At 40.5% G+C, this 141,944-nt stretch overlaps 9 protein-coding genes and 4 pseudogenes across 19 annotated transcripts; 9 read left to right on the forward strand and 4 right to left on the reverse strand.

Annotated features, from left to right (window-relative positions):
• Window positions 1-3,244: 3,244 nt before the first annotated feature.
• Window positions 3,245-7,027, reverse strand: LOC148097310 (uncharacterized). 3 transcript variants are annotated; one of them, XM_087832270.1, is made up of 6 exons: window positions 6,075-6,276; window positions 4,732-5,774; window positions 4,545-4,614; window positions 3,971-4,145; window positions 3,661-3,826; window positions 3,245-3,508 (listed from the first exon to the last, which is right to left on the reverse strand). In XM_087832270.1, the coding sequence occupies exons 1-5, from the start codon at window positions 6,274-6,276 to the stop codon at window positions 3,661-3,663; spliced, it is 1,656 nt and encodes a 551-aa protein (XP_087688396.1). In that variant the 3' UTR covers window positions 3,245-3,508. The 3 variants fall into 3 exon arrangements, with proteins under 3 accessions (XP_087688396.1, XP_087688397.1, XP_087688395.1); XM_087832271.1 differs by lacking the exons at window positions 4,732-5,774; window positions 6,075-6,276 and adding an exon at window positions 7,005-7,027; XM_087832269.1 differs by having other exon boundaries at window positions 4,545-5,774.
• A 2,798-nt stretch (window positions 7,028-9,825) lies between these two features.
• Window positions 9,826-12,062, forward strand: LOC148097311 (uncharacterized). Of its 3 annotated transcripts, XM_087832305.1 has the most exons (3): window positions 9,826-9,970; window positions 11,296-11,678; window positions 11,742-12,062. In XM_087832305.1, the coding sequence occupies exons 1-3, from the start codon at window positions 9,826-9,828 to the stop codon at window positions 11,886-11,888; spliced, it is 675 nt and encodes a 224-aa protein (XP_087688431.1). In that variant the 3' UTR covers window positions 11,889-12,062. The 3 variants fall into 3 exon arrangements, with proteins under 3 accessions (XP_087688431.1, XP_087688432.1, XP_087688433.1); XM_087832306.1 differs by lacking the exon at window positions 9,826-9,970 and having other exon boundaries at window positions 11,391-11,637; window positions 11,749-12,062; XM_087832307.1 differs by lacking the exon at window positions 9,826-9,970 and having other exon boundaries at window positions 11,391-11,621.
• A 2,700-nt stretch (window positions 12,063-14,762) lies between these two features.
• LOC148097312 (immunoglobulin lambda-1 light chain-like) lies at window positions 14,763-32,741 on the forward strand. Of its 3 annotated transcripts, XM_087832272.1 has the most exons (6): window positions 14,763-14,805; window positions 14,898-15,233; window positions 30,305-30,370; window positions 31,721-32,032; window positions 32,165-32,239; window positions 32,593-32,741. In XM_087832272.1, the coding sequence occupies exons 1-6, from the start codon at window positions 14,763-14,765 to the stop codon at window positions 32,739-32,741; spliced, it is 981 nt and encodes a 326-aa protein (XP_087688398.1). The 3 variants fall into 3 exon arrangements, with proteins under 3 accessions (XP_087688398.1, XP_087688399.1, XP_087688401.1); XM_087832273.1 differs by lacking the exons at window positions 14,763-14,805; window positions 14,898-15,233 and adding an exon at window positions 31,602-31,620 and having other exon boundaries at window positions 30,232-30,432; window positions 31,733-32,032; XM_087832275.1 differs by lacking the exons at window positions 14,763-14,805; window positions 14,898-15,233; window positions 32,165-32,239 and adding an exon at window positions 31,602-31,620 and having other exon boundaries at window positions 30,232-30,432; window positions 31,733-32,032.
• On the forward strand, window positions 20,628-21,768 carry LOC148097313 (uncharacterized). The gene is made up of 2 exons (XM_087832364.1): window positions 20,628-20,680; window positions 21,195-21,768. Exons 1-2 carry the CDS (start codon window positions 20,628-20,630, stop codon window positions 21,766-21,768), a joined length of 627 nt encoding a protein of 208 aa, XP_087688490.1.
• On the reverse strand, window positions 25,534-26,429 carry LOC148097314 (uncharacterized; annotated as a pseudogene).
• A 12,631-nt stretch (window positions 32,742-45,372) lies between the features above and the next one.
• LOC148097315 (uncharacterized) lies at window positions 45,373-46,268 on the reverse strand (annotated as a pseudogene).
• Window positions 46,269-57,344: 11,076 nt separating this feature from the next.
• Window positions 57,345-59,790, forward strand: LOC148097316 (uncharacterized). Its single transcript, XM_087832311.1, has 4 exons — window positions 57,345-57,489; window positions 58,781-58,864; window positions 59,004-59,243; window positions 59,642-59,790. Exons 1-4 carry the CDS (start codon window positions 57,345-57,347, stop codon window positions 59,788-59,790), a joined length of 618 nt encoding a protein of 205 aa, XP_087688437.1.
• Window positions 59,791-62,299: 2,509 nt separating this feature from the next.
• On the forward strand, window positions 62,300-80,175 carry LOC148097317 (immunoglobulin lambda-1 light chain-like). Its single transcript, XM_087832286.1, has 6 exons — window positions 62,300-62,342; window positions 62,435-62,755; window positions 77,750-77,800; window positions 79,155-79,466; window positions 79,599-79,673; window positions 80,027-80,175. The coding sequence occupies exons 1-6, from the start codon at window positions 62,300-62,302 to the stop codon at window positions 80,173-80,175; spliced, it is 951 nt and encodes a 316-aa protein (XP_087688412.1).
• Window positions 80,176-97,091: 16,916 nt separating this feature from the next.
• On the forward strand, window positions 97,092-99,575 carry LOC148097318 (uncharacterized). 3 transcript variants are annotated; one of them, XM_087832247.1, is made up of 5 exons: window positions 97,092-97,289; window positions 98,436-98,454; window positions 98,567-98,866; window positions 98,999-99,073; window positions 99,427-99,575. In XM_087832247.1, exons 1-5 carry the CDS (start codon window positions 97,092-97,094, stop codon window positions 99,573-99,575), a joined length of 741 nt encoding a protein of 246 aa, XP_087688373.1. The 3 variants fall into 3 exon arrangements, with proteins under 3 accessions (XP_087688373.1, XP_087688375.1, XP_087688374.1); XM_087832249.1 differs by lacking the exon at window positions 98,999-99,073; XM_087832248.1 differs by lacking the exon at window positions 98,436-98,454 and having other exon boundaries at window positions 97,092-97,227; window positions 98,555-98,866.
• A 2,656-nt stretch (window positions 99,576-102,231) lies between these two features.
• Window positions 102,232-110,279, forward strand: LOC148097319 (uncharacterized; annotated as a pseudogene).
• Window positions 110,280-116,547: 6,268 nt separating this feature from the next.
• LOC148097320 (immunoglobulin lambda-1 light chain-like) lies at window positions 116,548-118,247 on the forward strand. 3 transcript variants are annotated; one of them, XM_087831977.1, is made up of 3 exons: window positions 116,548-116,686; window positions 117,649-118,031; window positions 118,095-118,247. In XM_087831977.1, exons 1-3 carry the CDS (start codon window positions 116,548-116,550, stop codon window positions 118,245-118,247), a joined length of 675 nt encoding a protein of 224 aa, XP_087688103.1. The 3 variants fall into 3 exon arrangements, with proteins under 3 accessions (XP_087688103.1, XP_087688104.1, XP_087688105.1); XM_087831978.1 differs by having other exon boundaries at window positions 117,649-117,960; window positions 118,093-118,247; XM_087831979.1 differs by lacking the exon at window positions 116,548-116,686 and having other exon boundaries at window positions 117,744-117,990; window positions 118,102-118,247.
• Window positions 118,248-125,979: 7,732 nt separating this feature from the next.
• Window positions 125,980-127,092, reverse strand: LOC148097321 (uncharacterized; annotated as a pseudogene).
• Window positions 127,093-133,518: 6,426 nt separating this feature from the next.
• LOC148097322 (uncharacterized) lies at window positions 133,519-136,088 on the forward strand. Its single transcript, XM_087832400.1, has 6 exons — window positions 133,519-133,726; window positions 135,090-135,264; window positions 135,427-135,490; window positions 135,566-135,628; window positions 135,713-135,772; window positions 135,855-136,088. Exons 1-6 carry the CDS (start codon window positions 133,519-133,521, stop codon window positions 136,086-136,088), a joined length of 804 nt encoding a protein of 267 aa, XP_087688526.1.
• The last annotated feature ends 5,856 nt before the right edge of the window (window positions 136,089-141,944 follow it).

A 141,944-nucleotide genomic window follows, 5' to 3' on the forward strand; every position in this document is an offset into this window, starting at 1 on the left:
GGGAGCTGGCTACACAGCAAACTGAGGACACTCTGCCATTGCCTGTGAGGTGTCAACCTTCTCTACATTAGCCTTAGGCATGTCAGGAAGTGGTTGGCTGGTACGCTTAGAGTAAAAAAAGGCGAGCACGAGCCTCTCTGGTATGTGCCGGCAATATGAAACAGGTGCTCTTCTCTTTGACTCAAGCGAAGGCAGTCGCACTTTTCTCCTCTCCTCCTTCCCCTTATCTTCTCTGCTTAGCCTCTTGTGTCCTTGTCTTGTCTCGTGTGTCTTTCCCTGGAACAGTCTCTCACAGTCTGTTCTCTAAAACCTAAAGAGAATTATGGATTTGATCAACTGGTCTCTGAATTCTATTGACACCCTTTTCTCAACGAGAAGTCTGGGCTCGGGTGAGCCTGAGTGCCCTGGAGGGACTTTTCCTGTCACGGCGAGTTAGATGAGCCGTATAAAAATAATAAATGAGGATCTAATCGTAGGCAGTAGTGGAGGAGTGAAGGTGGTTTATTGAACACAATGCGCCAGTGGAAAAACGGAAACAGAGATCACACTAAACTATACTGGAGACAACTAAACTACTGAATACGAACCAGAACTCAAACATGAAGCAAGGTGGACGACGGTACAAGATGGTGACGGCAGGGAACACACGGATGAAACATGGTGGATACACAGACGGACCAGCGACTACAAACACAAAAGACACGACTAAAATACACTCAGAGAAACACAGGGAGATTACACACAGGTGGGGGACACAGCTGGGAGTCATTAACGAGACGAGAGGTAAAACTGAACACACTCACATGAGACGCAGACCTTCACAATAAAACAGGAACAGGAAACCATCACACTAAGACGCAGACTCGACATTGAGAGACAGAAAATGACACATGGAACTAGACCAATACAAAGCAGACACAACCAAAGAACAAATCCTAAACACAAATAAACAGAAACATGAAACTCTAATAATAAACATCATAATCATTAACACAACAAGAAAACAATCCCTGATGCAAAATTAAACCAAAACATAATAAACTCAAAATACTGGGTCCAACGGACCCAGAACCGTGACTTTCCCTGCCGGATACACGATGGACGGGTGGCAGGAATGAAGGATCGTGTGCCTGGCGGGACTGTCGATCGAGGACGCTGAAGATATCTACCTATTCGGAACCATGATAACAGGGTTCTTGCTGATCGGAGCTGGCTTAGCCCTGGCTTATCGGAGAATTAAGAGAGTGGAACCGGCTGTTCAAACCCCCCCAATGCTGCCCGCTGGGATTGAAATGATGGGACGAGGCGCGACTTCTCAGAACGGGCTCATTGAAAGCAGCATGGGAGCTTGCAAAGAAAAGCGTCTGGACTTCTTCAAGTTACTTGAAGACGTTTCACCTCTCATCCGAGAAGCTTCTTCAGTTCTAAGGTCAAATGGTGGAGAGTCCCAGATTTAAACCCAGTGGGAGTTTCCCCCCACAGAGGGACAAAAGGACCCCCTGATGATCCTCTAATCGCCTGAGCCAAGGTGTGAAAGCGGGTGTGGGTCCCAATCAGCCAGAATTTTGGGTGAGTTCATTGTGAAACCTGGCCCCACCTTATCATGTGAATTCCTGAGGTCAGATGGCCCAGGATGTGAGTGGGCATTAAGGCGTCTGGGAAGGGATCTCAAAACTGGACGCCTTAATGCCCAATCACATCCTGGGCCATCGAGGACGCTGGAGATAGAACTGAAGAATCTTCTCAGATGAGAGGTGAAACGTCTTAAAGTAACTTAAAGAAGTCCAGACGCTTTTCTTTGCAAGCTCCTTTGACTACGATGACCTGGATGACTGAGAACCTTCACAGACATGAAAGCAGCAAGGTTAAGACCTTGGAGACGCTTACAGCTGCCGTGAAGACTCAAAATAACACCTCCGAGCGTTTACTGGGTTACTTCAAGGAGAGGCCTGCTCAAAATGACACCTTTGAGCGAAAGTTGGATCACATAGCAGAACTGCTCACTGCAGTTGTGAGTTCTCAGAATCGGCTATCTGAGCAAAAGAACGAGAAGACCAGGGAATTAAAATTTGATAACATCATGGAGAAGCTCGCGGTTCTCCAACGGGAGATTGAGAGACCAGTGTTGGAGTGTTAAAGAACAGCTTTGAAATTCTCCTGAGCTGCTCGCATAAAAGAAAAATCATCAACATCATAATGCGGACACCTCCTCGGCGCCAGCTGCACACGGTACCACACACAAGCATGCACACACTAAAAAGTGGAGATCCAACGATCACCAGTTTCACATCTGCAGCTGATTTATAGTTAAGCTGGTCTGTAGAGTTCACATAGAGCCGGTGTGGGTGAGGGGACTCGCCCAGCTCTAATGACCAAAGTCGTCATTAGACATTCGTCATTTAACATATTGATCAGGATTATACTTTGATTATAAATTTGATTAAAAATAAAGATGATTTACTACTAGCTGACATGGACAAAGCTCTTTTTTACAGTGATACCAAAAACCTAACACATAAGGCTGGATGTTAATTTTACCCCCTCAAAGATGTGCTGACAGGGGAAAGCCAGTAGACTTCAACCTCTCTTCAGAGTGAAATTGTTTTTTTTGTTGTTTTATTGAGCTGAGATCAGATTTGTGATGATCACTCTGATAACTTGGTGTTGTTTCCCTTAAACCATTTTGCCACAGTTTCTGTACAACTGTGTGTTTAAACCTCAAATTCAGCTCTTGAAGGTCTTCAGCTGCTCATGTTCACTGTTAGACATTTTATTGTATTTTTACAGTAACTTACTGGCAACACTATTGCCAGTAAGTTACTGTAATTACTGATCTACAGTATCTTTACTGTTGTGATGTTTTACAGTTCAACCACTTTACTGTAAACATATATTACAGTATAACAGCTTTACTGTAAATGTTGTTTGTGGTAATGCAGCTTTACTGTAAATGTGGTTTACAGTTAGAAAGACTTACCGTGATTAAGTTTTATAGTATCACTGTACTGCAAATGTGGTTTATGGTATAACACTGTAATTGTGTACAGTATAATTTGTGTAGACTGTAATTGTGTTTTACAGCATATAAAATAATATTAACATTCATATTCAATATAAGAACATTTACAAAAAACAATATAATTCAATAAAGTAGTCTCAGAATAGTGAATTAAACCAACATTTATTGTTGATAATTTTTTTTAACAAGAAAAACATTTTTCAACTGAATAAAAACAATGTCAATAACCAAAATAAATAGAAGCGTACATGAAAACTACACAGTCCTTCACCTTTCTGTGTCTGATTTTTTTAAGGAAAACAGTTTTTCATTCCACTAAAAACAGGACAAACCCACCAGCATGAACATTAAATAAACTATTACAATTGTAAAACAAAAATCATTTACAAAATGTAATAATTATCAGTGGGTCCCAGGAAATAGAATGTGACATGGGATTTAGATTTCCGTTACCAGGATGGTCGGGTTCAGCGTAGTCTTTATCACCACCTGTCAAAGACACATCATCAATATTCATGTTTGCTCAGGTTATTCACTTGTTCACATCTGTCTGAGATCATTCATACTGTTGTATGGATGTGTGTACGGTATGTATATAATTATCAGCTATGTAAAAAATATTATCATCTCTGTATTCTTACCTAGTTGGAAGTCCTCCATTCAAACTCAGAGAGCCGCTGGAGGAAGGTGGTGATCCGAGGGCTGATGCTTGTAACCTTCCTCTTTACGACACGATCTGTCTTGCGGCTTGTACCAAGTTTTGCAGGGCATTTTGTTCCCATGTCTGGATTGATCCTCACAAAGAACCTTTTAACGGAAAAAAGGCTGCTTTAATTTCAAAATTAAAACATACATTACAGCAATCACCTATATGTTTCTGCAACTGTAGTCAAGCTATCACATATATTTCATTCTTAAATGGTGTAAGCTTTAATGTTGTAAAGTATTTACCTCTGTATCATCTCCAGTGTGATGGACGCTGACTCCTGATACTCAAGGTTGAAAACATAGTATGACGCAAAGAAGACAGCAAGGGTGCTGGCAAAGTCATGCATCTGCTCAGGCTCATAAAATACCTTGCCCTCCAAACTGATCATCCAGCGGCTTGCAGACATGAAATTATTCCCTAAAAACAGACAAGAGTCCAATAAGACAATGTGCTCACCCTTACAAATAAGGTTTCCACAAGAATGCTGGATAGCAGACCTCACACTGTACAAAAATAGAATCCACACGGTTTGCTGCTATTTCTCTTATTATTTATTATGTAATGAAAATTATGATCAATTACAGGAAAAAAACTGCCTAATGTTTTGGCATTTTGGCCTGTGCTGAAATGTTAGGCTGTTTTTTCCTGTTGGTCATAAATAATAAGAGAAACAGCAGCAAACTGTGTGTATTCTATTTTTATACAATATAAAACAGACAAACCCCTGTTATGTAAGTTGTTGTGGGTACAAATACCACAATAATTACATAGATTTTTTACAAAAATATTACAAGAGGATTGAAACTATTTACTTACCAAGCGCTATTACCCTTGGTGTGATGGGTAAGGTCATCTCTCTCTCAACAGACATCTTGGTGGAAAAAGCCTTTAAAACACAAAAGGAACTGATTTGAATGATGATACCCAAAATCATTGAAATATTTTTCCTGTGTTTATGTTGACAGTATTGAGAGTGCATGTGTAAAATTTTAAATATAATTACATCAGCCAAGATGAAGATTGAGTCCTCTTTTTCTTGGAAGTACTTCATCAGAAGAAGGATGGCTGCTGTGGCGATCTGGTTGTGGTTCAGCTTTGCACTGTCGCACTCACGTAGCAGATGTTCAATCTCCTTGTTCCACTGAAGTCTCTGGCTTTGAAAGAAGTTCAAAATTCTCCTTCCTTTCGTAAGAAGGGCTTCACTGAGACGTGTCTCTACCTCAATATCTGTGAGTGTGTGGAAGTGAGTGCAGAGGCCTCTTTTAGTAAAAAGAAATGGCCAATGCTCTTGAACCTCACATAAGGTGGGGGCAGGCCAAGAATTAAGCATGTGCCTCTGGTAAATATAAGTCAAAGACATATAAGTATTTACATCTGTTGTTTCAATTGCTTGAGGACCTGCTGATCTGAAGACAGTTGACATAGTCTGTCTTTTTGTCTCCAAAGTTTCAGTCGTTTCTCCTTCTGGTAGGGTTGTGGGTTGCCAGTTGATGCAACCATAGCTATCAAGTTCAGATCTCCCCCTTTTGATGGCAACATCACCCTCATTGTTTTCCCTGGTAGACCTTTTCCTTGGCTGCTGGATTCTGCTGCTGACATTGTCTCTATTTACATGTTCAACTCTTGTTTTAAGCTGTTTGAGTAGGGAATAATAACCACAGCCTAATTGCTCACCTTCTGCAGTCTTATCTGCAAAGGTAGCGGGATACTTAGATACAATAGCTCTAGCTACCTCCCCACAAGCAGCTCTGTTAGGGTTGGGGCAGTGTACTCGCATTCCTTCTACAACAGTCCTAATCATTATTCTCCTGTCTTCTGGGTGAGCCATTCCACCAGATGCCAAGGCCTGTGAAAGTCTTGTTGGCATCTTCTCCCAGGGAACTGAAAAATTGCTGATCCAGGAAGTGTTGCTTACATTTGGTTGTGTGGAAGGGAGTTGACCTGATGCTTGTGCAGAACAGAGTGAATTACCCTGTAGTGGCACTTGCACAGTTGTTGAGCAGGTGGTTTCAGGTTCCTTTGGGTTGTTTGAAGAGCCAGACTCCACTTGGTCGTCGATATTCACACACACACATAAACACAGCAGAACAATTCCACATTAACTATGTACAGATGTTTTTTTTTGAGTATTTATTGAGTAATACTTTTATATGAGACACAAAAGCAAGAGTGTTGGAGAAATAATACCAATGGCAATGAAAGCTAGTTTTAGTTTTGAAAGCTAGATTTTTTATGAACTATGAATTGAAAATTAAAGTACAATTTCAAAATAACTCTCAAAATAACTAATTTACAACTATTTTCAAGATAGGTCTGCAACCATTTATGACATTAATGCATTCTCACCTTTTCTGAATACTTGAACAAGTCTTCGACTTTGAATTGGTGTCAAGAAAGGCTTGATATCATCAGGCTCAACAAACAGGAGATCTTCTCTGTTTCTGACACCAATAATGTCTGTCAGGTGCTCAATAACTGCCCTCTTTGTCTCTTCATGCAGGTCAGGTAATGCCAGGTTAATTTCATGATGTAGGCTGCCACTGTCCATATCTGCAATGAATTAAGAGGATGATATTGAATGATGCAAAGATACAACGGTTAAACCTGAAGCGATATACACTGATAGCGGTGGTTCCTGTGCATATGAGATCTGAATGCAGAAAATGTTCGATAGGAAGAAGGACATTGCTCTATTCCACATGTGAATCGATAATTAGCTGTGTGCTGATGTTTCTTTGTATGATAACAAAATTGTCTTAATTCTGAACTACAAACACCACAAAATTTACACCTGTACATGGCTGCATGTGTCTGAATTTGACTTAACTTTTAATTTGCAAAGAGCATGGCAACAACACAACAGTGACTGAAAAACATCTCAATCTATTATCTGTTTGTTCTATTATTAAAGAAGGGATCTACATTGCTTGGGTTGTATCAAAAAATGGGAAAAAGTTAAAAGAAAAACTATCTATAGATCAATGTTATTAACTTAAACCATGCAGACCCTGAAACACTGGAGGAAAGATTTTGGAGGGTCTGTCAAGCTGACGTTAAACCCCTTAACAATGGCACTGCAACTAACTGCGACTAATTTACAGACCACTACACTGTCTTGCTTTTTAAATGGAACATATGAAACAATAAACCACAGTTGAGATTAGAGCAGGCTAACCTGCATCAGAAACTTCAAAACTAGGTTAGATTGTTTTAGCAGTCTTTAAATTTCCAAAAAAGTGTTGTCTACCTTTATTCTCACTAAATATGTCTTTTTACCTGCTGTTTTGTCTTGTCTCTCAAAGAACTGAAGCTAAATGTCCCACTGTTAGCGTGGCCAGCTTCTCAATAGTCATAGAACAGAAGCCAGGAGGACAATGCACCACACTCGGCGGGAAAAAGACAAAGACTGTCGTTGCGCCTGTGTTCCTCGCCCCTCCCCGTGGAAAATATATATCTAAATATATATTTAAATAAGAAAAGAAAAAAACACACACAACCTATTTTTTCCAGAATAATTCAGCTAATGTGCTATTTCGACCAAGCTAACACCGATTTTAACCCCCCCCCCCCCTCCCCCACACACAAAAAATATATATGCTCTTAAAAATTAATAAACGAGTATGTTAGGTAGGAGAGTCCTTTGCATTACCTTATGACGTCCTGTTTGCAGTTTCCACACAGAGGTCCAACAATAACGAGGTGCAAAATCTTTTGTCCTCTCGAGCATATCGTAACGAAGAGTTAACAAAGTTGGCCTGTCTTTCCTCTCCTGTCAATCACTGGATCACAGGTCATGTCAGTCAGGATATGGAGTGGTGGTTGGTAGAGGTAGGTGGGTGGGAGGAGCCAGCATGCATTCAGTGTGTGTTTCACTAAGTTGGGTTGACTAGTTCCCAGAAGAGTTCTGTACATGTTGCACGTTCAGTAAATGAGCAATTCAGTTACTGCTCGACTGAGAAGCCTCCGCCAAATTATTACAATATTCTCCACTGACTGAAGTTCGCCTTTCTGCGTCTTTTTTAAATAACTTTATTCACTACTTGTCACAAGTACAAAATTACACAAAAACAGACAGCAGCAACAACCTAAGTGAAATCCAACAACAGAATAGTGGCAAGTAAAAAAATTAACAAAAGGAAGTGTGAATCTTGTTCAGGGTTAATCAGAGATAAGTGATGGAGATGCAGCAATGTGAATTCTGCTTTTTTTATTTGTAGTTAACCTTATAGTCTTTACATATGAATGGAAGTCAATTAAGAAAACACAGAATTTTGGGAGAGATTTGGAGAACCTTGCTTTATAAAATTTCCCTACAAGGAGGCCTTTCTGCATTCTTTTCCCTCTCCCCAGGAGCAGCTGTCACTTGAATTGATCTCTGTGGCAACGCAGTGGCAAGCACACATTTGCAGCAGCTGTGCATGTGCATACAACTGCATGCAGTAGATTAGATGATCAGAATTCTTGAACCTTACACACAGGCAAGTCCCCTAAAAAGTCAAAACCATAATACTTTCACTGGTATCATACTGACAAATGGCATAGGTTGGAGGAAAATCTGGAAATGGTTGGCAGTGAAAGAGTTAAAATGTAATGCACTATTGCAACAAACCACTGAAAGAGTAAAAATACACAAACAGTATGATGAACCATTCAAATCACATAATACAGTAGCACTACTGCTAATGTGTTAACGGTAGGTATAACTACTACCGCAATTTTAAAAAATACAGTAAGTAAATGTAAATAACCTTAATATACCCATAATGCAAAGAAAAATTATAGTAATTAACTATAGAAATGTTTTCAGGTAAGTTACTGGGCATTTTGTGGTATTTTACTGTGAAAAATGCAGCAAAGGTTAACAGTGTTGCAGATCCACTGTGAGCTGAAATTCCAATGAAGCTGTCAGAAAAATCAAAGTGATGTTTCAGATTAGTCAATGAGCTCATTAGTTAATAACTGTGTAAGATGGTGTTATGGTCCCCTGATCCTCTGCTGCCTACCCACCATCTATCTTTCCTCCCTCTGCTTTCTATCTTTGTCTCTCTGTGAGTGTGGCATTTGTGGTGTGTGTGATGTTTGGCAGTTCTGCTGGTTCCTGCTCCTCCTCGGCTGGAGCACCTGCAGTAACTGATAATCAGTCCAGCACATCAGTTTGGAAGAATTTGACTCCATTTTTGACACAGAGCAGCTTTAATTCTGACATGTTTGATTTTCTCACATGAACTGCTCGCTTCCAGCTCTTTCACACCATCTTTGTTGGACTCTGTTGGACTTGGTTGTTGCAAAGCTCTATTTTTAACAGCAGGCATGGACACTTTGTGTTCCTACGAGGCTGCTGGAGCTGATTGAGGCCACTCAGTACAACACTGATGATTCCAGCAGACATGCCACAGCATATTTCAGAAGCATCCTTGAAGCATCTCTTTGCTCCGCACCACTAAAAATAACTCTGGATCTATTTTTTACAGAAGCTCCATCAAGCTGCAGAAAACAGAGGAAAATGTGCAAAACAGAAGAAACAGCAAAGGAAATCCTGTCAGTGTTGAAAATAGAAGAGCCTGTGCAGACCAACATGTTTCTCTTCTAAAATACACCAGGTGTGGTTTGAAGGACGCAACAAAACCACATCAGAAAGACATCAGAGACTCATCACATCACTCGCTGGATTCACTGGATTATTTTTCTTTCAACATTATTTGGAACAAAGAAAACAAACTTGACTGGTTTGTGTCATTGTGGTGCTGCATGGCCCACTTTCTCCTGAGATTCAGTTCACAGACACATGTTCTGATAGTTTTCTTCAGAATTTGCTGCTATAATTCAAAATTGATTGTGTGATTAATGATGGTGAGCCAGATGGGCCAAACCATGATACTATCAGCAGATGTTTCATTGTAGTGGTGGCATCATTGATGGGATAAATGGACTGGTGCTTATATAGTGATTTTCTATTTTCATGTGGACTAAAGTAGTGGACTGACCAACAGACTGACATTAACATCAGAGCCGTGCTGCTAGTGTGGCTAAAAGAAAAGAGAAGAAGAGACAGTCATGTTGATATGAACATTAGAGAAACACATCATGGAGCTGAAATATGATCCTGCTTCCTCATTTGGACTCATTCACCTCAGCTGACACGTTCAACAGCAGACAGGTTTTTGTAGCAGTCTTTCTCACTGTGGGTATAACAGGCTATGGCTATGATATCTTTGGCTCTGGAACTAAACTGTCTGTAACAGGTAAGAACAAACATTTATTTTCCTTCAGTTGTTTTATTGTAGAAGCTGAAAATGTGTTTAAAGTCAGTTTCTGCTGCTTCAGGCTTTACATGTTAGTTTTTCATCATTAGTAGAGAATTCATCTGCAGCCATTGTTACAGAAGAAAAGCTCAATAATCTCTGAAAACATGTTGAAATCTCACTGAACAACTAAAGTTCTTCTTTATTTCTGCAAATATTAGTGATGTTACAAATATTTAGGATTTGATCCTCTCAGTGATTCTGCTGGTTTTTAACACAAGATCATATTTGATGTTAAAATAATACAGTAGTACATTTGTAAATATAAATGAAAATGTAAACATGTTTTTAATATTCAAAGATAGATTCTATTGGTGATTTTTTAAATATATTAATATATAAATTGACATGGATACTGATTAGGGACACAAAAAGTGTTTAAACAGTGAAGAAAAAATATAAATAATAAATAATATAGATCAAACAACAAAATATGAAATTGTTAAAGTCATGTTTGTGTTTCTTGCTTGTTTGATTTGTCAGTCTAAATTAGGAATGAAGAAAAAATTCAGCAATGGTCATATTTCAGTAAATATTTCTTCAGAAAAATACTTTTCATGACGTTTCAGATTCTTTAGATTTTATATTATAAATAATGATGAATTAATTTATACTGTTGAAAAAAGGTATTTAATTCTCATTCAAATTGCAGCTTAATTACATTTAATTTGTGCATTAATTCAAACATACACCGTATATAATCAAAACAAAATAAAAACACAATAATCAAACTAAATAATAGATGTAGTGCCCTTCAAATTATTCCAATAACATTTTTAAGGATTGTGAAGTCTGTGAAAGAAGTATAGTATTGATTAAAACATGAATAAAACACCTGTTTAAAAACGGATACAAAAGTGGAAATTTCATTGCTGGAATTAAATCATGTTGAATTATTAATATCTCTGGTAAAACTTGTGTTTAAGATGGAAAATATAATTTAAATAGTTTGAAGACAAATCTATATATGCGTACATTTGTGATCAATAATATATTAAAATATCAGCAAACAAATATTTTATTTCATGATGTAAAGACACACTGAGTGTTCGTCATGTGAGCCATGATGACATGAGGTGATGACTGTGTTTGATATGAAGCTGAATCCAGTGTATGTAGTGAACTTTGTGCTGTATTGATGAGTAGTTTAGTGATCAGAGTCCATGTAGTTTCCAGGATCAGACTGAATGCAGTGCAGTGCTGGAAGCTGCTGCTGACTGTGTGAATGTGTGTCTGTGCTGCTTGTTGCTGCTGTCAAACTTCAGATGAGCAGGTAGTGAAGCCCGTGGTGAGCGTGTACCCAGCAGCATCCAGAGCCCACCTGGAGGGGAACAGCTCCCTGCTGTGTGTGGCCTCAGCCATGTTTCCTCCTCTGGTCCAGTTCTCCTGGAAAAGACAGAAGAAGAACGGCGGAGAAGCGGAGGAGCTGCCCCCTGCTGAGGGAGAGCAGCTGGAGCTCAGAGAGTCGGGACACAGCGCCTCCATCTTACTGATCCAGGAGCAGGACACCAACACATATAAATACAGCTGCTGGGTGAAGCACGAGGGGGGCACAGTGGAGGCCCGAACACAACAAGGTAATGAAGGCTTGGTGACTGTGTTGAGCAGTGATTCAGCTTCATGTGGAGATGCTGTCAAAGAGAGCAGAGCAGCAGAGGACTGACATTTCTCACTGCAGCTCCAAACATTTGACTCCTTTTCTGTTTCAGAGCTTCCAGCTCTTCCTTCTCCACACGAGGTGAAGCTGCTCTGCCTGCTGTACACAGTGCTGATAGTGAAGAGTCTGGTGTACTGCTGTGGACTCTCTCTGATGCTCAAAAACAAGGGAGCGTCCACCAACTGCACACATGCTGACTGACTGTTTCCTGCTCGCCTTTTCTCACCATCAGATTTCCTCCAGTCAGCAGTCAGAAATGTAAATTAACTTCTGGTTGGTTCAATGTTTCATTACTGAGCATTTGACCTTTTCTCATTTAATCATCTTAAAACTTCTAATATAAATGCACATAATAAGTGTGCTTTATGTGCTTGTATAAAACGTAGATTATTTGTAAAGTTTACATTTTTTAATGTAACGTTTAATTAATTTTTTGTTCAGCTGTGCAGAAAAACTCAGCTGATGCATTCAGATCCCACCATAACAAAATAACAGTGTAGTTATTTGTCTGAAGTAAAAATAAAGATTTGGATTTTAAGAATGCATTTCTCATTTCTTCTGTGATACATAACCTGTGTGACTGCAGCATTCACAGATCATAAACTTGCTCTCCTGCAGCAGACGGGCTGTGTGGCTTTCTGCTCTGCAGCCTCCACACCGTTAGCTGTGGCTTTTCACTTTAATAACACAATGACAGTTACAAGCATGAACTCTGCTGAAAGTTGTTCAGGAAGCATCTGTGTTCATGTGTGTGAGAGAAACAAAGTGTGAACTCAGAGCTGTTACAGAGTTGATGTTTAGTACGATCACAAAAGACAAATACAAGATGAAGTCTAAACATTAAATCCCACAGAACTCAAGTTGAACCGTTATGATTTAAAAACACTGAAAAAGTGAATAAATTAAGAAAACATTTGTAAAAACAATTTCACAAAACACCATCAGTTCAGATGGATATTGAGCATCTTTCTCACTTTTTCTAATAATTATAAATATGTAAAATGTTTAATCAAAATGTGTCATTGATTAATCAGCTTAATTATTCAGACTAGTACAATTTATACAAATAATATAATTGAGTTAAAAATTGAAATAAAAACATAATTATTATAATTAAGACCAGCACAGAGAAACAAACTCAAACAAAGAACATTCATCAATTTGATGATTTAACCAGTGATGAATATTTATTAAGTTCACGCTGTGCTATAAATTCTGTTGATATTAATATTAAGATTTAACCCTCATAATGTCGTCCCGATTTCCATACACCTGTGGTCCTCAGGGTCAGAAATGTCCCCACTTCATTTGAGTGTTTTTTAAAATATAAATTGTCAATGTGTAAAAAACTACATTAAATGATCAGTTATTGTGATTATTGTTTCACAACCAGAGTCGGTCGCTTTAACAGATGATCACAATCAGATTAAGGCAGTGGTAAAATCTTGCTTCTTTCAGCTCAGGCAGCTGCAAAAATAAAGCCAATTCTTTCACGGCAGCACTTTGAGACAGTGATCCTCGCCTTTGTTAGCACTCGGCTGGATTACTGTAATGCACTTTATATTGGGCTCAGCGCATCATATATTAGTCATCTACAGAGGAGGCAAAATGCCGCAGCTCGTCTTTTAACTGGCACTCGAAAGTTTGAGCACATTTCCCCTGTTTTAGCTTCACTTCACTGGCTGCCCATTTCTTCTAGGACTCATTTTAAAATTCTTTTATTTACTTTTAAAGCTCTCCATGGCCTCGCCCCATCTTGTCTCTCTGAGCTGCTACAGCCTCATACACCCACCCGCTCTCTCAGGTCAGCTGATCAGCTGCTCCTGCATGTACCCAGGACTGGGCGTAAACTTCGTGATCGTGCTTTTGCTGTAGCAGCTCCAAAACTGTGGAACGAGCTTCCTTTAGAGATCAGACAGGCCACTTCTTTATCTGTTTTTAAGTCACTCTTGAAAACCCACCTCTTTACCCTGACCTTTGACACCACGTGAGATGTTGCTTTTTATTTTTATCTTTATTTCAGTTGTTTTTAGGAGATTTGATGCTGTTTTATCTTGTTTTTGTTTTAATATAGGGCTGTTTTAATTTCATGTTTTATGTGTTTTATTTATTTATTTTGCTGTTTTCTGTTATTCTATTGTTTTAACTTATTCTCTGTACAGCACTTTGTTCCTGTGCTGGGTATTTTAAAGTGCTTTATAAATAAAATTGGATTGGATTGGATCACAGACGGGTTTATGTCAAAGTTAATGTAGGAAGCTGTTTTTAAACTACTTCAAGTTTTTTACTGGCAGCAAATAATCACGTTTTCCTTTGGGCTCCAAAATGACCCGTCTGCTTTGACTATTTCTAAATGAAAGGTATAAAATATCATCCATCTCTGTGTTTCAAGGTTTAATTCAACTTTATTCCAACTCATTGCCTGACAGTTTTCTGTATTTTGGCATGGTAGGAACAGCAGGGCATGGGTCTGAGTGAAGGCAAACTTTCATGAGGACAAAGGCGTGTCCATATTTGACACAAGTGCAGGAGGATAAATTATCAATTCGCTGAACTTTAGTGATGCTTTTAAAGAATCTGTGATTTTAAAATCTTAAATGCAAATATAAAATCTGATGAGATTTATTCCACAGATTTGTGTTTTATGTCAGGGTAAATAATCTATAACTTAAGTGATTTACTATGAAGTGAAAAAGACAAAATATGAAACAGATGTCGTCATCGAGGAGTGGACTCAGGCGCAGACAAAACTCAGACGCTCGATGGTGAAGAATTAAGTGAAGTTTATTACAGGAGGTTCGGTGTGACGACAACGAGTGATGAAAACAAACATGAACTAAAAATCGTCTCTGAGGTAAATTGAAATGAAGACGATGAAACCACAGCAGCTTCAGCTGAGCTGTCAATCAGCAGCAGCAGTCTTATCTGTGGGCCGCAGGGGCTGATGGGAGCTTTGAGGACCTGTTAGAAACCACGTGGCCCTCGTCTGATCTCGCAGCTCGTCCTTGTTTGGCCTCAGCTGCATCAGAGCGCCACTTCTCCCCAGGTTCACCAGAGGAAACACCACTGCACAAAATGCTTTTCCTCCCAGCTGCTGCTCTGTGCTGTCTGTGTTCAGGTGAGTGTTTCCAGCCAATCAGGAGCCAACAAAGTCAACCTGTAACAAACACTGTCACACTAACCTTCATCTATCTGTCTGTGTCTCTACAGCACTGGTTACCATGGCAGCAGTACAGCTGATTCAGGAGGATTTAACATTGACCAGGAGAGTTGGAGAAAGTGTCTCCTTCAGCTGTGGAGGGACTGAACAGTGTTATGACAGCTATAGGTTCTGGTACCAGAAGAAAGAAAAAGAAACATTTAGAATAATTCTGTATAGTTATGAGAGTGATGGTAATTACAGAGTTTCCAAGCCTTACAATCATCCTCAGCAAGATGATTTCATAGTTGAGAATGAAGAAAACAGCTGTAAGTTGAAGATAGAGAAAGTTAAACTCGATCATTCAGCCACCTACTACTGTAACTGTTTGAAGGATGCTCCCCACAGTGAGAAATGATCCCTGCAGCCTGAACAAAAACCAACAGATGAACAGATGTCAAACAGTGTCTGTGACAGGAAGAGAGCAGTAAACCACAGCCCAGCTTCACATGTTTCACCTCCATCTCAGAGTCACAAACATACTGAGCTCAGGGACGATTTTTATTTACTGCTGTGAGAAATTCAATTCTATTTATTTCTGTTTTGAACAGATTTTTCATCCTGTTTTAAGACAGAAACAAGAGGAACAGATGACATCAAACTTCCAAATGGAAACAAATGTATCCTCAGTCCCACAAAAACATTTATTCAAAGTGAAAGAAAAACAGATTGTGTCAAACTGAATCAAAGTCCATCCCTCATTCACAGTGTTAATGTTCTCTTCATGAAAACTCTTCCAGCAGCACTTGTTGTTTAACACCTTTCAGTACATTTAACCAGACACTTGGACTGATGTCAGGTCAGGATTTTGTCCTTCTAGCAGCGGCTCATTAGGACGCTGATGTTGTTGGACAGATTTCCATCAGTTTCCTGTGGATGTTTATAGAGGATGAATCAGTCACGGTGCCTCATCTTTCTCTCACCGTCTTTTCTCTCTGATAGAAAAAAACAGATTTTGTATCTGAATATGTCAAATCTGGAATAAAAGGACAGGATTTCTGTTTTCTGTTTGTGTTTCCTGACCAATAACATTTGAGCAGCTCTGGCTGCTTAATTTCATTTGCAGCATCGCTGCTGAAGAAGAATCAGAGTCTGACTGGATCAAACACACAGATTTAACAGCAGAAAAAGTGATTCCATGTAAAACACTCTCGTTCACAAGTTTTAACTCACATAACTTCACATTTCCTCAAATTGAATCTTAGTCATTTAATCACAGGAAGTTTCTGGGATTTTGTTCCAGACTGTTTATTTATTTATAGATTTTTCTCTACTGAATTTGTTTGAAATATTCAGGTTAAAGATCAGTCTGATTTATTCTTAATGAGTCTTGTTCACAAAGTTACATGTGCAGTACTCTGTACATCTTCCATCCTTAGAGATAAATAATATATGTTGTCAAATACTCAGCAGACTGAACCAGGACTGGAAACTTGCTCATCATCTCATCTTTGAGGTCTCCATTTAAAAAGCACCAATGACTCAAAGGTAAATATTATACTGGATAATGTGTTAGTATATAAGACTTTGTCTTTTTTAACAAACAGCTCATCTATCAGCTGTCAGCAGAACTGTAGAACTTCAGATCCTGAAGTGTGTGAGGACAGAGAAGAGTCAGCTTTACTTCAGGTTTGATGGATAAACTTTCACAGTTTGTGATGATTCTGTTCTCTTTGTGATTTTAGGAGCTGCCCTCAGCACCACCCAGTGACATCACACACATCATCCTACATGTTCACTCTTTGTCAGTGGAAGCTGCAGCTGTTTTATTGATAAAGTTAAAGACAAAAAGTCAAAGGGATTAAACATCCATGTAACTGTGTCACTATAGGAGCATAAATATTAACTCAGTTTGTTGTTTCAGAAAGTTGCTGATCTCAGACCTGCACAGCTTCTGTTTTAAACACTGAATGTAGTCAGCTGCATAAAGTGAGATTTTCTCTGACACAATTAAGTAAAACCTGATGAAGGTCAAAGGTCGTCACTTGTATGTTGAACTAAAAACTTTAATCTGGAATTCACACACACTGTGTTTTGCCAATATTGTGTTCTTTACCATGAAGTCATTCAGAGTCCTTCATACCAGAGTAACCAGAAAGGATAATATATATTTTAAATATGTAACTTTCTACAGGACTGAATATAACATCATTATGTAAAAGTCCAGAGTCTCTGTGCTTCATCTGAGGATGATGTGCACGTTAGCATATGCTACTGCCAGTGCAGAAACTCATGTGGGGAGCTTTGTTTCTGGTGTCCTATTCGCGCCTTGTTTACGGTCCTAAACAAGTTAACCAAATGAATGAATTAAGCGGAAGACACTAATGATGCATACAATGCATTTTTGGATATATTTTTTTCAATCTATGACAGACATTGTCCAATTAAAAAGTTTTCTGGAAATTATAAAAAGAAAAAAACGTGGTTTACACAAGGTCTGGAAAGAGCCTGTAAAAAGAAAAATAGGTTATACAGGAATTTTTTGACACATAGAACAAAGGAAAATGAAGACAAATATAAGAAATATCGAAATAAATTAACATCTATTATGCGATATGAAAAGAAAAGATATCATGAACAGCTGCTTCAAAAACATAAAAGTAATATTAAGGCTACCTGGAGTGTATTAAATAGGATAATAAAAAATCAACATAATATATGTTCTCCAACACGTATTGTAACAAGAGGTAATGTAGTGATTGAAAATACTGAGAGCATAGTTAATGAATTTAATGATTACTTTGTTAATGTAGGTCCCAACTTGGCAAAAGAGATTTCTGTACCAGGAGGAAATGATGAAGTAGATTCTACTTCTTCTAAATGTAGCTCAATGTTTCTTGGTGGAGTCTGTGAGAGTGACATTGTAGAAGTGGTGAGTAAATTCAAGAGTAAAAAATCCATGGATTGTGACAACCTTGACATGTCGCTAATTAAAGAAGTTCTTCATAGTGTCCTTCAACCGTTAACATATATTTGTAACAAATCATTTCAAACTGGAATTTTTCCAGATAAAATGAAAATAGCCAAAGTGATCCCAATATATAAAACTGGTGATAAACAGATTGTGTCAAACTATAGATCGGTATCTTTACTGCCTCAGTTTTCAAAGATTCTTGAAAAACTGTTTGCAAACAAACTAGATTCTTTTATTGATAAATATGATTTATTGAATGATCATCAGTATGGGTTTAGAAGAAATCGCTCAACATCTCTAGCTGTGATGGAATTTATTGAAAATATTACAACAGCTGTGGATGAAAAACAGTTTGGAATAGGTGTGTTTATTGATTTACGTAAAGCCTTTGATACGATAGATCATTCTTTACTTTTACAGAAGTGTGAAAGGTATGGTTTAAGAGGTGTTGTACAATTTTGGTTAAATAGTTACTTGAATAATAGGTTCCAATATGTGAGTATTAATAACATGAAATCTAAACTTAGAAAAGTAACTTGTGGAGTTCCGCAAGGATCTGTTTTGGGACCTAAATTATTTTTACTTTATATAAATGATATTTGTACAGCCAGTGATACTTTAAAATATGTGATGTTTGCTGATGATACAAACTTATTTTGCTCTGGAAAAGACATAAAGAAATTACTGAAAACAGTGGAAACAGAACTCATGAAGTTAAATAGATGGTTTGTATTTAATAAACTATCATTGAATGAAAGTAAAACAAAATTTATGTTATTTGGAGGTAGTAAAAGTAATATTAAAGTAAAATTGAATTTAAATAATGTGGAAATTGAAAGAGTATATGAGACAAAATTTTTAGGAGTAATTATTGATGATAAACTTTGTTGGAAGCCCCACATAGAACATGTGAAACGGAAATTATCCAAGTCTATTTCTATTCTTTATAAAACAAGAGATTTTTTGAATAAAAACTGCCTTTATTTATTGTATACTTCCCTTTGTTTGCCTTATATGACCTACTGTGCAGAAATTTGGGGGAACACATACAAAACATATTTGGATTCAATATTTAAATTGCAAAAAAGAGCTATTAGAATAATAAATAAAGTTGGATATAGGGAGTCAACCAACCAGTTTTTTGTAGGATCATCTTTGTTAAGATTCATGGACATTATATATTCTAAAACTTTAGAAATTATATATCGTGTGATTAAAAAGAATGTTCCAATTTGTATTTTAAGTATGTTTCAACTAAGAGATGGAAAATATGATTTGAGGGGGTCTTATAAGTCTGAAATGCCTAAAGTGAGAACCAATGTTAAGTATAGATGTGTGTCAGTTTTGGGAGTGAAATTATGGAATGGACTTAATGATGAACTGAAGATGTGTTTTTCTTTGTCATTCTTCAGGAAGATTTTAAAAATTAGTATTATACAAGGTCATAGAAATTTGGTTTGTTAAAAAAGGTTTGTGTTGATTTAATTTCTTAATTTCTTGATTTATCATTGATTTCTTTTCAAACTGTTATACAACTTATTTATCAATGCTATTTATTTTCTTGGTTAAGGATTTGATTATTTCTATGGGGGTAAGGGATAGGATAAGTATAAGCCATAAGGCTTCAGCCTATTCCTTTTTCGGTTACTGTTTGAGTACTTTTATGTAAAATTATAATCTGTTGTTGTTGACTGAAATAAACATTTCAAAAAAAAAAAAAAAAAAAAAAAAAAAAAAGCAGCGATTTACATTTCTATAGATGTCTTGGTCATTTACCCAATATATCTGTAAATGATGTTCATCGACTTGTCGATATTTTTTCCCCAGCGCCTCAGAACAAAAGAGAAAAGGGATTCAAATTTTATATTTGTCAGTATCTGTATAATTTTGAAGGTAAGTCACAACATATCCTTAGGAAATACTAATATGTAGATTCATTTATTTATTTTTATATAGGGCTTTTTCACGGTTTGTTGACATGCTGTGTATGTGTGTATTTAACTGTGCTCGCTAATATCGACATAATGGGGGAAGCATCTGGCATCACTATTGTTCACCCGTAGTTTGCATGCTGAACATTTGCCTGTTTAACCAATCAATCTACAGTCATCAAACATCAAAACTTATCATTTGATATTTTTTATGAGAATGTCTGCTTCAAGGGTATATATGTGTTTCTGTTACAGTTTCTATGCTTATACTTACCAACTGACACATTTTTCTATTACTAACTTTACTGAAATTGTTGTTTTTCTGCAGTGTCTGACAAAGATCAGGGCTCAGGAGAGGTGGTGGTCAGGGCGGAGTGCTTCAGGTCTATGAGGAAAACAGAGAAATCTCACAAACTCAGCGTATGATCATGAAAAAGAGGCAGTGTGAAATTGTGTTTAGTGTATATAGTGCATAATGTATCATAGGATCATGTCAGGCTGCCATATCAGGGAGGTGTTCAGAAATAAATGCATCAGGCAAATATGGATAATACTTTCTAAGGATATTAATTGAGGATACATTGAAATATTGTACTTTGTAGGTGGTCCAGAAAGATTCGCTGCAGGAGCAACTGCTGCATTTCTCCTGCACGTGCAAGGCTGGAAAAGCTCTGTGCAACCACTGTGTTGCTCTTCTGTTTCAATCTGCACACTATTCGCAGTTGAAAGTCCAAGTCGTTCCCCCGATATTGAGCTGCACTGAAGGTGAACAACAGTGGCATAAGCCCAGAGTTATGGTGAGTGCAATCATCGCAATATTTTTAATGTAACTTTATATTTTATAATTAATTCTTTCCATGATGTAATAGGGGATAAAGCCTGGCCCTGTTGAGAAGATGGCTGTGCTCTCAGCCAAACCCAAAACAAGAAAGACCATAGAGGGAGTGTGGTAAGTGCTTGCTACTGATGAGGTTTCAGATATCATCACATTCGTTAGGGCAGTAATATTTAATACAGAATGGGGGGCAACTAATTAATGTTAAAAGGCAGATTCTAGTGGTAATATAGTGAGTTTTAGGGCCTAGCAACTAATAAAAATGACTTGTTTCAGCATTTATAAATTTAAAGTTTTGATCTGCCATGGCAAATGTAATGTAAAATCGACTTCTTGTCCCCCAGTGGCACTATGACATCATGGTATTCTGTCTGAATTCTAATCTGAAAACTGAAAATCTGTTTAAAATTATAATATTTTTTTGTGACATATCATTCAGGTGGTGTATTTCGAATTTCACACCTCTAATCATTAGTCATAATGTTCATTTGTAAAATATATATATATATATACATATATATATATATATATATATATATATATATATTGCTATTATTGTACCTGTAATTGTAGTAGATTTCCCTTAAATTTAAAATGTTTGTGTTTGTGTGTTTTCTGTAACATCCAGGAACAAACTGTACAAAGGCCTTTACGGGGACCTTCCTGACCTCTTGGTTCTACGAGTATCTGAAGTGTACCAAACCTTCTCTGATGCTGACCGGCCTATGATTTGTACCATGGGAATAAGTGACGATATCCCACTTGTGGAGTCACGTTTTGTCAAGGTGCAACAAGGAAGTCCACTTTCTTATCAGCAACCATCCAAAGAGAAAGCGCAGACTCTTCATAATGCTCCACCTCCACCATCATTGCCACTGCAGGACTACAGACTGAAACCATCAGAGTCCATGTTTGTCTGTTCCAGGAAGCAACAGCTGCACATGAAAAGTCTGGAGGTGACGCTGGAAATGTCCCAGAGCATAGAATGTGCTACGCGAGAGCAGAGTGAGTGTGCCGATTGGTATAATGTACGGAGACCACGAGTGACTGCATCTCGTTTTAGAGAGATCTGTCATGTGAGCAAACCCTCTGAAGAGCTGCTGGCTGAACGCATCTTAAAAGGTACTCACCAGACAGGCCCTATGAAGAGGGGTTTAGAGTTAGAGGCAGATGCGATCTGGGAATACTGTCAGATAAAATGAGTGAACCACTACAAATGTGGATTTGTGGTGCACCCAGATGCATCGTGGATTGGTGCATCACCCGATGGTATCATTTTTGACCCCTTGGAGCAACCTCCATTTGGCCTAGTAGAAATGAAATGTCCAAACATTAAAAGTTATGTAGATGCACCTTACCTCAAGGTCATCAGAGGGACATTGCAGCTTAATCCAACACATGCCTATTATTGGCAAGTTCAGGGCCAGCTGCTAACTACAGGTATGAGTTGGTGCGATTTTGTAGTCTCCACTCAAGAAGATGTCTTCATACAAAGAATACAGAGGGATGAGGGTTTGATGGAGACAATGAAGCCTAAGATAGATATGTTCTATTTTCACGTGTACATGGACAAATACCTTGCAGTATCATAAATGGGCAGCTTGTCATTCCTGACTTTAATGTCATAAACTTACATGGTGGGCAAGGGCCATTGTATTATTTGCTTGTTGTTTTGTTTTGATCGAAATAGAGAGCTGTTGGTAAAAGTAGGTTTGGTGAAGAGTTCACACAGACGACTTTTGTGTTAGTATTAATATCAGCAGTGTTTGTGTTCAAACCAACCTTTTTGGTAGAAAAGAATTTGATATCTTTACTGTTATAAAACTCAAAGTATGTCAAATACAGTTGATCATTTGAAATCTGTGTTTTTTATTTTCAGAATCCCAGAGAAAGAGTATTTAGTATCTTTAGAAAATCTATTGCAGTCAATAAGAAGCACACAGAGCAGTGTAATAGACAAGTAAGGCAGTTTTATTTGCAGCGTAACAGTAAAACATCAAGTGATTTATTATTGAACTTTATCCAGGAAAGGGGGTGTGTTAGCTGTTTATCAAATTTACTTAAGTAACAAATTTGCTACTTACATTCTTGGAGAGTAACTAAATACATGAATTTAAAATAATAACAATATTCTAAAGATATTGAAAGTATTCAGAATACAGTATTCTGACTAGACAAAGTAATGGAATGTGCTACAAAATACATTTAAAGGCAAGAATTAAGTATTCAGTAACTAAATACAATTGTAAACCCAGATACCAAGGAAACATTGAAACAACGTTGAGTCAATATCAGGCGACGTCATTGAATCTACGTTGAAGTGTGACGTTGACCTAACGTCACTCTTGCACCCTTTTTTAATGTTGAAACAACGTCAGATTCTGATATTGAAACAATGTTGAGCTATGGTGTTGATTTTCCACCTCTTTCGCACAGTTGCTTTTTATTAAAACAACAGTTAAATCATGACTGGAAATCTACCTTTCATTATAGGTATTTTAACCAATACTAAACTACTGCATGTTTCCATCAATACTTAAACCACCTAAACACATAATTGTACTTATTCCTCAAACTGGACACCCTTTATAAAAAAAACAACAACAAATGTCTCACAATGTATCATGTCAATATTAATATCCTAAAATAAGAAAGCATTGCATGTGATGTAACAGAGAAAAAAAATAAGCAAAAAAAGGTCAATAGGCATGTTTCGTTTGCTAAATACTTTATTAAAAGACAGTTTCCTATTTACATTTATATGTTTTACAGAAGTTTGTAATTTTTTACTCTGGGATGGGGATGCATGATGTGCGTCCTGCACCACCCATACCCATACGATCTGGGGCGTATCGGAGCCATTTCTGCACTGCTTGTGCAAAGACAAACTCGGACATAGAGTGTGCCCCTAACTGCTGCGTCAGGCCATCTAGGAAAAAAATACACACACACAAACAAAAAAAGTGAATTAGAGCACATGAATAAGCTCTTGTTAACTGTCTTCAGCGGGGAGAAAGTATGTAAACTCCTAGGCTGATAAACATGAAAGTCACCAGGCGTAAATCTGCAAACTGCCGCATTTGATTCCCAAAGAGCTATGAGTGGAAAAAGTGATGTCTTAGCATGGTGTGCCGTGTATCCTTTAAAAGGGTCCTCGTGCTGTACAACTACAACCTGAGGATTAAACAAGCCAAAGACCAAAGACTCCATGTCCAGATTAACCGGACATGAAAGTCTTGTTATTAAGAAAGACAAAGTAATATAGCAAAAAAACTGTAAAACTTACCACCATATATGCATTTGCAGAGCGCTGTATCTTTAAATGCCATTTTTAGCTTTGTCTGGTCCTTGGTTTTTTTCCCTGCCCAGTTGAGTACCGAGGTCAGCTCGTTTGTAATGGCATAAGCCATTACACGGCGGACTCGCACCTCCAGTGTGGTCCCTCCAACCAAGGCAAAGCGTCTCACCTATAGACACATTTTAAGAGATGGAATTAGCGGGTCTCATGTCTTAAATGTGTATGCAAGTGCTTGTGTGTTTAATCAACAGGCCGTTGTTATGTATTTAAATCACATCTGACAGCTATTACACTTTATAGTTACAAAGTGTACATAACCTTTATATACTTACCATTGCCTTATTTGCCTCTTATGATTGAAGAGCTGCCTCTGCATTGTTTAGCTCCTCAATGTTGTGCAAGGGCAAATCCAGAGGCAATACCCCAGCATCTACCGATTCATTGCAGCAGGGATGGCGGATGGCTCTGACCTCCTCACGGAGTTCGTTAACAGCTGTCGTCAGGTCTGACAGCATAGCTAATATCTTTTGTGAGGTCGCATCTGTTTAAAAAAACAATTCCAGAAAGATTAATGGCTTAAGCAGTGAGAGGCGAAAAACTAATAAATAAATAATAAAACGCAGTTTACGTGTGGACAAAAGGTGCAAACGCAAGGTAGTTGAGCGTGCAACGTAAAGTTAGGTGAGCGTGCAACGTAAAGTTAGGTGAGCGTGCAACGTAAAGTTAGGTGAACGTGCAACGTAAAGTTTGAATTGAGTGCGAATCGAAGCGGGTGTTCTCCAATCATTAAAAGTAACAAAGTCATTGAACACATTTATACAGTTACCTTTACGTTTATCAATCATATATCACAGATTTACAATTTTTTGTAGTACTATGCTAAAAAGCAACTACAGAGCGAAAGTCTGGGTCAAGCACCGAGGCGACGGCAAGAACAAAGGAACCCTCGAAGCGTTAAAGCTAGCTTTGTAAGGGAATATAACGGAAAAGTATGAAACGAAAATGTTTTCTTTGTTGACTTTGTTCGCAGTGCAATTTATTTGTTGCCGGATTGTAAGATGAAAGTAGACACAATTTTGGGCTCCCACATTTTGTCCGAAACTTTACATTAACAAGTTTGTTTGTTTTTTACTGTTATTCAAATGCAACCGTGGAAATAACGAATAGAACAAAAGTCATTCATTCTTACCTTATATTAATCGTGGTGCAGGCCAGTGCAGTGCATGAACTGACGCCTTCTCCGGTCAATTCCGCTGAGAGTAAATCTAATGTCCCGCTCTACTGTACAAGACAATGGTTACCTGAAGGGATGTACCACTGTGAGAGGGGGGGCTATGGAATAGTCCAAGTGGTAGCAGCTTTAATTTCCGCTCAACCATAAATCAATGGTTTTTCAACGTGATTGTTGTCACCTTGTCAACTATAAATAGATCAACAATCAACGATGACAGAACAACAGTGAATCAATGTTATTTCAATGTCAGTGTCAGGTTTCATCAGTATTTCAATGTTGTTTCAACATTGGTTTTGTGTTGACATTTCAAGCCTGATGATTCTGATGGTTCAGGTGGAAAATCAACATCTGTTCAATGTCTCCTTGCTATCTGGGAAGTATTCTCCCAAAACTGGCTACTTCTCCCACTAAATACACTACACACATTTCAAACTTTTAATCAACCACCCATTTATGGACCATTGGTCCGTATTGATAATTTGTGAGGAGACATGCAACAGTAAAAATTTGGTTTATACTCCCAGAAATGGAGAGAGGGATGACAGTGTCAAAAGGTTTGTTTTCTTTAACCCTCCTGATGAGCCTCTCCACGTGGACCCTCAGACGTGCAATGGACTGGGTTCTAAGGACATCCAACTCTGACATTTGAGCTTGCTTGGACAAAAAGGCTGGGCGATGGACTTTCCCAGGCACTAGCTCATCTACCAGAAACCCTTTGCCCACCATTATATCCATCTCAGGCGTCAGGAGGGAGGTGATGCCAGAGTGACGGAAAATCTCCTTGTCACTGATGGAGCCTTCAAAAAGTGCTGAGACAAATGTCAATGCTCCATGGGGGGACATGCCAATAAGCACTTTGAAAGTGCAGTACGACTTGTAAGTTGAAAATACCTCGCTCTGGAGCAGAAGGGAGGAGGGTGTTTGGCACCTCATTTCAGTACAGTCCAGAATGACCTGAGTAAGTCCCACTGAAATCCGTGGGGCAGTTTGCTCTCACTCTGCCAGGTGCCATCCAGATGGAGACAGATCCAAGCAAAGTGTACAAAAAGTTGGACCATGACATAAGTATTGTACACACTGTAGCTCTGTGGATGTTAAACTTGTGACAAAGCTCCCTTTGTGTACAGCCAGTTGCCAGATAATTCAGGAAAAAGAAGAGCTCATCAATTGGCAACAATTTCTGGAAGAGAAAAAAAATTGCTGCATTCACAAAAATGTGCAACACACACAGATCAAGCAGGTTGTGTAGAACTTACAGTTGTTCTGTTTACAGGCCTCTCGGTGGATGTGCTGGTGGAAAGGCTCTTCTGACCACTGGTGACCCTCACCATCCTGCTTGTTGCCTCTTGGATTAGATTCCAAAAGACCATCAAATGCTCATATGACAGAAATCTGCATTTAAATGGTGGATGTTAATATAGTTTTTTTATCTGCAGCTATTGGTAAATTTCAGATGACATTACAACTTTCTATTGGTCAATTTAATACAGAACAGAGGTAAGTTACATTAATATTGTTAAAGTGATGAGGCTAGAAACAAAAACTCCAACTCCAGCCTCGTGTTAAAATGCATATCTGTGTGGTAATGTTATTAAGGCCATGGGTCACTAGTTGAAAAATTCAGGATTTCTTACCTTGTATAGTACCGAATGTCCTCAGGTGATGGAGCAAATCGCTGCAGTACAAATCCCTGTGTCAAATGATACGACTCAAGCTGCCGTCTAAACTCCTCAATCTCCCGTGACATAGTTTCATATTTAATGCGGTCACAATCAAAGGACTTGGTGCATAGTCGTGGTCTTCATTCAGGGGAATGGAGGCTGGAGCAGACTCAGTACAACCAGTAATGGGCATGTCAGACACAACGTTTTCATCCTCTGTGTTGTAATCTACGGTTGCCATAGCCACGGTATCAACAGGTCGAGGCCGGCGCTCCCAAACTCCGGGTCGCTCTGTCTTTTTTGAAAAATTATTCCAGTGGAATAAAGAGGGAACAGCTTTCGGCTGAAGACAACGCTTCCCAGAGGAAGACACGAAGATCTCTCCTGTCTCAAAATGCCGACTACACACTCTAGACATGGTTGTAACTGTGAAGCCGTCCCTTCTGATTTTTATCAGCCATTGTGCGCGCAATTCAGAATCTTTGGGAAAGGAGTGGAAGCTTAACATCTCGTTAAATCTCCCCCCAGCAGTACACAGCGGGACACAGCAATGGTGACCGGTCCCACCTTCTGCTCTTTGTAATTTAAAGCGATCTTTCCATTTTTGAGTTTTGAACGTCATTTTGGCGTCCTGCAATAGCGATTGACGGCAAAATAAAGCTACCGGAAATGTACAACCCCACATCCGGTCTCAAACCAGGAAGTTAGCATTTTCTCGTGCACAGGGTCTATACTTCTAACATCACACAAAGTAAAGGTCTCTATCACACTGCTCATGAAATGCAGATTAGTCCATCTCCTATTTTGGGCGTCTAGTGGAGGTCTGAAGATTTCCCTCTGAGGAAGCTGCTGGTGAAGGTTGCGAGTTCTGCTTGATCCCTGCGGTGACCTTCAGTTCCTGATGTTTCTGAAATGACACATCAGGAGTCTTCCTCCGTGGGTCAACAGAAGCTGTGATAAATGAAAGGGAGGACATTTCTCAAACCTCTGGACCCAGGAAACCCAGCTTGGTCCTCGTGGTCTCCTTCACTTGTTGTTCCCCAGGGTGAATGTAGCTGTTGATAATAATGTGGACTTTGGACCCTGTTATTAAATGAAAAGAACAAACTACACTTCTATGAAACCTTTTGTCAGTGTGCTTTATTTCATTTAACTTTCCATGTTACCAGGCTGTAGAGCGCTCTGTGTGAACTGAATCTAAAACTGTTTAAATCCATATAATTCAGATACTAACAGTAACTCTGGGTCTCTGTGGAGTCTGCTGCTGATGTCATCTCTGTCTAAAATAGGATAAGAAAAAATGAGACCTGTGGAATCATTGAAGCATAAAGACTACGGGAGTAACAGGTGTGCAGCATCGCTAACTAGCAACAACCCTCTGATACAGTGTGGCTAATCTAGCTAATGATCGCTTACAGTTAGAATGACAGAGATGACATTTTGTATAAAAACTGGTAAAACTGATTAACAGGTTGTTGATCCTGTCGTGTTCTTTGTGTGTTTGGCAGCCATCATGAAGCTGTACGTGTCCGTCAGTGTGAGAGCAAACTTTAAAAACTTAAAAACAAGCCGCCGAGTGTGCGGCCTGCGAGACGTGGCGACAGCAGCACGTCACCGCAGGAGAGCTTTTCCATTTTGGATCGGGGCAACAGAAACCTGGGAGGCTGCCTCGAAAGGCTCCCCACCTCAAATGTAATCAACACACACCAGCCACACACGGTACCACACACAAGCATGCACACACTAAAAAGTGGAGATCCAACGATCACCAGTTTCACATCTGCAGCTGATTTATAGTTAAGCTGGTCTGTAGAGTTCACATAGAGCCGGTGTGGGTGAGGGGACTCGCCCAGCTCTAATGACCAAAGTCGTCATTAGACATTCGTCATTTAACATATTGATCAGGATTATACTTTGATTATAAATTTGATTAAAAATAAAGATGATTTACTACTAGCTGACATGGACAAAGCTCTTTTTTACAGTGATACCAAAAACCTAACACATAAGGCTGGATGTTAATTTTACCCCCTCAAAGATGTGCTGACAGGGGAAAGCCAGTAGACTTCAACCTCTCTTCAGAGTGAAATTGTTTTTTTTGTTGTTTTATTGAGCTGAGATCAGATTTGTGATGATCACTCTGATAATTTGATGTTGTTGCCCTTAAACCATTTTGCCACAGTTTCTGTACAACTATGTGTTTAAACTTCAAGTTCGTCTCTTGAAGGTCTTCAGCTGCTCATGTTGCAGATCCACTGTGAGCTGAAATTCCAATGAAGCTGTTAGAAAAATCAAAGTGATGTTTCAGATTAGTCAATGAGCTCATTAGTTAATAACTGTGTAAGATGGTGTTATGGTCCTGATCCTCTGCTGCCTACCCACCATCTATCTTTCCTCCCTCTGCTTTCTATCTTTGTCTCTCTGTGAGTGTGGCATTTGTGGTGTGTGTGATGTTTGGCAGTTCTGCTGGTTCCTGCTCCTCCTCGGCTGGAGAACCTGCAGTAACTGATAATCAGTCCAGCACATCAGTTTGGAAGAATTTGACTCCATTTTTGACACAGAGCAGCTTTAATTCTGACATGTTGGATTTTCTCACATGAACTGCTCGCTTCCAGCTCTTTCACACCATCTTTGTTGGACTCTGTTGGACTCGGTTGTTGCAAAGCTCTATTTTTAACAGCAGGCATGGACACTTTGTGTTCCTACGAGGCTGCTGGAGCTGATTGAGGCCACTCAGTACAACACTGATGATTGCAGCAGACATGCCACAGCACATTTCAGAAGCATCCCTGAAGCATCTCTTTGCTCTGCACCACTAAAAATAACTCTGGATCTATTTTTTACAGAATCTCCATCAAGCTGCAGAAAACAGAGGAAAATGTGCAAAACAGAAGAAACAGCAAAGGAAATCCTGTCAGTGTTGAAAATAGAAGAGCCTGTGCAGACCAACATGTTTCTCTTCTAAAATACACCAGGTGTGGTTTGAAGGACGCAACAAAACCACATCAGAAAGACATCAGAGACTCATCACATCACTCGCTGGATTCACTGGATTATTTTTCTCTCAACATTATTTGGAACAAAGAAAACAAACTTGACTGGTTTGTGTCATTGTGGTGCTGCATGGCCCACTTTCTCCTGAGATTCAGTTCACAGACACATGTTCTGATAGTTTTCTTCAGAATTTGCTGCTATAATTCAAAATTGATTGTGTGATTAATGATGGTGAGCCAGATGGGCCAAACCATGATCCTATCAGCAGATGTTTCATTGTAGTGGTGGCATCATTGATGGGATAAATGGACTGGTGCTTATATAGTGATTTTCTATTTTCATGTGGACTAAAGTAGTGGACTGACCAACAGACTGACATTAACATCAGAGCCGTGCTGCTAGTGTGGCTAAAAGAAAAGAGAAGAAGAGACAGTCATGTTGATATGAACATTAGAGAAACACATCATGGAGCTGAAATATGATCCTGCTTCCTCATTTGGACTCATTCACCTCAGCTGACACGTTCAACAGCAGACAGGTTTTTGTAGCAGTCTTTCTCACTGTGGGAGTGGGAGACTACCTCATCTTTGGCTCTGGAACTAAACTGTCTGTAACAGGTAAGAACAAACATTTATTTTCCTTCAGTTGTTTTATTGTAGAAGCTGAAAATGTGTTTAAAGTCAGTTTCTGCTGCTTCAGGCTTTACATGTTAGTTTTTCATCATTAGTAGAGAATTCATCTGCAGCCATTGTTACAGAAGAAAAGCTCAATAATCTCTGAAAACATGTTGAAATCTCACTGAACAACTAAAGTTCTTCTTTATTTCTGCAAATATTAGTGATGTTACAAATATTTAGGATTTGATCCTCTCAGTGATTCTGCTGGTTTTTAACACAAGATCATATTTGATGTTAAAATTAAAGTAATATAGATAACAACAAATATGGTTTCAGGAAATATTTGCTTTATGTTGAGGAACAAATATTTTTAATAGTCAAACATTCATGTAGCTGCTTCAAAAAGGTAAATAAAAGTATAAAAACAGATACTGATTAGAAAACTCAGAAATGATATGACAGATAAATTTAGGATGAATATGACATCGTTAAACTCTGATATTTATTTCTGAGATGAAGTCGTGTGTGTGGATTTGTACGTGAAAATAAAAAGTTAATAATACTTTAATTTTCCAAAATACTTTAACATACAAATTTTTATTAAATATACTTTGTTAAATAATTTGTATTTTATGACTAAAAATATCATGAAGTATATCTCATATTATTGAAAACGTTTTATTCAACATTTCAGTTTTAGTGTTTTAAAATAGTTGCTACAGTTTTTTATTTGAATAAAAACATAAATTAAAATAATCACTGCATTACTGTTCAAATTTTTACACAAAATTATTTAAGACTAAATTAGTCTGAAAGACAAATATGGTCTTTATGGTAAAATATATCAAAGACAAGAAGAATGGAAATTTTATCTGCTGAACTGAATTTTGTGAAATGATATTTAATTTTATTAGTAGTACAAAACAATATGAAAAAAGATGAATTTATTTTTGGGCAGAAGAGGATCTCTGTTAGAACTCGTGTCTAAGGACTAATAAGAAAAATACATTTTCACTTGTATAAAGACAAATATTTTAAAATTGGACTGAATTAAATTTCTACTTAAAACAATAACAAACAAACACATGATGAATTAAAATGAATTTAATTTGACTTTAAAATCATGCTGAGTGTTCGTCATGTGAGCCATGATGACATGAGGTGATGACTGTGTTTGATATGAAGCTGAATCCAGTGTATGTAGTGAACTTTGTGCTGTATTGATGAGTAGTTTAGTGATCAGAGTCCATGTAGTTTCCAGGATCAGACTGAATGCAGTGCAGTGCTGGAAGCTGCTGCTGACTGTGTGAATGTGTGTCTGTGCTGCTTGTTGCTGCTGTCAAACTTCAGATGAGCAGGTAGTGAAGCCCGTGGTGAGCGTGTACCCAGCAGCATCCAGAGCCCACCTGGAGGGGAACAGCTCCCTGCTGTGTGTGGCCTCAGCCATGTTTCCTCCTCTGGTCCAGTTCTCCTGGAAAAGACAGAAGAAGAACGGCGGAGAAGCGGAGGAGCTGCCCCCTGCTGAGGGAGAGCAGCTGGAGCTCAGAGAGTCGGGACACAGCGCCTCCATCTTACTGATCCAGGAGCAGGACACCAACACATATAAATACAGCTGCTGGGTGAAGCACGAGGGGGGCACAGTGGAGGCCCAAACACAACAAGGTAATGAAGGCTTGGTGACTGTGTTGAGCAGTGATTCAGCTTCATGTGGAGATGCTGTCAAAGAGAGCAGAGCAGCAGAGGACTGACATTTCTCACTGCAGCTCCAAACATTTGACTCCTTTTCTGTTTCAGAGCTTCCAGCTCCAGCAGCCTCCTGTCCTCCAGAGAGAGAGCCAGCAGACCTGCCAGCTCTGCAGCCAGCTGACTGTAAGATCACCTGCTGCCTCTCTGCATGGACAGCTCCAATGTCCAATGAGGGAGCTGGAACAAGTTTAGGGTCTTAAAGTTGCACTAATTGATCAAATCTTCATCCAACAAGCTCTGATAAAGCCACTGTACACTAGCTGCTCAGCACCAAACAGCAGACAGACCATAATATGTCAGAGATCAGTTTGTTAGCTGCTTGTGGAGTTCTTCTGCCCCCAAGTGGACACAAACACTACATCAATTCATCCACTTGAAGAAGAAGCTGTGACTGTTTCTATTTGGACTTTTTCTCCTTGATCTGAGAGGAATAACCCGACTGTCTGTCTGTCTCTTTGTGTCTGTCTGTCCTTCAGTGTCCTTCCAGTCTCAGTGCAGGGTGAAGCTGCTCTGCCTGCTGTACACAGTGCTGATAGTGAAGAGTCTGGTGTACTGCTGTGGACTCTCTCTGCTGATGATGCTCACAAACAAGGGAGCGTCCACCAACTGCACACATGCTGACTGACTGTTTCCTGCTCGCCTTTTCTCACCATCAGATCTCATCAATTCATCTCATTCATCACTTTGATCAGTGTTCACAAATGTTAGTTATGATGTGTTGTGCTTCTTTTGCCTTTTTCTTCAACAGTTAGAAGATCATCTGAAATAAATCCATCTTTACATGTATTGTTGCTCTGAGTTAGAATTCTTTTTGTACTTATTGTGACTTTTATTGTAGTAACAAAAATCATCAGGAATATTTTTATCACAAGTTTTCAGTTTGATTTGTTTTTGTTGGATTTTCAAATGTCAAACAGTGTAGTTGTGTTTGTGTGAATAATAAAGATTTCAAGATGAAGAGTTTGATTCTACTTTCATTGTGTGATGAACAACAAGCCGTGTGAGTGAAGCACAAACTGACTGTATCCAAACTTCCTGCAGCAGACGGGCTGTGTGGCTTTCTGCTCTGCAGCCTCCACACCGTTAGCTGTGGCTTTTCACTTTAATAACACAATGACAGTTACAAGCATGAACTCTGCTTCAAGAATGATTCCAGGAAGCATCTGTGTTCTTCACCTGTGAGAGAAACAGCTCAAATCCTCAACTCAGAGCTGACAAATGAACTTTAATGGACTCAAAGGAGAGACCATGAAGCCCCTGCAGTCTGCTCAGCTCCCATTTTATTAGCTGAGCTGAGTTTTTCATTCTGGATATCACACACGTAAGAACAGATCAAGTCTGAACAGCAAATGTTGGAGAATCATTTTGAAGTGTTGCTAAATGTCCTTATTATTACAAAAACTACTGAATGATTCAGAAAATCGTTTCCAACAAGCAGAAATATGCAAACAAAGTAGAAACAAGGCAACATGAGTCATTCAGATGCAGATAACATATTGTCCTTATTTTGAAGAACACAGTCATGAAATCTTTCTGTGTGTCATTCATTGAGTTGAAGTGCCTAATAGAAGAGGAAAAGCAGAAATAATCAATGATAGCTGAGACATTGAGAACATGGCTGTATGCCTGCTATCATAACAGGAAACAAAGCACACAAACAGCAAACAGACAATAATGTGCTCGCAGGTTGTTGTGTCATTTTTGACATTTAATGAAGTCACAAAAATGTGTGCGACTCATTAAAGGAGTCTGTACGTGTCAGTCAGTGCTCTGTATTCATGTGTTCACCTCATTAAAGTCACTGAGACACTTTTCTCCTCCAAACTTACAGCACAGCTTCATATTTCACTGACTGATTCTTTGATTACATCCATTAAGGGTCACACAGTGAAATTAGTGCAAACTTACAAATGTGTTGCAACAATTTTGGCCTCCAAACTGAACTTTGAGACAAAGAGTGAAGCTGTGAGCAAAAAGAGGCTCCAGTGTGTGTCATGGTGGAGGAAACTGTTGTATTCCCACATTAAAAACATGCTGATCTTATTGGATTTTTCCCTCAAAGTCTTTTTCCTCCTTTTTCTCTTCATCCAAATGTTCTAGCAGGCTGACTGTGAGTCCCTGTTTAAGCTGTACAGCAGAAAGTAACAGCAGTCAGCGGCCTCCACTTGACTTCATGACTTCAACCCCTCGCACAGTCACTTTCACTTTCTTCCTTCTGTCTTTTAGTCCTAAAATGTAGAACAACACCAGATCAAAAGATTTGTGTCCTTCACTCACATCTTCAAATGAGACCTTCGATATCAGAGATGATACAAAGGCAACATTTGTCTTATTTCTCTTTCATGAATCAAAAAGTACTTTTGTACTGTTGTGTAAATGTGTGTGTAAAGGTGGATGACTGCCTACTGCAAATGAAATCTAACCATGGCTACAAATAAATGAAGCTGACGTGAAACACAGCCCTGTTTTTATTACTGTTTATAGATATTAGAATTGATGATCATCATTTGAATGATTCTTAAAAAGGCTTTAATGAATCCTTCAGTCTGAAACCAACTTGGAACAAAACACATTAGAAGATGTGGGAAAGAAGCACAGTGTGCACATATTTTAAACACACAACAGAACCACATGTGTTTGTTTCAAAGAAGATTTTTACTCTAAATGTTGTTATATATGATTTTGTTTTTTTAACTACTTTGTGTGCAATTTATGAACTTTTAAAATATTGAACCATATTATTTTTTTTATTTTTCTATTTATTTATAGTTTAGTTATATTTAGTTTGTATATTTAGAGTTTTCATCACAGCTGTTAAACAACAGATAACAGTGTGTGTTACTAAATTCACAGCAACATGAATGTTTCTGAGTGTTTGTGCATCATGTGACCCAGATTTTTGGATCTGCTGTCAGATTGAAATGAAGACGATGAAACCACAGCAGCTTCAGCTGAGCTGTCAATCAGCAGCAGCAGTCTTATCTGTGGGCCGCAGGGGCTGATGGGAGCTTTGAGGACCTGTTAGAAACCACGTGGCCCTCGTCTGATCTCGCAGCTCGTCCTTGTTTGGCCTCAGCTGCATCAGAGCGCCACTTCTCCCCAGGTTCACCAGAGGAAACACCACTGCACAAAATGCTTTTCCTCCCAGCTGCTGCTCTGTGCTGTCTGTGTTCAGGTGAGTGTTTCCAGCCAATCAGGAGCCAACAAACTCAACCTGTAACAAACACTGTCACACTAACCTTCATCTATCTGTCTGTGTCTCTACAGCACTGGTTACCATGGCAGCAGAAAAGCTGATTCAGAAGGATTTAACTTTGACCAGGAGAGTTGGAGAAAGTGTCTCCTTCAGCTGTGGAGGGATTGATAAGTGTGACAGCAGCTATGTGCTCTGGTACCAGAAGAAGGAAAAAGAAACATTCAGAGTGATTCTTTATATTGATAAGAGTGGTTATGTTTACTCAGGTTATGGTCATCCTCAGAAAGATGATTTTTCAGTTGAGAATAAACTGAACAGCTGTGAGTTGAAGATAGAAAAAGTTAAACTTGATCATTCAGCCACCTACTACTGCTCCTGTTGGTACAGAGATCCCCACAGTGAGAAATGATCCCTGCAGCCTGAACAAAAACCAACAGATGAACAGATGTCAAACAGTGTCTGTGACAGGAAGAGAGCAGTAAACCACAGCCCAGCTTCACATGTTTCACCTCCATCTCAGAGTCACAAACATACTGAGCTCAGGGACGATTTTTATTTACTGCTGTCAGAAATTCAATTCTATTTATTTCTGTTTTGAACAGATTTTTCATCCTGTTTTAAGACAGAAACAAGAGGAACAGATGACATCAAACTTCCAAATGGAAACAAATGTATCCTCAGTCCCACAAAAACATTTATTCAAAGTGAAAGAAAAACAGATTGTGTCAAACTGAATCAAAGTCCATCCCTCATTCACAGTGTTAATGTTCTCTTCATGAAAACTCTTCCAGCAGCACTTGTTGTTTAACACCTTTCAGTACATTTAACCAGACACTTGGACTGATGTCAGGTCAGGATTTTGTCCTTCTAGCAGCGACTCGACTAAACACACAGATTTAATAAAAACTGATCATGTAAAACACTCTCGCTGAGGTCAGGAGTTTGAACTAGGGATGCACCGATACCAATTTTTTCAAACTGATATGATACCGATACTTGGATCTGAGTACTTTCCGATACAGAGTACACACACACACACAGAGTGCAGAGTGTCCATATTGTAAACAAACAAACAAAATAACGAAGGTATTTGGCATTGACAAACGAACTCCCCATCTGCCCGTGGATCATCAGTCCACTGTGCCGTTAAACCAAGGACTGACATCGCACACACACTACTTGTCTTTACCTCTTGAGAAAGTTTTGGCACCATTATCTCCCTGATGGGCGGCTGGGAATTTCATATCGCAGCTCGAGTATGCTGAGAAGAATCCTATGTTAGCCTCTGTTATTTTAACTGCCCGTGAATTTTCTCTTGACATTTTTCATCGCTTTTCCAAAATCTGAGTTAAAGTTGGCTGTTCCGGTCCACACTGCTGACATTTTGTTTAGCCTAGCTACAGCAGCCTCCAGTTTCTCTTTTTTATCTGGAGCTGCCAGTCTCACTCGCCTAACCCTGTGCCTGTTTAGCGCGGGATGTCCCCCTAGTGACCAATCTAAAAAACTACAACAGAAATGACAAGCCACCCTCTGATTAATGAAATAAGTTAGTATCGGTTCATGGTATTGGTTAACTTTTACGAGTATGAGTACACACATATTTTACAGTATCGGCCCCGATACCCGATACCAGTATCGGTATCGGTGCATCCCTAGTTTGAACTCTCATAACTTCACATTTCCTCAAATTGAATCTTAGTCACTTAATCACAGGAAGTTTCTGGGATTTTCTTCCTGTCCTCCTGACAGAAATGCTGGAACTGAATCAGGTTTTTAGGACTCTTTGTTGAATTTTGCTTCTCTCCATAAATACATAATAAATAAACTTAACTTTGCTTTCTTTAAAGTGTATTTTTTGTCCGTTTGTCCACTTCCTCACTGATGACCTGATGTTTTCTGCACTACAACCACATTAGTGTTCTTCTTCATGCCACCTTGTGAAGTAAACTTATACCTTGTCCCTGTTTCAGCATCTTCAGAAGCTCCTTTGTTCTGGGACTGATTTACACTTTTCAAAACAGAGTCTGTCCATTTACAGGAGACTGAACACACATTTATGATATGACGGCCATTAGCCTGTTTGTTTTGTTTGTTTTTCTGATGTCCCACTGTCGCCAAAGTGCTGCTCATAGGGGGTCATATGATTGTTGGGCTTTTCTCTGTATCTATGAAGCGCCTTGAGGCGACATTTGTTGTGATTTGGCGCTATATAAATAAAATTGAATTGAATTGAATTGATGTGCTGAGTTTATAATTCTGGTGTTTTTATTTAGTTTTGGTTCCTGTTTTGATTTTATTATTTCTTCTAGTGTTTCTGGTGTCCTCAGTGTTTCCTCCAAGGTTAGCTGCACAGAGATAACTACAACGGAGAAAAAAAAACAAAAAAACACACTTCACACACGGCTGCTCCAAGGATGATGTGTAATATAGTTATTAGACCCTTTAGATTTACAGAGAATAGCAGCAACAGTCTTCACTGTTTTATAAGACACTAGTTCAGATCAGACAGACGAGCCACTCACTGTTGTCTCGTTGTGTTGTGAAAGGACAGCCTGTCACATCCTCCTCTCCTGTCCACTCCACAACCTGCCTGTTCAGAGAACCTGTAATATTATCACATGAACTATTACAGTGGAGCCTGAACCCACAGTGGGTGGAGCTCTACAGCCAGATGTGAACAGATGTGATGTTTACTGAGTGGCCCTCTGGCAACAACATGCATCTCTTATATTTGCTCACAGTTTGTACAATGAAGGATGAAAACTAGGAATGATGTGTGCTGCTCGTCATGATAATTGTTTTTAATCATAAAAGGTGATATTGTACAAGTGAGTAATGGAACAGGAGCCCTGAGGCTTCAGAACTTGTCTATGAATCCTAAATTTTTATGATTTCTTCAGCATTAAAGTAATCCAGTGACAGCTGTCAGTGTTTCCATGGCTACACAGCAAACAGTAACTGTTGATGGTTAATTCACAAACTGAATTGTAAACAAATACAGTTTAAAACAGCGCTTATGTGTAACTGTCCATCAACGTGACCATTAAAACCCTCTTCCTCTGGCTCCGTCCTCCTAACAGTCGAAAGGCAGGTGATTAAACTCCAATCGCATTCAAACTAATGACTGTAGAAAACATGAGCGACCCGACAGCTTCCCAAAAAATGAAGTCAAAACATCTCTATCGCCCCCTGGTGTCTGGCTGCAGGTTTCCTTCCTCCTGAGTTTGACTCTAATTACGTTAGTTAGTTAATGCTGTTAAACTGGGTGCAGCGTCACCCAGTTTAACAGCATTATCGTTTAACAGTCGGGTCTTTCCGTCTAACTGACAGAAGGACTCGAGGCACAGACACACTTTGTCGGGAAGTTAAATTTTTGTCTGTAAGCTAATCAGTAACTAACGTCATTAGCTAGCTAAGATGATGAAAGTCGTGTTTGTTAGCTAATCTGTGCACATGAGTGAATTTATCCTGACTAAAGAAATCACTGTGAGCCTGAATGCTGATTAAAGTCAGTGCTGTAGTTCAGACATTAGCTCTGCTGCTCTGACTGAACTGAACTGAAGGATGTTCAGTCCTGCAGCTGAAACGTTTATATGAGAAACAGAAAAGTCACCGATCAGTCTCTGACTAACGTTACTGTACTTTTATTATGAGTGTTAGACTGTAAGAGGCTGGACTCTCCTTCAGCTCCTGTACAGAGATGATTATTAAATATAAACAGCAGCATGTTTCTGTCTCCACATCTGTAAGGACAGTAACACCAAACTTGCACTTCAATAATCCCTCATTAATCATTAACAGCAGATTAAACAGTTTGAACTGAAGATGAATCACTGAGGACTGAAAATGTTCTCACAGCGTTCTTCACTCACAGACTGTAACATCAGCTCCAGTTTCTGATGTGTTTGTTACTGACACAGCTGATGTCCACAAAATACAAGAAACACCATTAAAATAACAAAGCCCGACATTGATGTACTCGAACATACAGTGGGGCAAAAAAGTATTTAGTCAGCCACCAATTGTGCAAGTTCCCCCACTTAAAATGATGACAGAGGTCAGTAATTTGCACCAGAGGTACACTTCAACTGTGAGAGACAGAATGTGAAAAAAAAATCCATGAATTCACATGGTAGGATTTGTAAAGAATTTATTCGTAAATCAGGGTGGAAAATAAGTATTTGGTCAATAACAAAAATACAACTCAATACTTTGTAACATAACCTTTGTTGGCAATAACAGAGGTCAAACGTTTACTATAGGTCTTTACCAGGTTTACACACACAGTAGCTGGTATTTTGGCCCATTCCTCCATGCAGATCTTCTCAAGAGCAGTGATGTTTTGGGGCTGTCGCCGAGCAACACGGACTTTCAACTCCCGCCACAGATTTTCTATGGGGTTGAGGTCTGGAGACTGGCTAGGCCACTCCAGGACTTTCAAATGCTTCTTACGGAGCCACTCCTTTGTTGCCCGGGCGGTGTGTTTTGGATCATTGTCATGTTGGAAGACCCAGCCTCGTTTCATCTTCAAAGTTCTCACTGATGGAAGGAGGTTTTGGCTCAAATTCTCACGATACTTGGCCCCATTCATTCTGTCCTTAACACGGATCAGTCGTCCTGTCCCCTTGGCAGAAAAACAGCCCCATAGCATGATGTTTCCACCCCCATGCTTCACAGTAGGTATGGTGTTCTTGGGATGCAACTCAGTATTCTTCTTCCTCCAAACACGACGAGTTGAGTTTATACCAAAAAGTTCTACTTTGATTTCATCTAACCACATGACATTCTCCCAATCCTCTGCTGTATCATCCATGTGCTCTCTGGCAAACTTCAGACGGGCCTGGACATGCACTGGCTTCAGCAGCGGAACACGTCTGGCACTGCGGGATTTGATTCCCTGCCGTTGTAGTGTGTTACTGATGGTGACCTTTGTTACTTTGGTCCCAGCTCTCTGCAGGTCATTCACCAGGTCCCCCCGTGTGGTTCTGGGATCTTTGCTCACCGTTCTCATGATCATTTTGACCCCACGGGATGAGATCTTGCGTGGAGCCCCAGATCGAGGGAGATTATCAGTGGTCTTGTATGTCTTCCATTTTCTGATGATTGCTCCCACAGTTGATTTTTTCACACCAAGCTGCTTGCCTATTGTAGATTCACTCTTCCCAGTCTGGTGCAGGTCTACAATTCTTTTCCTGGTGTCCTTCGAAAGCTCTTTGGTCTTGGCCATGGCGGCGTTTGGAGTCTGACTGGTTGAGGCTGTGGACAGGTGTCTTTTATACAGATGATGAGGTCAAACAGGTGCCATTCATACAGGTAACGAGTGGGGGACAGAAAAGCTTCTTACAGAAGACGTTACAGGTCTGTGAGAGCCAGGGATTTTCCTTGTTTGAGGTGACCAAATACTTATTTTCCACCCTGATTTACGAATAAATTCTTTACAAATCCTACCATGTGAATTCATGGATTTTTTTTCACATTCTGTCTCTCACAGTTGAAGTGTACCTCTGGTGCAAATTACTGACCTCTGTCATCATTTTAAGTGGGGGAACTTGCACAATCGGTGGCTGACTAAATACTTTTTTGCCCCACTGTATTACAGACGTTTGGCAGCTGAAGTCAGAATTTATATTTAATTTTTCCATTGAAGATTTTTTTAGCACAGACTGTTTATTTATTTATAGATTTTTCTCTACTGAATTTGTTTGAAATATTCAGGTTAAAAATCAGTCTGATTTATTCTTAATGAGTCTTGTTCACAAAGTTACATGTGCAGTACTCTGTACATCTTCCATCCTTAGAGATAAATAATATATGTTGTCCAATACTCAGCAGACTGAACCAGGACTGGAAACTTGCTCATCATCTCTTCTTTGAGGTCTCCATTTAAAAAGCACCAATGACTCAAAGGTAAATATTATACTGGATAATGTGTTAGTATATAAGACTTTGTCTTTTTTAACAAACAGCTCATCTATCAGCTGTCAGCAGAACTGTAGAACTTCAGATCCTGAAGTGTGTGAGGACAGAGAAGAGTCAGCTTTACTTCAGGTTTGATGGATAAACTTTCACAGTTTGTGATGATTCTGTTCTCTTTGTGATTTTAGGAGCTGCCCTCAGCACCACCCAGTGACATCACACACATCATCCTACATGTTCACTCTTTGTCAGTGGAAGCTGCAGCTGTTTTATTGATAAAGTTAAAGACAAAAAGTCAAAGGGATTAATCATCCATGTAACTTTGTCACTATAGGAGCATAAATATTAACTCAGTTTGGTGTTTCAGAAAGTTGCTAAACTCAGACCTGCACAGCTTCTGTTTTAAACACTGAATGTAGTCAGCTGCATGAAGTGAGATTTTCTCTGACACAAGTAAATAAAACCTGATGAAGGTCAAAGGTCGTCACTTGTATGTTGAACTAAAAACTTTAATCTGGAATTCACACACACTGTGTTTTGTCAATATTGTGTTCTTTACCATGAAGTCATTCAGAGTCCTTCATACCAGAGTAACCTGAAAGGATAATATATATTTTAAATATGTAACTTTCTACAGGACTGAATATAACATCATTATGTAAAAGTCCAGAGTCTCTGTGCTTCATCTGAGGATGATGTGAATAGACTATGTGCATGTTAGCATATGCTACTTCCGGTGCAGAAAGTCCTGTGGGGAGGTTTGTTTCTGGTGTCCTATTCGCGCCTTGTTTACGGTCCTAAACAAGTTAACCAAATGAATGAATTAAGCAGCGATTTACATTTTTATAGATGTCTTGGTCATTTACCCAATATATCTGTAAATGATGTTCATCAACTTGTCGATATTTTTTCCCCAGCGCCTCAGAACAAAAGAGAAAAGGGATTCAAATTTTATATTTGTCAGTATCTGTATAATTTTGAAGGTAAGTCACAACATATCCTTCGGAAATACTAATATGTAGAGACCCTTAACAGCAATTTAGAGATGTATTTATTTTTATATAGGGCTTTTTCACGGTTTGTTGACATGCTGTGTATGTGTGTATTTAACTGTGCTCGCTAATATCGACATAATGGGTGAAGCATCTGGCATCACTATTGTTCACCCGTAGTTTGCATGCTGAACATTTGCTTGTTTAACCAATCAATCTACACTCATCAAACATCAAAACTTATCATTTGATTTTTTTTATGAGAATGTCTGCTTCAAGGGTATATATATGTTTCTGTTACAGTTTCTATGCTTATACTTACCAACTGACACGTTATTCTATTACTAACTTTACTGAAATTGTTGTTTTTCTGCAGTGTCTGACAAAGATCAGGGCTCAGGAGAGGTGGTGGTCCGGGCAGAGTCCTTCAGGTCTATGAGGAAAACAGAGAAATCTCACAAACTCAGCGTATGATCATGAAAAAGAGGCAGTGTGAAATTGTGTTTAGTGTATATAGTGCATAATGTATCATAGGATCATGTCAGGCTGTCATATCAGGGAGGTGTTCAGAAATAAATGCATCGGGCAAATATGGATAATACTTTCTAAGGATATTAATTGAGGATACATTGAAATATTGTACTTTGTAGGTGGTCCAGAAAGATTCGCTGCAGGAGCAACTGCTGCATTTCTCCTGCACATGCAAGGCTGGAAAAGCTCTGTGCAACCACTGTATTACTCTTCTGTTTCAATCTGCACACTATTCGCAGTTGAAAGTCCAAGTCGTTCCCCCGATATTGAGCTGCACTGAAGGTGAACAACAGTGGCATAAGCCCAGAGTTATGGTGAGTGCAATCATCGCAGTATTTTTAATGTAACTTTATATTTTATAATTAATTCTTTCCATAATGTAATAGGGGATAAAGCCTGGCCCTGTTGAGAAGATGGCTGTGCTCTCAGCCAAACCCAAAACAAGAAAGACCACAGACGGAGTGTGGTAAGTGCTTGCTACTGATGAGGTTTCAGATATCATCACATTCGTTAGGGCAGTAATATTTAATACAGAATGGGGGGCAACTAATTATTGTTAAAAGGCAGATTCTAGTGGTAATATAGTGAGTTTTAGGGCCTAGCAACTAATAAAAATGACTTGTTTCAGCATTTATAAATTTAAAGTTTTGATCTGCCATGGCAAATGTAATGAATAAGAAAATCGACTTCTTGTCCCCCAGTGGCACTATGACATCATGGTATTCTGTCTGAAGTCTAATCTGAAAACTGAGAATCTGTTTAAAATTATAATCTTTTTTTGTGACATATCATTCAGGTGGTGTTTTTCGAATTTTACACCTCTAATCATCAGTCATAATGTTCATTTGTAAAATATATATATATATACACACATATATATATATATATATATTGCTATTATTGTACCTGTAATTGTAGTAGATTTCCCTTAAATTTAAAATGTTTGTGTTTGTGTGTTTTCTGTAACATCCAGGAGCAAACTGTACAAAGGCCTTTACGGGGACCTTCCTGACCTCTCGGTTCTACGAGTATCTGAAGTGTACCAAACCTTCTCTGATGCTGACCGGCCTATGATTTGTACCATGGGAATAGGTGACGATATCCCACTTGTGGAGTCACGTTTTGGCAAGGTGCAACAAGGAAGTCCACTTTCTTATCAGCAACCATCCAAAGAGAAAGCGCAGACTCTTCATAATGCTCCACCTCCACCATCATTGCCACTGCAGGACTACAGACTGAAACCATCAGAGTCCATGTTTGTCTGTTCCAGGAAGCAACAGCTGCACATGAAAAGTCTGGAGGTGACGCTGGAAATGTCCCAGAGCATAGAATGTGCTACGCAAGAGCAGAGTGAGTGTGCCGATTGGTATAATGTACGGAGACCACGAGTGACTGCATCTCGTTTTAGAGAGATCTGTCATGTGAGCAAATCCTCTGAAGAGCTGCTGGCTGAACGCATCTTAAAAGGAACTCACCAGACAGGCCCTATGAAGAGGGGTTGAGAGTTAGAGGCAGATGCGATCTGGGAATACTGTCAGATAAAACGAGTGAACCACTACAAATGTGGATTTGTGGTGCACCCAGATGCACCGTGGATTGGTGCATCACCCGATGGTATCATTTTCGACCCCTTAGAGCAACCTCCGTTTGGCCCTTGTAGAAATGAAATCTCCAAACATTAAAAGTTATGTAGATGCACCTTACCTCAAGGTCATCAGAGGGCCAGCTGCTAACTACAGGTATGAGTTGGTGCAATTTTGTAGTCTCCACTCGAGAAGATGTCTTCATACAAAGAATACAGAGGGATGAGGGTTTGATGGAGACAATGAAGCCTAAGATAGATATGTTCTATTTTCACGTGTACATGGACAAATACCTTGCAGTATCATAAATGGGCAGCTTGTCATTCCTGACTTTAATGTCATAAACTTACATGGTGGGCAAGGGCCATTGTATTATTTGCTTGTTGTTTTGTTTTGATCGAAATAGAAAGCTGTTGGTAAAAGTAGGTTTGGTGAAGAGTTCACACAGACGAGTTTTGTGTTAGTATTAATATCAGCAGTGTTTGTGTTCAAACCATGGGGTTTTTTTGGTAGAAAAGAATTTGATATCTTTACTGTTATAAAACTCAAAGTATGTCAAATACAGTTGATCATTTGAAACCTGTGTTTTTTATTTTCAGAATCCCAGAGAAAGAGTATTTACTATCTTTAGAAAATCTATTGCAGTCAATAAGAAGCACACAGAGCAGTGCAATAGACAATGCGGTTAAAGTAAGGCAGTTTTATTTGCAGCATAACAGTAAAACATCAAGTGATTTATTATTAAACTTTATCCAGGAAAGGGGGTGTGTTAGCTGTTTATCAATTTTACTTAAGTAACAAATTTGCAACTTACATTCTTGGAGAGTAACTAAATACATGAATTTAAAATAATAACAATATTCTAAAGATATTGAAAGTATTCAGAATACAGTATTCTGACTAGACAAAGTAATGGAATGTGCTACAAAATACATTTAAAGGCAAGAATTAAGTATTCAGTAACTAAATACAATTGTAAAGTATTCTCCCAAAACTGGCTACTTCTCCCACTAAATACACTACACACATTTCAAACTTTTAATCAACCACCCATTTATGGACCATTGGTCCGTATTGATAATTTGTGAGGAGACATGCAACAGTAAAAATTTGGTTTATACTCCTAGAAATGGAGAGAGGGATGACAGTGTCAAAAGGTTTGTTTTCTTTAACCCTCCTGATGAGCCTCTCCACGTGGACCCTCAGACATGCAATGGACTGGGTTCTAAGGACATCCAACTCTGACATTTGAGCTTGCTTGAACAAAAAGGCTGGGCGATGGACTTTCCCAGGCACTAGCTCATCTACCAGAAACCCTTTGTCCACCATTATATCCATCTCAGGCGTCAGGAGGGAGGTGATGCCAGAGTGACGGAAAATCTCCTTGTCACTGATGGAGCCTTCAAAAAGTGCTGAGACAAATGTCAATGCTCCATGGGGGGACATGCCAATAAGCGCTTTGAAAATGCAGTACAACTTGTAAGTTGAAAATACCTCGCTCTGGAGCAGAAGGGAGGAGGGTGTTTGGCACCTCATTTCAGTACAGTCCAGAATGACCTGGGTAAGTCCCACTGAAATCCGTGGGGCAGTTTGCTCTCACTCTGCCAGGTTCCATCCAGATGGAGACAGATCCAAGCAAAGTGTACAAAAAGTTGGACCATGACATAAGTATTGTACACACTGTAGCTCTGTGGATGTTAAACTTGTGACAAAGCTCCCTTGGTGTACAGCCAGTTGCCAGATAATTCAGGAAAAAGAAGAGCTCATCAATTGGCAACAATTTCTGGAAGAGAAAAAAAATTGCTGCATTCACAAAAATGTGCAACACACACAGATCAAGCAGGTTGTGTAGAACTTACAGTTGGTCTGTTTACAGGGCTCTCGGTGGATGTGCTGGTGGAAAGGCTCTTCTGACCACTGGTGACCCTCACCATCCTGCTTGTTGCCTCTTGGATTAGATTCCAAAAGACCATCAAATGCTTATATGACAGAAATCTGCATTTAAATGGTGGATGTTAATATAGTTTTTTTATCTGCAGCTATTGGTAAATTTCAGATGACATTACAACTTTCTATTGGTCAATTTAATACAGATCAGAGGTAAGTTACATTAACAATTTTGATGCCTTCTGGGAGAGGAGGCATCTTTTTGGAGCAGACGGGCTCCACCTCAACGCCTGGGGACGCCATTTGCTGTCTGCCAATTTGGCATTCGGCGTACAGCACTCCCGCACACCGCCCTGTCTCTACCCCAAACCGACATTACCTGCTGATCTGTCTGTCACTGACTGATGTTCCCCTGGTCCCAGCTCCTATATTTGTTCCACTTTTAACAGTAATACACAAAACTCTGGACTCGGACCTTTCTCTCCCACAGTCAACACAATACCCGTCATAATCACAAACAGAGAGCAACAGAATTATCATAAATCCAGTAACTCCAAAAACATTAATAACCTCCGGCCTCTTCAAAAATGTCAACATCCATTCAACTTTGTTGTCAAAAATCCACCGGTCTCAATCAGTATGGCACTTTTAAATGTCCGCTCTCTGTTGAACAAGTCTTTTATTATTAATGATTTAATTTTAGATAATAAACTTGACTGTTTATTTTTAACTGAAACATGGCTGGGTTCGGATGCACCAGTTGTTCTCACTGAGGCCTCCCCACCAAATTTTAATTTCTCTTTTTCTATTAGAAGTGGTGAGAGAGGTGGTGGGACTGCATCTTTAGCCAACAACACACTCACCACCAAACACATTTTATTTGATCATTTTACCACTTTCGAATTCCATGCTATTGTTTTCAGCAGCCCCACAGTTTTATCTGTCACAATTTATAGACCACCTAAAGACAGTGCTGCTTTTATCAAGGAATTCTCAGAATTTTTAACAAACATACATTCAAAATATAACATGATAATTTTAACCGGTGATTTTAACCTGCACATAGATAATCCTTCTGACCCTGCATCAAAAGAATTCTTAAACATTCTTCACTGTTTGGATTTTACCCAGCACGTCACGCAGCCGACTCACAACAGAGGACACACCCTGGACCTGGTCATCACCCATGGGCTGTCCGCCAGTGTGTCCTCTGTTGTTGACTTGGCTGTCTCTGACCACTACTGTGTGTTTTTTAACATCACCGGTTTTATTCAGCGGGAGACCTCGGTGTGAACTGTGAGGAGGCGCTATCTAACCTCTGAAGTGGCTGCAAATTTTACCAGGGTTTTAGACGAATGCCCCCCTGTGATTTTACCTGCACCCTGTGATTTTATTTTTAGTCATTTTAACAGCAAACTGAAGAAAAGCCTTGACTCCGTTGCTCCACTCACCACCAAAAAGATAAACGTAAAACATGCATCACCCTGGAGAAACGAAGAAGTCAAAAAATTCAAAAGAAATTGCAGGGCAGCAGAAAGGAGATGGAGGAAAAATAAAAATACAATCAACCATGAAATATTTTGCGAGCAACTTAAAATGTACAATAATACATTAAGGAATTCAAGAAATTCATACTTTGCCAAAATAATCAGTAATAACAAAAATAATCCCAAGGTCCTCTTTTCCACCATAGATCATTTATTTAACCCTGATTTTAACAGCTCCCACAGAACCCCCACAGACTCGCTCTGTGAGCAGTTTGCAGACCACTTCAGGGGAAAAATCAGCGCCATCAGATCTGATATTTTATCTTCTCGCGATATGATTTTAAACACATCTGAGGACTCGATTGAGGAGACACTGGACAGCTTTGTCCTGGTTAATGCTGAGAACCTTAAGAAAGTTATCTCCACAGTGAGACCCACCACATGTCTTTTAGATCCAATCCCTTCTTCACTCTTTAAAACACTTTATGGATCTTTTGAAGCTGAGCTTTTATACATGATGAATTGCTCTCTTCAGTTGGGTGTCTTCCCTGCTGCCTTTACAACGGCGGTGGTGAGGCCCCTTCTGAAGAAGAGCAATTTGGATTGTAATGATTTTAATAACTACAGACCTGTATCCAACTCACCATTTTTAAGTAAAATTTTAGAAAAACTTGTTTTTACTCAGATTAATGACTTTTTGAGTGATAGACAGATCCTGGAGATATTCCAGTCTGGATTTAAGGTGAACCACAGCACAGAGACTGCTCTCCTAAAGGTTTTAAATGATCTTAGATGTAACTGGGACTCCCAAAAGCTCTCTGTCCTGGTGCTGCTGGATCTAAGCGCAGCCTTTGATACAGTAGACCACGCTATTCTTTTAAACAGACTGAAACACATGGTGGGCCTCTCTGGTGCTGTACACAACTGGTTCACTTCCTATCTCTCAGACAGAACTTTTATGGTGAGTATGGATACATGCTCCTCTAAGATCCATAAAATGACATGTGGTGTGCCTCAAGGGCAGTGTTGGGACTAACGCGTTATTAAGTAACGCGTTACAGTAACTACGTTATTATTGTGGTAACGAGCACGGTAACTAGTTATTATGCCAAAATCAGGAACGCGTTAGTCGTTACTGAGATTTAGATAGGGTCGTTACTCGTTACTTCGTGTGGTGGCTATCGCGGAGCTTACACAGATTCTGTAACATTAGGAAGTGGTGGAGGCCAGCAGGTGGATGAGGGAAAGGGGACGCAGAAGGAAAAGAGACCCGAGGCGGCCGCCGGTCCAAGTGTGAACTGAACTTCAGGTAAGAAGTTATGACCTGCAGTCTATCTGGGTCAGATATAAACCAAGTTTAGGTGGAGTTTACTTTCGTTATTCTGACTTTTTACCGTACTGCGTACTAGCTAGCATGACGGAGTTTCTATACAGCTGGGTGGGTGCTATGAAGTTACTGATGTTGAACTTTATTTTGTTCATAAGTTATTAGAGTTGCCAACCGTCCCGTCTGGTATTCAGAGAAAATATGACACGTTTCTTATTGAGGTGAAAAGGAACAGTTTGTCCCATAATTCAGCTACAATGAAAAAGACACAAAGCTGGAGTTATTCTGTGTTTGCTGCACAGCTGCCTCTTCTTCTTTCATTCCCCCCCCTCCCTCTCCCGTTTCTACTTCAATCATGAAAACTGATCAATGATCAGCTGATCGGCTCTCTTGTTTGTTTATCGCCCACTTTGCGCCAGAAAGAGGAAACCAGCCGATGTCGCGTTAAACAACAGCAGCACGTTTAAGCTTGATCAGCTGTTGTTAGAATTTATTTAATATTAATTTCTAGTATCAGCTGATGTTTGCTGGAGCCACAGCTGTAAAAGCTGCTGGTCATGATATCGGTTTGGTTATCTGGTGAGAGGGAAACATGAAGATGAAACCAGGAGATGTCCTTACTGAATCATCAGAGCTGAACAGGTGATGGAGAAACAGGTTTACCTTTTAGGTCACATAAATGAATTGAATGGAAGTTATGAACTGTTTCTGAGAGACAGAAAACACCAGGATCCTTTTTTAGGTAGCTGACAGCTGGTAACTGTGCAGGTGCGGATCTAGCAAAGTTTTGCCAGGGGTGCAGGTAGGGCATTAACAGGGAGAGGGGGGCACCAAGAAATACTTTTCTTTCTTATTCTCATTTAAAATGTCTCGCTTTTAAAAAATAATTATCTGAATCTTACAACAAACGATTGATAGATTGATGCATATATACCATCAAAACAGTGTACATCACTGTCACAACAGCGTTTGTTTTCATTCAAAGGCTTTATGATCTTTCCTATAATGGCGGCCGGTCTCTAGTCAAAAGGCCCGGGACAATTTTTTTGTCCCCGTCCAGCCCTGTATGCAGTTCATCTGGAGTCTGGTGTTACCTACATCTTCCTATTCAGAAGGCAGAATTTCCGAGTTCTGAGTACAATCGAAAGCACCACGACTGCAGTTTTTGTGTAGGGCGCACATGACGCTGTGACGTAGGCTAGAATCATGGCAGCAGTCAATGACGGTCCAGGCGTGGGATTTCTCTCGTGGAAATATGCACATTATCTTTTCCTTTCTATCGGTAGGTGGCACAGTGCACTTGTGGAAAGTAAGCAAGCTAGAAGACTGGCAAAGTTATGGAAGCAACACATTAACAAGAGAATTCTGAGTAAAACCAAAGTTACTTTCCCTAGTAACTAGTTACTTTGAAAGTAACGAGAAACTTGAAGTAACTGAGTTACTTTTGATAGAAGTAACTAGTAATGTAACTAAGTTACTATTTTAAAGTAACTTACCCAACACTGCTCAAGGGTCAGTTTTAGGCCCTGTACTTTTTAATTTGTATATGCTCCCTCTCGGCGGTGTCATCAGGAGGCATGGAGTGAACTTTCACAGTTACGCTGATGACACTCAGCTGTACATTTCCATGTCTCCTGATGACACCAGACCAATGGATGCCCTTTTTAACTGTATTTTAGATATAAGATCTTGGATGGCAGAAAACTTTTTACAGCTTAACCAGGACGAGACTGAAGTTTTAATCGTCGGTCTGAGGCTCAGAGAGAGAAACTCTTGTCTAAATTACAGGCATTTTCACTATGTCCTTTGCTACAAGTGAAAAACCTGGGTGTTATTTTTGACTCTGAGCTTGGTTTTATCCCACATATTAAACATGTAACCAAAATTGGATTTTATCATCTAAAAAATATAGCCAGAGTCCGCCCTATTCTCTCTCGGGCCAACACGGAGATGTTGATGCATGCTTTTATTACCAGTCGCATTGTCTCTCTGGTCTTCCTAAAAAGAATATTTCAACTTTACAACTTTTACAAAACTCTGCAGCTCGTGTGCTGACAAAGACCAGAGGGCGGGCCCACATTACACCGGTTTTAGAATCGCTGCACTGGCTCCCCGTGTGTTTCAGGATCGATTTTAAAGTTCTTTTATTGGTTTTTAAATGTCTTAATGGTCTTGGGCCTTCTTATCTCTCAGATCTGCTTTTACCATATGAACCCTCGCGGACCTTGAGGTCCTCTGGTACTGGCCTTTTGATTGTCCCTAAAGTCAGGACACATACTCACGGAGAGGCAGCTTTTCAGTGGTATGGTCCTCGTCTGTGGAACAGCCTGCCGGAGGAGCTCAGGGCCGCAGAGAACGTACATGTTTTTAAGAACAGGCTCAAGACCCACCTTTTTAATTTGGCTTTTACTTAACGTTTATTTATCTTATGCTTATTTATTCTATCCTGTTATTCTATTGTTAATTTAGGTTTTACCTAATATTTATTGATTTTATTCTTATTCATTTTTTAATCTTCTTACTCTATTTATATTTATATTTATACTGTATCCCGTTCTTATTTATTTTATCTTTTTATCCAGTATATATCCTATTGTGTCATATCTCCAGTGTTTCCTCAGAGGGCGCTCTCTGCACCGGGGCTGTGATCGACCGTGGCCACTGGGGCTCTGGGGGTCCTCTCAGCCTGGCTGGGGGGCTTCTTTGCCTCCCTCCTGCTGTGTGCCCAGCCTGGAGGCTGCGGTCTGTGACCGGCTTCCGGTGCAGACGGCTCCCCAGGATAGTGTTTCCTCACATGGCTCATGTGTACCCAGTTTTGCTTTTTAAGTGTGCGTGTGTGTGTGTGTGTGTGTGTGTGTGTGGGGGGGGCTGCTTTTAACCATGTAAAGCACTTTGTGCTACATTTTTTTTTTGTATGAAAAGTGCTTTATAAATAAAGATTGATTGAATATTGTTAAAGTGATGAGGCTAGAAACAAAAACTCCAAACAAAAACTCCAACTCCAACCTCGTGTTAAAATGCATATCTGTGTGGTAATGTTATTAAGGCCATGGGTCACTAGTTGAAAACTTCAGGATTTCTTACGTTGTATAGTACCGAATGTCCTCAGGTGATGGAGAAAATCGCTGCAGTACAAATCCCTGCGTCAAATGATACGACTCAAGCTGCCGTCTAAACTCCTCAATCTCCCGTGACATAGTTTCATATTTAATGCGGTCACAATCAAAGGACTTGGTGCATAGTCGTGGTCTTCATTCAGGGGAATGGAGGCTGGAGCACACTCAGTACAACCAGTAATGGGCATGTCAGACACATCGTTTTCATCCTCTGTGTTGTAATCTACGGTTGCCATAGCCACGGTATCAACAGGTCGAGGCCGGCGCTCCCAAACTCCGGGTCGCTCCGTCTTTTTTGAAAAATTATTCCAGTGGAATAAAGAGGGAACAGCTTTCAGCTGAAGACAACGCTTCCCAGAGGAAGACACGAAGATCTCACCTGTCTCAAAATGCCGACTACACACTCTAGACATGGTTGTAACTGTGAAGCCGTCCCTTCTGATTTTTATCAGCCATTGTGCGCGCAATTCAGAATCTTTGAGAAAGGAGTGGAAGCTTAACACCTTGTTAAATCTCCCCCCAGTAGTATTCAATTCAATTGAATTCAATTTTATTTATATAGCGCCAAATCACAACAAAAGTCGCCTCAAGGCGCTTCATAGATACAGAGAAAAGCCCAACAATCATATGACCCCCTATGAGCAGCACTTTGGTGACAGTGGGAAGGAAAAACTCCCTTTTAACAGGAAGAAACCTCCGGCAGAACCAGGCTCAGGGAGGGGCGGGGCCATCTGCTGCGACCGGTTGGGGTGAGAGAAGGAAGACAGGATAAAAGACATGCTGTGGAAGAGAGACAGAGGTTAGTAACAGATATGATTCAATACAGAGAGGTCTGTTAACACATAGTGAGTGAGAAAGGTGACTGGAAAGGAAAAACTCAATGCATCATGGGAATCCCCCGGCAGCCTACATCTATTGCAGCATAACTAAGGGAGGATTCAGGGTCACCTGGTCCAGCCCTAACTATATGCTTTAGCAAAAAGGAAAGTTTTAAGCCTAATCTTAAAAGTAGAGATGGTGTCTGTCTCCCGAATCCAAACTGGAAGCTGGTTCCACAGAAGAGGGGCCTGAAAACTGAAGGCTCTCCCTCCCATTCTACTTTTAAATACTCTAGGAACAACAAGTAGGCCTGCAGAGCGGGAGCGAAGTGCTCTAATAGGGTGATATGGTACTACAAAGTCATTAAGATAAGATGGGGCCTGATTATTTAAGACCTTGTATGTGAGGAGCAGGATTTTGAATTCAATTCTGGATTTAACAGGAAGCCAATGAAGGGAAGCCAAAACAGGAGAAATATGCTCTCTCTTTCTAGTCCCTGTCAGTACTCTTGCTGCAGCATTTTGGATTAACTGAAGGCTTTTCAGTGAGTTTTTTGGACATCCTGATAATAATGAATTGCAGTAGTCCAGCCTGGAAGTAATAAATGCATGAACTAGTTTTTCAGCGTCACTCTGAGACAGGATATTTTTAATTTTAGAGATGTTGCGCAAATGGAAGAACGCAGTCTTACATATTTGTTTAATATGTGCGTTGAAGGACATATCCTGGTCAAAAATGACTCCAAGGTTCCTCACAGTGTTACTGGAGGCCAAGGTAATGCCATCCAGAGTAAGAATCTGGTTAGATACCATATTTCTAAGCTTTTCAGCGCCGAGTACAATGACCTCAGTTTTATCTGAGTTAAGAAGCAGAAAGTTAGTGGCCATCCAAGTCTTTATGTCTTTAAGACATTCCTGCACTTTAACTAATTGGTGTGTGTTATTTGGCTTCATGGACAGATAGAGCTGGGTGTCATCTGCATAGCAGTGAAAATGTATGCTATGTCTTCTAATGATGCTGCCTAGGGGAAGCATGTATAATGTAAACAGAATTGGTCCTAGCACTGAACCCTGTGGAACTCCATAATTAACCTCAGTGTGTGAAGAGGACTCTCCATTTACATGCACAAATTGGAGTCTATTAGATAGATATGATACAAACCACTGCAGTGCAATACCTGTAATACCTACAGCATGTTCTAATCGCTCTAATAGGATATTATGGTCAACAGTATCGAATGCTGCACTAAGGTCAAGAAGGACAAGCACAGAGATGAGTCCACTGTCAGAGGCCATAAGAAGATCATTTGTAACCTTCACTAAAGCTGTTTCTGTGCTGTGATGAGCTCTGAAACCTGACTGAAACTCTTCAAATAAACCATTCCTCTGCAGATGATCTGTTAGCTGTAGTAGTACACAGCGGGACACAGCAATGGTGACCGGTCCCACTTTCTGCTCTTTGTAATTTAAAGCGATCTTTCCATTTTCGAGTTTTGAACATCATTTTGGCGTCCATCTCCGCAATAGCGATTGACGGCAAAATAAAGCTACCGGAAATGTACAACCCCACATCCGGTCTCAAACCAGGAAGTTAGCATTTTCTCATGCACAGGGTCTATACTTCTAACATCACACAAAGTAAAGGTCTCTATCACACTGCTCATGAAATGCAGATTTGTCCATCTTCTATTTTGGGCGTCTAGTGGAGGTCTGAAGATTTCCCTCTGAGGAAGCTGCTGGTGAAGGTTGCGAGTTCTGCTTGATCCCTGTGGTGACCTTCAGTTCCTGATGTTTCTGAAATGACACATCAGGAGTCTTCCTCCGTGGGTCAACAGAAGCTGTGATGAATGAAAGGGAGGACATTTCTCAAACCTCTGGACCCAGGAAACCCAGCTTGGTCCTCGTGGTCACCTTCACTTGTTGTTCCCCAGGGTGAATGAAGCTGTTGATAATAATGTGGACTTTGGACCCTGTTATTAAATGAAAAGAACAAACTACACTTCTATGAAACCTTTTGTCAGTGTGCTTTATTTCATTTAACTTTCCATGTTACCAGGCTGTAGAGCGCTCTGTGTGAACTGAATCTAAAACTGTTTAAATCCATATAATTCAGATATTAACAGTAACTCTGGGTCTCTGTGGAGTCTGCTGCTGATGTCATCTCTGTCTAAAACAGGATAAGAAAAAATGAGACCTGTGGAATCATTGAAGCATAAAGACTACGGGAGTAACAGGTGTGCAGCATCGCTAACTAGCAACAACCCTCTAATACAGTGTGGCTAATCTAGCTAATGATCGCTTACAGTTAGAATGACAGAGATGACATTTTGTATAAAAACTGGTAAAACTGTTTAACAGGTTGTTGATCCTGTCGTGTTCTTTGTGTGTTTGGCAGCCATCATGAAGCTGTACGTGTCCATCACTGCTGTCAGTGTGAGAGCAAACTTTAAAAACTTAAAAACAAGCCGCCGAGTGTGCGGCCTGCAAGACGTGGCGACAGCAGCACGTCACCGCAGGAGAGCTTTGCCATTTTGGATCGGGGCAACAGAAACCTGGGAGGCTGCCTCGAAAGGCTCCCCACCTCAAAGGTAATCAACACACACCAGCCACACACGGTACCACACACAAGCATGCACACACACTAAAAAGTGGAGATCCAACGATCACCAGTTTCACATCTGCAGCTGATTTATAGTTAAGCTGGTCTGTAGAGTTCACATAGAGCCGGTGTGGGTGAGGGGACTCGCCCAGCTCTAATGACCAAAGTCGTCATTAGACATTCGTCATTTAACATATTGATCAGGATTATACTTTGATTATAAATTTGATTAAAAATAAAGATGATTTACTACTAGCTGACATGGACAAAGCTCTTTTTTACAGTGATACCAAAAACCTGACACATAAGGCTGGATGTTCATTTTACCCCCTCAAAGATGTGCTGACAGGGGAAAGCCAGTAGACTTCAACCTCTCTTCAGAGTGAAATTGGGTTTTTTTTTGTTGTTTTATTGAGCTGAGATCAGATTTGTGATGGTCACTCTGATAATTTGATGTTGTTGCCTTTAAACCATTTTGACACAGTTTCTGTTCAACTGTGTGTTTAAACCTCAAGTTCGTCTCTTGAAGGTCTTCAGCTGCTCATGTTGCAGATCCACTGTGAGCTGAAATTCCAATGAAGCTGTTAGAAAAATCAAAGTGATGTTTCAGATTAGTCAATGAGCTCATTAGTTAATAACTGTGTAAGATGGTGTTATGGTCCCCTGATCCTCTGCTGCCTACCCACCATCTATCTTTCCTCCCTCTGCTTTCTATCTTTGTCTCTCTGTGAGTGTGGCATTTGTGGTGTGTGTGATGTTTGGCAGTTCTGCTGGTTCCTGCTCCTCCTCGGCTGGAGCACCTGCACTAACTGATAATCAGTCCAGCACATCAGTTTGGAAGAATTTGACTCCATTTTTGACACAGAGCAGCTTTAATTCTGACATGTTGGATTTTTTCACATGAACTGCTCGCTTCCAGCTCTTTCACACCATCTTTGTTGGACTCTGTTGGACTCAGTTGTTGCAAAGCTCTATTTTTAACAGCAGGCATGGACACTTTGTGTTCCTACGAGGCTGCTGGAGCTGATTGAGGCCACTCAGTACAACACTGATGATTCCAGCAGACATGCCACAGCACATTTCAGAAGCATCCTTGAAGCATCTCTTTGCTCTGCACCACTAAAAATAATTCTGGATCTGTTTTTTACAGAAGCTCCATCAAGCTGCAGAACACAGAGGAAAATGTGCAAAACAGAAGAAACAGCAAAGGAAATCCTGTCAGTGTTGAAAATAGAAGAGCCTGTGCAGACCAACATGTTTCTCTTCTAAAATACACCAGGTGTGGTTTGAAGGACGCAACAAAACCACATCAGAAAGACATCAGAGACTCATCACATCACTCGCTGGATTCACTGGATTATTTTTCTCTCAACATTATTTGGAACAAAGAAAACAAACTTGACTGGTTTGTGTCATTGTGGTGCTGCATGGCCCACTTTCTCCTGAGATTCAGTTCACAGACACATGTTCTGATAGTTTTCTTCACAATTTGCTGCTATAATTCAAAATTGATTGTGTGATTAATGATGGTGAGCCAGGTGGGCCAAACCATGATACTATCAGCAGATGTTTCATTGTAGTGGTGGCATCATTGATGGGATAAATGGACTGGTGCTTATATAGTGATTTTCTATTTTCATGTGGACTAAAGTAGTGGACTGACCAACAGACTGACATTAACATCAGAGCCGTGCTGCTAGTGTGGCTAAAAGAAAAGAGAAGAAGAGACAGTCATGTTGATATGAACATTAGAGAAACACATCATGGAGCTGAAATATGATCCTGCTTCCTCATTTGGACTCATTCACCTCAGCTGACACGTTCAACAGCAGACAGGTTTTTGTAGCAGTCTTTCTCACTGTGAGAGTGGCAGGATGGGGCTACTACATCTTTGGCTCTGGAACTAAACTGTATGTAACAGGTAAGAACAAACATTTATTTTCCTTCAGTTGTTTTATTGTAGAAGCTGAAAATGTGTTTAAAGTCAGTTTCTGCTGCTTCAGGCTTTACATGTTAGTTTTTCATCATTAGTAGAGAATTCATCTGCAGCCATTGTTACAGAAGAAAAGCTCAATAATCTCTGAAAACATGTTGAAATCTCACTGAACAACTAAAGTTCTTCTTTATTTCTGCAAATATTAGTGATGTTACAAATATTTAGGATTTGATCCTCTCAGTGATTCTGCTGGTTTTTAACACAAGATCATATTTGATGTTAAAATTAAAGTAATATTGATTCATAAATGTATTGTTAGGAGATTTTAACTTTACGTTGATGAAGAAAACTTATTTTTAATTGTCAAATATTTATGTGTCTACTTCAAAAAGTATCTTTTAGTAAACAAAATTTTTAAATGAGATACTGATTAGAAAATTCAGAAGCAATTTGATGTAAAAAAAAAATGTAGGAAAAAATGACTTTGTTAAACTCAGATATGTATTTTTCACATTTATCATATGACCCTAAAATGTACATTGAATTAAAAGGGTAACGATGTTCAAATTGATAATTGTGGTATTGAAATGTACAAAGAAATCTGAGCTTTGGTTAAATTTACATAACAAAATTGAGAAATGAGACATTACATTGTTAAACCCTTTGTGCAGCATGGACTGTTTGGAAATGTGCTTTCTAAATACGCTTGACCTTGACCAAATGTGTTCGTTCAGAAAGCCGCTTTGTTAAGAATATATAAATATCTTTGTTAAAACGGACACTGTTAAAGACTTATAATAAAAATAATTAACATACATAATCTTTAGTTAGCAAGTGATGATTTAATAGCAATATTTACATTTGTTCAAGAAGAAAGTAATACATATTTTAATAATTAAATTAGTGTATTATTTAAGAATATTTTTAAATAAGAGAAAACATTCATAAAATTACAATTAACAAAAAATGCAATGAAAAACCTTTTAATTTTAGATATAATAATGCCAACTGAAGTGTTTCTATCCTGATGAGTAGATTAATATTGAGATTCTATTTCTTTGTTCATTTTATTAGATTAAAGTTTATAATATTAAATATTTAACATGTGATTCCCACACTGTGAGTACTAAAATCTTAATTAAAGTTATATGATGTTAAATGTCATTGTTATTATTACACTAACCATAAAAGTCACAAAGGGTTGGAGTTCATTCATGAAGGTAAAGGTCAATTCAGAATCACCTGTTAAATGAACAAACTTGTCTTTGAATTGTAGATGGAAATCAGAGCACCCAGAAAAGAACGACAAAGGCACCGAGAGTTCCTGCAAACACACAGCAGAGACCCACCCGACCAGCAGGTCTGACCCCACAACCTTCTTGCTTTTTACAGCAATGCTGACCACCACAACACCATGTTGCTATTTATGTATTTCAGTTATTTCTTTTAAAACTAATAAAAGAAAACAACTGGAGGTAATCTCTGCATTGTTCAACCAGCAGGACCCAGAGTCCATGTGGAGGGGAGCAGCTCCCTGCTGTGTGTGCCCCCAGCCATGTTTCCTCCTCTGGTCCAGCTGTCATGTAAAAGACAGAAGAAGAAGAGAGGAGAACTGGAGCTGCCCCCTGCTGAGGGAGAGCAGCTGGAGCTGATCCATGAACAAGAGAACAGCACATATAAATGTAACTGCTACATCAAAAATGTCAGCAACAGCAGAGTGGAGGCCCGAACACAACAAGGTAAAGAAGGCTTGGTGACTGTGTTGAGCAGTGATTCAGCTTCATGTGGAGATGCTGTCAAAGAGAGCAGAGCAGCAGAGGACTGACATTTCTGCGGAACAAGTTTAGGGACTCAGTCTTAAAGTTGCACTAATTGATCAAATCTTCATCCAACAAGCTCTGATAAAGCCACTGTACACTAGCTGCTCAGCACCAAACAGCAGACAGACCATAATATGTCAGAGATCAGTTTGTTAGCTGCTTGTGGAGTTCTTCTGCCCCCAAGTGGACACAAACACTACATCAATTCATCCACTTGAAGAAGAAGCTGTGACTGTTTCTATTTGGACTTTTTCTCCTTGATCTGAGAGGAATAACCCGACTGTCTGTCTGTCTCTTTGTGTCTGTCTGTCCTTCAGTGTCCTTCCAGTCTCAGTGCAGGGTGAAGCTGCTCTGCCTGCTGTACACAGTGCTGATAGTGAAGAGTCTGGTGTACTGCTGTGGACTCTCTCTGCTGATGATGCTCACAAACAAGGGAGCGTCCACCAACTGCACACATGCTGACTGACTGTTTCCTGCTCGCCTTTTCTCACCATCAGATCTCATCAATTCATCTCATTCATCACTTTGATCAGTGTTCACAAATGTTAGTTATGATGTGTTGTGCTTATTTTGCCTTTTTCTTCAACAGTTAGAAGATCATCTGAAATAAATCCATCTTTACATGTATTGTTGCTCTGAGTTAGAATTCTTTTTGTACTTATTGTGACTTTTATTGTAGTAACAAAAATCATCAGGAATATTTTTATCACAAGTTTTCAGTTTGATTTGTTTTTGTTGGATTTTCAAATGTCAAACAGTGTAGTTGTGTTTGTGTGAATAATAAAGATTTCAAGATGAAGAGTTTGATTCTACTTTCATTGTGTGATGAACAACAAGCCGTGTGAGTGAAGCACAAACTGACTGTATCCAAACTTCCTGCAGCAGACGGGCTGTGTGGCTTTCTGCTCTGCAGCCTCCACACCGTTAGCTGTGGCTTTTCACTTTAATAACACAATGACAGTTACAAGCATGAACTCTGCTTCAAGAATGATTCCAGGAAGCATCTGTGTTCTTCACCTGTGAGAGAAACAGCTCAAATCCTCAACTCAGAGCTGACAAATGAACTTTCATGGACTCAAAGGAGAGACCATGAAGCCCCTGCAGTCTGCTCAGCTCCCATTTTATTAGCTGAGCTGAGTTTTTCATTCTGGATATCACACACGTAAGAACAGATCAAGTCTGAACAGCAAATGTTGGAGAATCATTTTGAAGTGTTGCTAAATGTCCTTATTATTACAAAAACTACTGAATGATTCAGAAAATCGTTTCCAACAAGCAGAAATATGCAAACAAAGTAGAAACAAGGCAACATGAGTCATTCAGATGCAGATAACATATTGTCCTTATTTTGAAGAACACAGTCATGAAATCTTTCTGTGTGTCATTCATTGAGTTGAAGTGCCTAATAGAAGAGGAAAAGCAGAAATAATCAATGATAGCTGAGACATTGAGAACATGGCTGTATGCCTGCTATCATAACAGGAAACAAAGCACACAAACAGCAAACAGACAATAATGTGCTCGCAGGTTGTTGTGTCATTTTTGACATTTAATGAAGTCACAAAAATGTGTGCGACTCATTAAAGGAGTCTGTACGTGTCAGTCAGTGCTCTGTATTCATGTGTTCACCTCATTAAAGTCACTGAGACACTTTTCTCCTCCAAACTTACAGCACAGCTTCATATTTCACTGACTGATTCTTTGATTACATCCATTAAGGGTCACACAGTGAAATTAGTGCAAACTTACAAATGTGTTGCAACAATTTTGGCCTCCAAACTGAACTTTGAGACAAAGAGTGAAGCTGTGAGCAAAAAGAGGCTCCAGTGTGTGTCATGGTGGAGGAAACTGTTGTATTCCCACATTAAAAACATGCTGATCTTATTGGATTTTTCCCTCAAAGTCTTTTTCCTCCTTTTTCTCTTCATCCAAATGTTCTAGCAGGCTGACTGTGAGTCCCTGTTTAAGCTGTACAGCAGAAAGTAACAGCAGTCAGCGGCCTCCACTTGACTTCATGACTTCAACCCCTCGCACAGTCACTTTCACTTTCTTCCTTCTGTCTTTTAGTCCTAAAATGTAGAACAACACCAGATCAAAAGATTTGTGTCCTTCACTCACATCTTCAAATGAGACCTTCCATATCAGAGATGATACAAAGGCAACATTTGTCTTATTTCTCTTTCATGAATCAAAAAGTACTTTTGTACTGTTGTGTAAATGTGTGTGTAAAGGTGGATGACTGCCTACTGCAAATGAAATCTAACCATGGCTACAAATAAATGAAGCTGACGTGAAACACAGCCCTGTTTTTATTACTGTTTATAGATATTAGAATTGATGATCATCATTTGAATGATTCTTAAAAAGGCTTTAATGAATCCTTCAGTCTGAAACCAACTTGGAACAAAACACATTAGAAGATGTGGGAAAGAAGCACAGTGTGCACATATTTTAAACACACAACAGAACCACATGTGTTTGTTTCAAAGAAGAATTTTACTCTAAATGTTGTTATATATGATTTTGTTTTTTTAACTACTTTGTGTGCAATTTATGAACTTTTAAAATATTTAACAATATTATTATTTTTAGATTTTTCTATTTATTTATAGTTTAGTTATATTTAGTTTGTATATTTAGTGTTTTCATCACAGCTGTTAAACCACAGATAACAGTGTGTGTTACTAAATTCACAGCAACATGAATGTTTCTGAGTGTTTGTGCATCATGTGACCCAGATTTTTGGATCTGCTGTCAGATTGAAATGAAGACGATGAAACCACAGCAGCTTCAGCTGAGCTGTCAATCAGCAGCAGCAGTCTTATCTGTGGGCCGCAGGGGCTGATGGGAGCTTTGAGGACCTGTTAGAAACCACGTGGCCCTCGTCTGATCTCGCAGCTCGTCCTTGTTTGGCCTCAGCTGCATCAGAGCGCCACTTCTCCCCAGGTTCACCAGAGGAAACACCACTGCACAAAATGCTTTTCCTCCCAGCTGCTGCTCTGTGCTGTCTGTGTTCAGGTGAGTGTTTCCAGCCAATCAGGAGCCAACAAAGTCAACCTGTAACAAACACTGTCACACTAACCTTCATCTATCTGTCTGTGTCTCTACAGCACTGGTTACCATGGCAGCAGAACAGCTGATTCAGGAGGATTTAACATTGACCAGGAGAGTTGGAGAAAGTGTCTCCTTCAGCTGTGGAGGGACTGAACAGTGTGATTATGATTATATATTCTGGCTCCAGAAGAAAGAAAATGAAACATTCAAATTAATTTTTGCTTTTCATAAAGATAACGGTAAAGCTCCACCTGTTTTCGAGAACAGTACTTTCGCAGGTGTAAATAAAGGGAAAGGCTGGGAGTTAGAGATTAAGGATATTAATTTAAATCATTCAGCCACCTACTACTGCGGCTGTTCTAAGGATGCTCCCCACAGTGAGAAATGATCCCTGCAGCCTGAACAAAAACCAACAGATGAACAGATGTCAAACAGTGTCTGTGACAGGAAGAGAGCAGTAAACCACAGCCCAGCTTCACATGTTTCACCTCCATCTCAGAGTCACAAACATACTGAGCTCAGGTTTTTATTTACTGAGATACTTGTAAATAAACAAAAGAGACAGTTTGTGGCCTTTTTGAAAAAGCAAAATGTTTCCTTTCATTGCACTAAATCCGCCCGTTTAAAAGTTTGTAATCACATATTTTTAGCTACTGATGCTGGTGACTGTGTTGTTCCTGTCCTTTTAAATTTGACAGCTACATTTGAAACAGTCAGTTATGCTATTTTAATCTCTCCTTTGGAGCAGTGGTGGGCATTGAAGGCACTGCACTGGAGTGGTTCACGTCCTACTTGGCGGAGCGAGATTTTGTGTCAGTCTCTGTGACCATGTATCATTCTGTGCTCCCCTCTTGTGTGGTGTCCCACTGGGCTCAGTTCTAAGCAGCCTCCTCTTTTGTTAGTATCTGCTACCTCTTGCTTTTATACTGAGAAAACAGGTCAATGCTGCAGACTGTCAGATCTATCCTGTACATCCATTAATCCAGTGTGTTGATGACATTAAAGCTTGGATGTCTCTTAACTTTTTAAAATTCAGTAACAAAAAGACTGAGGTGATGGTTTTTGGTAGCCCGACTGAGACCCCCAATCTGTATTTAGATACCTTGGCCCAGTATGTTAAGCCAACTGTCACAAACCTGGGGGTCAAAGTGGACTCTGAACTGAAGCTTGACAGTCAGATTAAGTAAAATCAAGCTTCTCTCAGCTCAGGCAGCTGCAAAATTAAAGCCAATTCTTTCACGGCAGCACTTTGAGACAGTGGTCCACACCTTTGTTAGCACTCGGCTGGATTACTGTAATGCACTTTACATTGGGGTCAGTGCATCATACGTTACTCATCTACAGAGGGTGAAAAATGCCACAGCTCATCTTTTAACTGGCACTCGAAAGTTTGAGCACATTTCCCCGTTTTAGCTTCACTTCACTGGCTGCCCATTTCTTCTAGGACTCATTTTAAAATTCTTTTATTTGCTTTTAAAGCTCTCCATGGTCTAGCCCCATCTTGTCTCTCTGAGCTGCTACAGCCTCATACACCCACCCGCTGTCTCAGGTCAGCTGATCAGCTGCTCCTGAAGATACCCAGGACCGAGCGATAACTTAGAGGAGATTAAGCTTTTGCTGTAGCAGCTCCAAAACTGTGGAGTGATCTGCCTTTAAAGATTAGGCAGGCCTCTTCTCTGCCTGTTTTTAAATCACTCCTGAAAGCCCCCCTCTTCACCCTGGCCTTTGACACCATGTGAGATGTTGGTTTTATTTTATGTTTATTTCTGTTGTTGTTTTAGTTGATTGTATGTTTTATTTATTTATTTATTTATTTATTCTTTGCGGTTTCATTTTATCTATTGTTCTTAACTTATTAACTGTGCAGCACTTTGGTCATGTGCTATTTTAAAGTGCTTTATAAATAAAGTTGTATTTGGATTTACTGCTGTCAGAAATGCAATTCTATTTATTTCTGTTTTGAACAGATTTTTCATCCTGTTTTAAGACAGAAACAAGAGGAACAGATGACATCAAACTTCCAAATGTAAACAAATGTATCCTCAGTCAACAGATTGTGTCAAGAAACTGAACTCAAATCCCAGAGTAAGTCAGTGCTGCTACTATCAGTCAATACTACTTCCAGATCGATAGAATCAACTTTTAGGATGCAGCACCTTTGCATCCCGATCAGAGTGGACTTTTCATTTTTCATCAGCTGGACAAAGATCTGTAGTTTATTCATGATGATAAAACTGAAAACAGTCAGTGGAACTGGCTCTTCAGTATCTACATGTTCATCTCCCTTTTTATGACTACAGCTCACCTTCAATAATCACTATGTTGGATAATGATGAACTACATACACTGCTCTGAGTTGTTCCATTTTCTACTTTATGTTTATTAGAATAGATATTTCCAGCTCTGACTTCTAATGTTCTTCTGAACAGGAACTCTAATAGTTGCACAGTTCACCCCCTATACCTAACTTATTTAGCTTATGTATCTAATCTGACTCTAATGTTTGACTCTAATCTAACATTTGATAAACAGATTAATGCAGTGATCAAGTTGAGTTTCTTCCATCTTCAGCTACTTGCTAAAGTGAAGCCATGTCCCTGTTTTAGAGACTTTGAGAGAGCTATCCACGTCTTCATGTCATCTCGCCTCAAATATTGTTATAGTCATCTGCAGCTGGTCCAAAATGCTGCAGCATCGTTACTAACTGGCACATGCAAGCAAGAACACACATCTCCCATACTGGCAACATTACACTGGCTGCCAGTTTAGTTTAGATTAAGATTTAATTATCTGTTTTTAAGGCGTTGCACGGGTTAGCACCCTCACACCTTTCTGATCTTTTAAATTGTACACTCCTACAAGATCACTGAGGTCTGTGGATCAAATGCTCCAGGCTGTCCCGAGGTCCAGATTAAAGCAGAGAGGAGATCGGGCCTTTGCTGTAACTGCTCCTAAACTGTGGAACAAACTGCCCCTTCACATCAGGACCTCCCCAACACTGGACACTTTTAAAACCCGTCTGAAAACACACTTTTACTCCATGACTTATAAATCAGAATGAGTTTGTATTACTGTTATTTATCTTATTTCTTACTCAAATCTTCTCATTTTATTATTCTTTTTCTTAACTTTTATCATGTCTCCCTATGTTTTTATTTCTTTTGATTACCTTAATTATTCAGCACCTTGGTCAAAATTTGTTGTTTCTGTTATTAAACAATCTCAGAACAGCTGTGAGCTGTTATCCATATGTTCTGAGATACTGTGCCATATACCATGTTACCCTGGGGAGGTTTGATGTACATTTGTATCTCTTTTTAACTTAAATATACTGGAAGGTAAATTAAAACTGTCATCATTAATCACTTCTCTTCAAAGTTAGTCTAGGATTACTCTAAGCAACATTTGTCAAATTTTCTGAGCTATGTATATTTACTAATGTGTGAGCCAGAAACACTGGCCTGTGTTACGAAATCAGTTTCACCCCGGTTCTTTTTATTCCTCGGGCATCCAGAGACGGCACCGGACTCAGTAGTCATTTTCGCAAAAACCTTTATTCATCTTCATTTAAGCATGCATCTTCTAGAAGGGAAGACGTCCAAAACCGAAACTGAAGACAAAACCATAACCAAAACACTGGAGCATGGGAAGCAGATCAAACAGTTCGAGAGGCCGACCCGGAGGTTGCCGGCACAAAAGTTCATAAGTCAAACGGTCGGGGGGCCGACCAGGTGGGTGACCCAGGTGACAGAGCTGGTGCGGAAAGCAACGGCGGCGACGACGTAGAAACAGTTCAGGGGACCAGCCGTGCGGACGGCAATGGCGACAGCTCTGGTCCGGGGGCCGGCCATGCGGAAGGCAGTGGTGTTGGAACAGATCCGGAGGCTGGCCACGCGGAAGGCAGTGGCGGCGGTGACGGAGCAAGTCCAGAGGCCGGCCACGCGGAAGGCAGTCGCGGCGGTGACGGAGCAAGTCCGGAGGCCGGCCACGCCAAAGGCTGTGGCGGCGGTGACGGTGCAAGTCCGGAGGCCGGCCACGCGGAAGGCAGTGGCGACGACGGCCTCGTTCAGTGGGCCACCCTTGATGGCGATGATGTCCAACCAAAGGCCTGGAAAGTGGCCGGCAATGTTGAGGAGAGGACCACGGAAAAGCCGGCCGTGCTAGGCGTGGATGAGATGGTGGCGTGGCAACCACAGGGCCAGACGAGGCAGAAGCTGAAACAAGCAAAGCTGAAGCAGAGGCTGGACCAGGCGACGGCGAAGCTGAAGCTGAATCTGAACCAGGCGACGGCGTGGATGAAGCTGAAGCTGGACCAGGCGAGAGCGAGGGCGAAGCTGAAGCTGGACCAGGCGAGAATGGAGCTGCAGGCGACGGCGTGGAAGCCAGAGACGGTGGCGCTGCAGGCGGCGGAGTGGAAGCCGGAGACGGTGGCGCTGCAGGCGGCGGAGTGGAAGCCGGAGACGGTGGCGCTGCAGGCGGCGGAGTGGAAGCCGGAGACGGTGGCGCTGCAGGTGGGGGTGAAGCTGCTGCTGCAGGCAGCGGTGTGGATGAAGCTGCTGCTGCAGGCAACGGTGTGGATGAAGCTGCTGCTGCAGGCAACGGTGTGGAGGTTGCAGGTGGTGGAGATGGTGGTGGCTGAACGGTCTCACCAGAACCGTCAGCAGACATGAGGACGTGCTTGCTGGGTCCTCCCGGACCCCCAGCTGACAAGGCAAGAGGCTGGACGGGCTCCTCGGGCCCTCCAGCTGACGAGACAGGAGGCTGAAGCGGCTCCTCGGGCCCTCCAGCGGACGAGACAGGAGGCTGGATGGGCTCCTCTGGCCCTCCAGCGGAGACAGGAGGCTGAAGCGGCTCCTCGGGCCCTCCAGCGGACGAGACAGGAAACTGAAGCGGCTCCTCGGGCCCTCCAGCGGACGAGACAGGAGGCTGAAGCGGCTCCTCGGGCCATCCAGCTGACGAGACAGGAGGCTGGACGGGCTCTCCAGAACCCCCAGCGAATGAGGCAGGTGGCGGCGTGGGAGCCGCGGAGTGCTGTATAGACTCATCAGAGCGTCCAGCAGGAGCTGATGTAGAGCCAGAGGGTATAGGGACCCCTGGCTGAATGTGTATAGGACCAGGTGAGTGAGTGTGTAGCTGACTAAGGGAATGAATCGCTACAGGAGACACCGGGAGCTGAGCTACTTGATGCTGTCCTGAAATATGAACTGGTGGGAGAGCTGATGTCTGAGGTGCAGTTTGTAGTGGCAGTTGTGGTGAAGCTGGCGATTGAGTGAATGCCTGAGGAGCAGGAGTCTTAACCGGGGACAGCCGGGCAGCCAAGCGGGCTTCTGGCTGGGCAGCCAAGCGGGCTTCTGGCTGGGCAGCCAAGCGGGCTTCTGGCTGGGCAGCCAAGCGGGCTTCTGGCTGGGCAGCCAAGCGGGCTTCTGGCTGGGCAGCCAAGCGGGCTTCTGGCTGGGCAGCCAAGCGGGCTTCTGGCTGGGCAGCCAAGCGGGCTTCTGGCTGGGCAGCCAAGCGGGCTTCTGGCTGGGCAGCCAAGCGGGCTTCTGGCTGGGCAGCCGTTGAAATCTCCCAGTTCTTTGAATCTTTGGGCTGAAGGAAGGACAATACTCGGTGTATAAATGCTCAATCAACAATCCTTTATTTCCATACAATTTTCACACAATGAGCATAAACAACCATCCGGATGGGGAGAGATGCATGAGAGGGTCACAGCAAGTCTCAAAATGGTGATGTGTTACACAGCTTTTTATACTTTCCACTGGCCCCCACCTGGTCGTAAACCTAAACATTCACAGTCCCTTATCTGTCATGGCGCCTAAGTTATGACCTCGGGCTCCCTGTCTTTCTACCTCCTACAAGAGTGGGGGCACAGAATGTGGTCCGTTTCTTCTTATTATCGGCACAAGGTCTTTTACACACAACATTCTCAGAAAATGATTTAAGCAGTCTGACATGACAAGAAAACAGTGTAAAACATTCACAGCAGATATATACACACTTTCTCACAGTAATCTCTGTGAGCAACACAAGCCCATGAATAACACACCCCTAGTAGATTCACAAACATAGAAAGTGGCATTTACAAGTTAAATCATCACGCAACCTCGAATGTTGCTGTCATCTTTCTGCTCCTGTAAAAAGAAACATAAATTCATCCACCCTTTTGTCCTGTCTAGGTGGAGGTAAAGTTTGAGTCGTGGTCAAGTCTTGTCAGCTTCTACCAGTCAGTCAGTTTGTTTTTATTTCCATTCATTCCTTCATTCATCCATTCTCTCTTTCTTTGCTGATAGTGGAAACCATCGCCGCATTTGATTTCCACCCTCAGCAAAATGACGTCATTTCAAAAAGAAAAAGAAGAACTTTAGGTCGGATTACCCCGCTGAATCCTTTTTAGGCAGGGACTCTCATTTTCTAGTTGTCCCAAATAAGTGGCTTTCTCCAGAGCCCATTATAATGTGGAGAAACTCACTTGCAACAATTTTCTCGACGACGTGTAGCGCTTTTAATTCCTGACGTGCAGATCTGCTTAAAGAAAAGAAATTCACAAACAAAAATCAGTGCACTGTTCAAAAAATAAAAATTAAATGAAAAATAAAAGATAAAACTGAAAAACAAAAGTAAATAAAAATACAGAAGCCCGGTCTTAGGACTTGTCACAGAATATTCTTTCTTTCTCTTATAGGTGAGAAAACACCAAATCTAAAACTTGGTTCCCCATACTTCAGAAACAAAAACAAAACAAAAACAAAAAATCTGCTAGTTTCACTCTTTTAAACTCTGGCAGCAGGATTCTGTTCACCCCTGCTATCATGTTCCCCAAAATAATACTGATTAAGTCATCTATGTATCATTTCTCAACCCACTCAATAAACCAGACAGGATGATGGTAACAGTATTACCTACTTAAAATTGTTTTTGATCCTAATGAGCTTCATTACGTGTGTGTGTGTGTGTGTTTATGTTAGTCGGGTTAATACATTTTCTATTTCTATGTATCCTTTTAGGTACCTTCCCCCTTTTTTCTGAAACAAGGAATTAATTTTTTTCACTCCAAATTTTGTTTCAGAAACATCTAAATGAAAAACTCTGACATAGTCAGGCACAGCTAAACCCCAAATGCTTGCAGGTTACCATCGGCAACCACACTGTGTGTTGTTAACCCCTTCTGCAAATACCCTCTTTTGATGTGTGCCACTTTGTGTATGATTTTGTGTTATCTCTAGTGCATATCATGTGCATGTGTGGTGTCACTTTCCATTTTTCTAACAGTACTCTTGCATACCTCAGTGCTTGTCTTCCTCCCCCTTTTGTGGTGGTCTGGACACTGTCAATCCTCCACTTCCAGGCAGTCGTTTGTCTCCCTGGATTCCTTAACCCAATTTGATTCCCCAAACTAAAACAGCAGCCTCAGTCCTCTTCTGCTCCTTTCTCTCCATTCTTCTCTCCCACTTTTCTGTCCAATGGCAGTCAGTTCTTTTCAGCTTTGTCCCGTGTATCTCTTTGTCCCACTGTCTCTTTCATTGCCATCTCGCTCCAAACATGGAAAATGTCAAACTCAGACAGTCTTCTCAAAAGTCCTTCACACACAGTGAGGTCGCAGCTTGCTGGAAACGCATCTCCATCCATCCAATCTAGATGGTGGATCTTCTCTTTCTGATGCCGTTTGCCCATAGTGCTGCTGGACCGCTCATAACTCTGGTATTGTCTCTTGGACTGCTGTCCACTGTTGATGTTCATGCTCGTGCTTTCTGGAACTGCACTCTGTGTCTTCAGGGAGAGATTAGCTTCCTTGGAGCTTGCTTGTTCAGGATGAGGACGGGAAGCTGCAAAACAATTCAGCCAAAAATTCTGGCTGGGTGTTTCTATTTTATTTTACTAATGATTTTAACCTATAATTTTCTTCCGACTGCTGCCCGTGGAGAATTGATCCAGGTCCGTTCCCCACCTGTAAACGACAGACTGAGAGACTTTCATTATTCACTGTGACTGCAGATGTTTTCATCACTCCTAAAGCAACACATCTCTACTTATTTTGTTTTGACCTCTACTGACTTCAAACCCCAAAAATGAAATTTTTATTTGATCTTAACCGCAAACACAAAAAATCTTCTTGATGTTGTTATTAATTCTTTTCATCCACAACACTCCAAATTTTGTTTTTGTTTTGTGTCCAGCAGGGGAAGAAGGTGACCTGTAGTGTCACTGCTTCCCCCAGTTGGAGACAATTTCCCACTCACACTTCCACACTTTTATTTTCTTTGTTTTCATCATTTTCTTTTTTACCTCATTGTTTTACACCCACACATTAACCTGTTAACTCACTCCTCCAACCTCATTTTCCTTTCACCCCAACAGCTCTCATACAGTCAGTAATCAAATTCTCCATTCATCCTTGAATATTTGATCACCTTTAAATGTCACTATTAGTTTGATCAATTTATTTATCATTACTTTAACGCTAATCCACTTTTAATTTGCATTATTTACTTTAGTTCATTTTCTCCTATTTGATCACTATGATTTCTTGACTATTATTATTTCACAGAAAATCAACTAATCTACTTTGTCTCCCTATTTGTCATCAAGGAATTCACACACACACACTCGCGGGCTGGTCACTCGCCCCCACCTTTTCTTTCTCTCTCACACACACGCACATTTTACTCTTCGTTCGTTCCGCCTGTGAACCCGCCCCTCGAGGCTGGCTCACACACACTTCATACTTCTCGCAGTCCCATACAAACTTTCTGCGAGACACTTCTGCTGATTCAGGACAACGCCCTAATCAAAACAAAGAGCGGGTGCCTTCCACTCTTATACACCTCAACCTAACTATGACAATTAGGCTCACGATCTTCAGATCGCGCCACATTTGCCTCACGATTTATTCAAACTGCACCACGGACTGGATACCGCAGTTTCTCTTCCCCATAAAAATAAAACCAAATTAAACCCCCCAATTGACTTCACAGTTTGCAACAATTCGCGACACGGCCTCCTGCCGCAATTTCTACACACCACAAACACACACTTTTAGACACAACTTCTTTTTGTTACTTTAATTGACTCCCGTACTTCAGACGAGACGCCGACTCTAACGGCGCTTTCACACACACTACACCGTCCTATCTTTCTCTCTCTCCTTTTTTTTTTTTTTTTTTTTTTTTTCACACCACAGAGTAATACACCCAATTTAGCCCGTCTATCTCTATGTGGCTCCAAATGCCCTCTTTATTTAATTTAACACTCGTCAGGGGACAGGCAAACAACAATTTCAACCACTGAAACGAGGAATTCAACCTTTTTCAACCTTTTTAACCTTATTTAACCTTATTCTCTTACTATTCTTAGAACTCAACCTTTGTTCGCAAAATGTCTTGTTCTATGTTCTAATCCAGAATAAAATGTAAACCCGTGATTACACAAACGTTTTCAATATTATTCTGTGGCTATGCGGGAGTCCTCAGTCCCCAAGTCACCACCTCAGCAAACCAGACGCCGCTGGACCTGACTGCGCGTCCACAGGCAGGGGGGTTGCCAACACCATGAGCAAAACCAATTTCCACAGGTCCACTAGGCATCAACCTTTGATCCTAAAATGTGTCTTTGCACTAATGTCCTCCCATTCACACATCAACCGTCACTGTCACCATGTTCATATTTCACACAGAAACACAGCAAGCGCGTCTCATCAGCAGTAATACACAGAAACACAGCAAGCGCGTCTCATCAGCAGAAACACACACAGAAACCTCTGAGCTCACCTTTGAAAATGCAAGCGCACCATAAGCCAGACTCTATTTCACCTCTATTTCAGATACTACACTTTGGCCGCTTTTAGAAAGTTTTTCCACATTTCTTGCACAGAAGCCAGTCATAGACAAAATTAATTATGTAGGGTAAAAGTGGGCTGCACCCTAGTCTCAACGTAGAATATTATTAGTATCTTGCTAGAGCCAGTTCCTATAACACTCTGGAATTCTAGTCTCAACGTAGAATATTATTAGTATCTTGCTAGAAAGTTCCTCTAACACTTGAATTCAGCCTCAACTTATGCTGTTAGTATCTTGCGCCGAAAACCAGACACCGACAATTTAATGTGAAAATACGTGTAACCCAGCGAACAGATTAATTTGGAAAGCCCAATATGCACATTTGGTATTCATAATACAACAGGCTGTGCTTACCTTTTTGATGTTTGAGCCGGCTCTCCGTTCGCTCTGTCGCACGATCTCACCACAGGCCAAATCTGCCCCTCCTCAGCACACCAAAAGATCCAGGTCACCAGCACCAAGTTGTTGAAATCTCCCAGTTCTTTGAATCTTTGGGCTGAAGGAAGGACAATACTCGGTGTATAAATGCTCAATCAACAATCCTTTATTTCCATACAATTTTCACACAATGAGCATAAACAACCATCCGGATGGGGAGAGATGCATGAGAGGGTCACAGCAAGTCTCAAAATGGTGATGTGTTACACAGCTTTTTATACTTTCCACTGGCCCCCACCTGGTCGTAAACCTAAACATTCACAGTCCCTTATCTGTCATGGCGCCCAAGTTATGACCTCGGGCTCCCTGTCTTTCTACCTCCTACAAGAGTGGGGGCACAGAATGTGGTCTGTTTCTTCTTATTATCGGCACAAGGTCTTTTGCACACAACATTCTCAGAAAATGATTTAAGCAGTCTGACAAGAAAACAGTGTAAAACTTTCACAGCAGATAAATGGCGGCGCCCACCTGTCTAACAGAACCCAAAGATATACTGGAACATTTGTCTAACATACTACAAAAATATACTGCGAAGATGGTCATGTTCTTTAACCTAATCTCACACAGCCAAGCGGGCTTCTGGCTGGGCAGCCAAGCGGGCTTCTGGCTGGGCAGCCAAGCGGGCTTCTGGCTGGGCAGCCAAGCGGGCTTCTGGCTGGGCAGCCAAGCGGGCTTCTGGCTGGGCAGCCAAGCGGGCTTCTGGCTGGGCAGCCAAGCGGGCTTCTGGCTGGGCAGCCAAGCGGGCTTCTGGCTGGGCAGCCAAGCGGGCTTCTGGCTGGGCAGCCAAGCGGGCTTCTGGCTGGGCAGCCAAGCGGGCTTCTGGCTGGGCAGCCAAGCGGGCTTCTGGCTGGGCAGCCAAGCGGGCTTCTGGCTGGGCAGCCAAGCGGGCTTCTGGCTGGGCAGCCAAGCGCGCTTCTGGCTGGGCAGCCAAGCGCGCTTCTGGCTGGGCAGCCAAGCGCGCTTCTGGCTGGGCAGCCAAGCGCGCTTCTGGCTGGGCAGCCAAGCGCGCTTCTGGCTGGGCAGCCAAGCGCGCTTCTGGCTGGGCAGCCAAGCGCACTACCTCAGTGGAGCTTTTAAATGACTCGGGAAATGCTGGCTCTTTAGCCTCTAGCGGTCCGGAGTCTGCTGAGGGAGGGCACTCAGACTCTGCGGAGGCCCTGAAGAATGTTTCGATATCTGCAACCACTTGAGGTCTTTAAATGAGTGTCAGTAGTCCAAGAAACAAAACATTTGGGTGCACACTGAACAGTCTCTTAAGGTGGCAGTTCAGAGAATAAAACAGTCTTAATGTTCTCAGAGCTTAGGTTAATTGTCTCTGGGGTGGAAGCCGCAGCTTTAGCTGATTCAGGGATAGCTGATACGGGGTTAACAGGCTCAGATGGAGCAGAAGAAATATAGTCCTTTTTATTGTTATGCCCAGAAAGAGTGCGGGAAGAACTGTCGTGGTTACTCACAGCTGCTGATTTCTCTGGGGAGGGGCTGGAGTGCGGCTGTAGCGAGGAATGGTGATGGCGCCGGTGCCGCTTCCTCCTGGAAGTGGGAGTACAGACTGCAGAGGAGAACGGCAATGGCGGAGAGGCAGACTCCTCATCTTGACCATATGGCCGCAAGGAAAGAGGCTGGCGAGCGATAGCCGGAGCAGACCGGAGTCGGTAGTTCACTCTGTGGCCACGGCAAGGGGTTGATATCCTGCCGCGGCGATCGCTGTGGTGTCGCAGAAAGCTCCATGTTCGGCTGCTGCTGTGTTGCAGGGAGCTCACACTGCTTCGCGGCGAGCTTCGTCTGCTGCTGCTGTTGGTGCGGAGGCCTCGGAGTGGAGTACTGCGAACGAGCAAAGACTGCTAGCTCCCGAGCCTGAAGAACCTCCTGGGCTTCGTGCAGCTCGTCCATTAAGCTCTTAATTCCCTTAAGTTGGCGAATGTGGATTTCCCTCGAGGATTGTTCCGATAGCGTTTAATCCGATCGCCATTGCCTTAGTATCCTTCGTGTGGGAAATTCGCTTTATGAGGCCCATGATGCGGGCGAGATCGCTCTCCCGAGATGAGCCTGCTGGGTCCAGGTTATGGTCGCGTCATTCTGTCATGGTTGGCTGTGTGGCAGGCAGGCAGGAGTGGTGGACCCAAAATGCAGGACTCTTAGGAAACAAGGTTTCAACTGAAAATGCAGCTTTATTGCTGGAACAAAACTTCAACATAAAATAAAACTCACAAAAGCAAACAAAACTCTAAACTGAGGTGGAGGAGGACTGGAAATCATGAACACACAGCAAGTTGAGGGTACGACGTGACAGGGAGCACAGGAAAACACAGGGCTTAAATACACAGGGGAGTAATTAGGAAATGGACAACAGGAGGGAGACACAGCTGGGAGAAATTAGGCTAACGAGACAGGAGAAAGGTAAAACACATTGACATGAGACATGAACTTTCAGAATAAAACAGGAAACAGACACAGAGAAGCATGGACAGACAGAGGGAACACAGGCAGGCATGAAACAAACACACTAACACATAGCAAACCTAAACAAAAGACAAGGCAGAATAAACAAGAATATAGAAGAAGATAAAGAAACACAAAACACCGAGTCCTCAGACTCAGGACCATGACATTACACATGTTCTTAGTTATGATTATTACACCTATCACAGAGAGCTTCTGTCTGGTAAAAGGCCAGAAGCGCTAACGGGCGGCGTCAGGCTGAGTGCGTTGGAGGTCGACATACACACACACACACACACACACACACACACACACACACACACACACACAAACAACAGTTAGGCTCATGTTTAGGCTAGCAGTTCGAATAACAGTTTGCAAATGCCTGTAGCTGCAAAATTATGTCTGTGAAAGGGACAGTCTGCTCCAGGAGATAAGTGAGAGTCGGCACCTGGCCTCAAGACGGAGAGAAGGCTCTTTCCATATATGTCAAAAGTCGTCAATATTATTGTATGTGCTTTGTATGTGTTCTGACGCATGAGGGGGTGTCATAAACCAAACCCTGATGGTATAAAACAACCGTTTGTGTATTATTGGGCGGAGATCGATGTTGTCGGTGGGCAGTGTTCATCTCCCCACGCGTGTGTTCATTAAAATCATTGTTTGACTGAAGCTCTTCTGGACCATTATTGTTTTTGTGCTCACCCTCAATATCTGAACCCGCAACAACGTGAGTGAGTGTGCATGTAGGTGTGGGTGCGTCGTAACAGTCAAAGCACTGTGTGTGTCTCTGTGTCCGTGACTTCCTGCCGGTCATAAAAGTAATCTCCTCTCTCCCCAGCTACACCAAATTCTTCTACACAACATAGAAAACAGAGTTAACATATTACAAACACTAAGACCCCCACTCTGCATCCACTGGGCCATTGCCCTCTTGTTGTCTTACATTTACAGATAAGGCGGAGAGTCTCCTGCAAACCTACTTCTAAGTTATAACAATTATGAGTTTTTATTAAAGGTACAAGCATCAGCATCAGCAACCCCCACCTGTAGCTTCCTGTCTTCTTTTATGACAGCAGAACCCCAGTGTCCATAGATTCCTTTCCCTCTAAACAATTACACACTCTCAGGCTACAGCTAAGCCAAACTAAAACACAGAAAAATCCTTCCCTGTTCCTCTCATCTACTGCTGGACCCTCTTATCTAAGCAAATTTAACACATTGTATTCTAATAATTGTTTTCTTGTACTCACACCTGTCACTGTTATTAACAGCAATTTTATCCCTGTGGCGCAACATTAAAATTTCCCAATTCCTTACTAGTCCATTCATTCTACTCATCATTCCCCGGATGTTAGCTAACTGTGTCTCTGCCTCAACTTTTGCAATAAAGTTTTTGGAAATACTGTTTGCGCTCACTTCTAATGAATTAGCTTCAATACTATTCTCAATCCACCGAGATACAATCTTCCCTGGCCCTGAAACCATTGGAAATATTTCTTCTGCTGTCTGTATGATTACTGCCACCAGCTCTTTGTTACAAACCTACACCTTAAAAATAATTTATAAATCAATAAATTAATAAATATTAAAGAACAATCAAGTGTAGCAGTATGGCAAAGCTGTAGTGATCCACTTGGGAAAATAAATCTTAAGTACAACTGTGTGTGTAACCAAAGTGTGTTTAAAATGTCAAGTTCAGCTCTTGGAGGTCTTCAGCTGCTCATGTTGCAGATCCACTGTGAGCTGAAATTCCAATGAAGAAAAATCAAAGTGATGTTTCAGATTAGTCGATGAGCTCATTAGTTAATAACTGTGTAAGATGGTGTTATGGTCCCCTGATCCTCTGCTGCCTACCCACCATCTATCTTTCCTCCCTCTGCTTTCTATCTTTGTCTCTCTGTGAGTGTGGCATTTGTGGTGTGTGTGATGTTTGGCAGTTCTGCTGGTTCCTGCTCCTCCTCGGCTGGAGCACCTGCAGTAACTGATAATCAGTCCAGCACATCAGTTTGGAAGAATTTGACTCCATTTTTGACACAGAGCATCTTTTACTTTTTCAAGAAGCTCCATCAAGCTGCACAAAACAGAGTAAACTGTGCAGGACATAACAATATATCAGAGACTCATCACATCACTCGCTGGATTCACTGGATTATTTTTCTCTCAACATTATTTGGAACAAAGAAAACAAACTTGACTGGTTTGTGTCATTGTGGTGCTGCATGGCCCACTTTCTCCTGAGATTCAGTTCACAGACACATGTTCTGATAGTTTTCTTCAGAATTTGCTGCTATAATTCAAAATTGATTGTGTGATTAATGATGGTGAGCCAGATGGGCCAAACCATGATACTATCAGCAGATGTTTCATTGTAGTGGTGGCATCATTGATGGGATAAATGGACTGGTGCTTATATAGTGATTTTCTATTTTCATGTGGACTAAAGTAGTGGACTGACCAACAGACTGACATTAACATCAGAGCCGTGCTGCTAGTGTGGCTAAAAGAAAAGAGAAGAAGAGACAGTCATGTTGATATGAACATTAGAGAAACACATCATGGAGCTGAAATATGATCCTGCTTCCTCATTTGGACTCATTCACCTCAGCTGACACGTTCAACAGCAGACAGGTTTTTGTAGCAGTCTTTCTCACTGTGGAGATTATAACTACTACTACATCTTTGGCTCTGGAACTAAACTGTCTGTAACAGGTAAGAACAAACATTTATTTTCCTTCAGTTGTTTTATTGTAGAAGCTGAAAATGTGTTTAAAGTCAGTTTCTGCTGCTTCAGGCTTTACATGTTAGTTTTTCATCATTAGTAGAGAATTCATCTGCAGCCATTGTTACAGAAGAAAAGCTCAATAATCTCTGAAAACATGTTGAAATCTCACTGAACAACTAAAGTTATTCTTTATTTCTGCAAATATTAGTGATGTTACAAATATTTAGGATTTGATCCTCTCAGTGATTCTGCTGGTTTTTAACACAAGATCATATTTGATGTTAAAATTAAATTAATATAGATTAACAACAAATATGGTTTCAGGAAATATTTGCTTTATGTTGAGGAACAAATATTTTTTAATAGTCAAACATTCATGTAGCTGCTTCAAAAAGGTAAATAAAAGTATAAAAACAGATACTGGTTAGAAATCTCAGAAATGATATGACAGATAAATTTAGGATGAATTTGACATCGTTAAACTCTGATATTTATTTCTGAGATGAAGTCGTGTGTGTGGATTTGTACGTGACAATAAAAAGTTAATAATACTTAAATTTTCCAAAATACTTTTCAATACAAATTTTTATTAAATATACTTTGTCAAATAATTTGTATTTTATGACTAAAATATCATGAAGTATATCTCATATTATTGAAAACGCTTTATTCAACATTTCAGTTTTAGTGTTTTAAAATAGTTGCTACAGTTTTTTATTTGAAAAAAAAAACATAAATTAAAATAATCACTGCATTACTTTTCATATTTTTACACAAAAATATTTAAGAATAAATTAGTCTGAAAGACAAATATGGTCTTTATGGTAAAATATATCAAAGACAAGAAGAATGGAAATTTTATCTGCTGAACTGAATTTTGTGAAATGATATTTAATTTTATTAATAGTACAAAACAATATGAAAAAAGATGAATTTATTTTTGGGCAGAAGAGGATCTCTGTTAGAACTCGTGTCTGAGGACTAATAAGAAAAATACATTTTCACTTGTATAAAGACAAATATTTTAAAATTGGACTGAACTAAATTTTTACTTAAAACAATAACAAACAAACACATGATGAATTAAACTGAATTTAATTTGACTTTTAAAATCATGCTGAGTGTTCCTCATGTGAGCCATGATGACATGAGGTGATGACTGTGTTTGATATGAAGCTGAATCCAGTGTATGTAGTGAACTTTGTGCTGTATTGATGAGTAGTTTAGTGATCAGAGTCCATGTAGTTTCCAGGATCAGACTGAATGCAGTGCAGTGCTGGAAGCTGCTGCTGACTGTGTGAATGTGTGTCTGTGCTGCTTGTTGCTGCTGTCAAACTTCAGATGAGCAGGTAGTGAAGCCCGTGGTGAGCGTGTACCCAGCAGCATCCAGAGCCCACCTGGAGGGGAACAGCTCCCTGCTGTGTGTGGCCTCAGCCATGTTTCCTCCTCTGGTCCAGTTCTCCTGGAAAAGACAGAAGAAGAACGGCGGAGAAGCGGAGGAGCTGCCCCCTGCTGAGGGAGAGCAGCTGGAGCTCAGAGAGTCGGGACACAGCGCCTCCATCTTACTGATCCAGGAGCAGGACACCAACACATATAAATACAGCTGCTGGGTGAAGCACGAGGGGGGCACAGTGGAGGCCCAAACACAACAAGGTAATGAAGGCTTGGTGACTGTGTTGAGCAGTGATTCAGCTTCATGTGGAGATGCTGTCAAAGAGAGCAGAGCAGCAGAGGACTGACATTTCTCACTGCAGCTCCAAACATTTGACTCCTTTTCTGTTTCAGAGCTTCCAGCTCCAGCAGCCTCCTGTCCTCCAGAGAGAGAGCCAGCAGACCTGCCAGCTCTGCAGCCAGCTGACTGTAAGATCACCTGCTGCCTCTCTGCATGGACAGCTCCAATGTCCAATGAGGGAGCTGGAACAAGTTTAGGGTCTTAAAGTTGCACTAATTGATCAAATCTTCATCCAACAAGCTCTGATAAAGCCACTGTACACTAGCTGCTCAGCACCAAACAGCAGACAGACCATAATATGTCAGAGATCAGTTTGTTAGCTGCTTGTGGAGTTCTTCTGCCCCCAAGTGGACACAAACACTACATCAATTCATCCACTTGAAGAAGAAGCTGTGACTGTTTCTATTTGGACTTTTTCTCCTTGATCTGAGAGGAATAACCCGACTGTCTGTCTGTCTCTTTGTGTCTGTCTGTCCTTCAGTGTCCTTCCAGTCTCAGTGCAGGGTGAAGCTGCTCTGCCTGCTGTACACAGTGCTGATAGTGAAGAGTCTGGTGTACTGCTGTGGACTCTCTCTGCTGATGATGCTCACAAACAAGGGAGCGTCCACCAACTGCACACATGCTGACTGACTGTTTCCTGCTCGCCTTTTCTCACCATCAGATCTCATCAATTCATCTCATTCATCACTTTGATCAGTGTTCACAAATGTTAGTTATGATGTGTTGTGCTTATTTTGCCTTTTTCTTCAACAGTTAGAAGATCATCTGAAATAAATCCATCTTTACATGTATTGTTGCTCTGAGTTAGAATTCTTTTTGTACTTATTGTGACTTTTATTGTAGTAACAAAAATCATCAGGAATATTTTTATCACAAGTTTTCAGTTTGATTTGTTTTTGTTTGATTTTCAAATGTCAAACAGTGTAGTTGTGTTTGTGTGAATAATAAAGATTTCAAGATGAAGAGTTTGATTCTACTTTCATTGTGTGATGAACAACAAGCCGTGTGAGTGAAGCACAAACTGACTGTATCCAAACTTCCTGCAGCAGACGGGCTGTGTGGCTTTCTGCTCTGCAGCCTCCACACCGTTAGCTGTGGCTTTTCACTTTAATAACACAATGACAGTTACAAGCATGAACTCTGCTTCAAGAATGATTCCAGGAAGCATCTGTGTTCTTCACCTGTGAGAGAAACAGCTCAAATCCTCAACTCAGAGCTGACAAATGAACTTTCATGGACTCAAAGGAGAGACCATGAAGCCCCTGCAGTCTGCTCAGCTCCCATTTTATTAGCTGAGCTGAGTTTTTCATTCTGGATATCACACACGTAAGAACAGATCAAGTCTGAACAGCAAATGTTGGAGAATCATTTTGAAGTGTTGCTAAATGTCCTTATTATTACAAAAACTACTGAATGATTCAGAAAATCGTTTCCAACAAGCAGAAATATGCAAACAAAGTAGAAACAAGGCAACATGAGTCATTCAGATGCAGATAACATATTGTCCTTATTTTGAAGAACACAGTCATGAAATCTTTCTGTGTGTCATTCATTGAGTTGAAGTGCCTAATAGAAGAGGAAAAGCAGAAATAATCAATGATAGCTGAGACATTGAGAACATGGCTGTATGCCTGCTATCATAACAGGAAACAAAGCACACAAACAGCAAACAGACAATAATGTGCTCGCAGGTTTGTGTTGTGTCATTTTTGACATTTAATGAAGTCCCAAAAATGTGTGCGACTCATTAAAGGAGTCTGTACGTGTCAGTCAGTGCTCTGTATTCATGTGTTCACCTCATTAAAGTCACTGAGACACTTTTCTCCTCCAAACTTACAGCACAGCTTCATATTTCACTGACTGATTCTTTGATTACATCCATTAAGGGTCACACAGTGAAATTAGTGCAAACTTACAAATGTGTTGCAACAATTTTGGCCTCCAAACTGAACTTTGAGACAAACAGTGAAGCTGTGAGCAAAAAGAGGCTCCAGTGTGTGTCATGGTGGAGGAAACTGTTGTATTCCCACATTAAAAACATGCTGATCTTATTGGATTTTTCCCTCAAAGTCTTTTTCCTCCTTTTTCTCTTCATCCAAATGTTCTAGCAGGCTGACTGTGAGTCCCTGTTTAAGCTGTACAGCAGAAAGTAACAGCAGTCAGCGGCCTCCACTTGACTTCATGACTTCAACCCCTCGCACAGTCACTTTCACTTTCTTCCTTCTGTCTTTTAGTCCTAAAATGTAGAACAACACCAGATCAAAAGATTTGTGTCCTTCACTCACATCTTCAAATGAGACCTTCCATATCAGAGATGATACAAAGGCAACATTTGTCTTATTTCTCTTTCATGAATCAAAAAGTACTTTTGTACTGTTGTGTAAATGTGTGTGTAAAGGTGGATGACTGCCTACTGCAAATGAAATCTAACCATGGCTACAAATAAATGAAGCTGACGTGAAACACAGCCCTGTTTTTATTACTGTTTATAGATATTAGAATTGATGATCATCATTTGAATGATTCTTAAAAAGGCTTTAATGAATCCTTCAGTCTGAAACCAACTTGGAACAAAACACATTAGAAGATGTGGGAAAGAAGCACAGTGTGCACATATTTTAAACACACAACAGAACCACATGTGTTTGTTTCAAAGAAGATTTTTACTCTAAATGTTGTTATATATGATTTTGTTTTTTTAACTGCTTTGTGTGCAATTTATGAACTTTTAAAATATTGAACCATATTATTATTTTTATTTTTCTATTTATTTATAGTTTCGTTATATTTAGTTTGTATATTTAGTGTTTTCATCACAGCTGTTAAACAACAGATAGCAGTGTGTGTTACTAAATTCACAGCAACATGAATGTTTCTGAGTGTTTGTGCATCATGTGACCCAGATTTTTGGATCTGCTGTCAGATTGAAATGAAGACGATGAAACCACAGCAGCTTCAGCTGAGCTGTCAATCAGCAGCAGCAGTCTTATCTGTGGGCCGCAGGGGCTGATGGGAGCTTTGAGGACCTGTTAGAAACCACGTGGCCCTCGTCTGATCTCGCAGCTCGTCCTTGTTTGGCCTCAGCTGCATCAGAGCGCCACTTCTCCCCAGGTTCACCAGAGGAAACACCACTGCACAAAATGCTTTTCCTCCCAGCTGCTGCTCTGTGCTGTCTGTGTTCAGGTGAGTGTTTCCAGCCAATCAGGAGCCAACAAAGTCAACCTGTAACAAACACTGTCACACTAACCTTCATCTATCTGTCTGTGTCTCTACAGCACTGGTTACCATGGCAGCAGAACAGCTGATTCAGGAGGATTTAACATTGACCAGGAGAGTTGGAGAAAGTGTCTCCTTCAGCTGTGGAGGGACTGAAAAGTGTGATGACAGCTATCGGTACTGGTACCAGAAGAAAGAAAAAGAAACATTTAGAATAATTCTGTATAGTTATAAGAGTGGTGGTAATTACAGAGTTTCCAAGCCTTACAATCATCCTCAGCAAGATGATTTCATAGTTGAGAATGAAGAAAACAGCTGTAAGTTGAAGATAGAGAAAGTTAAACTCGATCATTCAGCCACCTACTACTGCTCCTGTGATAAGTATGATCCCCACAGTGAGAAATGATCCCTGCAGCCTGAACAAAAACCAACAGATGAACAGATGTCAAACAGTGTCTGTGACAGGAAGAGAGCAGTAAACCACAGCCCAGCTTCACATGTTTCACCTCCATCTCAGAGTCACAAACATACTGAGCTCAGGGACGATTTTTATTTACTGCTGTCAGAAATTCAATTCTATTTATTTCTGTTTTGAACAGATTTTTCATCCTGTTTTAAGACAGAAACAAGAGGAACAGATGACATCAAACTTCCAAATGGAAACAAATGTATCCTCAGTCCCACAAAAACATTTATTCAAAGTTAAAGAAAAACAGATTGTGTCAAACTGAATCAAAGTCCATCCCTCATTCACAGTGTTAATGTTCTCTTCATGAAAACTCTTCCAGCAGCACTTGTTGTTTAACACCTTTCAGTACATTTAACCAGACACTTGGACTGATGTCAGGTCAGGATTTTGTCCTTCTAGCAGCGGCTCAACTAAACACACAGATTTAACAAAAACTGATCATGTAAAACACTCTCGCTGAGGTCAGGAGTTTGAACTCACATAACTTCACATTTCCTCAAATTGAATCTTAGTCATTTAATCACAGGAAGTTTCTGGGATTTTGTTCCAGTCCTCCTGACAGAAAAGCTGGAACTGAATCAGGTTTTTAGGACTCTTTGTTGAATTTTGCTTCTTTCCATAAATACATAATAAATAAACGTAACTTTGCTTTCTTTAAAGTGTATTTTTTGTCTTTTTGTTCACTTCCTCACTGATGACCTGATGTTTTCTGCACTACAACCACATTAGTGTTCTTCTTCATGCCACGTTGTGTAGTAAACTTATACCTTGTCCCTGTTTCAGCATCTTCAGAAGCTCCTTTGTTCTGGGACTGATTTGCACTTTTCAAAACAGAGTCTGTCCATTTACAGGAGACTGAACACACATTTATGATATGACGGCCGTTAGCCTGTTTGTTTTGTTTGTTTTTCTGATGTGCTGAGTTTATAATTCTGGTGTTTTTATTTAGTTTTGGTTCCTGTTTTGATTTTATTATTTCTTCTAGTGTTTCTGGTGTCCTCAGTGTTTCCTCCAAGGTTAGCTGCACAGAGATAACTACAAAGGAAAAAAACGTAGCACACTTCGCACACGGCTGCTCCAAGGATGGTGTGTAACATAGTTATTAGACCCTTCAGACTTACAGAGAATAGCAGCAACAGCCTTCACTGTTTTATAAGACACTAGTTCAGATCAGACAGACGAGCCACTCACTGTTGTCTCGTTGTGTTGTGAAAGGACAGCCTGTCACATCCTCCTCTCCTGTCCACTCCACAACCTGCCTGTTCAGAGAACCTGTAATATTATCACATGAACTATTACAGTGGAGCCTGAACCCACAGTGGGTGGAGCTCTACAGCCAGATGTGACCAGATGTGATGTTTACTTAGTGGCCCTCTGGCAACAACATATGCATCTCTTATATTTGCTCACAGTTTATAAAATGAAGTTCACTCATTTGAGTATGAAAACTATTTTTGTATTTCATTAGGAATGATGTGTGCTGCTCGTCATGATAATTGTTTTTAATCATAAAAGGTGATATTGTACAAGAGAGTAATGGAACAGGAGCGCTGAGGCTTCAGAACTTGTCTATGAAGCCTAAATTTTTAAGATTTCTTCAGCATTAAAGTGATCCAGTGACAGCTGCTAGTGTTTCCATGGCTACACAGCAAACAGTAACTGTTGAAGGTCAATTAAACTGAATTGTAAACAAATACAGTTTAAAACAGCGCTTATGTGTAACTGTCCATCAACGTGACCATTAAAACCCTTTTCCTCTGGCTCCGTCCTCCTAACAGTCGAAAGGCAGGTGATTAAACTCCAATCGCATTCAAACTAATGACTGTAGAAAACATGAACGACCGGACAGCTTCCCCCAAAAATGAAGTCAAAACATCTCTATCGCCCCCTGGTGTCTGGCTGCAGGTTTCCTTCCTCCTGAGTTTGACTCTATTTACTAGGGGTGCAACGATACTCGTATCGATATTGAACCGTTCGATACAGTGCTTTCGGTTCAGTACGCATATGTATCGAACAATACAAAATTTTAAATTTATTTTATCAACTTTTCTTCTGACGATGCTGTCTGTGTTGAGCACTCAGTGGATCTGCGTTCGACTACTCCGCCTAGGCTTCACTGTCGAGTGCAGATCCACTGAGCGCAGCGCAAGCTAGCAAGACAGAAGCTAAGCTCGTTGCAACATGGCAAATTGAACCTCCCCCACCTTCATTCAGATCTGGCCTTTGGAATTATTTTGGTTTTCATGTGACGTATGACCCTGAAGGTAAGCGCGTCATGGACTAAAGTAAAACAGTACGTCAGATGTGCCACGACATGCTCAATTACATGGGTGGGAGCTAGCGTGTTAGCGCAGTTAGCTCGTTAACTGTTGGCCGTCCAGCCCCACGCACGGGGCGATCCGCGGTAGCTCGTTAACGGAGATTTGCCGTGTTGTGGCTTTAACGTCATTTCAGATTTACGCTGACAGCACTAGTGGGAACACAACGAATCGAATGACTGCACATTTACTCGGACAGCATCCTAGTGCAAAGACAAGTGGAAGCAGACAAAAACAACAAGCACGCATGCTACAAACTTTAGCTGAGTCATTTAGACAGCCGTTAGCACATGATTCTCCTTATGGGGACCTGATATGTTTGATATGCTGCTGAGAATATAGCCCAGAAGAAGCGTATAGTATAGCTTTTATTTTGGAAAGAGACATTTCTCTGTAATAAACTCTCTTTTCCAAAGATGAGGGATTTCTCCATCAGATAGATTTATTTTTTTATTACTTTGTTGTTTCAGCAACATTAAATTTAAAAACTGTACTTTTGAGTTAAAATATATATTTATAATTTTAATAAATGACAAATTAAAAAAGCATGAACATTTTTTTTGTATCGAAAAAATATCGAACCATGACACCAAAGTACCGAACCAAACTGAACCGTGAATTTTGTGTATCGTTGCACCCCTACTAATTACGTTAGTTAGTTAATGCTGTTAAACTGGGTGCAGCGTCGCCCAGTTTAACAGCATTATCGTTTAACAGTCGGGTCCTTCCGTCTAACTGACAGAAGGACTCGAGGCACCGACACACTTTGTCGGTAAGTTAAACTTTTGTTTGTAAGCTAATCAGTAACTAACGTCATTAGCTAGCTAAGATGATGAAAGTTGTGTTTGTTAGCTAATCTGTGCACATGAGTGAATTTACCCTGACTAAAGAAATCACTGTGAGCCTGAATGCTGATTAAAGTCAGTGCTGTAGTTCAGACATTAGCTCTGCTGCTCTGACTGAACTGAACTGAAGGATGTTCAGTCCTGCAGCTGAAGATGAGGCACTGAAACGTTTATATGAGAAACAGAAAAGTCACCGATCAGTCACTGACTAACGTTACTGTACTTTTATTATGAGTGTAAAAACTTTAATCTGGAATTCACTTACACTGTGTTTTGCCAATATTGTGTTCTTTACCATGAAGTCATTCAGAGTCCTTCATACCAGAGTAACCAGAAAGGATAATATATATTTTAAATATGTAACTTTCTACAGGACTGAATATAACATCATTATGTAAAAGTCCAGAGTCTCTGTGCTTCAAAACTTCTAACATCACACAAAGTAAAGGTCTCTATCACACTGCTCATAAAATGCAGATTTGTCCATCTTCTATTTTGGGCGTCTAGTGGAGGTCTGAAGATTTCCCTCTGAGGAAGCTGCTGGTGAAGATTGTGAGTTCTGCTTGATCCCTGTGGTGACCTTCAGTTCCTGATGTTTCTGAAATGACACATCAGGAGTCTTCCGGGTCACGGCACCAAGTGTTAATTCCAGTTCTATTGATTCTTAGGGCCAAGAAAACACGGCTCAAAACTGGTCTTTTACTTTAAAAAATGATCTTTATTTAACATATCTGGATATGGAGACCTGAGCACACAGCACACAGCCCCAGTTCTGAAGCACAAACGGAAACCTAGTTATTTATATACTTGCTCTCACGTCACTTGTTGTTCCCCAGGGTGAATGTAGCTGTTGATAATAATGTGGACTCTGGACCCTGTTATTAAATGAAAAGAACAAACTACACTTCTATGAAACCTTTTGTCAGTGCGCTTTATTTCATTTAACTTTCCATGTTACCAGGCTGTAGAGCGCTCTGTGTGAACTGAATCTAAAACTGTTTAAATCCATATAATTCAGATGCTAACAGTAACTCTGGGTCTCTGTGGAGTCTGCTGCTGATGTCATCTCTGTCTAAAACAGGATAAGAAAAAATGAGACCTGTGGAATCATTGAAGCATAAAGACTACGGGAGTAACAGGTGTGCAGCATCGCTAACTAGCAACAACCCTCTGATACAGTGTGGCTAATCTAGCTAATGATCGCTTACAGTTAGAATGACAGAGATGACATTTTGTATAAAAACTGGTAAAACTGTTTAACAGGTTGTTGATCCTGTCGTGTTCTTTGTGTGTTTGGCAGCCATCATGAAGCTGTACGTGTCCATCACTGCTGTCAGTGTGAGAGCAGGACTTCTGTGTATTCTGGCTATCAAACAGCTCTACAGAGCACACTGTTTGTTCTTTAAAACATTTATTTAATCACAGTTCAGTGGCCGTGATATCACCACTCCTCTCTGTAATTCCACTTCTAAATCACAGTATTTTACCTTGGATATCAGGTTGTGTTTTTGTGCCAGTGTAGCTGAGATATATACAGAGTGTGAACATTCTCAAAACTGTATTGTATATAGTTTATTTATTTTTTATTGTGTAAATTTAATTTTTGTAAAACTAAGGTTCCATGTGTCACTTTTGAAGTGGGGCATCAATCAGTGTGACGCCACTTGTAAACATGTTGCATGTGTGGGGTTTCCCAGCCAGAGCTGCATGGACTCCACACTGGTGAGGCACACTTTCTGTAGCTCCTCTCCCTGTACTAAATTATACGTTTAAATTTGGTGTATTTTTCTTTGCTAAGTGTTAGTTCTTATGGCTAAAAGCTCCCAAAGTGTGTTTGATTGCTTTGAATGAGGAAAATAGTAATTGGAACTGCCTTTTATCTGTTACACCATCCATTTATGTTTTCCTTACTTGTGCTAAACAGGGATGAGGAGAGGCCTGCTATTGCTGTGTGACACTGATTTTGCTGCTGCACTTTGTCTTTTAGAAATAAATCCAGCTTCCAGCCAGTCTGTGTCTGCCGTCACAACGCAGTCAACCGTTTGAAATCTGCTACACCAGCAAACATTTAAAACTGTTCTGACTTCAGTTCTTCTCAGACTGAACCATCAGGAGGATTCATACCTGCAACACCTGGAACCAGTCAGCTGGAGGCAGCAGCAGTTTGTCTCAGAACAACTTCATGAACAAAAAAAAGCAATCTCAGAGAAATAGATACCAACCTCTGAAGGCAAGGCAAGGCAAGTTTATTTGTATAGCACAATTCAACAACAAGGTGATTCAAAGTGCTTTACAGAGACATTAGAAACAAAAACAAATAAAAAGCATGATTTAAAATTGATTAAAACAAGCAAACAAACTAACTAATTAACAAACAAACAAACAAACAAAACGGTATATAAAATCAAAACAGATAAAATCAGTAGTTAAAATGTAAGTTTTGAAATTTAAGCTTAAGTGCGGATTTGGTGCTTTATTCAAATGCAGCTGAGAACAGGTGAGTCTTCAACCTGGATTTAAATAAACTGAGTGTTTCAGCTGATCGGAGGCTTTCTGGGAGTTTGTTCCAGATATAAGGAGCATAAAAGCTGAATGCAGCTTCTCCGTGTCTGGTTCTGACTCTGGGAACTGATAAAAGACCGGATCCAGATGACCTGAGGGATCTGGAAGGTTCATACTGGGTCAGGAGGTCACTGATGTATTTTGGTCCTAAACCATTCAGAGCTTTATAGACCAGCATCAGAACTTTAAAGTCTATCCTCTGACGGACAGGCAGCCAGTGTAAAGACCTCAGAGCTGGACTGATGTGGTCCACTTGTTTGGTCTTAGTGAGGACTCGAGCAGCAGAGCTCTGAATGAGCTGTAGTTGTCTGACGGATTTTTTAGGTAGACCTGTAAAGATGCTGTTACAGTAATCAAGCCTACTAAAGATGAATGCATGGACTAGTTTTTCCAGGTCCTGTTGAGACATCAGATCTTTTATCCTTGATATATTCTTGAGGTGACAGTAAGCTGATTTTGTTATTGTCTTAATGTGTTTTTCTAAGTTTAGGTCTGCATCCATCACTACACCCAAATTTCTCGCCTGGTTTGTGGTTTTTAGGTGTATAGACTGAAGTTCTCTGGTGACCTGTAGTCATTTTTCTTTGGCGCCAAAGACTATTACCTCAGTTTTGTTTTTGTTTAGCTGGAGAAAATTGTGGCACAACCAGTCATTAATTTCCTCAATGCATTTACCAAGAGCCTGTACAGGGCCTCGGTCTCCTGGTGACATTGTGATATATATTTGTGTGTCATCTGCATAGCTATGGTAGTTTATTTTGTTGTTCTTTATAATCTGTGCCAGTGGGAGCATGTAAATGTTAAACAGAAGGGGTCCCAAGATGGAACCTTGGGGAACTCCACATGTGATACTTGTCTGCTCAGATGTGAAGTTACCTGTTGATACAAAGTATTTCCTGTTTTCTAAGTATGTTTTGAACCAGTTTAGTACAGTTCCTGAAAGACCTGTCCAGTTCTCCAGTCGTTTGAGTAATATGTTGTGGTCAACTGTATCAAATGCTGCACTGAGATCCAGTAAAACTAAGACTGACATTTTTTCACTGTCTGTATTCAGACATATGTCATTAAACACTTTGGTCAGAGCGGTTTCAGTGCTGTGGTTCTGTCTAAAACCTGACTGGAAGGCATCATAGCAGTTATTCTGTTTTAAGAAGTAATTGATCTGTTGAGAAACTGCTTTTTCAATGATCTTACTTAAAAATGGAAGATTTGAGATCGGCCTGTAGTTGTTCATTTGTGTCTTGTCAAGATTGTCCTTTTTCAGTATAGGTTTTATTACAGCAGTTTTTAGTGATTCTGGAAACACACCTGATAATAAAGAAAAATTGACGATCTGTAACAGGTCTGACTCTAAAGTCTTTGAGACCTTTTTGAAAAAACTTGTTGGCAGGACATCTAAACAGCAAGAGGAAGAGTTCAGTTGACCTAAGATGTCCTCCAGGTCTTTGCTGTTAATCGGGTGAAACTGTTTCATGGTGTTTAAACAGTTTTTCGGTGGACACAGTACATATTCTGGATCTGCTGTTGATGTAATTGCTTGTCTAATCTTTTGGATTTTTTCTGTGAAGAATTTGGCAAAGTCATTGCAGGCCATGGTCGAAGTTCAGCTGCCACTGACACAGGAGGGTTTGTTAGCCTGTCAACTGTAGAAAATAAGACCCGAGCATTATGACTGTTTTTGGTGATGATGTCAGAGAAGTAGGACCTCCTTGCACTCCTCAGTTGTAAATTCTAATTGTGAAGTTTCTCTTTATAGATGTCATAATGAACCTGGAGGTTTGTTTTTCTCCATCTGGCTCAGCTTTCCTACACTCTCTTTTTTCATTTTTCACTAGTGTGGAGTTTCTCCATGGAGACTTTTTCCTTCCAGAGATAACCTTCACCTTAATGGGAGCAATTGTATCCATTACATTTAACATTTTAGCATTGAAGCTATTGACGAGCTCATTGACTGAACCTCTGGACAGGTCAGGTGTTAATGGGAAGACCTGGTTAAATATCTCACTACTGTATTCAGTTATACACCGTTTTGTGATCACTGCTGTTGATATATTTGTGTGGGCTGAGATTTTACTTTCAAAGAAAACACAGTAATGATCAGACAGGCCCACATCAGACACAGTGACCTTTGAAATGCTCAGGCCCTTGGAGATCAGTAGGTCAAGAGTGTGTCCTCTATTATGTGTGGGCTCTGTTACATGCTGAGTCAGCCCAAAGTTGCCCAGAGTGTTGCTCAGGTCTTTAGTCCCTTTGTCCTGAGGGTTGTCCACATGGATGTTAAAATCCCCAACAATAATTACACAGTCGAAATCAACACAGATCACAGACAGCAGTTCACTGAGGTCATTAAAAAAGTCTGTGCAGTATTTGGGAGGCCTGTAAACATTAAGAAACACAACTTTGGATGGGGCCTTCAGTTCTAAAGCCACATATTCAAAAGACTGAATATGAACATGGATTCAAACTCATAATTTTCATCTGATCGACCTTTCAGGCTACACCTGTTATTTGTAGCTGTCCACTGTAACACAGCAGGCTGAAACTGACTCTGATCCACAAAAGCAGGACCTCTGCTAACTGGAATGCAGCCGTCATTATCACACCTGTATTTTTCCTCCTGTGAACTAAAGACATCAGCTGTGGAAGAAGTCTGTCTGTGTCCCACATGTCTGTCTGTGACTCTCAGGTGCATCACTGTTTACAGGATCACAAGGATCCACCTGACAGCAAGAACACAGGAGATGAAGATGAGTCCATCAGCAAACCGTCTAAAAATCCTTTGTGAGAAAGACGTCTTCTACAGGTATGAATGCACACTGTAACGTGTACGTCATCACTGATATGTATCAGCAGCTTGCTGTGGTGGATGTTCTGACACACAGTAATCTGCTTAAATGATCTTGATATATAACTTGGAATGCAATTTAGGAAAGTTTGAGCAGCATTGTCACAGCCACACTGTGCTACTAACTTTAAATGACTGTCAGGTGATTTGTGGACAGCAGCAGAGTGAAAGGAAGGTTTACAGGATGTTGGTGAGAGCTGCTGTGATGTCTGCTTTGGATCCTGTGGCTCTGACAAAAAGACAGGAGGCCGAACTGAAGATGTTCAGACTTTCACTGGCAGTGAGCAGAATGGACAAGATTAGAAATGAGTTCACGAGAGACAAAGTCAGAGAGGCTGACACCCTAATATTTCCTGGGAATAACACTCCAGGAAATATAAATCTAATAAACTAATAGTTCATAAAGGACAAAGACTCATTACTGTAAGATTCATTTTAATACTTTAATTGATAAATCAAAGAAAATGCTGGAGCTGCAACATGTTAACATGTGGTTAACAGATTAAAATTGATGCTCTCGTATTAACAGCTAACTTTCTATGCTGTGCTGATTTATTTGTCACAGTCTTGGTCATTTATTTTGAACTTTTTTGTGGAGGTTAAACTTTCTGTTATAAATTTACCTGTATGTGTATTTTAAATATGATCTGTGTTATTAAATGCAACTGTTTCAAATCCACCTTGAAGGCTGAGTTCTTGTTCTGAAAGATGAGGGTGTGTAACTGTGACACTAGAAGAGGTGTGGATCTAATTCTCTGAACTTTCTCTAAACTTATATTTTATGTGACAGTAACTTTGTATTTTCTGTTAACAACACCAGGGCCCACTGGGATAATGTCCATTGGCTTGGATATTCTCTTCTGCCAAGACTTATGAAGAGAAAGGTGTGTGTTATGTGTTGCCCTCTTTATTATCATACCACCACCAACATCTGATTTTTGTTACAGTGAAAACATTTGTACTAATACTGAACGATTCCTTAAAATCTTTTACATACATAATATTTTTACGGAGCAGGTCACTATGATCAGCCAGCAAGATGCTAAGTCGATAGTGGAGACGAAGGCTGTGACGTGACCAAGGGTCCATCCCCAGAGCCGATCGGCCGCCCCGCACTTTCCACAGACAAGGGAGGGGGGCTGTGGGCGTAGCCAGCTGGAAGATGGGGGCCAAGCTGGGAACGTGACCTAATATCCAGAGCTGTGAATGCCCTGTCCATCACCTCAAAAAGTATGACCTGGCTGGGGGCTTCCTGCAGGACAGGTAGCAGCCTGCAGAACAAAGGATGGACTCAAAGTCCTCCTGATAGCTGTCCTCCAGTAGCCCCTAACTGGTGAGAGAGGGAGCTGGCTACTGTATAGGAATTTCTTTTACTTATGTATTAATCACATTATTTTATTGTATAATGCCTTGGTGCCACTGGATTTTAACATGTCTGACACTCATACTGTAAGACAAATGGTGGGGGGTCTAGTAAGGAAGCAGACAACTCCACAGGAAGGAATCTTTTGTCTCTTTGAGGACTCTGGGAGGTAGCAAGGGAGTGTGAACCTTAAGGTGTGAAACAGCTGTGTACTGCCTGTTGTTCCTGGAGAAGGTATTTAACTGAGAGCCATGCTAGGCTCAGGGAGACTCTGCTGACCGTCTGTCCCGCAGACATGCAGGGGCTCCATCAAGCTTGGTTGTCTGTTCTTTGTGTGCTTGGATTAAAGAATGTTAGCTACCGCTCACCGCTCGTCTGCCTGCTTTATTTAAATGGAAAACTTCCACAACACTACAGAGCAAACTGAGGACACTCTGCCATTGCCTGTGAGGTGTCAACCTTCCCTACATTATTTTTTTTTTATTTTTTATTTTTTTTTGCCTGTCCCATTTGGTTCTTTAGCCGTCAGAATTGTTGTCTATAGACCAACAAGGATACCCAATGGATTTATTTTGCCACATGGATCATCATGGCATTGCCGTATTGGTCCATTTGATCGACCTTTGTTTTTATTATTTATTTTATTTTATTTTCAGTTGTTACAGACGGGACAGACATGAGTGAGAGATAGGAAAGGGAGAAAGAAAGAGGAAGGAAAAGAAAAACAGAAGGGGAGAGGGACAGTGAGAAAGGGGGGGGGAAAAATATCTCCGGGATCACCTGTTGAGAGAAAACGAATAGAAAACAAGCAAAAAAACCCAAAACAAACCAACATACTAAACACAACACCATCGCATTAATCTAGCTAAGTGTAAACAGCAGTAAATACTAAATATTGAATGTTGTTGTGCAGCACGCAGGACAGACAGCGCACAATGTGCTTTGAAGTAGCAGCCAAGAAAGGTGTGATTTAAGTCTACAAACAGTGAACACCTGTGTGCACACCTGTGTGGATCGGCGCGCTTGTGTTCAAATGGTTTCCCCATGTAATGGTCTGCAAGAGGATGTAGAGAGCCATAGCCCCGTCCCCCAGGGCATGAAGCAGGCATGGGGGAGATCCAGGCCCCAGACATCCAGAGGTCCCAGAGTGCAAGAGCCCAAGGAGGACCACCGGAGGGGCATCCGTGCCACCTTCATGGGAAGGGCTGAGGATACCCAGACGAGGGGTCACCCAGTAGCCACCGGGCAGAAACTAGAGGGGGCTGCACCGGCGTGCCCGCCGGCTCCGCCGGCAGCCAGCTGTGCCAGAGTGAACCGAGCCGCAGGCACAGAGGCCGGAGGCCCGAGGGCCCTCCGCGCCCCGGAAGAGGCCTGACCGAGCAGCAGGCGCCAGGCCCCGCCAAGTAGCCACCGGGAGTGAGCTGGCACATGACCTGAGCGCCCAGCCCCGGACACCAAGAACCAACAATGCACCGACCCCTGAGGGCATCAGTCACCGGCAGGGAGTGTGGTGAGGGGAGATAGGCCTCCACACTTGGAGGGCCTGGGAGTTCCCAGAGAGGTGGAGTCTAAGACCCGACCTGACATATAGACACAGACAAACAGGCACACACAGACACAGACATGCATTCCCACCCTCATGCACACATATACAAACACTCAGCACTCACCCAACGTAGGAATAAACGTAAATGGACATGTACACACAATCACACTCCCCAAACATACTCTATACCCCGGGTCCAGGTATCCTCGCCCCCAGAGGGGGAAACGGCACCCAGACCCAAGAGATGTTACCCTTCCCTCCGGGGTGGAGGCAAGCAGACCGCCCCAGGCTCCGCAGCAGCAGGGAGGCCAATCGGACAGCCAGCATCTCTTCCCAGCCCCCCCGCCCCAATGGCTAGCAGAGAACGGGGGTGTGTTAAGACCCCATACCCTCCTCCTCCCGCTCAAGTGTAGTGTTGCTGCGTGTTGCTCTAAAGTGTGTTTAAAACAAGGGAGAGCATGGTGCTGCTGCCAGAGAGCAGCAGGTGTTAGCACGGCCCCTCCCGAGAACCCTCAATGTCTACATGGATTTAAAATTGAGAGGTGGGCACCGGCGCCAGAGGTAGGTCCCTACATTAGCCTTAGGCATGTCAGGAAGTCGTTGGCTGGTACGCTTAGAGTAAATAAAGGCGAGCACGAGCCTCTCTGTTATGTGCCGGCAATATGAAACAGTCCATGCAGGACTGTGGAGCTTCCCTGGTCTGCATGGCATGTTCCCAGAGGGAACACAGCTTACAACAGCGAGCATGGAGAGGGCACCGAGCACGAGCTCATGAGACTGTGAGAACAGCTCGATGTCCACCAGAGAACTCCCACACACTGGGCACAGGATCCACAGCAGGACCTACTGGACCTACCGGCTGAGTGTGCGGCCTGCGAGACGTGGCGACAGCAGCACGTCACCGCAGGAGAGCTTTTCCATTTTGGATCTGGGCAACAGAAACCTGGGAGGCTGCCTCGAAAGGCTCCTCACCTCAAAGGTAACCAACACACACCAGCCACACACGGTACCACACACAAGCATGCACACACACTAAAAAGTGGAGATCCAACGATCACCAGTTTCACATCTGCAGCTGATTTATAGTTAAGCTGGTCTGTAGAGTTCACATGGAGCCGGTGTGGGTGAGGGGACTCGCCCAGCTCTAATGACCAAAGTCGTCATTAGACATTCGTCATTTAACATATTGATCAGGATTATACTTTGATTATAAATTAGATTAAAAATAAAGATGATTCACTACTAGCTGACATGGACAAAGCTCTTTTTACAGTGATACCAAAAACCTAACACATAAGGCTGGATGTTAATTTTACCCCCTCAAAGATGTGCTGACAGGGGAAAGCCAGTAGACTTCAACCTCTCTTCAGAGTGAAATTGTTTTTTTTGTTGTTTTATTGAGCTGAGATCAGATTTGTGATGATCACTCTGATAACTTCATATTGTTTCCTTTAAACCATTTTGCCACAGTTTCTGTACAACTGTGTGTTTAAACCTCAAGTTCGTCTCTTGAAGGTCTTCAGCTGCTCATGTTGCAGATCCACTGTGAGCTGAAATTCCAATGAAGCTGTTAGAAAAATCAAAGTGATGTTTCAGATTAGTCAATGAGCTCATTAGTTAATAACTGTGTAAGATGGTGTTATGGTCCCCTGATCCTCTGCTGCCTACCCACCATCTATCTTTCCTCCCTCTGCTTTCTATCTTTGTCTCTCTGTGAGTGTGGCATTTGTGGTGTGTGTGATGTTTGGCAGTTCTGCTGGTTCCTGCTCCTCCTCGGCTGGAGCACCTGCAGTAACTGATAATCAGTCCAGCACATCAGTTTGGAAGAATTTGACTCCATTTTTGACACAGAGCAGCTTTTACTTTTTCAAGAAGCTCCATCAAGCTGCACAAAACAGAGTAAACTGTGCAGGACATAACAATATATCAGAGAGTCATCACATCACTCGCTGGATTCACTGGATTATTTTTCTCTCAACATTATTTGGAACAAAGAAAACAAACTTGACTGGTTTGTGTCATTGTGGTGCTGCATGGCCCACTTTCTCCTGAGATTCAGTTCACAGACACATGTTCTGATAGTTTTCTTCAGAATTTGCTGCTATAATTCAAAATTGATTGTGTGATTAATGATGGTGAGCCAGATGGGCCAAACCATGATACTATCAGCAGATGTTTCATTGTAGTGGTGGCATCATTGATGGGATAAATGGACTGGTGCTTATATAGTGATTTTCTATTTTCATGTGGACTAAAGTAGTGGACTGACCAACAGACTGACATTAACATCAGAGCCGTGCTGCTAGTGTGGCTAAAAGAAAAGAGAAGAAGAGACAGTCATGTTGATATGAACATTAGAGAAACACATCATGGAGCTGAAATATGATCCTGCTTCCTCATTTGGACTCATTCACCTCAGCTGACACGTTCAACAGCAGACAGGTTTTTGTAGCAGTCTTTCTCACTGTGGGAGGATGGAGCTTCATCTTTGGCTCTGGAACTAAACTGTCTGTAACAGGTAAGAACAAACATTTATTTTCCTTCAGTTGTTTTATTGTAGAAGCTGAAAATGTGTTTAAAGTCAGTTTCTGCTGCTTCAGGCTTTACATGTTAGTTTTTCATCATTAGTAGAGAATTCATCTGCAGCCATTGTTACAGAAGAAAAGCTCAATAATCTCTGAAAACATGTTGAAATCTCACTGAACAACTAAAGTTATTCTTTATTTCTGCAAATATTAGTGATGTTACAAATATTTAGGATTTGATCCTCTCAGTGATTCTGCTGGTTTTTAACACAAGATCATATTTGATGTTAAAATAATACAGTAGTACATTTGTAAATATAAATGAAAATGTAAACATGTTTTTAATATTCAAAGATAGATTCTTTTGGTGATTTTTTTTAAATATATTAATATATAAATTGACATGGATACTGATTAGGGACACAAAAAGAGTTTAAACAGTGAAGAAAAAATATAAATAATAAATAATATAGATCAAACAACAAAATATGAAATTGTTAAAGTCATGTTTGTGTTTCTTGCTTGTTTGATTTGTCAGTCTAAATTAGAAATGAAGAAAAAAATCAGCAATGGTCATATTTCAGTAAATATTTCTTCAGAAAAATACTTTTCATGATGTTTCAGATTCTTTAGATTTTATATTATAAATAATGATGAATTAATTTATACTGTTGAAAAAAGGTATTTAATTCTCATTCAAATTGCAGCTTAATTACATTTAATTTGTGCATCAATTCAAACATACACCGTATATAATCAAAACAAAATAAAAACACAATAATCAAACTAAATAATAGATGTAGTGCCCTTCAAATTATTCCAATAACATTTTTAAGGATTGTGAAGTCTGTGAAAGAAGTATAGTATTGATTAAAACATGAATAAAACACCTGTTTAAAAACGGATACAAAAGTGGAAATTTCATTGCTGGAATTAAATCATGTTGAATTATTAATATCTCTGGTAAAACTTGTGTTTAAGATGGAAAATATAATTTAAATAGTTTGAAGACAAATCTATATATGCGTACATTTGTGATAAATAATATATTAAAATATCAGCAAACCAATATTTTATTTCATGATGTAAAGACACACTGAGTGTTCGTCATGTGAGCCATGATGACATGAGGTGATGACTGTGTTTGATATGAAGCTGAATCCAGTGTATGTAGTGAACTTTGTGCTGTATTGATGAGTAGTTTAGTGATCAGAGTCCATGTAGTTTCCAGGATCAGACTGAATGCAGTGCAGTGCTGGAAGCTGCTGCTGACTGTGTGAATGTGTGTCTGTGCTGCTTGTTGCTGCTGTCAAACTTCAGATGAGCAGGTAGTGAAGCCCGTGGTGAGCGTGTACCCAGCAGCATCCAGAGCCCACCTGGAGGGGAACAGCTCCCTGCTGTGTGTGGCCTCAGCCATGTTTCCTCCTCTGGTCCAGTTCTCCTGGAAAAGACAGAAGAAGAACGGCGGAGAAGCGGAGGAGCTGCCCCCTGCTGAGGGAGAGCAGCTGGAGCTCAGAGAGTCGGGACGCACCATTGCCATCAGGATGGTTGATGGGAGCGATTCTGACACATATAAATACAGCTGCTGGGTGAAGCACGAGGGGGGCACAGTGGAGGCCCAAACACAACAAGGTAATGAAGGCTTGGTGACTGTGTTGAGCAGTGATTCAGCTTCATGTGGAGATGCTGTCAAAGAGAGCAGAGCAGCAGAGGACTGACATTTCTCACTGCAGCTCCAAACATTTGACTCCTTTTCTGTTTCAGAGCTTCCAGCTCCAGCAGCCTCCTGTCCTCCAGAGAGAGAGCCAGCAGACCTGCCAGCTCTGCAGCCAGCTGACTGTAAGATCACCTGCTGCCTCTCTGCATGGACAGCTCCAATGTCCAATGAGGGAGCTGGAACAAGTTTAGGGTCTTAAAGTTGCACTAATTGATCAAATCTTCATCCAACAAGCTCTGATAAAGCCACTGTACACTAGCTGCTCAGCACCAAACAGCAGACAGACCATAATATGTCAGAGATCAGTTTGTTAGCTGCTTGTGGAGTTCTTCTGCCCCCAAGTGGACACAAACACTACATCAATTCATCCACTTGAAGAAGAAGCTGTGACTGTTTCTATTTGGACTTTTTCTCCTTGATCTGAGAGGAATAACCCGACTGTCTGTCTGTCTCTTTGTGTCTGTCTGTCCTTCAGTGTCCTTCCAGTCTCAGTGCAGGGTGAAGCTGCTCTGCCTGCTGTACACAGTGCTGATAGTGAAGAGTCTGGTGTACTGCTGTGGACTCTCTCTGCTGATGATGCTCACAAACAAGGGAGCGTCCACCAACTGCACACATGCTGACTGACTGTTTCCTGCTCGCCTTTTCTCACCATCAGATCTCATCAATTCATCTCATTCATCACTTTGATCAGTGTTCACAAATGTTCGTTATGATGTGTTGTGCTTATTTTGCCTTTTTCTTCAACAGTTAGAAGATCATCTGAAATAAATCCATCTTTACATGTATTGTTGCTCTGAGTTAGAATTCTTTTTGTACTTATTGTGACTTTTATTGTAGTAACAAAAATCATCAGGAATATTTTTATCACAAGTTTTCAGTTTGATTTGTTTTTGTTTGATTTTCAAATGTCAAACAGTGTAGTTGTGTTTGTGTGAATAATAAAGATTTCAAGATGAAGAGTTTGATTCTACTTTCATTGTGTGATGAACAACAAGCCGTGTGAGTGAAGCACAAACTGACTGTATCCAAACTTCCTGCAGCAGACGGGCTGTGTGGCTTTCTGCTCTGCAGCCTCCACACCGTTAGCTGTGGCTTTTCACTTTAATAACACAATGACAGTTACAAGCATGAACTCTGCTTCAAGAATGATTCCAGGAAGCATCTGTGTTCTTCACCTGTGAGAGAAACAGCTCAAATCCTCAACTCAGAGCTGACAAATGAACTTTCATGGACTCAAAGGAGAGACCATGAAGCCCCTGCAGTCTGCTCAGCTCCCATTTTATTAGCTGAGCTGAGTTTTTCATTCTGGATATCACACACGTAAGAACAGATCAAGTCTGAACAGCAAATGTTGGAGAATCATTTTGAAGTGTTGCTAAATGTCCTTATTATTACAAAAACTACTGAATGATTCAGAAAATCGTTTCCAACAAGCAGAAATATGCAAAGAAAGTAGAAACAAGGCAACATGAGTCATTCAGATGCAGATAACATATTGTCCTTATTTTGAAGAACACAGTCATGAAATCTTTCTGTGTGTCATTCATTGAGTTGAAGTGCCTAATAGAAGAGGAAAAGCAGAAATAATCAATGATAGCTGAGACATTGAGAACATGGCTGTATGCCTGCTATCATAACAGGAAACAAAGCACACAAACAGCAAACAGACAATAATGTGCTCGCAGGTTTGTGTTGTGTCATTTTTGACATTTAATGAAGTCCCAAAAATGTGTGCGACTCATTAAAGGAGTCTGTACGTGTCAGTCAGTGCTCTGTATTCATGTGTTCACCTCATTAAAGTCACTGAGACACTTTTCTCCTCCAAACTTACAGCACAGCTTCATATTTCACTGACTGATTCTTTGATTACATCCATTAAGGGTCACACAGTGAAATTAGTGCAAACTTACAAATGTGTTGCAACAATTTTGGCCTCCAAACTGAACTTTGAGACAAAGAGTGAAGCTGTGAGCAAAAAGAGGCTCCAGTGTGTGTCATGGTGGAGGAAACTGTTGTATTCCCACATTAAAAACATGCTGATCTTATTGGATTTTTCCCTCAAAGTCTTTTTCCTCCTTTTTCTCTTCATCCAAATGTTCTAGCAGGCTGACTGTGAGTCCCTGTTTAAGCTGTACAGCAGAAAGTAACAGCAGTCAGCGGCCTCCACTTGACTTCATGACTTCAACCCCTCGCACAGTCACTTTCACTTTCTTCCTTCTGTCTTTTAGTCCTAAAATGTAGAACAACACCAGATCAAAAGATTTGTGTCCTTCACTCACATCTTCAAATGAGACCTTCCATATCAGAGATGATACAAAGGCAACATTTGTCTTATTTCTCTTTCATGAATCAAAAAGTACTTTTGTACTGTTGTGTAAATGTGTGTGTAAAGGTGGATGACTGCCTACTGCAAATGAAATCTAACCGTGGCTACAAATAAATGAAGCTGACGTGAAACACAGCCCTGTTTTTATTACTGTTTATAGATATTAGAATTGATGATCATCATTTGAATGATTCTTAAAAAGGCTTTAATGAATCCTTCAGTCTGAAACCAACCTGGAACAAAACACATTAGAAGATGTGGGAAAGAAGCACAGTGTGCACATATTTTAAACACACAACAGAACCACATGTGTTTGTTTCAAAGAAGATTTTTACTCTAAATGTTCTTATATATGATTTTGTTTTTTTAACTACTTTGTGTGCAATTTATGAACTTTTAAAATATTGAACCATATTATTATTTTTATTTTTCTATTTATTTATAGTTTAGTTATATTTAGTTTGTATATTTAGTGTTTTCATCACAGCTGTTAAACCACAGATAACAGTGTGTGTTACTAAATTCACAGCAACATGAATGTTTCTGAGTGTTTGTGCATCATGTGACCCAGATTTTTGGATCTGCTGTCAGATTGAAATGAAGACGATGAAACCACAGCAGCTTCAGCTGAGCTGTCAATCAGCAGCAGCAGTCTTATCTGTGGGCCGCAGGGGCTGATGGGAGCTTTGAGGACCTGTTAGAAACCACGTGGCCCTCGTCTGATCTCGCAGCTCGTCCTTGTTTGGCCTCAGCTGCATCAGAGCGCCACTTCTCCCCAGGTTCACCAGAGGAAACACCACTGCACAAAATGCTTTTCCTCCCAGCTGCTGCTCTGTGCTGTCTGTGTTCAGGTGAGTGTTTCCAGCCAATCAGGAGCCAACAAAGTCAACCTGTAACAAACACTGTCACACTAACCTTCATCTATCTGTCTGTGTCTCTACAGCACTGGTTACCATGGCAGCAGAACAGCTGATTCAGGAGGATTTAACATTGACCAGGAGAGTTGGAGAAAGTGTCTCCTTCAGCTGTGGAACTGAAAAGTGTGATGACGGCAGCTATGTTCGCTGGTACCAAAAGAAAGAAGGAGAAACATTTTTGATCATTCTTTATATTGACAGGAGTGATGGTCAAGTTTCACATTATAATCATCCTCAAAAAAATGATTTCTCAGCTTTGAGAACCGACAGTGGCTGTGATTTGAAAATAGAGAAAGTTAAACTCGATCATTCAGCCACCTACTACTGTAACTGTTGGGCCCCACAGTGAGAAATGATCCCTGCAGCCTGAACAAAAACCAACAGATGAACAGATGTCAAACAGTGTCTGTGACAGGAAGAGAGCAGTAAACCACAGCCCAGCTTCACATGTTTCACCTCCATCTCAGAGTCACAAACATACTGAGCTCAGGGACGATTTTTATTTACTGCTGTCAGAAATTCAATTCTATTTATTTCTGTTTTGAACAGATTTTTCATCCTGTTTTAAGACAGAAACAAGAGGAACAGATGACATCAAACTTCCAAATGGAAACAAATGTATCCTCAGTCCCACAAAAACATTTATTCAAAGTGAAAGAAAAACAGATTGTGTCAAACTGAATCAAAGTCCATCCCTCATTCACAGTGTTAATGTTCTCTTCATGAAAACTCTTCCAGCAGCACTTGTTGTTTAACACCTTTCAGTACATTTAACCAGACACTTGGACTGATGTCAGGTCAGGATTTTGTCCTTCTAGCAGCGGCTCATTAGGACGCTGATGTTGTTGGACAGATTTCCATCAGTTTCCTGTGGATGTTTATAGAGGATGAATCAGTCACGGTGCCTCATCTTTCTGTCACCGTCTTTTCTCTCTGATAGAAAAAATAGATTTTGTATCTGAATATGTCAAATCTGGAATAAAAGGACAGGATTTGTGCTTTCTCCTTTTGTTTCCTGACCAATCACATTTGAGCAGCTCTGGCTGCTTAATTTCATTTGCAGCATCGCTGCTGAAGAAGAATCAGAGTCTGACTGGATCAAACACACAGATTTAACAGCAGAAAAAGTGATTCCATGTAAAACACTCTCGTTCACCAGTTTTAACTCACATAACTTCACATTTCCTCAAATTGAATCTTAGTCATTTAATCACAGGAAGTTTCTGGGATTTTGTTCCAGACTGTTTATTTATTTATAGATTTTTCTCTACTGAATTTGTTTGAAATATTCAGGTTAAAAATCAGTCTGATTTATTCTTAATGAGTCTTGTTCACAAAGTTACATGTGCAGTACTCTGTACATCTTCCATCCTTAGAGATAAATAATATATGTTGTCCAATACTCAGCAGACTGAACCAGGACTGGAAACTTGCTCATCATCTCATCTTTGAGGTCTCCATTTAAAAAGCACCAATGACTCAAAGGTAAATATTATACTGGATAATGTGTTAGTATATAAGACTTTGTCTTTTTTAACAAACAGCTCATCTATCAGCTGTCAGCAGAACTGTAGAACTTCAGATCCTGAAGTGTGTGAGGACAGAGAAGAGTCAGCTTTACTTCAGGTTTGATGGATAAACTTTCACAGTTTGTGATGATTCTGTTCTCTTTGTGATTTTAGGAGCTGCCCTCAGCACCACCCAGTGACATCACACACATCATCCTACATGTTCACTCTTTGTCAGTGGAAGCTGCAGCTGTTTTATTGATAAAGTTAAAGACAAAAAGTCAAAGGGATTAATCATCCATGTAACTGTGTCACTATAGGAGCATAAATATTAACTCAGTTTGGTGTTTCAGAAAGTTGCTGATCTCAGACCTGCACAGCTTCTGTTTTAAACACTGAATGTAGTCAGCTGCATGAAGTGAGATTTTCTCTGACACAAAACCTGATGAAGGTCAAAGGTCGTCACTTGTATGTTGAACTAAAAACTTTAATCTGGAATTCACACACTGTGTTTTGCCAATATTGTGTTCTTTACCATGAAGTCATTCAGAGTCCTTCATACCAGAGTAACCAGAAAGGATAATATATATTTTAAATATGTAACTTTCTACAGGACTGAATATAACATCATTATGTAAAAGTCCAGAGTCTCTGTGCTTCATCTGAGGATGATGTGAATAGACTATGTGCACGTTAGCATATGCTACTTCCGGTGCAGAAACTCCTGTGGGGAGCTTTGTTTCTGGTGTCCTATTCGCTCCTTGTTTACGGTCTTAAACAAGTTAACCAAATGAATGAATTAAGCAGCGATTTACATTTCTATAGATATCTTGGTCATTTACCCAATATATCTGTAAATGATGTTCATCGACTTGTCGATATTTTTTCCCCAGTGCCTCAGAACAAAAGAGAAAAGGGATTCAAATTTTATATTTGTCAGTATCTGTATAATTTTGAAGGTAAGTCACAACATATCCTTCGGAAATACTAATATGTAGAGACCCTTAACAGCAATCATTCATTTATTTATTTTTATAAAGGGCTTTTTCACGTTTTGTTGACATGCTGTGTATGTGTGTATTTAACTGTGCTCGCTAATATCGACATAATGGGGGAAGCATCTGGCATCACTATTGTTCACCCGTAGTTTGCATGCTGAACATTTGCCTGTTTAACCAATCAATCTACACTCATCAAACATCAAAACTTATCATTTGATTTTTTTTATGAGAATGTCTGCTTCAAGGGTATATATATGTTTATGTTACAGTTTCTATGCTTATACTTACCAACTGACACGTTATTCTATTACTAACTTTACTGAAATTGTTGTTTTTCTGCAGTGTCTGACAAAGATCAGGGCTCAGGAGAGGTGGTGGTCAGGGCAGAGTGCTTCAGGTCTATGAGGAAAACAGAGAAATCTCACAAACTCAGCGTATGATCATGAAAAAGAGGCAGTGTGAAATTGTGTTTAGTGTATATAGTGCATAATGTATCATAGGATCATGTCAGGCTGCCATATCAGGGAGGTGTTCAGAAATAAATGCATCGGGCAAATATGGATAATACTTTCTAAGGATATTAATTGAGGACATTAAATACATTGAAATATTGTACTTTGTAGGTGGTCCACAAAGATTCGCTGCAGGTGCAACTGCTGCATTTCTCCTGCACGTGCAAGGCTGGAAAAGCTCTGTGCATTGTGTTGCTCTTCTGTTTCAATCTGCACACTATTCGCAGTTGAAAGTCCAAGTCGTTCCCCCGATATTGAGCTGCACTAAAGGTGAACAACAGTGGCATAAGCCCAGAGTTATGGTGGATAGCGTAGTGGTTAGACTACACGCCTTTGGAGCAGAGGATTGCAGGTTCGATTCCTGCCTGGGGCGTCTGTATCCAGTAAGGGTCCTAAGGCTAGACCCCCTATGCTAAGCGAGCCTACCGCAGACATGAGCGAGACAGATAAATATGAAGGCATGCCGGCTTGGACGTCGCCCGGATCAACAAGGTCCGCGTCAAGTGTTGAGGAACCAGGGCACCTGACGAGAAGTGGTCTACTGGAAGGCATCGGTGGGCAAGATTGATGTTGGAATGCTACTACACAAGTAACCCCGGCGGATGGGGCTACATGAATAGGATGAGGGACCTATGGATTCTTCGATACCCAACATCCACAATGACGGCGAAACAACTAGTAGCTCAGTGTTCCAACATTCGAAACATTCGACAGCTAGAGATTGACGAGGTACAACATAAATGCTACAGCAAGGAGGAGTCAGGACGAGATTGGGTACAAAGCCCCAAGTGCGGTAGGAGAAGGATCGTTGAGTGCGAGAGGAACTGACCTGAAATATAGGATCATGGCCAAGCTTGAAACCTGGATCCCCCGAAGCCGGTTACCAAGCCAAGATTACGTGAAGTACCCTCAGAAGGTCTGCTAGATGATGTTAATGCAACACTACGGACAATACCTACAACCACGATTACCGACACTAACAAGCTGATCTACAATACGGCAGCAGTGATCAGTGAGATGCTTGGCTACAAGTTGAACAAGGGGCAGTACCCTCCATGGAGAAGGAGGCTAGAGGGCAAGATCAAAGTAGCACAGAGGGAGGTTAGCCAACTAACGAGTTGCAGAAGGTGTGACAAAGAAGGTGCATAAGAAATACAGCAAGCTGTCCATACCTGAGGCCTTGGAAACTGCCAAGCAAAGACTCACAGCCTTGGCCAGCCGCTTGAGGAGGTACACCAGAGAGATAGAAGGCAGGAGAATAAACCAGCTGTTCTCCACAGAACCAGTAAAGGTGTACTCTCAGTGGCAAGGGAACAATAATAAGAGAACAGCACCACCAAGGCTGGAGACGGAGCAATACTGGAAGAACATAGGGGAGAAGGACGCAATCCATTCCGGCAATGCCGGATCGAATGGATTGCGATCAGTGGCTAGTGGATCTGAGGGCAGACCATAGCGACCTCCCTGAACAGGGTCCAGTAACCATCACAGTGGCAGATATCCAAGAAAGGGTCTCCAGTATGAAGAGTTGGACAGCACCAGGGCCCGACCCAGGATGAGACAACGAACATCCAAGAATACATCACGAAGATGGCCCCAACTGACAGCGTGCTCAGTGAATACCTCAGGAAGCAGAAACCCAAGAAAAAAGAGGAGGTGGCTGATATCCAGAAATCCTACCAGTGGCTGGACTGAAAGATAGCACAGAGGCACTAATCATGGCAGCACAAGCACAAGCTCTGAGTACAAGATCCATAGAGGCTGGGGTCTATCACACCAGGCAAGACCCCAGGTGCAGGCTGTGTAAAGATGCCCCAGAGACAATACAGCACATAACAGCAGGGTGCAAGATGCTAGCAGGCAAGGCATACATGGAACGCCATAACCACGTGGCCGGAATAGTGTACAGGAACATCTGTGCCGAGTTTAACCCTCCTCTTGTGTTAGCTTTCTGTTATCATCTCTTATGTTAACGGGTCAGTTTTGACCCGTGAATTAAATCAGTTATAAAATACACTAAAAACAATAAGTGATCATCCAATTTGTTTCTCATCTCTTGGTTATCATGTTAGGCTTCCTTATCCATGAAAATGTTGGTTTTAATGCTTTTGGTGTGGGCCTGTGGGTCTTTTTTTGTCACTATACCCCTCGATTTCAATTGAAAAAAATTGTAAAATTAACCTCAAGAGAATCATATTAATAAATAAAAGGTTTTTGTGTTACCTGACTATTACTGAGGGGTATAGGACACATCTCTTAAATAAATCTGTTTTATTGATTTTTTTCATTTTAAGATTAATTACTAAAATGACATCTATGGTGTTACGGGTCAATTTCGACCCATAGATATTTACATCAAGAAAAGACAAAAAAAAATTGTTGTTTTTTAGCAGTAGACCTTTAATATAAACTGAAAAAAAGAAAAAGTCCACTCCTCCTTTCTTTTGGTTATAGTCGTGGGTAATTGTGGGCTTTTTATCACTTCCCAATGATACAGCTACATCTTTGTGAAGTTCCCTTTTTGAAGTTCTTGTCCGAGGTCATATCTGGTAAAAAATAAAATAAAATATTACAGCTGATATTGTGATCCTGCAGTCCAGTGGTCATATCGAGGACCACACATTTTCATTGTTTCTTCTCAGGGGTGCCACTCACAGCTTTGACTGTGAAAATCTGTACATTCCAGCCATAGTTGGTTTTTGCATCACAGGCTTCCCAGATTTTTCTGCCGTATTTTCCTGGCTTACTGGGTATGTATTGCCGGTAGGGGCATTTTCCTCGAAAAGTGGACAAGACGTTCATCCACTGTTACCTCTGGCCCTGGGATGAACATGAGGGGAAGAAGCCGCACCCATCTCTCCCAGACATCCCTGATGGGAGCAAGCTTGTCAGACCTCGGTCTGGTCTCTCTGTTGTCAAATCTGAGGACTCCTGAATCAAAATGATATCAAATGTGTGAAGTGACATCGTTGCCCAGAAAATGATCAGATGTGTCTGTGTCTTCTGGATGATAGTCCACATTGTCTTCCTCCTAGAAACCTGCCCATCTGAATCTCTATGCTGCTCTGTGTCCTCTCCTTCATTTTCACCAAAAATATGATGCAGAACTTGGCTCACTGTGAATCTTCTTCTCATTTTTGTATGCTGCAAATTGTAAATGTGCACTCTGGAAGTCAAATAGCCACTCAAATGAGTGAATTCTTGACATGTCCCGTCTTTATTTTGTTTTGTTTTTGTGCAGGTATACTGCAAAAAACACGCAAAATAAGAATCCCCTAAAGCTCATATGATTAGGAGAGGAGCTTGCTGTCAATGTTTTAGCTGACAGTGCACTTATGATTTCAGTTTTGGCTTTAATTATTGCTTTATACTCATAATATTATACCTGTGTCGAAACCGACCCTAACAACACAAAGGTCATAATATCAACTAGGGCATTTTATAATTTAGTGAAAATATTTTTTTTGTTTTATTTTGTAGAAATAGAGGTTCCTGACAAAGTCAAAAAGCCTTGATACAATAAACAAATGTTTGTGATTTTTTTTATGCATTTGAAATTTAAAATGGGTCGGTGCCGACCCTAACACGAGAGGAAGGTTAACCTGGAAGTCCCGAGGTCAAAATGGGAAATGCCCCCAAGGGTGGTGGAGAATGACCGAGCTAAGATCCTGTGGGACTTCCAGATACAGACGGACAAAATGGTGGTGGCTAACCAACCGGACATAGTGGTGGTAGACAAACAGAAGAAGACGGCCGTAGTGATCGATGTAGCGGTTCCGAATGACAGCAATATCAGGAAGAAGGAACAAGAGAAGCTGGAGAAATACCAAGGGCTCAGAGAAGAGCTCGAGAGGATGTGGAGGGTGAAGGTAACAGTGGTCCCCGTGGTAATCGGAGCACTAGGTGCGGTGACTCCCAAGCTAGGCGAGTGGCTCCAGCAGATCCCGGGAATAACATCGGAGATCTCTGTCCAGAAGAGCGCAGTCCTGGGAACAGCTAAGATACTGCGCAGGACCCTCAAGCTCCCAGGCCTCTGGTAGAGGACCCGAGCTTGAAGGATAAACCGCCCACAGGGGCGTGCTGGGTGTTTTTTTTTTATATGTATATATACACACACATATATATATATATATATATATATATATATATATATATATATATTGCTATTATTGTACCTGTAATTGTAGTAGATTTCCCTTAAATTTAAAATGTTTGTGTTTGTGTGTTTTCTGTAACATCCAGGAGCAAACTGTACAAAGGCCTTTACGGGGACCTTCCTCACCTCTCGGTTCTACGAGTATCTGAAGTGTACCAAACCTTCTCTGATGCTGACCGGCCTATGATTTGTACCATGGGAATAAGTGACGATATCCCACTTGTGGAGTCACGTTTTGGCAAGGTGCAACAAGGAAGTCCACTTTCTTATCAGCAACCATCAAAAGAGAAAGCGCAGACTCTTCATAATGCTCCACCGCCACCATCATTGCCACTGCAGGACTACAGACTGAAACCATCAGAGTCCATGTTTGTCTGTTCCAGGAAGCAACAGCTGCACATGAAAAGTCTGGAGGTGACGCTGGAAATGTCCCAGAGCATAGAATGTGCTACGCAAGAGCAGAGTGAGTGTGCCGATTGGTATAATGTACGGAGACCACGAGTGACTGCATCTCGTTTTAGAGAGATCTGTCATGTGAGGAAACCTCTGAAGAGCTGCTGGCTGAACGCATCTTAAAAGGTACTCACCAGACAGGCCCTATGAAGAGGGGTTTAGAGTTAGAGGCAGATGCGATCTGGGAATACTGTCAGATAAAACAAGTGAACCACTACAAATGTGGATTTGTGGTGCACCCAGATGCACCGTGGATTGGTGCATCACCCGATGGTATCATTTTCAACCCCTTGGAGCAACCTCCGTTTGGCCTAGTAGAAATGAAATGTCAAAACATTAAAAGTTATGTAGATGCACCTTACCTCAAGGTCATCAGAGGGACATTGCAGCTTAATCCAACACATGCCTATTATTGGCAAGTTCAGGGCCAGCTGCTAACTACAGGTATGAGTTAGTGCGATTTTGTAGTCTCCACTCGAGAAGATGTCTTCATACAAAGAATACAGAGGGATGAGGGTTTGATGGAGACAATGAAGCCTAAGATAGATATGTTCTATTTTCACGTGTACATGGACAAATACCTTGCAGTATCATAAATGGGCAGCTTGTCATTCCTGACTTTAATGTCATAAACTTACATGGTGGGCAAGGGCCATTGTATTATTTGCTTGTTGTTTTGTTTTGATCGAAATAGAAAGCTGTTGGTAAAAGTAGGTTTGGTGAAGAGTTCACACAGACGAGTTTTGTGTTAGTATTAATATCAGCAGTGTTTGTGTTCAAACCATGGGGTTTTTTTGGTAGAAAAGAATTTGATATCTTTACTGTTATAAAACTCAAAGTATGTCAAATAAAGTTGATCATTTGAAATCTGTGTTTTTTATTTTCAGAATCCCAGAGAAAGAGTATTTAGTATCTTTAGAAAATCTATTGCAGTCAATAAGAAGCATACAGAGCAGTGCAATAGACAAGTAAGGCAGTTTTATTTGCAGCGTAACAGTTAAACATCAAATGATTTATTATTGAACTTTATCCAGGAAAGGGGGTGTGTTAGCTGTTTATCAATTTTACTTAAGTAACAGATTTGCTACTTACATTCTTGGAGAGTAACTAAATACATGAATTTAAAATAATAACAATATTCTAAAGATATTGAAAGTATTCAGGTTCGTATTGATCATTTGTGAGGAGGAAAAATTTGGTTTATGCCGGTTCGATCCCCGGGCTCTCTGTCCTGGTCGTTGTGTTCTTGGGCAAGACACTTAACCTACCGCCTACTGGTGATGGCCAGAGGGGCCGATGGCGCGATATGGCAGCCTCGCTTCTGTCAGTCTGCCCCAGGGCAGCTGTGGCTACAACTGTAGTTTGCCTCCACCAGTGTGTGAATGTGAGAGTGAATGAATAGTGGCATTGTAAAGCGCTTTGGGTGCCTTGAAAAGCGCTATATAAATCCAATCCATTATTATTATTATTATTAAAAGGTTTGTTTTCTTCAACCCTCCTGATGAGCCTCTCCATGTGGACCCTCAGACGTGCAATGGACTGGGTTCTAAGGACATCCAACTCTGACATTTGAGCTTGCTTGGACAAAAAGGCTGGGCGATGGACTTTCCCAGGCACTAGCTCATCTACCAGAAACCCTTTGTCCACCATTATATCCATCTCAGGCGTCAGGAGGGAGGTGATGCCAGAGTGACGGAAAATCTCCTTGTCACTGATGGTGCCTTCAAAAAGTGCTGAGACAAATGTCAATGCTCCATGGGGGGACATGCCAATAAGCGCTTTGAAAGTGCAGTGCGACTTGTAAGTTGTGCTGGTGGAAAGGCTCTTCTGACCACTGGTGACCCTCACCATCCTGCTTGTTGCCTCTTGGATTAGATTCCAAAAGACCATCAAATGCTCATATGACAGAAATCTGCATTTAAATGGTGGATGTTAATATAGTTTTTTTATCTGCAGCTATTGGTAAATTTCAGATGACATTACAACTTTCTATTGGTCAATTTAATACAGATCAGAGGTAAGTTACATTAATATTGTTAAAGTGATGAGGCTAGAAACAAAAACTCCAACTCCAGCCTCGTGTTAAAATGCATATCTGTGTGGTAATGTTATTAAGGCCATGGGTCACTAGTTGAAAACTTCAGGATTTCTTACCTTGTATAGTACCGAATGTCCTCAGGTGATGGAGAAAATCTCTGCAGTACAAATCCCTGCGTCAAATGCAGTGTTGGTCAAGTTACTTGAAAAAAGTAATCAGTAATTAATTACTGATTACTTCCCCAAAAAAGTAATCCCGTTACTTTACTGATTACTTATTTTCAAAAGTAATTAATTACTTAGTTACTTAGTTACTTAGTTACTTTTTAAAAACATGATTTACAACCTGAATAGGCGATAAAGTGATAGATCTTTCAGCCCAATTCTACTTTTTCTACATAATCCATCATACAAAATGTAATCGAATGGAAAAGTCTCTTTTTAAAACTTGTTTTGTTAGTTTTAATCTTTTAACTTTATGCATGAAGCAAAATTTTAATTATATGCACCATTCTCTGACTGGAAGAAATTAGTTTAACATTTAAACCTATTTTCTGCACATTCCAGCACATCATATATATATATATATATATATATATATATATATATATATATATATATATATATATATATGTGTGTGTGTGTTTACACTCACTCTTTCAGATGCAAGTAAAACACAGCAGAAAATAAATAAAGTCAAAGACTAGCGGTCCTTTTGCTCTATTTTCACCTGTAAAGCAGGAGTAGGGTAGGCGGAGGGTTATCCTGGTGCAGGTGTGCCGCAGCGGTCAGTGGAAGGATACGGCAGTTTCTCTGTGAGTTTCCCATTACGTCGTAGCTACTCGGTGCTTGCTTGGAAGTTTAGGGGTTTTTTCGCTGTAAAAAGAAGTTTTCTTCCCACGCACAACGGACACTAATGTTTTTGTCACTTTTTACGGAATCAAACTCAAAATAAGGTCAGTACTTCCACGCTTTAAACGCTGCACGCTCATACTCTCTCTGCACTCGATATATGATCCATTGTTGATCTGCACACAGCTGTTGTCACACACGTCGCACTCGCTTACGTCACTGTCATGAGACATTCTCGCAAGAAAATCATGGTTTTAGTAACGCAGTAACGCAGCGTTCCTACGGGAAAGTAACGGTAATCTAATTACCGTTTTTGCAATAGTAATCCCTTACTTTACTCGTTACTTGAAAAAAGTAATCAGATTACAGTAACGCGTTACAAGTAACGCGTTACTGCCCATCTCTGGTCAAATGATACGACTCAAGCTGCCGTCTAAACTCCTCAATCTCCCGTGACATAGTTTCATATTTAATGCGGTCACAATCAAAGGACTTGGTGCATAGTCGTGGTCTTCATTCAGGGGAATGGAGGCTGGAGCAGACTCAGTACAACCAGTAATGGGCATGTCAGACACATCGTTTTCATCCTCTGTGTTGTAATCTACGGTTGCCATAGCCATGGTATCAACAGGTCGAGGCCGGCGCTCCCAAACTCCGGGTCACTCCGTCTTTTTTGAAAAATTATTCCAGTGGAATAAAGAGGGAACAGCTTTCGGCTGAAGACAACGCTTCCCAGAGGAAGACACGAAGATCTCTCCTGTCTCAAAATGCCGACTACACACTCTAGACAGGGTTGTAACTGTGAAGCCGTCCCTTCTGATTTTTATCAGCCATTGTGCGCGCAATTCAGAATCTTTGGGAAAGGAGTGGAAGCTTAACATCTCGTTAAATCTCCCCCCAGCAGTACACAGCGGGACACAGCAATGGTGACCGGTCCCACCTTCTGCTCTTTGTAATTTAAAGCGATCTTTCCATTTTCGAGTTTTGGCGTCCATCTCCGCAATAGCAATTGACGGCAAAATAAAGCTACCGGAAATGTACAACCCCACATCCGGTCTCAAACCAGGAAGTTAGCATTTTCTCGTGCACAGGGTCTATACTTCTAACATCACACAAAGTAAAGGTCTCTATCACACTGCTCATGAAATGCAGATTTGTCCATCTCCTATTTTGGGCGTCTAGTGGAGGTCTGAAGATTTCCCTCTGAGGAAGCTGCTGGTGAAGGTTGCGAGTTCTGCTTGATCCCTGTGGTGACCTTCAGTTCCTGATGTTTCTGAAATGACACATCAGGAGTCTTCCTCCGTGGGTCAACAGAAGCTGTGATGAATGAAAGGGAGGACATTTCTCAAACCTCTGGACCCAGGAAACCCAGCTTGGTCCTCGTGGTCACCTTCACTTGTTGTTCCCCAGGGTGAATGAAGCTGTTGATAATAATGTGGACTTTGGACCCTGTTATTAAATGAAAAGAACAAACTACACTTCTATGAAACCTTTTGTCAGTGTGCTTTATTTCATTTAACTTTCCATGTTACCAGGCTGTAGAGCGCTCTGTGTGAACTGAATCTAAAACTGTTTAAATCCATATAATTCAGATACTAACAGTAACTCTGGGTCTCTGTGGAGTCTGCTGCTGATGTCATCTCTGTCTAAAACAGGATAAGAAAAAATGAGACATGTGGAGTCATTGAAGCATAAAGACTACGGGAGTAACAGGTGTGCAGCATCGCTAACTAGCAACAACCCTCTAATACAGTGTGGCTAATCTAGCTAATGATCGCTTACAGTTAGAATGACAGAGATGACATTTTGTATGAAAACTGGTAAAACTGTTTAACAGGTTGTTGATCCTGTCGTGTTCTTTGTGTGTTTGGCAGCCATCATGAAGCTGTACGTGTCCATCACTGCTGTCAGTGTGAGAGCAAACTTTAAAAACTTAAAAACAAGCCGCCGAGTGTGCGGCCTGCGAGACGTGGCGACAGCAGCACGTCACCGCAGGAGAGCTTTTCCATTTTGGATCGGAGCAACAGAAACCTGGGAGGCTGCCTCGAAAGGCTCCCCACCTCAAAGGTAACCAACACACACCAGCCACACACAAACATGCACACACTAAAAAGTGGAGATCCAACGATCACCAGTTTCACATCTGCAGCTGATTTATAGTTAAGCTGGTCTGTAGAGTTCACATAGAGCCGGTGTGGGTGAGGGGACTCGCCCAGCTCTAATGACCAAAGTCGTCATTAGACATTCGTCATTTAACATATTGATCAGGATTATACTTTGATTATAAATTTGATTAAAAATAAAGATGATTTACTACTAGCTGACATGGACAAAGCTCTTTTTACAGTGATACCAAAAACCTAACACATGAGGCTGGATGTTAATTTTACCCCCTCAAAGATGTGCTGACAGGGGAAAGCCAGTAGACTTCAACCTCTCTTCAGAGTGAAATTGTTTTTTTTTTGTTTTTTTATTGAGCTGAGATCAGATTTGTGATGATCACTCTGATAACTTCATATTGTTTCCTTTAAACCATTTTGCCACAGTTTCTGTACAACTGTGTGTTTAAACTTCAAGTTCGTCTCTTGAAGGTCTTCAGCTGCTCATGTTGCAGATCCACTGTGAGCTGAAATTCCAATGAAGCTGTTAGAAAAATCAAAGTGATGTTTCAGATTAGTCAATGAGCTCATTAGTTAATAACTGTGTAAGATGGTGTTATGGTCCCCTGATCCTCTGCTGCCTACCCACCATCTATCTTTCCTCCCTCTGCTTTCTATCTTTGTCTCTCTGTGAGTGTGGCATTTGTGGTGTGTGTGATGTTTGGCAGTTCTGCTGGTTCCTGCTCCTCCTCGGCTGGAGCACCTGCAGTAACTGATAATCAGTCCAGCACATCAGTTTGGAAGAATTTGACTCCATTTTTGACACAGAGCAGCTTTAATTCTGACATGTTGGATTTTCTCACATGAACTGCTCGCTTCCAGCTCTTTCACACCATCTTTGTTGGACTCTGTTGGACTTGGTTGTTGCAAAGCTCTATTTTTAACAGCAGGCATGGACAGTTTGTGTTCCTACGAAGCTGCTGGAGCTGATTGAGGCCACTCAGTACAACACTGATGATTCCAGCAGACATGCCACAGCACATTTCAGAAGCATCCCTGAAGCATCTCTTTGCTCTGCACCACTAAAAATAACTCTGGCTCTATTTTTTACAGAAGCTCCATCAAGCTGCAGAAAACAGAGGAAAATGTGCAAAACAGAAGAAACAGCAAAGGAAATCCTGTCAGTGTTGAAAATAGAAGAGCCTGTGCAGACCAACATGTTTCTCTTCTAAAATACACCAGGTGTGGTTTGAAGGACGCAACAAAACCACATCAGAAAGACATCAGAGACTCATCACATCACTCGCTGGATTCACTGGATTATTTTTCTCTCAACATTATTTGGAACAAAGAAAACAAACTTGACTGGTTTGTGTCATTGTGGTGCTGCATGGCCCACTTTCTCCTGAGATTCAGTTCACAGACACATGTTCTGATAGTTTTCTTCAGAATTTGCTGCTATAATTCAAAATTGATTGTGTGATTAATGATGGTGAGCCAGATGGGCCAAACCATGATACTATCAGCAGATGTTTCATTGTAGTGGTGGCATCATTGATGGGATAAATGGACTGGTGCTTATATAGTGATTTTCTATTTTCATGTGGACTAAAGTAGTGGACTGACCAACAGACTGACACATCAGAGCCGTGCTGCTAGTGTGGCTAAAAGAAAAGAGAAGAAGAGACAGTCATGTTGATATGAACATTAGAGAAACACATCATGGAGCTGAAATATGATCCTGCTTCCTCATTTGGACTCATTCACCTCAGCTGACACGTTCAACAGCAGACAGGTTTTTGTAGCAGTCTTTCTCACTGTGGGAGGACGAGGCTACCTTATCTTTGGCTCTGGAACTAAACTGTCTGTAACAGGTAAGAACAAACATTTATTTTCCTTCAGTTGTTTTATTGTAGAAGCTGAAAATGTGTTTAAAGTCAGTTTCTGCTGCTTCAGGCTTTACATGTTAGTTTTTCATCATTAGTAGAGAATTCATCTGCAGCCATTGTTACAGAAGAAAAGCTCAATAATCTCTGAAAACATGTTGAAATCTCACTGAACAACTAAAGTTATTCTTTATTTCTGCAAATATTAGTGATGTTACAAATATTTAGGTTTTGATCCTCTCAGTGATTCTGCTGGTTTTTAACACAAGATCATATTTGATGTTAAAATTAATGTTGTAGTAGTAAATTTGTAAATATAAATATTCCTGAACTGAAAATGTAGGCGTTTTTCAATAATTGTCAAACATACATTTTTTTGGTTGAAATAGTCTTGAATATATTAATTATTATATAATATATTAATTCATGTAAAAAATGTGATTTAAAAAAATTAGGATAAAATATGATATTGTTACAGTTATGCTTGTATTTCTTAGTCATCTTATGTGTGACTCTTAATAACAAATGACAAAAAAAAAACATTTTTTAAAGTATTTAAAAGTGTATATAATTTTTCACATTCTTTATATTTTATATCATAAAGACTGGTGAATTCATTCATTTACTCCATAAGAAATTTGGGATTAATTGCAATTAAATGTGTGCAAAGATATTTTCACATAAAACTAGTAAAATCAAATAACATGCTCTTCTAATTATTGCAATATCATATTTCAGAATTATGAAGTCTGTAAAAGTCTGTAAAAGAAGTATGTTATTTATTTGAAAATATCATTTTAATTGTATAAAGGCCAATATATATGTATATATATATATATATATATATATATATATATATATATATATATATATATATATATATATATATATATATATATATATATATTATATTTGTATATGTGCTGCTTGTTGCTGCTGTCAAACTTCAGATGAGCAGGTAGTGAAGCCCGTGGTGAGCGTGTACCCAGCAGCATCCAGAGCCCACCTGCAGAGGAACAGCTCCCTGCTGTGTGTGGCCTCAGCCATGTTTCCTCCTCTGGTCCAGTTCTCCTGGAAAAGACAGAAGAAGAACGGCGGAGAACCGGTGGAGCTGCCCCCTGCTGAGGGAGAGCAGCTGGAGCTCAGAGAGTCGGGACGTACCATTGCCATCAGGATGGTTGATCGTGATGTTTTTGACACCTACATGTACAGCTGTTCGGTGAAGCACGAGGGGGGCACAGTGGAGGCCCAAACACAACAAGGTAATGAAGGCTTGGTGACTGTGTTGAGCAGTGATTCAGCTTCATGTGGAGATGCTGTCAAAGAGAGCAGAGCAGCAGAGGACTGACATTTCTCACTGCAGCTCCAAACATTTGACTCCTTTTCTGTTTCAGAGCTTCCAGCTCTTCCTTTTACACACGAGGTGAAGCTGCTCTGCCTGCTGTACACAGTGCTGATAGTGAAGAGTCTGGTGTACTGCTGTGGACTCTCTCTGCTGATGATGCTCACAAACAAGGGAGCGTCCACCAACTGCACACATGCTGACTGACTGTTTCCTGCTCGCCTTTTCTCACCATCAGATCTCATCAATTCATCTCATTCATCACTTTGATCAGTGTTCACAAATGTTAGTTATGATGTGTTGTGCTTATTTTGCCTTTTTCTTCAACAGTTAGAAGATCATCTGAAATAAATCCATCTTTACATGTATTGTTGCTCTGAGTTAGAATTCTTTTTGTACTTATTGTGACTTTTATTGTAATAACAAAAATCATCAGGAATATTTTTATCACAAGTTTTCAGTTTGATGTGTTTGTAAAAGTTTAGATTCTTTATGTGAAGATTTCTTTTTACATCTCTGCAGAAAAACTCAGCTGATGCATTCAGATCCCACCATAACAAAATAACAGTGTAGTTATTTGTCTGAAGTAAAAATAAAGATTTGGATTTTAAGAATGCATTTCTCATTTCTTCTGTGATACATAACCTGTGTGACTGCAGCATTCACAGATCATAAACTTGCTCTCCTGCAGCAGACGGGCTGTGTGGCTTTCTGCTCTGCAGCCTCCACACCGTTAGCTGTGGCTTTTCACTTTAATAACACAATGACAGTTACAAGCATGAACTCTGCTGAAAGTTGTTCAGGAAGCATCTGTGTTCATGTGTGTGAGAGAAACAAAGTGTGAACTCAGAGCTGTTACAGAGTTGATGTTTAGTACGATCACAAAAGACAAATACAAGATGAAGTCTAAACATTAAATCCCACAGAACTCAAGTTGAACCGTTATGATTTAAAAACACTGAAAAAGTGAATAAATTAAGAAAACATTTGTAAAAACAATTTCACAAAACACCATCAGTTCAGATGGATATTGAGCATCTTTCTCACTTTTTCTAATAATTATAAATATGTAAAATGTTTAATCAAAATGTGTCATTGATTAATCAGCTTAATTATTCAGACTAGTTCAATTTATACAAATAATATAATTGAGTTAAAAATTGAAATAAAAACATAATTATTATAATTAAGACCAGCACAGAGAAACAAACTCAAACAAAGAACATTCATCAATTTGATGATTTAACCAGTGATGAATATTTATTAAGTTCACGCTGTGCTATAAATTCTGTTGATATTAATATTAAGATTTAACCCTCATAATGTCGTCCCGATTTCCATACACCTGTGGTCCTCAGGGTCAGAAATGTCCCCACTTCATTTGAGTGTTTTTTAAAATATAAAGTATAAATTGTCAATGTGTAAAAAACTACATTAAATGATCAGTTATTGTGATTATTGTTTCACAACCAGAGTCGGTCGCTTTAACAGATGATCACAATCAGATTAAGGCAGTGGTAAAATCTTGCTTCTTTCAGCTCAGGCAGCTGCAAAAATAAAGCCAATTCTTTCACGGCAGCACTTTGAGACAGTGATCCTCGCCTTTGTTAGCACTCGGCTGGATTACTGTAATGCACTTTATATTGGGCTCAGCGCATCATATATTAGTCATCTACAGAGGAGGCAAAATGCCGCAGCTCGTCTTTTAACTGGCACTCGAAAGTTTGAGCACATTTCCCTGTTTTAGCTTCACTTCACTGGCTGCCCATTTCTTCTAGGACTCATTTTAAAATTCTTTTATTTACTTTTAAAGCTCTCCATGGCCTCGCCCCATCTTATCTCTCTGAGCTGCTACAGCCTCATACACCCACCCGCTCTCTCAGGTCAGCTGATCAGCTGCTCCTGCATGTACCCAGGACTGGGCGTAAACTTTGTGATCGTGCTTTTGCTGTAGCAGCTCCAAAACTGTGGAACGAGCTTCCTTTAGAGATCAGACAGGCCACTTCTTTATCTGTTTTTAAGTCACTCTTGAAAACCCACCTCTTTACCCTGACCTTTGACACCACGTGAGATGTTGGTTTTTATTTTTATCTTTATTTCAGTTGTTTTTAGGAGATTCGATGCTGTTTTATCTTGTTTTTGTTTTAATATAGGGCTGTTTGAATTTCATGTTTTATGTGTTTTATTTATTTATTTTGCTGTTTTCTGTTATTCTATTGTTTTAACTTATTCTCTGTACAGCACTTTGTTCCTGTGCTGGGTATTTTAAAGTGCTTTATAAATAAAATTGGATTGGATCACAGACGGGTTTATGTCAAAGTTAATGTAGGAAGCTGTTTTTAAACTACTTCAAGTTTTTTACTGGCAGCAAATAATCACGTTTTCCTTTGGGCTCCAAAATGACCCCGTCTGCTTTGACTATTTCTAAATGAAAGGTATAAAATATCATCCATCTCTGTGTTTCAAGGTTTAATTCAACTTTATTCCAACTCATTGCCTGACAGTTTCCTGTATTTTGGCATGGTAGGAACAGCAGGGCATGGGTCTGAGTGAAGGCAAACTTTCATGAGGACAAAGGCGTGTCCATATTTGACACAAGTGCAGGAGGATAAATTATCAATTCGCTGAACTTTAGTGATGCTTTTAAAGAATCTGTGATTTTAAAATCTTAAATGCAAATATAAAATCTGATGAGATTTATTCCACAGATTTGTGTTTTATGTCAGGGTAAATAATCTATAACTTAAGTGATTTACTATGAAGTGAAAAAGACAAAATATGAAACAGATGTTGTCATCGAGGAGTGGACTCAGGCGCAGACAAAACTCAGACGCTCGATGGTGAAGAATTAAGTGAAGTTTATTACAGGAGGTTCGGTGTGACGACAACGAGTGATGAAAACAAACATGAACTAAAAATCGTCTCTGAGGTAAATGACTAATTTACAAGGTATCACGTATCACACCACGCTGTGAGACGCTGTCAGCAGCACTGAAGGAAAACACTATGAACAGTGTTGAGACGACACCAGCCTCTCCGATCCTTTTGTCTTAGTAGAGATCACAGAGATGTTTCCAAATATTCCTACTTTTGTACTGTTGTGTAAATGTGTGTGTAAAGGTGGATGACTGCCTACTGCAAATGAAATCTAACCATGGCTACAAATAAATGAAGCTGACGTGAAACACAGCCCTGTTTTTATTACTGTTTATAGATATTAGAATTGATGATCATCATTTGAATGATTCTTAAAAAGGCTTTAATGAATCCTTCAGTCTGAAACCAACTTGGAACAAAACACATTAGAAGATGTGGGAAAGAAGCACAGTGTGCACATATTTTAAACACACAACAGAACTACATGTGTTTGTTTCAAAGAAGATTTTTACTCTAAATGTTCTTATATATGATTTTGTTTTTTTAACTACTTTGTGTGCAATTTATGAACTTTTAAAATATTGAACCATATTATTATTTTTAGATTTTTCTATTTATTTATAGTTTAGTTATATTTAGTTTGTATATTTAGTGTTTTCATCACAGCTGTTAAACAACAGATAACAGTGTGTGTTAGTAAATTCACAGCAACATGAATGTTTCTGAGTGTTTGTGCATCATGTGACCCAGATTTTTGGATCTGCTGTCAGATTGAAATGAAGACGATGAAACCACAGCAGCTTCAGCTGAGCTGTCAATCAGCAGCAGCAGTCTTATCTGTGGGCCGCAGGGGCTGATGGGAGCTTTGAGGACCTGTTAGAAACCACGTGGCCCTCGTCTGATCTCGCAGCTCGTCCTTGTTTGGCCTCAGCTGCATCAGAGCGCCACTTCTCCCCAGGTTCACCAGAGGAAACACCACTGCACAAAATGCTTTTCCTCCCAGCTGCTGCTCTGTGCTGTCTGTGTTCAGGTGAGTGTTTCCAGCCAATCAGGAGCCAACAAAGTCAACCTGTAACAAACACTGTCACACTAACCTTCATCTATCTGTCTGTGTCTCTACAGCACTGGTTACCATGGCAGCAGAACAGCTGATTCAGGAGGATTTAACTTTGACCAGGAGAGTTGGAGAAAGTGTCTCCTTCAGCTGTGGAGGGACTGAACAGTGTGATGACGATTATATATACTGGTACCAGAAGAAGGAAAAGGAAACATTCAAAGTGATTTTTGATATTGATCGGAGTAACGGTAACATAGATAGAAGTTACTCTTCTCATCCTCAGATCAGTGACTTCTTTTCTGTAAATACAAATAAAGGCTGGGAGTTAGAGATTAAGCAAGTTAAACTCGATCATTCAGCCACCTACTACTGCAACTGTTGGTATAGAGATCCCCACAGTGAGAAATGATCCCTGCAGCCTGAACAAAAACCAACAGATGAACAGATGTCAAACAGTGTCTGTGACAGGAAGAGAGCAGTAAACCACAGCCCAGCTTCACATGTTTCACCTCCATCTCAGAGTCACAAACATACTGAGCTCAGGGACGATTTTTATTTACTGCTGTCAGAAATTCAATTCTATTTATTTCTGTTTTGAACAGATTTTTCATCCTGTTTTAAGACAGAAACAAGAGGAACAGATGACATCAAACTTCCAAATGGAAACAAATGTATCCTCAGTCCCACAAAAACATTTATTCAAAGTGAAAGAAAAACAGATTGTGTCAAACTGAATCAAAGTCCATCCCTCATTCACAGTGTTAATGTTCTCTTCATGAAAACTCTTCCAGCAGCACTTGTTGTTTAACACCTTTCAGTACATTTAACCAGACACTTGGACTGATGTCAGGTCAGGATTTTGTCCTTCTAGCAGCGGCTCGACTAAACACACAGATTTAACAAAAACTGATCATGTAAAACACTCTCGCTGAGGTCAGGAGTTTGAACTCTCGTAACTTCACATTTCCTCAAATTGAATCTTAGTCATTTAATCACAGGAAGTTTCTGGGATTTTGTTCCAGTCCTTCTGACAGAAATGCTGGAACTGAATCAGGTTTTTAGGACTCTTTGTTGAATTTTGCTTCTTTCCATAAATACATAATAAATAAAATTAACTTTGCTTTCTTTAAAGTGTATTTTTTGTCTTTTTGTTCACTTCCTCACTGATGACCTGATGTTTTCTGCACTACAACCACATTAGTGTTCTTCTTCATGCCACCTTGTGTAGTAAACTTATACCTTGTCCCTGTTTCAGCATCTTCAGAAGCTCCTTTGTTCTGGGACTGATTTGCACTTTTCAAAACAGAGTCTGTCCATTTACAGGAGACTGAACACACATTTATGATATGACAGCCGTTAGCCTGTTTGTTTTGTTTGTTTTTCTGATGTGCTGAGTTTATAATTCTGGTGTTTTTATTTAGTTTTGGTTCCTGTTTTGATTTTATTATTTCTTCTAGTGTTTCTGGTGTCCTCAGTGTTTCCTCCAAGGTTAGCTGCACAGAGATAACTACAAAACAAAAAAACACACTTCACACACGGCAACTCCAAGGATGGTGTGTAACATAGTTATTAGACCCTTTAGATTTACAGAGAATGGCAGCAACAGCCTTCACTGTTTTATAAGACACTAGTTCAGATCAGACAGACGAGCCACTCACTGTTGTCTCGTTGTGTTGTGAAAGGACAGCCCGTCACATCCTCCTCTCCTGTCCACTCCACAACCTGCCTGTTCAGAGAACCTGTAATATTATCACATGAACTATTACAGTGGAGCCTGAACCCACAGTGGGTGGAGCTCTACAGCCAGATGTGACCAGATGTGATGTTTACTGAGTGGCCCTCTGGCAACAACATATGCATCTCTTATATTTGCTCACAGTTTATAAAATGAAGTTCACTCATTTGAGTATGAAAACTATTTTTGTATTTCATTAGGAATGATGTGTGCTGCTCGTCATGATAATTGTTTTTAATCATAAAAGGTGATATTGTACAAGTGAGTAATGGAACAGGAGCGCTGAGGCTTCAGAACTTGTCTATGAAGCCTAAATTTTTAAGATTTCTTCAGCATTAAAGTAATCCAGTGACAGCTGTCAGTGTTTCCATGGCTACACAGCAAACAGTAACTGTTGATGGTTAATTCAACAAACTGAATTGTAAACAAATACAGTTTAAAACAGCGCTTATGTGTAACTGTCCATCAACGTGACCATTAAAACCCTCTTCCTCTGGCTCTGTCCTCCTAACAGTCGAAAGGCAGGTGATTAAACTCCAATCGCATTCAAACTAATGACTGTAGAAAAAATGAGCGACCTGACAGCTTCCCAAAAAAATGAAGTCAAAACATCTCTATCGCCCCCTGGTGTCTGGCTGCAGGTTTCCTTCCTCCTGAGTTTGACTCTAACTGGGTGCAGCGTCACCCAGTTTAACAGCAAAACTTTAACTTTTGTAAATTTTTTGAATTTAAATTTTTTGAAGTTAAATTTTTAAGTTAAAAATTTAACTTCCCGACACACTTTGTCAGTAAGTTAAATTTTTGTTTGTAAGCTAATCAGTAATTAACGTCATTAGCTAGCTAAGATGATGAAAGTCGTGTTTGTTAGCTAATCTGTGCACATGAGTGAATTTACCCTGACTAAAGAAATCACTGTGAGCCTGAATGCTGATTAAAGTCAGTGCTGTAGTTCAGACATTAGCTCTGCTGCTCTGACTGAACTGAACTGAAGGATGTTCAGTCCTGCAGCTGAAACGTTTATATGAGAAACAGAAAAGTCACCGATCAGTCTCTGACTAACGTTACTGTACTTTTATTATGAGTGTTAGACTGTAAGAGGCTGGACTCTCCTTCAGCTCCTGTACAGAACTGATTATTAAATATAAACAGCAGCATGTTTCTGTCTCCACATCTGTAAGGACAGTAACACCAAACTTCAATAATCCCTCATTAATCATTAACAGCAGATTAAACAGTTTGAACTGAAGATGAATCACTGAGGACTGAAAGAGTCATTCCACGAGAATAGCTAAAATTGGACTTGGATATTTTCACATTTTTTACCAAAATGTATTATTTATATGTATATCCCACATCATTAAGAATATATTTAACTATCAGAAAAATGTATTTTCCCATCTCAGGCATTAGTTTTCTTTTATTATTGATCATATTTTTAAGATGTAGTGACTGTAATTCTTCAACCCTGTTATGGAGATTTTGGAGGCTCTCTGAATATTATCATAAAATGTATTTCTAAAGAAATCAATATGTTTACATTAATTAGATGTCCCCCATACTAATTCAATAATTTTACATAGAAAAATGACATAAAATCACACATTTTTACTCTTTTAAATCCTGAAATGTAACTAATGAGTGAAAGCAATCTTTTCATTTTTCATCAAAAATGTAGTTTAACTAAGAATTGTAATCTAAATCAATGATCATATGATAGCGCTCAATATTTTAGACAGAAATCAGCAAACATTAAATTATTTTTTCAACATTTTAAGAAAATTATATATGAAAATGTAGGTGTGACAGGGTTGAGACTAGCATAACAAGGTTGAAGATGGTAACAGGGTTGAAGAGACAAATACAGCTTTACATATAAACAGTTGTTTACTCTTAAATTCAATGTACAGGGCTTTCCATTAGCATTATATCTCACTTTGTAACCATAGGAAGGACACCAGATACAAATTGCCGTAGAATCAAGTTTTATTAATCTCAAGTAAAAACAACGACAACAGCACATTAACAACTAACAAACATTGTTAGGCATAAGAGAGCCTTATGAGGTGTGCTAAAAGTCACCTCATCCTTGCTCCGATAACATACAATTAAACTTGATGAACTGGTTGAACTAATAACAATAATAATCAGTTAACGATTTCAATGTGTCTGTCTGTATCAGTGCCTGTGTCCATGTCAGAGTTTTTTTGCATGTGTGTGCTTGCTTCGGTGTGTGTGTCTGTATGCATGAATGTGCCGGTTGTTTCATGAATTCATCTTGTGAGTCGGTTCCACACCTCTTTCAAGACTTCCACTTGGCGCTTTGTCACAGCCCGTGGGGGTGGAATGAGTTCAAGGACATCATCAAACAGGTACCAGAGGATATCATCCTTATGCGGCCAGAAGAATCGGTTTAACCCAACACGATGCATGCATTTGACCTGGACTTGTGTTGTTTGTATGTTTAGAATGATGCCTGGATATAAATCATCATCATATCTGAGAATACACCATTTACCAATCAGCTCTGGACTTTCCCACTGGATTTCTTTTTCTGGATTCCCCCCACTGCCTGTCTGTGATACAGCCGTTTCTATCTTCTGGCCAAAAGTGAAACACTTGGTGTTGAAACACTTGCAGTTAAACTGCTTCCGTGTTGTGCACATGCAGCTTACATCACGAACCATCAGTTCTCCTGGAGCTACAGTAATGACCTGGTGAATTCTCATGGTTCCAGGAACAGCTGGTATCTGCTTCGGCATTTTCTCCATAGCTTCCTCAACATCTTCACTTTTCACAAAGAACAGTTTCACACTTGTGTTTGTTTCAGATAAGGCCCTGAATAACTCTTCTGCATCTGGGATATCATGCCCCTTTGCTACCATCATGTCAGCTGCTCTTTTTAAGGCTCCCCCAACACCATCTGGTGCTCCTTTTCCATGACTAGCCTCAAAAAAATTCCAAGAACCAGCCTTGAATCCTCTTCTGTCCAGTTCTGTAGTGAAAAGGTAGAAGTTTCCTCGTTGTTTGTATTGTGTACAGGGTCCGTCGCTTAAAAAGTGCAGCACAGACACTTGTGGATGTTGGCCTTGAAGGTAATCTAGCACAGGATTTAGGTGCTGCCATATTGCTGGAGGGCCTTTATGTCTACTGGGAGAGATGGTGCTAAAGCTCACAGGCTCTGAGAGTCCACCAACATACAACACACCAGTATGAAGGGTGGCCTACTGATGTGAAGCCCCAAAGTGGACCGCCTGAACTTGAGAACTGTATTTACAACTGTAGTTTTCTGAGAAGTCAACATGTATCAAAGCCTCGTCCCCTGACATGTTGTTCTTCAGCTCACGGCAGAAGGCATACTGCTGCTTGATATTAAAGTGATGCATTTTAAATTTCTTTACAAAGCTCTGGAAGAGCTCAATGAGGTCCTCTTGTGTGCCCTCCACAGATTTCTTGACTGTCACCTTGACAGTTGCCTTTTCTCCCTTTTTGTCTATCTCCTTTTCCTCTATCACCCACTGGGTAAATGATGTGGTTGCGGTGCTGTTGTATGCACTTGTGATGTGGACAGTTTTGTTCTTGCAATGGACACACTCTCCATACATACAACTCTTGCTGGATGAGTTGCAGCAAACCTTCTCTATCAACTCTTCAATGTTGGCAGTCTCAATGAGTTTCAACTGATGGAGCTTCACTGCCAGAAAGTTGAGATTTTCATGCAACTTACACATGCATGTGTCACGTTCAGAGAGTGTTGGATTCACAACCCAAAAGGGGCGAAGATGACAGAAAAGGGAATAGGATATCATCTGGTCTGGGTTTTCTGCCAAAAACCTTCTGTGGATATTTTCTATCGTGTCCATTAGGAACCTCTTCTGCATTTTTAATTTGTCCTTTGTGAGTGTTTGTTTGGTTCCTGTGGTCATTCTACTCACGTCATCCCTGAGATAGAACGCCTTGATTCTTTTTTTGAAGGCTTCAGTGAACCTGCTGGTCATCTTTCTTTCAAAATGAAGACTGTCATGATGTCTAAAATTCTTGTTTGAAAATCCGAGGGAGTCACTTGCAAACTTTTGCAACCTGTATTTTTTTATAATTCTCCCTGTCGCAACTTTGGCAATCAGTTGCCTTTCTCTGTCCTTGGTGGCTTTTTTGTATTTATTCCTAATATCTTCAATGAGTGATTCATGGAAAAGTAAGGTTTTTTTTATTTGGGGGTTAACAAAGCAATTTGAAGTGAGTCATGTTATTTTCGACTGTGGGGAATCCGAAAATTTCTTTGAACGTTGGCACCTTTTTTTGTATCTTTCTTTGCTTTTTCTTTCTTTTTCAAGTTTTTCCTGGAGTTCCGCTATTTGCCTCTTGAGTTTATTTTTTTCTGTTCTGTACTTTTTCCGAGCCACCAGACGTTGCCTATAAAATAAAGCAATAAAAGTTGATTTGGGTGTGGAAAATTATGCCTTTTTCCTCCTGCCCTCCCTGTTTCTAAAATGACACTGTGAAAGTGACATAAAATGACATTTTCACTATAACACTGTTAACTACCCATTGCCCTAACCTTGAAGATCTTGGCTGTGAAGGCTGCTCTGGGTGATCTTCCTGATCAGGACTCTGTGGAGGAGTGCTAATGTTCTTGAGCACTTCTTTCCTCTCGTTGCTCCTATGGTAAGCTGCTCTCCACATTTTTCTTTTCTTACGCTGTTCTCTTTTACTCAGTTCATTAACTTCTTTCTTCTTCCCTGCCTCTACATTCTTTCTCCATCTCTCACGCTCACTCTGCAGGTATCTCTCCCTTCTTTCAGGATCAGCTTTAAGGCGTTCCCAATACTTCCTTTGCCTTTCTGCTGCTGTTGTTGGTGCCATCTTACTTGCATCCTTAACATGGAACATAGATCACATTCAGCATGCATACAGTATAAGAATGGTGATTGAATATAATCATAATTAATTTAAATAAATGGATAACTTAACAACCAAAGTATTAAAATCTCAACCCCATCACAATCTCACAACCCCGTTACAATCAAAAACATAACAGGGTTGAGTGTGACGGGGTTGAGATTTTTGCACAAACTGGCCGCTGCTTAATGTAGTGAATACCAGACAGAGAGCACATGGCATGCATGAAATTCAAAATCACCATATATTCATGAACTAACAAAAAACGTTTTCATAAGTAATAGTTTTCTATCTTTTTTTCATGTTACGGTGTTGAGTCATTGAGGTTGACGACCACAATATCACAAGATAAATGACTAAAATAAAGGAAAAGATGGGAGCAACTTGCCTGTCTCTGTGGTCCTGTTGTCCAAAAGACTTCAGTGATGTCACTTCCTGATGTATATGGAATTCTGGATCACACCATTGTATTTATGGGGGTGGGATCATTTGTGTAACGGGGTTGAGGGGTTACTCAGGTACAGAAATAATTGTGATTTTAATGAATAATTAACAATTAAATTTGAAAAAAACAAATATTAACAACAAAAGAGCACAAATAGATGTTTAGGTTATATTAAAATTTATTGACTTTTTAAAAAGTTTTATTTGGTATTTTCAAAGTAAACTTTCATCAAGGCCATGAGGGACATGACAAAATAGGTGGTGTCAAATGAAAAAACTGTATTATTTCCCATAAAAAGATAAAAAATTATTTAATTTTTTTACACTGTATTAAAGGGTACATTTTAATACATATGTAAAGCTGTTTAAATTGAAAGTTTGGTGACCAAATAGATGAAATACACCATAAAAGGTGAGAGGGACTCAAATTGTGCCATTTTCATGGAATGACTCGAAAATGTTCTCACAGTGTTCTTCACTCACAGACTGTAACATCAGCTCCAGTTTCTGATGTGTTTGTTACTGACACAGCTGATGTCCACAAAATACAAGAAACACCATTAAAATAACAAAGCCCAACATTGATGCACTGGAACATATTACAGACATTTGGCAGCTGAAGTCAGAATTTATATTTAATTTTTCCATTGAAGAAGTTTTTAGCACAGACTGTTTATTTATTTATAGATTTTTCTCTACTGAATTTGTTTGAAATATTTACCTTTGAGTCATTGGTTCCAAGATTGGAACATGTTGTTGGTCTCAAAGCACCAATGACTCAAAGGTAAATATTATACTGGATAATGTGTTAGTATATAAGACTTTGTCTTTTTTAACAAACAGCTCATCTATCAGCTGTCAGCAGAACTGTAGAACTTCAGATCCTGAAGTGTGTGAGGACAGAGAAGAGTCAGCTTTACTTCAGGTTTGATGGATAAACTTTCACAGTTTGTGATGATTCTGTTCTCTTTGTGATTTTAGGAGCTGCCCTCAGCACCACCCAGTGACATCACACACATCATCCTACATGTTCACTCTTTGTCAGTGGAAGCTGCAGCTGTTTTATTGATAAAGTTAAAGACAAAAAGTCAAAGGGATTAAACATCCAGTTCCAGCCTGCTTGACTGTCTTCCAACAGTTTGAGCCAGTGTCTAATTCTGCTTTAAAAGATATAATTGATCATCTCAAAATCTCTGGTTCCCCGCACGATATTCTTCCTTCTCGTTTCTCTAAGGACGTTTTACATGTTATTGGTCCTTGTGTCTTATCCCTGCTGAATGCATCATTGTCATCAGGTTGTGTACCGTCTGTCTTTAAGCATGCTGTTGTGCAACCTATTATGAAAAAGAAAAATCTTGACCCTAATGGTCTCACTAACTACAGGCCGATCTCCAAACTCCCTTTTATTTCCAAAATATTGGAAAACAACTTCAGGCATTTTTAGATGCAAATGGTATTAATGAAAAGTTTCAGTCTGGTTTGAAACCTCGCCCCAGCACAGAGACAGCCTTACTTAGAGTTTTTAATGATCTTCTTTTAACCGTTGACTCTGGCTATTCCGTGGTTATAGTTTTACTTGACTTGACTGCTGCTTTTGACATGGTTAACCACAACATTCTTCTATCAAGATTGGAACATGTTGTTGGTCTCAAAGGTACGGTTTTAACTTGGTTTAAATCCTACCTCTCAGAGAGGTCGTTATCTGTTGCTATGGGGCAACACTCCTCGGCCTCTGCCCCTATTTAGTGTGGTGTGCCTCAAGGGTCTGTGCTTGGTCCTGCTCTCTTCTCTTTGTACATGTTAAAGTTAGGATTAATTTTTAGAAAATACAACATCTCCTTTCACTGTTATGCTGATGATATCCAGATTTATTCACCTTTGAAATCCGATGTGACTGCTTCTTTGCAACCTCTGTTCAACTGTTTGCATGAAGTTAAAATTTGGTTATCACATAATTTTCTTACATTGAACGAGAACAAGACCGAAACCATAGTATTTTATAGTCACACTCCACTAGACCAGTTAGCTGATGCCCTTGGCCCTCTCGCTAGCCATCTCTCGCCTACTGTAAGAAACCTCGGAGTGTTCCTGGATGGCTCGTTTAAACTTGATGTAGTGAAGTAGATTCTGGGGTAGGATTTTACATGATGTCCACAAACGCACCACTAACATCCACACCTTCCCAGTTGATGATTAGCAGGCTTATAAGGAACAGCTGCGCTTCACTATCAGAAGGAGGCATTTGGCAGTCTTGTCCATCCAAGGTGGCTGAGAGCATTAGGCAGCTAAGCACTGCAGATCTCTCAAGGAAAGCTACTGAGTTTAGTATTGCCCTTTAGAGTGGTAAGTAGTGATGGTGAGATGAAGCCTCATGATGAACTGAAGCTTTCCACCCAATTGGTCGACTCATGGCTCGAAGCATTGTGATGATTCATTTGCTCTACTGCGCCATCAAGTGGACAATTCAAGTGAAGCGGGCTCTGTGATTATAATGATGTGTAAACCTCTAAACTGAATAAATTGTTTTCTTGGTTATTTATCCCGAATATTGTCTCAGTATGTGTGATACAAAAGAGAAAGTGGAAACTATCAGGACAGAGTTTTGGTATGATTGTGTAACTGTTAGCCTCAGACAGTCAGTCAATAGTATAATTCAGATCATAGATCAGTACATTTGCATATTTTTATAACTATAAAAAGAAAGCTGACACTTTCGAGACTTTATCTAATGTGTAAGCATCACATCAGATGCCTTAGATTAGAATCAGTGAGCTGTCGGCTTTCAGCCCCGACCGTGTCCGTGCTGTCTGGTGAGAAAGGCGACATCTCACTGATTCTGATGCGTCAGCGCTTTGTGTTTACGTCTTTGTGCAGAATCGGTGTACCTACTCTCATTTACTGTTTTAGCTGTTTGGTGGTGGTTGAAATGTAGTAATATTTATATTAAAAATCGATTCAGGATTTTAATGAATCGATATCACGTTATCCAAGCTAGAATCGATTTTAATCGATAATCAAAACCCGCTAGTACCTGTGTAATCATGCTTATGTACATCTGGATAATGACACAAACTAGTATTTGGCACTTCACTTTTTAATAAACTAAAAGACAGAAATCAGATTATAGGATCTGTAGTGTTGTTTATTTATATTATGGTGCTTATCATTTGTGATATTTATTACTGTGTGCATACTTTATTAGGAGAGATAAAATAAAATAAAAAATCTCTTCCTTCCTGGTTCCATCGAAGAAGAAATGCTCAAGTAACTATGTAACACGTACATGATCCAATTCCACAACACAGTGTGATGGGAAATCAGCTGTGTTTTTCTGCCCATTTTATTTCGAATCTGGCACGAACCGGTGAATCAGTCCCTGAATCAGTCACGTGGTGCGGACTGCCCGCGAGGCCTCGAACGTCACTGCATACGTAATCAAAGCAAGCCTCGATACCTGCTTCACAGACACGCCCCCAAGATTACCCGACACGCGATTCGGCGCTTCGACACACAGGACACATCACTAGTGGTAAGTGGGACTCTTATGTTCATCATAACGTGGCATATAGTAGGGTGGACTTTGACAACTGTTTCCCTTCTTTGTTGCAGGTTTGCACTATACTGCTGCTGTCTTGTTGTTATGCGATGCTTTTATAATGAACAGTAATTTGGGGTGTATTTGTTTTATGTAGAGCTTTTACTAATTTGTCTAACGTTTTATGCTTTCTTTTATTGTGTTAGTGGAGGTACGGCCGCTTGTTGAGGGGCGAGGCACGTGAGGTGGAATCCCCTCCCCGATGCATGCGAGTGTACACACCGGGCATAGGTAGATTGCACCGTTTAGTGTGAGTGAGGTCTGCAGTGAAATCACACGGGTGAGTAATTGGTGGCACCCTTGGGCACTCCTCCCTGTAGGTTGCCTCCTCAAGTGGCCGGTCTCCACCATTTTGTTTAGTTATTCTTTTAACATGTTGTGATTGTTTTTAGGGTAGCATCGTGGTAGGGAGTCTGGTCGTTTGGTTAATAAAGTGTTTTAATTATCTATTTTGCCGTCTCAACCCTGCTACCTTAGGTGCCTTTTTGATTTTATAATTCTATGTTTTTAGTAGTTCTTAATAAGCTTTGATTTGTAAAATTCATCTGTCTCACCTCTGCCGTTAATGAGTCTGTGGGCTTTGGTAGCCAGTGTAATGCTTACTTTGGCAAGAGAAATCTTTCCTAACTCCCTCCCCCTGTCAATATCTTAGTTACCGTCCCCGGTTATTCCTCATCGCGACACCACAATCAGGCATGGTGTCGACAGGATATTTTCAGGCAGAGATTTGTTGCATGTTTTTTGTTTTGTTTCGATTTTGGGGGGTTAAATCTGTTCGGTTTGTCTAGTTATTGTAGTGCAGCGGCAAGACAGCAGCAGCGTCGGGACGGACTTCTGGTTTTTATAAAGTGATATTTAAATACTCTGGTTTATTATGGAGGAAGAGCTCACACAGCTACGAGACTTGGTAGCTCAGCTGCAAGCAGAAAATCTGCGGATGCGGCAAGAGCGAGCGTCGGAGCAACCTGGCACCAGTGCTGCTGCTACAGGTTCATCCACCAATGGGCATTCTGCTGTTTCAGCTCCCACAACTGAGAGACTGATTTATATTCCTCGGGAGAGGAAGTGCCCATGGTTCAACGGTAAGACTTGTATAGGTATTGCCGAATGGGTGGACGAGGTGCAGGTCTGTTTGAGGGTACGACATCTTTCACCAGCCGACCAAGCCCTTTTCATCTATGATCATCTAGAAGGCTAGCCCAGAGAAGAGATTAAAAATCGGCTTCCAGAGGAGAAAGACGATCCCGAAAAGATTTTGACTATTTTACAGGAACTGTATGGATGTACTAAGTCATGTCTCTCTGCAGGAAGAGTTCTTTTCAAGACGACAGCAGGAGTGAGAAACATTGCAAGAGTTTTTGCATGCTCTTATGTGCCTCATGGATAGAGTTGTGAAACAGTCACCTCATGTTCTCCTTAACAAAGATGTGTTGCTTAGAGACCAGTTTGTTGAAAATGTGCTTGTTTCTTATGCAGAGAATTAAAACAGTATGTCTGCAGCCACCTTGATGGATGTTCGTTGTGAGGCTATTTTATGGGAGTATGAAGGTATTCAAGGGGGTGGAAGGGGTAGAGGCTACACGGTCCCCTCGGTAGCTGGGTTTCAGCACACTGTTCAGGAGGTCCCTCTTAGCAGTAACCAGCCAGTTACTGCACCCTATCACCCTGAATTACATGAATTAAAAGAGATTCTCAAAGATCAGCAAAAGCAGTTAAATCAGCTCACAAGGAGTCTTGTGGCCTTGAACAGCGTTCCCAAAACCTATAAAGCTTCACGTAACAGGGCAGCAATTTGCAGACAGTGCCAGAAGGTTGGGCATTCTGCTGGGGAATGCACTGGTGAGCCCACAATAAAACATGCACAGCCAGCTGGTACTGTAGCACAATCCAGCTCGAATGATACTGCTTGTTCCTCCAATCAGGGAAGCTTCTACCCCCCTGAAGCATCGAGTCAAGGTTCAGGTGGGGCCTCCTTAAGCTCAGAGGCTGTAGTATCTAACCCTGAAAGTTTGGTATCCGTATGCCCCAACATGAAGGTATTAATGGGTGGAGTATGGGTGCCTTGTTTGGTGGACACCGGGTCCATGGTGTCCACAATAACTGAGAGCTCTTTCAGAGAGCATTTAGAGTCATGCGGCCTGGATAGACTTTGGTCGTGCAACTGGTTGAAGTTAAGTGCTGCTAATGGGCTAGCCATACCCTACATAGGCTATTTTGAATTAGCTGTGCATCTGTGTGGTAAAGAGATTACCCTTACAATTACACCTTACCAGGTAAGGTGTAATTGTATTATGAGCCATAGTGCTTGGTCTGTTTGTCCTATGTAAATCAATTGCAGTTAGAGGCTACATTAATTTTCTTTCTGTAAGCACTTATTGAAATTATCTGAGCACATTACAAGTACATATTTGCTTACTCTGTATGCTCAAATGTGACCCGTTATAGCCAACAGAAAAAAGGCAGAGGCCCAAAAAACAGGTGGGGGTCCTCCACCACCACCACTCACAGAGGCTGAGCAGTTGGCCCTCAGCCAAAACAGTGGGCGCCCTGTGCCTGAAGGCATCTCTGCGGGGACATCCTCTGAGTCAATAACCCCGCAAGACACAAGTGCCTACATAAGAGATAAATTCAAAATAATACATGATGTGCATACATCCTTTCTTCACAGTCACCTTTGCAGAGCATAATGACAATGAAGTGTAAGGTGATTGGTATATGTTTGTTAATTGCCATTTGGTCCCTTGTAAGTTATAAGTGACCTGTATAAACCTCATATTCTATCAGTTGATGGTGATGGTGTACTGCATCTGGTGCAGCCTCCTATTGAGCCAGACCAACATGCAGTTGTGAGTACTCTTAATACTCCACAGATTATATGAGTTTACAGTAGAACAGCAATGTTGTTCATTTCTTTACTACAGGAAAATAATGAAGAAACATTGACAGCTGTTACAGAGGAGGAAGCAACAGAGACACTTCATGAGGTTTACATCTTACAATGGAAAATATAACAATTGAATAAAATGTGGTACTATAATAAAACCATGGACTTTCTATGTCTCTAACAGAGTGATGATGGAAATGAAGAGGAAGAGGGTCCAGCCACTTCTCCAACAAACCTTCCCTCAGTAAGATGTTCAGCACTGATTTACAACCAACCTAAGTAGGCATGTACTATGAATGTCAATGCTATTTTCTGTGTTTCAATAGCTCCCTGTAAAGCAGCTGTACAAGACCTATTTGATCAAGAAAATAAAAAAATGCGACTTGGAAACGGAACACTTCAAGCAGCAGATCCAAAAGACCAAGATTGAGATTTTACTGCTGGAACATCAGTTAAGGGTGGGTGAAGTGGTCAGAGATGGACGAATTATTTCAGTGTTTGAACAACATAATAATATACTTATTAATACTTTGTGTACAGGAAATACAGGCGACCAATAAAGCCAGTTGAACAAAAAATCTGTTTATTCTTCTTTCAACATGTTGAGGTGATGGGTCAAAGGAAATGATTGTGACATATGGTGTCTCTGACTGCTCTTCCATCTTGTATGTCCGCGGGAGGGTCAGGATGTTCATGGTTTGGATCACTGCTGATGTTTGGTTCAGAAGGACAGTGTTCTCCTCTAATTGTGGCAATGTTGTGAAGAATCACACATGCCACAATAATGTCACATGCCCTTTCTGGGGTGACCCTGAGTCTTTGAAGGCACTGGAACCGGGCCTTAAGCATTCTGATAGTCATTTCAACTCTGGCTCTTGTCCTGCAATGAGCCAGATTATATCGCTGCTGTGGGCCCGGTTCAGGGTCAGGGTAAGGGGTAAGCAAATAGGGTAAACATGGATACCCCCTATCACCAAGCAAGTAGCCAGTGAACTCTCCTAAGACAGAAGGATACACTTCAGTTCAAATGTCCCTGTAGCAATTGGTCTTTATATATTTTAAAGTATTTTCAACTCACCATGTCCAAATTTTGTGCTCAGTGCACATTCACGAAAAATTCGTGAGTCACGAACAGAGCCTGGCCACTTGGCTTCCACATTTGTGATAATGTTGGCAGCATCACATATGATCTTCACAGTGCAGAGAACACAAATTAGCATCCATTACTATAATGAAATAATTTGTTAGTCTGAAATGCTACAGGGAACTATGTACCTGTACATTAATGCTGTGGAAAGACTTCCTGTTCACATAGTCTCCTTCATTTACTGAAGGAGCAATGATTGGAATGTGAGTGCCATCTATACAGCCAATCACGCCTGGGAACCCTGAAAATAAATGTAAAATTTAAGTAGTAGTTCAAGTATCACCACATCATGAATTAAGTTTTGTTCATCCTGATACCTGCAATTTTGTGGAATCCCTCTTTGATAAATCTTGTGGGTCTATGACCGGGGAACACCACAAACGAGTACAGGAGACGTTTCAGTGCAACTGTAACATTCCTGACTGCCCGACAGACGGTAGCCTTGGAAACGTGCTCAGCGTCACCAATATTATACAGAAAGCTCCCGTTTGCAAAAAAACCGAAGTGCAATACAAATAATATGTACAGAACTGAGAGAATGTCCTCGATGTGTCACATGAGCAATATTAGGCCTGAGGATGTTGTTCAAATAAATTATAGATTGTGCTGAAAAACGGTAACGTTCACACAGAAAATCATCAGGAAATGATAAAATGTCCAAACGTGCTCTAATCACTCTCCCGGCGGAGAGCTCTGGGGAGAATTTGGGCTTCAACATCTACTGGCTCTTCAAGGAAGGGGCACGCCATGTCTGACACTTCCTACAGTCAGGTTTCCGACAAAGAGGCGGAGAAAGTCAGGGTTAGATGAAGTAAACCTGCTAGGGGGCAGGTTAGCTTCACGGAGTGTGTCGTCATAGTAACTCACTCAGAATTAATCTAAACTCGCTTTGTGAAACCGAAAACCCAGAGTTTTTGTTAACTCAGGGTATACTTACTCAGAGTTTGCACTAAACCGGCTTTCTGAAACAGGGCCCTGATCTCCCTGTTGGAGCTCAGTCTGGGGGGAGTTATTTTTTTCTCCTTATCTTTCCTCATGTGGTGCATTTTCCATTGTTAGACCTCTCTGACCTGTCTTCCCCATGTGATGTTTTGTGTAATGTATGTATGGTCGGATGGTAAGATGGCTCCGCCATTGCGTGCAATAGGTCGGCAGCCTTATGAAATTTCCCCTTGTGGGACTAATAAAGGTATATCAGTCAATATCAATCAGTCAATCAATATAAATCTAATAAACTAATAGTTCATAAAGGACACAGACTCTTTGTTCTTTGCTTTTTATTTATATAGCGCCAAATCACAACAAAAGTCGCCTCAAGGCGCTTCATAGATACAGAGAAAAACCCAACAATCATATGACCCCCTATGAGCAAGCACTTTGGCGACAGTGGGAAGGAAAAACTCCCTTTTAACAGGAAGAAACCTCCGGCAGAACCAGGCTCAGGGAGGGGCGGCCATCTGCTGCGACCGGTTGGGGTGAGAGAAGGAAGACAGGATGAAAGACATGCTGTGGAAGAGAGACAGAGGTTAATAACAGATATGATTCAATACAGAGAGGTCTGTTAATACATAGTGAGTGAGAAAGGTGACTGGAAAGGAAAAACTCAATGCATCATGGGAATCCCCCGGCAGCCTACATCTATTGCAGCATAACTAAGGGAGGATTCAGGGTCACCTGGTCCAGCCCTAACTATATGCCTTAGCAAAAAGGAAAGTTTTAAGCCTAATCTTAAAAGTAGAGATAGTGTCTGTCTCTCAAATCCAAACTGGAAGCTGGTTCCACAGAAGAGGGGCCTGAAAACTGAAGGCTCTCCCTCCCATTCTACTTTTAAATACTCTAGGAACAACAAGTAGGCCTGCAGAGCGGGAGCGAAGTGCTCTAATAGGGTGATATGGTACCACAAGGTCATTAAGATAAGATGGGGCCTGATTATTTAAGACCTTGTATGTGAGGAGCAGGATTTTGAATTCAATTCTGGATTTAACAGGAAGCCAATGAAGGGAAGCCAAAACAGGAGAAATATGCTCTCTCTTTCTAGTCCCTGCCAGTACTCTTGCTGCAGCATTTTGGATTAACTGAAGGCTTTTCAGTGAGTTTTTTGGACATCCTGATAATAATGAATTGCAGTAGTCCAGCCTGGAAGTAATAAATGCATGAACTAGTTTTTCAGCGTCACTCTGAGACAGGATATTTCTAATTTTAGAGATGTTGCGCAAATGGAAGAACGCAGTCTTACATATTTGTTTAATATGTGCGTTGAAGGACATATCCTGGTCAAAAATGACTCCAAGGTTCCTCACAGTGTTACTGGAGGCCAAGGTAATGCCATCCAGAGTAAGAATCTGGTTAGATACCATATTTCTAAGCTTTTCAGCGCCGAGTACAATGACCTCAGTTTTATCTGAGTTAAGAAGCAGAAAGTTAGTGGCCATCCAAGTCTTTATGTCTTTAAGACATTCCTGCAGTTTAACTAATTGGTGTGTGTTATCTGGCTTCATGGACAGATAGAGCTGGGTGTCATCTGCATAGCAGTGAAAATGTATGCTATGTCTTCTAATGATGCTGCCTAGGGGAAGCATGTATAATGTAAACAGAATTGGTCCTAGCACTGAACCCTGTGGAACTCCATAATTAACCTCAGTGTGTGAAGAGGACTCTCCATTTACATGCACAAATTGGAGTCTATTAGACAGATATGATACAAACCACTGCAGTGCAATACCTGTAATACCCACAGCATGTTCTAATCGCTCTAATAGGATATTATGGTCAACAGTATCGAATGCTGCACTAAGGTCAAGAAGGACAAGCACAGAGATGAGTCCACTGTCAGAGGCCATAAGAAGATCATTTGTAACCTTCACTAAAGCTGTTTCTGTGCTGTGATGAACTCTGAAACCTGACTGAAACTCTTCAAATAAACCATTCCTCTGCAGATGATCTGTTAGCTGTTTGACAACTACTCTTTCAAGGATTTTTGATATGAAAGGAAGGTTGGAGATTGGCCTATAATTAGCTAAGACTGCTGGGTCTAGAGATGCTTTTTGAGTAAAGGTTTAACTGCAGCCACCTTGAAGGCCTGTGGTACATAGCCGATTATTAGAGATAGGTTGATCATGTATAAGATCGAAGAATTAATCAATGGCAGGACTTCTTTGAGCAGTTTTGTAGGAATGGGGTCTAAAAGACACGTTGATGGTTTGGAGGAAGTAATTATTGAAGTTAACTCAGAAAGATCGATTGGAAAAAAAGAGTCTAACTTAACATCAATGGAACTAAGAGTAGCTGTAGATAATATTACATCTGTGGGATGATTATTGGTAATTTTTTCTCTAATGATAAAAATTTTATTCGTGAAGAAGTTCATGAAGTCATCACTAGTTAACGTTAAAGGGATGGTTGGCTCAAAAGAGCTCTGACTTTTTGTCAGCCTGGCTACAGTGCTGAAGAGAAACCTGGGGTTGTTCTTATTTTCTTCAATCAGTGACGAGTAGTAAGCTGTTCTGGCTTTGCGGAGGGCTTTCTTATAAAGCAACAAACTATTTCTCCAGGCTAAATGATGATCCTCTAAATTTGTGACACGCCATTTCCTCTCCAGATTACGAGTCATCTGCTTTCGGGTACGTGTTTGAGAATTATACCATGGGGTCAGGTACTTCTGATTAGAGACCTTAGTTTTCACTGGAGCTACAGTATCCAGAGTCGTACGTAGTGAGGAGGTGAAATTATTAACAAGATAATCGACCTCTGTTGGGGTAGCGTTCAGATAGCTGCTCTGCTCTGTGTTGGTACAGGGCATTGACGATGATAACAGCGGCTGGATTATATTCTTAAACTTAGTTACAGCGCTTTCAGAAAGACATCTACTTTGATAAAGTCCACTCTCCACTGCTGCGTAATCAATTATTGTAAATGTAAATGTTATCAAGAAATGATCAGACAGGAGAGGGTTTTCAGGAAACACTGTTAAATGTTCAGTTTCTATGCCGTATGTTAAAACAAGATCTAGAGTGTGATTAAAGTGGTGGGTGGGTTCTGTTACATTTTGAGAGAAACCAATTGAGTCTAACAACAGATTAAATGCCATGTTGAGGCTGTCATTTTTAGCATCAACATGGATGTTAAAATCACCCACAATAATTATTTTATCTGAGCTCAGAACTAAATCAGATATAAAGTCTGAGAAATCAGACAGAAACTCTGTGTAAGGCCCAGGTGGACGATAGATGATAACAAGTAAGACTGGTTTCTGAGTTTCACAGCTGGGGTGGACAATGCTAAGCATCAGGCTTTCAAATGAATTAAAAGTCTGTCTTGGTCTTTCATTAATTAATAGACTGGTGTGAAAAATTGATGCCAAACTGCCCCCTCGACCTGTGCTTCGAGATTTCTGGTAGTTAGAATGACTCGGGGGTGTTGATTCATTTAAACTAACATAATCATCCTGCTGCAACCAGGTTTCTGTAAGGCAGAGTAAATCAATTTGTTGATCAATTATTAAGTCATGTACTAACAGAGACTTGGAGGAGAGAGACCTAATATTTAATAATCCACATTTCACTGTTTTACTCTTTGGTTCAGATGTGGATACTGTATTGTTCTTTCTTTGTAAATGTTTAAGTTGTTTGTTGCTGGTTTTTAGTTTGTTTTTTGTCTTTTTGGAAGCAGACACAGTCTCTATGGAGATGGGATTTTGGGGGGGTAGCAGGAGGAGGGAAGCTGCAGAGAGGCGTGTAAGACTGCAACTCTGCTTCCTGGTCCCAACTCTGGATAGTCATGTTTTGAGGGGTTTAATAAATTTGTCGATATTTCTAGAAATGAGAGCTGCTCCATCCAAAGTGGGATGGATGCCATCTCTCCTAACAAGACCAGGTTTCCTCCAGAAGGTTTGCCAATTATCTATGAAGCCCACATCGTTTCTGGGACACCACTCAGACAGCCAGCAATTTAAGGAGAACATGCGGCTAAACATGTCACTCCTGGTCTGATTGGGGAGGGGACCAGAGAAAACTACAGAGTCCGACATTGTTTTGGCAAAGTTGCACACCGATTCAATATTGATTTTAGTGACCTCCGATTGGCGTAACCGGGTGTCATTACTGCCGACGTGAATTATGATTTTATTGAATTTACGTTTACCCTTAGCCAGCAGTTTTAAATTTCCTTCAATGTCGCCTGCTCTGGCCCCTGGAAGACAACTGACTATGGTTGCCTGGACTCATTACTGTAAGATTCATTTTAATACTTTAATTGATAAATCAAAAAAAAA

The sequence above is a fragment of the Neolamprologus brichardi genome, chromosome 18, assembly GCF_056152115.1.
Source record: "Neolamprologus brichardi isolate AB-2024 chromosome 18, ASM5615211v1, whole genome shotgun sequence".
Classification (NCBI taxonomy): Eukaryota; Metazoa; Chordata; class Actinopteri; order Cichliformes; family Cichlidae; genus Neolamprologus; species Neolamprologus brichardi.

What these genes read in the sequence shown, in the direction of transcription:
- LOC148097316 (XM_087832311.1), top strand. Translation starts at nt 57,345, where the DNA reads ATGATCCTGCTTCCTCATTTGGACTCATTCACCTCAGCTGACACGTTC. An exon ending in AACTAAACTGTATGTAACAG is followed by an intron (nt 57,490 to 58,780) that starts GTAAGAACAAAC and finishes TTTGAATTGTAG; the next exon opens with ATGGAAATCAGAGCACCCAG. An exon ending in GAGACCCACCCGACCAGCAG is followed by an intron (nt 58,865 to 59,003) that starts GTCTGACCCCAC and finishes TTGTTCAACCAG; the next exon opens with CAGGACCCAGAGTCCATGTG.
- LOC148097313 (XM_087832364.1), top strand. Translation starts at nt 20,628, where the DNA reads ATGGCTGTGCTCTCAGCCAAACCCAAAACAAGAAAGACCATAGAGGGA. An exon ending in AAGACCATAGAGGGAGTGTG is followed by an intron (nt 20,681 to 21,194) that starts GTAAGTGCTTGC and finishes TGTAACATCCAG; the next exon opens with GAACAAACTGTACAAAGGCC.
- LOC148097312 (XM_087832272.1), top strand. Translation starts at nt 14,763, where the DNA reads ATGCTTTTCCTCCCAGCTGCTGCTCTGTGCTGTCTGTGTTCAG. An exon ending in GGAGGCCCAAACACAACAAG is followed by an intron (nt 32,033 to 32,164) that starts GTAATGAAGGCT and finishes TTTCTGTTTCAG; the next exon opens with AGCTTCCAGCTCCAGCAGCC. An exon ending in AGCTCTGCAGCCAGCTGACT is followed by an intron (nt 32,240 to 32,592) that starts GTAAGATCACCT and finishes TCTGTCCTTCAG; the next exon opens with TGTCCTTCCAGTCTCAGTGC.
- LOC148097322 (XM_087832400.1), top strand. Translation starts at nt 133,519, where the DNA reads ATGGAGGAAGAGCTCACACAGCTACGAGACTTGGTAGCTCAGCTGCAA. An exon ending in GACACAAGTGCCTACATAAG is followed by an intron (nt 135,265 to 135,426) that starts AGATAAATTCAA and finishes TCATATTCTATC; the next exon opens with AGTTGATGGTGATGGTGTAC. An exon ending in CTCCAACAAACCTTCCCTCA is followed by an intron (nt 135,773 to 135,854) that starts GTAAGATGTTCA and finishes GTGTTTCAATAG; the next exon opens with CTCCCTGTAAAGCAGCTGTA.
- LOC148097318 (XM_087832247.1), top strand. Translation starts at nt 97,092, where the DNA reads ATGATCCTGCTTCCTCATTTGGACTCATTCACCTCAGCTGACACGTTC. An exon ending in GGAGGCCCAAACACAACAAG is followed by an intron (nt 98,867 to 98,998) that starts GTAATGAAGGCT and finishes TTTCTGTTTCAG; the next exon opens with AGCTTCCAGCTCCAGCAGCC. An exon ending in AGCTCTGCAGCCAGCTGACT is followed by an intron (nt 99,074 to 99,426) that starts GTAAGATCACCT and finishes TCTGTCCTTCAG; the next exon opens with TGTCCTTCCAGTCTCAGTGC.
- LOC148097317 (XM_087832286.1), top strand. Translation starts at nt 62,300, where the DNA reads ATGCTTTTCCTCCCAGCTGCTGCTCTGTGCTGTCTGTGTTCAG. An exon ending in TTCTAAGGATGCTCCCCACA is followed by an intron (nt 62,756 to 77,749) that starts GTGAGAAATGAT and finishes CTCACTGTGGAG; the next exon opens with ATTATAACTACTACTACATC. An exon ending in GGAGGCCCAAACACAACAAG is followed by an intron (nt 79,467 to 79,598) that starts GTAATGAAGGCT and finishes TTTCTGTTTCAG; the next exon opens with AGCTTCCAGCTCCAGCAGCC.
- LOC148097311 (XM_087832305.1), top strand. Translation starts at nt 9,826, where the DNA reads ATGATCCTGCTTCCTCATTTGGACTCATTCACCTCAGCTGACACGTTC. An exon ending in AACTAAACTGTCTGTAACAG is followed by an intron (nt 9,971 to 11,295) that starts GTAAGAACAAAC and finishes GTCAAACTTCAG; the next exon opens with ATGAGCAGGTAGTGAAGCCC. An exon ending in ATGCTGTCAAAGAGAGCAGA is followed by an intron (nt 11,679 to 11,741) that starts GCAGCAGAGGAC and finishes TCTGTTTCAGAG; the next exon opens with CTTCCAGCTCTTCCTTCTCC.
- LOC148097320 (XM_087831977.1), top strand. Translation starts at nt 116,548, where the DNA reads ATGATCCTGCTTCCTCATTTGGACTCATTCACCTCAGCTGACACGTTC. An exon ending in AACTAAACTGTCTGTAACAG is followed by an intron (nt 116,687 to 117,648) that starts GTAAGAACAAAC and finishes GTCAAACTTCAG; the next exon opens with ATGAGCAGGTAGTGAAGCCC. An exon ending in ATGCTGTCAAAGAGAGCAGA is followed by an intron (nt 118,032 to 118,094) that starts GCAGCAGAGGAC and finishes TCTGTTTCAGAG; the next exon opens with CTTCCAGCTCTTCCTTTTAC.
- LOC148097310 (XM_087832269.1), bottom strand. Translation starts at nt 6,276, where the DNA reads ATGGACAGTGGCAGCCTACATCATGAAATTAACCTGGCATTACCTGAC. An exon ending in TGTTCAAGTATTCAGAAAAG is followed by an intron (nt 5,775 to 6,074) that starts GTGAGAATGCAT and finishes TCGACGACCAAG; the next exon opens with TGGAGTCTGGCTCTTCAAAC. An exon ending in ACACTGGAGATGATACAGAG is followed by an intron (nt 3,827 to 3,970) that starts GTAAATACTTTA and finishes TTCCGTTAAAAG; the next exon opens with GTTCTTTGTGAGGATCAATC.